The 144,179-nt window shown below is 36.9% G+C and overlaps 4 protein-coding genes and 4 non-coding genes across 8 annotated transcripts in view; 7 read left to right on the top strand and 1 right to left on the bottom strand.

Moving 5' to 3' along the window:
* Positions 1 to 11,370, top strand: part of PPP1CB (protein phosphatase 1 catalytic subunit beta) — an 82,660-nt gene extending 71,290 nt beyond the window's left edge. Inside the window, exons 6-8 of the mRNA XM_044663707.1 lie at positions 3,760 to 3,911; positions 7,946 to 8,080; positions 9,557 to 11,370. Coding sequence (XP_044519642.1) covers positions 3,760 to 3,911; positions 7,946 to 8,080; positions 9,557 to 9,661 — 392 coding nt within the window. The 3' untranslated portion in view covers positions 9,662 to 11,370. The remainder of the gene's footprint in view (positions 1 to 3,759; positions 3,912 to 7,945; positions 8,081 to 9,556) is intronic.
* An 8,519-nt stretch (positions 11,371 to 19,889) lies between these two features.
* Positions 19,890 to 41,136, top strand: SPDYA (speedy/RINGO cell cycle regulator family member A). The gene is made up of 8 exons (XM_044660982.1): positions 19,890 to 19,964; positions 21,160 to 21,414; positions 25,195 to 25,253; positions 30,050 to 30,135; positions 32,937 to 33,108; positions 38,439 to 38,742; positions 39,123 to 39,125; positions 41,033 to 41,136. The coding sequence occupies exons 2-8, from the start codon at positions 21,180 to 21,182 to the stop codon at positions 41,119 to 41,121; spliced, it is 948 nt and encodes a 315-aa protein (XP_044516917.1). The 5' UTR covers positions 19,890 to 19,964; positions 21,160 to 21,179; the 3' UTR covers positions 41,122 to 41,136.
* Positions 41,137 to 41,365: 229 nt separating this feature from the next.
* Positions 41,366 to 53,838, bottom strand: TRMT61B (tRNA methyltransferase 61B). Its single transcript, XM_044660981.1, has 7 exons — positions 53,059 to 53,838; positions 48,628 to 48,730; positions 45,610 to 45,800; positions 43,178 to 43,269; positions 42,550 to 42,779; positions 41,600 to 41,683; positions 41,366 to 41,451 (listed from the first exon to the last, which is right to left on the bottom strand). The coding sequence occupies exons 1-7, from the start codon at positions 53,836 to 53,838 to the stop codon at positions 41,411 to 41,413; spliced, it is 1,521 nt and encodes a 506-aa protein (XP_044516916.1). The 3' UTR covers positions 41,366 to 41,410.
* A 6,114-nt stretch (positions 53,839 to 59,952) lies between these two features.
* WDR43 (WD repeat domain 43) lies at positions 59,953 to 111,713 on the top strand. The gene is made up of 18 exons (XM_044663706.1): positions 59,953 to 60,187; positions 72,530 to 72,667; positions 75,163 to 75,284; positions 79,133 to 79,253; positions 80,443 to 80,582; positions 83,749 to 83,851; positions 86,432 to 86,496; positions 89,825 to 89,996; positions 90,669 to 90,752; positions 94,031 to 94,159; positions 96,915 to 97,052; positions 99,539 to 99,625; positions 100,873 to 100,904; positions 105,803 to 105,866; positions 108,019 to 108,132; positions 108,744 to 108,813; positions 109,829 to 109,881; positions 109,981 to 111,713. The coding sequence occupies exons 1-18, from the start codon at positions 59,963 to 59,965 to the stop codon at positions 110,194 to 110,196; spliced, it is 2,073 nt and encodes a 690-aa protein (XP_044519641.1). The 5' UTR covers positions 59,953 to 59,962; the 3' UTR covers positions 110,197 to 111,713.
* Positions 79,951 to 80,035, top strand: LOC123238483. Its single transcript, XR_006505646.1, has one exon. It is a non-coding gene; the product is annotated as a small nucleolar RNA SNORD53/SNORD92 (small nucleolar RNA).
* On the top strand, positions 81,093 to 81,174 carry LOC123238484. Its single transcript, XR_006505647.1, has one exon. It is a non-coding gene; the product is annotated as a small nucleolar RNA SNORD53/SNORD92 (small nucleolar RNA).
* On the top strand, positions 93,261 to 93,338 carry LOC123238481. Its single transcript, XR_006505644.1, has one exon. It is a non-coding gene; the product is annotated as a small nucleolar RNA SNORD53/SNORD92 (small nucleolar RNA).
* On the top strand, positions 94,677 to 94,751 carry LOC123238482. The gene has a single exon (XR_006505645.1). It is a non-coding gene; the product is annotated as a small nucleolar RNA SNORD53/SNORD92 (small nucleolar RNA).
* Positions 111,714 to 144,179: the final 32,466 nt, after the last annotated feature.

Below are 144,179 nucleotides of genomic sequence, written 5' to 3'. Positions count from 1 at the left end.
GAAAAGCCACTACTTTTCAAGGCAGACGATTTCACTTTGGAATTGTTCTCATTGTTCAGAAGTGTTTCTTAAATCACACTGAAATTTATTTCTCTGCTATTTTCATCCATTTTCCCTATTTCCCTTTGGGGCTATATAGGACGAGGCTAATCTTTTCATTTAATTTTTTTTTTCAAACCCATACCTTCCGTCTTGGAGTCAATACTGTGTATTGGCTCCAAGGCAGAAGAGTGGTAAGGGTAGGCAATGGGCGTCAAGTGGCTTGCCACACAGCTAGGAAGTATCTGAGGCCAGATTTAAACCTAGGACCTCCCATCTCTAGGCCTGGCTCTTAATCCACTGAGCTACCCAGCTGCCCCCTTAATAGCTCTTTAAAAACTGAAGATAGCTATCATTTCTTCTTCCTACCTCAGCCTCCACCCATGTCATTTGGCAAAACGTCCCCAATTCCCTTCAGTTTCATGTTCAAAAGACATGGTTGACTTTTAGCATTTTCATATTCTTCTGTAGCCCTTCATTCTTGTCAATTTTCTTTCTAAAATGTTTCATCCAAAACTGAATGTTATCAGATGTGGTGTGGCCAGAGCAAATATGCTAACACCATTCCTAATGCACCGTAAGGTATTGTTAGTTTTCTGGGTTCCATGAAGCCTTCTAGATCTTGTTCATACAGATGTCTGATACTATATTATACTTGTGAAGTGTTTGTTGTTGTTGTTTTTTTAAATTCACATGAAAGACTTTATTTTCCCTTTCATTAGATTTGTCCCATTATTCTATTGCATTGGATATTTTTGGATTCTGACTCTCTTCAGTGCTTTAAGTTATCTGCCGTCTAGCTTTGTATCTGGCTTCAGATATTTCCTTCCTGTGTGACCCTGGGCAAGTTACATAATCCTGATTGTCTAGCTCACTCTTAACCTCTCTTCTGTCTTAAAATTGATACTGAGACAGAAGGAAGGTTTGTTTTTTTTTTTTAAGCCTTAGAAACTAAAAGTGGAGAAGTGAAAGAATTTTATCCCATGTGATTCGAACAAATAGCCTTTCTCTTTTACATCAGTTGTCTTTCTAGTGCATGCCTTTTTTCCCCTTGAATATCCTCTTTGCTCATCCTTTTTTCTCCCTGTATCCTTCACAAAATCAAATTTATGGAAAGTATGTTGAAGTATGAAGAATCATATTAAGCATAGTTAGTGATGAAACTTGAAGGGCAACAAGGAAATGGAAGAATTCTTTTAATAAATTATTCTCATCATTGACAGTAGAGTCCTTATTTTCAATGAATGATCTACATTAGAAAGTAGACATGGTGGAGAAAGGACAGAAAGAGCAGCTGAACCATGCTCAGAAGACTTCTCTGTTGAAGATAGAATTTGAGGGTATTGAGGAAATCAATTCCATTCTTAAGATAGCTAAAACAGGGAGAATATTTTTTATTACCAAAAAAAAAAAAGACGAGAAAAATATCAACTTCTTTTCCTTACTCTTTAAAATCTTAATGAAACAAATCTACATAGTTAATTAAGGGTAACCTTGATGAAAGTAGGAGAATTATACAGGCAGCATTTTGCAAACATATTAAAAACACATCACATTTTGACATAATTGCTTATAAAGCACAGACAATGTAAAATCCCACCCTTGTGTGACTTTAAAAAAATTGATTTTGTAGAGAAAAATGTGGCATTAAAGTTCTTAAACAAAGCATATATGTTAAAATCATAGAATTCCCTGAATTGTGTAGCAAAATTGTTAACTTTTTGTTCAACCATCTTGTTAGGACCTTGCTAGGTCATATTGCAGAACATCCTAAATGAGATCCATAGTAACTGGGGAATTTGGCCTCAAAGGATAATGTGAATAAGGGATACGCATATTTCAGACTATGCTAATGGAAACTCATGTACACTCTTAATAGTTTGTCTACCAGTATAATACAAATGAGTCATGAGCCAGGTTCTTTGATCAGTTAGAACTGAGCCAGAAAGAATTCTACAAGATGGAAAGAGTGAATTGGATAGAATTTGAGAACTTGAATAATTTCAAAAACCTCTAAACTTCTTCCTTAAAAATCCATTATTTTAAAATATCAGGGATGCTAAATGACTCCTAAGACAGTGATGGGCAAACTTTTTAAAGAGGGGGCCAAAGGAAAGGAAATGCTCATCTGTCCGTCTTTTTTTAAGGCAACTCTTTCTAAGTTTCATTGTATTGTATCCTCATTTTATTCGTCAGATTAGGAATAATGTCCAGTGGCAAGATAGAACATTTCAGGGGGCCTGCATCTGGCCTGTAGTTTTGCCCATCACTGTCCTAAGAAATAAAACCTCATTTCACCCAAAAGGCAGTGAAGAGGGACATGGGGGTCCTAGGTAGGCTGAAATAAGTTACCAACAAAGACTTGCACATAAAGAGCAGCTTGAAAGATGTTATGCGAGAAGTATATGTCTAGAGAGACATACACTCTACTCCACTGATATCCATTCAATGTCAAGAAAAATGGAATAAACCTCTAGTACCTTAAGTAGCTTCCCACCCCGTTTGGAAGATTTACAAAAGAACGTGGACAAAAATTCTACTAAATAGGTTTTAATTTGCACTTTTAGATATATATGCCCATAGCATTGATATCATAGATCCATCAGAGTATCTTTTACCTTGGGATTGCCATGTTTAGGACCTGTTAAATGGGAATATCATCCACTATAATGTTAGGTAGTTCTTCTTCACTGTGTCCATAAATAATAGTAAATATATCCTTATATACTAGGACCTTATTAAGAACAACAGCTAACACAGTGATTCCCAAAGTGGGCGCTACCGCCCCCTGGTGGGTGCTGCAGTGATCCAGGGGTGTGGTGATGGCCACAGGTACATTTATCTTTCCTATTAATTGCTATTAAAATTTTTAAAAAATTAATTTCCAAGGGGCTAAGTAATATTTTTTCTGGAAAGGGGGCAGTAGGCCAAAAAAGTTTGGGAACCACTGAGCTAACATATAATAATTCATAACTTAAAATGCACCTTCTGTGAGTTTGGTATTCTAAGCAATGTTACCTCTAATTTCTAGAGTAGGACAATTGTTCATATATGTTAAAGAAATTCCTCAGAGTTAAGACATACATTAAGTAAGGTTCTTACCACTATAAATTCAGCATTTTTGCCCTAGGCCACATTGCTTTCCACACTATTGTCATAGACTTTACCAATAAAGTCTTTATGGTTTTAATGAGTTGGTGGAAACAAAGTATATGTGTTCAAGAATCTGAGTGTTTATACTTAGATTGTTGAGATGTTGACTTAAAAAGTTAAAAATAAATGCCTGGTATGTGCTGGGTTCAATATAAAGGTGAAAGGAGCTTTCATTTTTTTTTTTAAGCTCCCTCAAGGAGCTTACAGTTTAGTGAGGTTAGGGAGAATACAATTGTTTGAGATAGGCACGTACTTCAATAAATGGGAGTTAATGGTAGGATGGTGATAGGAAAACTTTTAATAGGAGAACTGGGACAAAGTATTCTAACTTTAATGCAACATAATATATTTGAAGGGGAGCTATAAGAGATCAGGCTGAACAGGGGGCAGATTGGACCCAGGTAATGGATAGCATTGAATGTTAGTGTCGGGTGTTTAAATTTGATTCCATAAGCTGTGAAGAATTACTGAAGGTAAATGATTTAAAGGTTGAGACTAAGGAAGGGTTTAGAGAACTTCTGTATCATATTTATAGTAACTTTATTTACTACTGCAATTTTCTTCAAGGTTTACTTTGTGATTTGCTATGGTCTGACCCAGATAAGGATGTACAAGGCTGGGGAGAAAATGATCGTGGTGTTTCTTTCACTTTTGGGGCCGATGTGGTCAGTAAATTTCTGAATCGCCATGACTTGGACTTGATTTGTCGAGCTCATCAGGTATGAAATCTAAAACTTGTTTTGATAAATGGACTTAATGAGAGATGCTTCTAATCTTTGGAAATATTTAATTTAACAAGAATTTTATTAAGGGACTGCAAAGTATTAAACTAATTGTTGGAAATACAAATAGAAAAACAAAACATTTCCTGCCATGTAAAAATCATTCTTGGCTTTTTGCCTTACAGAAATAGGCAACAGGCCTTAGGCAAAACCTGACCCCTGCTTTATATAATTAACATCTACTACTGAATTATTATTAAGTGCCTACTTAATGGTGCCACACTGTGTATAAAGACAGAAGTAAAGATCCCTGCCTCTCAAGGAATTACAATCCCATTCGTGAACCTCAGACCTTTTAAGGATTTCTAGGGGCAGCTAGGTGGCTCAGTGGATTGAGAGCTGCCCAGAGATGGGAAGTCCTGGGTTCAAATCTGTCCTTAGGCACTTCTTAGATTTGTGACCCTAAGCAAGTCATTTAACCCTCATTGCCTAGCCCTTACTGCTCTTCTGCCTTAGAACCAATACACAATATTGGTTCCAAGACAGAAGGTAGTAAGTGTTAAAAAAATAGATTTCTAATTTGTCTCTAGTTTGTTTTCTTATATAATTTTTTGAAAACTTGTAGGCTATATTTAACCATGCTTTGTCTTGGTCACTTATTTTCTTTTTTAGTTCAAGAACATATTTTCAAATAATTACATGAGAACACTGTATGGTAAAGCTTCAACTGATGTTGGCTTATTACACATATCTCTGGAAACATTTTTAAATTAAAGCCTTTGCACTATTTGTCTTTTGTGCCAGGAATATAGTCTCTTCCCACTTTTTAGAATTCATTGTTATTTTCAAAACTTAGTTCAAACAAAGCCTTTTGCATCCCATCCTTCTAATACCCTTTTATTATCTCTCCTTCATTGCCTTCTGTTTTTTTTGTTTGTTTGTTTGTTTTTTAAATATGTTAGATGTATACATGTCTACTCTGTTAGAATGTAAATTTTTTCTGGCTGGGACTAATTTTGCTTTTGTATTCCCACTGTTTAGTACAATGTCTAGAATATAGTAGATGCTTAATAATGCTTATTGATCATTATAGAGTGATATTTGTCCCGTCTCCCAACAACAGTTTTTTAAATGTAAAATTTACCTGTCTTCACTTTTTATGAAGAATGATTTCTTATTTGAATGTTAGGAACCAGTTTATAACATCAAATTTTAAGCTGCCTGGGGTCAAATTACAAAGTAAAATTAAAGGCATTTTGAATAGTCTTTTCAGATCTTTTTTAGGTATTTGTAGTATGTATTTTAAAGTATAGAGGTGTCTTTATTTTGTCAGAACAATTTCTTGGCAATTTTGCCATTTAAACTACAAATATATTTAGTGCATGTATAATTACTGTCATTGCCAAGAGTGATTAACAACTTTATAAAGTATGCATATCAATCAAATATATACATATCAGTTGCCACTGTTTCTTCACACTGAGGGTTTTTTTTTCCACTAGTGTGATCCATTTCCCTCCCTACTTTCCCATACTTACTTTTGCTTATCTTACCTGCTACCTCTACTTTTGTTAAGCAGGATAATAAACTTATAAATTATCCAGTCACATTATACCATTTTCTGCTGTATTTGTTGTTATTGTAGGATTCATGACTTCGTGGTTTTGATTTCTATCATCCCTGTGTCTTGGCTCAACACTTTGAGAAAACCATCTATATTTGCTTCCTTTGGTCCCTTCCCTCTCACTTCCTTTAAACCCTTTGCAGTCTAGTATCTAATTCATTATTCAAATGAAACTGCCTTCCAAAGTTTCAGGTGATATTTTGATTCCCAATCAAATAATCTTTTTCTATTCTGACCCATCTTGACCTTTTAGTTGCATTTGACACTATTGATTAATATCTTCCTCTATACTCTCAAGTTTTGGTTTTTTTTGTGACACTGCCTTCTTTTCTCTTCCTCTGTTGATTGCGCTTCTTTTCCTTTGCTGTATCTTTGTGCCATGCCTTCTAAATGTGAATGTTCTCTAAAGTTCTGTCTTAGACTCTCATATTTCTTTTTATATATCCATTTTGGTAATCCCATTAGCTTCTAGCATTTCAACAGTCATATCTATGCTGATAATTTCCAGTTCTGTATCTCCAGCTCTAGTCTCTTCTGGGCTATGGTTCTACATCTCTTATCTGTGTTTTGGACATTTCAAACTACATATCCTATCAGTATCTCAAACTCATGACTTCTGAAGTAGAACTAGTTTTTTCCCCCTTTATTACGCCTCCCTTCCGAACTTCTTTGTTTATTGTAGGCCCCACTTTTTTCCTAGCCACCCCAGCTGGCAACCCTCAGTGCTGTCCTTGACTCTTTATTCTCACTCACCCCGCATTTCCAGTTCAATTCCAAGTAGTTTTACTTCTGTGATATCTCTCATATACAGACATTTCTCACTTTCCATAAGTTCAAGTTAGCAAATTGCAACTCTCTTGCTTGGCTGGGTGGGTTGGGGGAGGGAGGGTAGCACAAAAGCTTACAACCTTTCCTAGGCCCTACAGCTGCTCTGACTTGCAGGATGATACTGGAGCCACTCAGCCTTTCAGGGGTGGTTGTGGGACCCACTCTGAGCTCCCCAAGTTGGGAGTGGGGGGAGGTGTCTGTGAACAGATCCACTTATGGTAAGCAGAAACTATCTAGACATGCTATTTGTATAGTAACATAGCTACCCCCTTGTTCAAACCTTCACCATCTCTTTCTTAGATTAATACAGAATAGCTGCCTAACTGGTCTCCCTGCCTCAGGTCTATACTCCACCCCACTTCATTCTCCATACTCCTTATCAGTAAGCTCTAATGAGTCCCAGTTACCTCCAGAATCAAGTATAAACTGTGTGTTTAAATGTGGTTTTGAAATTTTTCATAATCTGACTCTAGAAGCTTACCGTACTTGTCAGAAACTGGCCAAAAGTACTATGGTAATTATTTGCATTATAAAAGGATGTTTTGCTTTCAGAAAAAAGTATAATTTAAATACTTAATATTATTTTAAAGTGATTCTTCCTGGTATAAAATCTTTATGTGTATATCATTAAGCAAATAGGTTCTATTTCTAAGAATTTAAAGCCCCTTGTGTTTAGTATCAAATCTTTTATTGAGGATAGATCATAAATGAAATTAAATGATTTCTAGACATTATAATGTAAAGGTCACTGGGGAAAATCATTAACATTACAGAAAATAATTTTTCTACTAACTTTTCAAGGGAACTTCTCAATTTAAACCAAGACTCATTGACATTAATGTTGACTCAATGTGTAGTTGTACAATTCAAATGGGAAATTGAAAATAAGATTAAAAGCCTTCAGAAATTATAGCTTTAATTTTTTCATTACCTCCTGTTTGTAAGCATCTTTCCTTGAATTGAGATTTCTGAGGCTAAACCATAATGCATATGCTGAGAAGGTAATCATTGTTTTTGTTAGCTATAGATTAGATAACATTTATTCAGCAGAAATATATTAAGCATTTTATATGCAAGACATTATGCTAGATAGAGAGGGTACAAGGACAAAAATGAAATATTTCCTACCCTTAAAGAGCTTATATTCTACTGAGGGAAACAGGAACTTCATAAAAATTAATAAGAAGTAACTTCAGCTCTCAGGGGAAGGCAGTAACTACTAAGAATACAAAAAGCCATTTGGATTCCAAGATGTGGTAGAAGGTGAACAGAGCCTTAACTATTGTTTGGATTTATAGTTCTAGTCAGTCATTGAAGATAATTGAATTGAGAACCTGAGTATGACTAGAGAAGGTTACCCTTAAAATATCTGATGATAAGGTTAACACTTGAAGTGTCCAAAAATGATTATAGAAAGCAATGTAATGTGTGAATATTCTCTCTTCACTCCCAAAAGTTACACAGTGCATTCTGAGTTTTAAAAATATTATTCATTTCTCAGTGAATTATGTTATTGTGATGCTATATTAATGTTGACAATTAGGAATTAAATATAAATTAGCTGGTTTTATTTTGATAGGTGGTTGAAGATGGATATGAATTTTTTGCCAAGCGACAGCTGGTAACCTTATTTTCAGCTCCAAATTATTGTGGCGAGTTCGATAATGCTGGTGGAATGATGAGTGTGGATGAAACTTTGATGTGTTCATTTCAGGTATGGCATCAACATTAATATACTAGTAATAGTTTTTTCTGAATACTCTTTGTTGGGGGCAGAGTTGTGGCTTTTTTCCCCTGATAGAAGAGTGATAAAAATATTCTGGGTGCTGTGATAACTCGAATTAATTTCCAAGTCACTAATAGTTGTTTTCATTAGTAAGGTGTTGCCTGCTTTAGAGTTGTCCTATATTAAAGGTTAATAAATATAGTGAATACTTTTAGTTCAGTGAACATTTTAAATGACTGCTGTCTGCAAGACATTTTGAGGATTAAAGAGGCCACTGTTATTCTTGCCCTTAAGGAACCTATAGTCTTATGGATGATATAGGAAGGAATATAGCCCTTGTAGATTTCACTATAAAATGATAGGAACAAATGAAAAATACAAACCTAATAAATACTCTTAAAAATTTTAAAGAAATAGGAGCACCTTTTGCTCAGAAGTCAAATATCTAGTAAACCAAAGTAAAAGTATGAACAAAAATGAACAAGTTTGCATTTGATTTTAAATAGCAATTAAATATTAAGTTTTAGTTCAGCAGTTATACATATACCCACATCTCCTTATCTTAAATAAAGATGCATGCATTTATTTCCTGTGATACTGATTTAGATACAGAGTATGTACCTAAAACAATGTAGGTATATGCCAGAAAGTAGTTCACAAAAATGCATTGAAAATATCTTGTGTGAAATTTTTCCTTTTAATTCTTTTATTACTTCTATTTTCCATTGTTATTTTCATTGCCCTTGCTGAGTTTGGGGGTAGAAAAATACCAACTTATATTCAGACCCATATGATAGTGCTATGATAACTTTCATCCTCTTTAAATTATTTAGGAACTTAAAATTTTTTAAATCAATACTAGGAATTTAACTTCACCACCAAGGGAGAATAGAGATAATCATAACTCTAAAAATTTTTATAGTTTTTGCCGCGCCCCCCTCCCCCTGAATCATTCACCTAGGTTTTATGATACAATCATAGGATCGTAGCCAAAGTCTGATCTTTTATACTTGAAGAAATGTGGTTCTGGAATGATTGAGTTAACTTACCCAGTATCAGAGAGAGAGTGAAACTTCAGCCTTCTAGTCTAGTATTTGTGCCATCATACCTCACTGCCTCTTGGTTTATTAGAACAACTTAAAATTATAAGTAGGCTAGGAATTAAGTATTCGGCATCATTTGTTTATTAGTCATGTTAATATCAAAGTATGGATAATCACAGTGATTTTGATCTGGTAGGTCTGCTTAGTCAAACAAAACCCCAGATATACAAAGTAAATTACATTTTAGGGAACTTAGCTAATTTCTTCTTTTTGAAACTATTTTCTTTAGATAGGGTTCAAAAATATTACTTAATATTTCTTTCATCACAGTATTTTACCTTTATTCTTATATTATGAAAGTGAATTATCTGACATTTCATTTTTTAAAAATGATACTTTCTTGATAAATTCTTTACTACAGATACTAAAACCATCTGAAAAGAAAGCCAAGTATCAGTATGGTGGACTGAATTCTGGACGTCCTGTCACTCCACCTCGAACAGCTAATCCCCCGAAGAAGAGGTGAAGAAAGGATCTGTGTAGAGAACCAATTAGATCTGTCAAGGACAAAACTCCATAATATATAAGTGTGCACTGTAAAACCATCCAGCCATTTGACACTCTTTATGATGTCACATACATTTAACTTAAAGAGACGGGTAAAGGATCTTCACTTTTTTTTTCCTAGTAGAAAGATGTGCAACACTGTATTGTAATAAGTATACTCTCTTCTAATATCCAGCAAAGTTAAATCCAGATTCAAAAATACCCATTAAGGTTCCATATGCACTTATCATGGTTTTTAAAGTTGAAAAGCATCCCAGTTAAAACTAGATGTGATAGTTAAACCAGATGAAAGCATGATGATCCACTTGTGTAATGTGGTTTTTAGTGTTGCTTGATTGTTTAATTACTTTGGGTTTGTTTGGGGGGAGGGGGTGTTTTGTTTTGGATTTTTTTAAGCTAGAATAATGGCAAATGGTTTTCATTTTCCCTAGATTTTTTGGAAGTGAAATGTGGGGAGGGGCTTTTAAAAATGCCACTGACTTATTTTCCCTTGCTTATTGAGCTATTTACCTGTTTGACTTAGTAAATATGCAGCCCGTTATACTTTTTAAAAAGGATAATTCAGTGAAGTGAATAAAACATGCAACCTTAAGTCTGATCTGGCAACTTAAGCAACTTGACTGGGCAATATGACCAGCTGACAGAAAACATTTTGCTTTTTACTTAAATTGCCTCTGATTTGGACTTGCACACTATAATATTTTAACTTATTAATGCTATATTGTGCAGTAGCATTTCATTTAACTTTAAGATAAGGCTCAATAGTATTACCCAATTAGTTAGTAATGTGATTATGTGGTACCTTGGCTTTAGATTTAATTAGCACGAAACACCTTTTGGCATGCTTAGCTTTCAGGTAACACCCTCACCTGCATCAGAGCATTTTTTTGTAGATCCCCAGAATGTGAGGATCCTTTTTTGATAAGCCTCAGAAAGCTGACACTTTCTTTTAAATTTTTTTCCTAAAGAAGGGATGTATTTAAAATGGATGCTGATCAGTGGGACACTGTCAACTATATGGATATTGGGTGCTTAACTGTCTAGTATTGCCATGTGGATGTCGTATGCAATTGTAAGGCTTATATCACTAAAGATTTTATCCTCCTGGATTTTCATGATCAAAGTTCATACAATATTACTGTATAGACTTATGCTTTGTAGTATACTATAGTAGCAATAATTTCTGTACATGATCAAGAGTTTATTGCTGTATTTCTTTTACTGTTCTTTCCCCCCTCCCCTTTTTAAGGGTTAACATTAGTAAATGGCAAGGTGTAAAAAAAAAAAAGTCACTTAAAGTTCTTAGTAAGGTGAAAAATGCAAGACAGATTTGTAGTTCTTTACTGAATGTAATTATAAAAGTTTTTATTGAACGTTGTCAAATTTGTAAGCTTGAAGAAAGATAACAGATTTATAATGCCATTCTGAATGTGCTACAATAGGTGTAAAACTCTTTAATATCGTCTTTGAAAATGTTAAATTGAGGATTCTAGTAACTTACATTTGAATTGGCACGTTATATAATGCAAGAGATATTTGATTTTTGACACAGTGAAAAAGTTCTTTAAAATAGATGTCTCTTTTCTAATTCCATTTTGTTTTAAAGGCATATTTCAAATGTAGTTTTTTTTTTTTTCCATTTAGTAAAAGTTGTCTAATTGATTTGAAGCCTGCCTGAGTTATTTGTCTTTTTTCTTTCCAATGAAACTTCAAACAACACGCTTTCCTTCAAAGGATTTTGTCATTATATACTTGATGGATACTGGCATAGTGCCTCTTTAGAAAAATGTTTATGGACTATCTATATCTGATACCCGTTGCTATAAATACATATGTATGTATGTATGTATGTGTGTGTATATATATATATACACACACACACATATACACACACACAGTATGTAAATACTACTATTGTTGCTTCATTCTTGGTATATTGGGTTAAATTTAATAGCAGCACTTTGTCTAACTTGATTTTAAATGTCAGGTTATTCAAATAGTAATCAGGGCTGAAATTAAATAGACTCTGAGGATTTTAGATTTATTATTTTTGGTGTCAGTATAAATAAAGAATGGAGAATTCAGTAACATAAGAGATGAAATAACCTGTATCTTCTGTTAACTGCATAATTCATTCAAAACTAATTCAGATTTAATTAATTGGGAATTTTTTAATAATTCATATAGGAATGAGGTTTGCCTTTATACACAATCTATGAGAAGTCTACTGATTATGTAAATTTTTATAGTATAAATTAGAAGAGCATATAAACTAAACTAGGAGGAGAGGTATAAGCTCAATTTTGAAGGGAATGTTCTAACCTACTTAAGAAACTTTTTAACCCCTTAACCACTTTAGCAACATCATTTGCATACAAATAATGTGTTCATTATAAATGTTTATCTTCTTGGCAACACTGTTACATATTGCTATGTACCTGAAAGTAATAAAACTTAATTTCCTTTTTTATTATAACAAAAGTCCTATAATTCTGGTGTACCTAATTCACACACTCTCCACTCCAATCATTCCAAATTACTGTATAGATTTGCATTCAACATAAAAGGTTTCACAATAATATTTTAAAATTATTATTTTTTTTAATTTTAAACCCTTAACTTCTGTATATTGACTTATAGGTGGAAGATTGGTAAGGGTAGGCAATGGGGGTCAAGTGACTTGCCCAGGGTCACACAGCTGGGAAGTGTCTGAGGCTGGATTTGAACCTAGGAGCTCCTGTCTCTAGGCCTGGCTCTCAATCCACTGAGCTACCCAGCTGCCCCCGGTTTCACAATAATATTATAATTTTCAAAACTAGTAGTTAATATAAACAGTATTACCTAAATAAATATTACCAAGAGACAGCAACATAGCAATGACATTTTTGGAATATATAGGTAGTTTGTCTTTATTTAAAAAAAATTTTTTTTATGTTAAAAGTGTTGACTTCACTGTTTTATCTTCCATTATGTTTTCTTTGTGTTAACCATGAAAACCAGTGCTGTTATAGGTAACAAGACTTAATTTCATGAAAAGTACTTAACACTAAACATTACTCCTGCCTTCTTTTGCTAGGGTCAGGTTTCAGTCATCTAAAAGAACAGCAAAGACATACTTAGAAGTTTTCATCACAAACATAAAATTTTAGTTCTGGTATTATTTGATTCATGGGATCATAAAATTCAAGGTTGTGAAAGGACCTTTACAAATTATCTAATCTATCCTGACTCATAACCACCTTCATTTTATGGATACTGTAACTGGATTATAGATTGTAATTAAAAAAAAAATCTTTGCATTATTTTAAATTCTACATATATATCATCATCAGATCCAGTCAGTTTTGTTAAAAACCTTTACCTTTTTAGAATCAATACTAAGTATCAATTGGAAGGCAGAGGAGCAGTATGGATTAGGCAACTGAGGTTATTTTAAGTGACTTGCCCAGGGTCACACAGCTAGGGAGAGAATCTGAGGCCATATTTGAACCCAGGTCAACCTGACTCAAGGCCTGACTTTCTATTCTTTGTACCACTCTTGCCCTCTTATTTTCTTAAAAATATCTCTATTGTCCATCTTCTTTTCTGCTACCACATCTTTAAGCCCTCATAATTTCATGACTGAATTAGTGCAGTAACTTCTTCAGCTGTGTCTCCTTTCTAATTCAAGGGATCTAAACTTTGTCGATTCCTGTACTCTTAATTTTCAGTAAACTTTCTCTACATCCTATTCAATATGAAAGGAAATTCAAGAGTTTATCATGCTGTATGTATATAAAATAAAAAGGATTAACTTTTCATAAATCTTTATTTGGTATACAGTGATCCCTCACCTATCATGGGAGTTAAGTTCGAGAGGGCCCCTTGGAAGAGGTAAAAATTTGTGAAATAGCAGCATTATATTTATTTTATTATTTACATATATTTTAAGGCTTTATAAACCCTTCCCACTCTCCTATAAACCTTTTCCACATTTATTAGCCTTTCCCACACTAAACACTGAGTCAATTAGAGTCTAGGATACAGAACACAGGGCTTTTAATCCCATCAGCCAATAGTGAGCTGTGTACAAACCAATGTTGGCAAATTTGTGATAATGGCATATTGCATTTCCATTGTGTATAGCAGTGATTCCCAAAGTGGGCACCAACACCCCCTGGTGGGTGCTGCAGCGATCCGGGGAGGCAGTGATAGCCACAGGTACATTGATCTTTCCTATTAGTTGCTATTAAAATTTTTAAAAAATTAATTTCCAGGGGGCTAAGTAATATTTTTTTCTGGAAAGGGGGAAGTAGGCCCCAAAAGTTTGAGAACCACTGGTGTATAGCATGGCATTCATCCTCAAAATCCTGTGATATAACAAAAACTCAGTGATACAGCATTAGATTTTTTTTTTTAACCCACGATACAGTGAAGCCATGATATAGTGAGGGATGACATAGGGTTTTTTCCTTCTAGTACCACTACTTTGGAAATATTATAGTAGGATATTATAGTTGTCATATTCTCCGTATTTGTCATATTCTCCATGACTACTTAACAAGTTTTTCATATTCTTTAGGAATATATTTATCCCACGTTAAGAAATACACCTATAATTCTTCTAATCTTGTTTGCATTGGTTTATATTAATTTGATGTAATTAAAAATTATCCCTTTAGTTTTTTTGTAATGTTTTTTATGTCTTTGGTTATAAATTCTTCCCTTTTCCATAAATCTGGTGTGTAAACTTTTCCATGTTCTAATTTGTTTCTTGTATCATCCTTTATTTCTAGCTCCACTGATAATTCAACTTGTTTATGGCAATCAGATTTTTACTTTTTGCTGGAAAACTTAGTTGATTCCTATTTCCTATAGGAATAATTCAACTGATCCTTGCATTCAAAGTCATCCAGAATTCATATTACCAAAAGTGTAGTGTATTGGGAATTTCATTGAATTTATAGTCATTGAACTCAGGCTCAAAGTATGACTTGTCAGTAGTTAGCTCTTACCTTGAGGGAGTTATTTAACCTCTCTGAACCTTAGCTAACACACATATAATAGAAGAGGAATGGATTATATCATCTCTAGTGTTCCAATGTGGTACTTGGTACTAAAATTACTAAAATGCATGTTATAAGTAAATGTTAAGGACATTCTGAAAAGGTCATGGTCGGGTAAAAGCTTCAAGAGAAAGGAAGGATGATTTAGATTCTTGTTGAAAAGAAGAACCAAATAAAATTGAAAAGGCAGATATGATCATAGCATTCAAAGAATGGGAATAAAGTCAAGAGACTGGCCTGACTGGAATGTAATAGAATTTTGCCAAGAAATTGAAACTCAAGAATGTAATGTGGAACTGATGTCTGGGTTACATTAGATAGGTAAATGGAGAACAACCATAAATAACTGGGAAGAATGAAGATACCAACATAGTAATTATATGCAGTCTGTGTTAGAGGAAGACAAGTCTTAAGAACCTAGAAAGTAGTCTATTATAAAATCCATGTGTAAACTAAAGAGAACCTGGATTGGTCACAGCAAATTGAGACAGCAAATACTTAAAACACACCTATGTGGATTTAATAGAAAAGTTAAAAGAAGGGGTTTGGAGGAAACATACATATACATTAAATAACCATACAAGTCTACATATAAGTGCCAGATAAATACATTTCAGATCACTAGAACAATGGACTATAATATGGAAAACAAAACTTTTATGATAGGATGTTTATCAAAAAAAGCCATTATGGTTGAGTACTTGTTCATAGCTGAGTTCCAGAGCATTGTCCCTGGGGCCTTCCTTTTTTTAGAGATGAGCCAACATTCCTAGAATGATTCTTTACTATGAGAAATAAAGTAATGTTTAAAAACTTGAACTGTTATTTGGAAAATGAGAATTTAGATAGGGGGAGAAATGAAAGGGATTTTAAGATGGGAGAAATAATGAAAATTTAAATGGCAGGGAAGTAGAATGCATGAGGAAGTATGTTTTAGGTGGGGAGGGAAGAAAATCAGCTGGTGCTACAGACCTGGATTGCCAGGCTGGAGAATTTGGACATTATCCTCTTTTTTTTTTTTTAATCTCTTACATTCTATTTTAGATTTAATACTGTATATTAACACTGTATATTCAGATACTTCCAAGCCAGTCATCAATGGAGTCTGGCCATGAGTAGTCACTATACTTCAACGAGGCAAGATGAAGACCCAGTCTCAAAAAAAAAAAAAAAAGATTTTCAAGGAAGAGTGAAAGGATAAAACACAGAGGACATCAAATTTAACTTTTCTGTTTATGCTAGTTTTCCTTCCTAATATATTGTCTTCTTTTTCATTTCCAAGTCTACCAATCTTTTCCAGGCCTAGCTCAAGTCCCATCTCCATGAAATCTTTTCAGTTTAGACCTGTTTTAATCTAATATATCACTGTGATTTAGAGCTGCTCTGACTATGTCTCTGATTTCATTTACACTCGGAGTGTTTATATGGATATAGTTAAGTTCCTTTAGTATTATATCAGTTCTTTAAAAGCTCAAGAACTTTTTCTCATTTGGAATACTAACATTTAGTTTTTATAGAGGATCTAAAATCTGGGTGATTAGTACCTTTGCCCCCTTTATTCCCCTCATCACCACAGAAGAACAGGACTCAAGGTCATTATATGTTTTTTGTTTCATGTAGCATTGTGACCAAAGAATTAATCTAATAGCCAACTTGCTCTTAGTGAACTTCTATATTTAGTTAAACTGCTCCTTGGACAGTAGGCACAGAATGTCACCAGGATCATGTTCAAACCCTTTCCATCCTGATAATTTTTTTTAAAAATCCTTACCTTCCATCAATACACAGTATTGACTCCAAGGCAGAAGAGGGCTAAGCAACCAAGGTAAGGGCTAGGCAATGGGGGTTAAGTGACTATGCTAGATAGGATCAAAAAACTTTCAGTGGCCTCCCTGTTATAGGATTACATACAAATTCCTTTGTATAGCATTCAAGGCCATTCACAATCTGGTTCCAGGCTCTTGAGACTTGTCTTTTGAGCCTTATCTCATACTGTTCCCCTTAGCTGCTCAACATTCCTGCCAAACTACTTTTGTTCCCTAATCTTTGTATTACATGTGACCTCTCTGTGAGGTTCCCCTTCATCGAAGACTGCTCACTTGTTAGAGTGGTAATGGTTCAGTACAAGTTAGACTGAACAATCTAAGCTCCTTCCCAACTGATAAATCCTAACCTTTTGTTCGTGCAAATTATCCTCAGTGCCTGAAAATGTACTTCCTCACTTGCATTTAATAGTACATTAATTCCTTCAGAGAAAAGATCATGGTAGTCCTTTTTCTTTTTTTCTTTTTTAAAATTTTTCAGTTACACATAGAAACAATTTTTATCTCACTTTTGTGATTCAGATCTGACCCTCCTCTCCCTTTTCCCCCTCTCCAAGTTGGTAAAAAGTCTGATTTAAATCAGGTTAAATCAGTGCTGTCATGCACTCTGTGTTTCCATGTTCTTCATCCCATGAAAGAAGACACAACACATATACAAGAAAAAACTGGCCTTTTACTTTCCTGCCTCTAGGGCTCTAGTTATGCTGGAAATTAAGGAAATGTTTGTCAAAATGATTTAAAAAGCATTTTCTCCAGTATGGCCCTTCCTTTTGGTATGAAATAGAATCCAATGAAAATAGCAAGTGCTATATGCTATTGAAAGAAATAAAACAGACCTGCTCCGACTTTTAGGGGCCAATAAAAGAGAAAGCCTATAGGAGTGAGGCTGTGGTGTAGTCTTTGGACAGGGGTCACTGTGAATCACTCTGGGCCTATTGCCTCATTTGCAAAAGGATGCCATTGGACCAGATATCTTTCACAGTGTGCTCTAGCTCTTAATCTAATCTTTGGATCTAGTCCAACTAAAATAAGGTCCAACTCCCCGCCACCCCCCCCACCCTTTTTTTTTTCTTCTGAGAACTGTAAAATAATTTGGCCAAATCACACCATTAGTGGCAGAGCCAGCCACCCTTTGACTCTCCAGTCTCTTGATTCTCAGGCTAATGCTGCTCTTGCCACTAAATCTCCACACCTCTAAATTGGATCTAAAGAAAAGTTTCTACTGAAGAAAAATAATAAGTGGGATGCACCTACCCCAAAGCCAATATTTGGCAATTATCCAATTTGGTAATTAGCACTTAATTGAGTAACACCCAACTGCATGCTTTTTCATACTTTCATTCATGTATTCTCTTATTCAATAAACCTATATGAAGAGCTTATTACAAGCCATGCCCTTTGGAACTGAACCATTCCCTGCCTTCTCCAGCTGTGATAGGACAATGCCACTGGTACCCTGTGGAAGGTACCTAGTTAGGAGAGCTCTGCAGTAGATTTAGAGCTGGAAGGGGCCTAGTACGGATAAAGAAATAGGCCCCGAGAGACAGGATGATGCCAATGAGGAGTATTAATTATGGCCTGGGCACCTCTTGCTAAATCTAACATTTGCAGTGTCCCTGAACCCGCTTCGTGTAAGGCGCTGATCAAGGGCTGAATGAGCACGTGAAACGGGGAGAGGCGGGCCTCGCTCTGGGCCCGAGGGGCCGCGTGACGCCCCGCCCAGTCCTCTTGGGCTCTCTTCTGATTGGTCACCGTGAGCCCGGGCTCGCGCTCCCTCGCGCTCCCTCGCGCCCTGGCGGTCTGGGTTGGCGGGAGGTTCGGAGCGTCCCGTGGTGTGCAGCTGTTTGCCGTCGAGTGAAGTAACTGCTCTCGGCTCCCGCTGAGGCCGGACGCCCCAGGAGCTTATCCTGCTCTCCATTTGTTCCACAGACCTCGAGCCTGGGCCTCCTGCCACTCTCAGGTAGCTCCCTCATCTCTGGGTTTGGTTGCCTCAAGAGATCACCTCAGCCCCGGAGTCTCCAGAGAGCGAGCTGCGAGCGAGTGAGGAGGGCAGTCCACAGGGAGCGCTTTCCCGCGGCGCTTGTCTTGGACAGTTCCCCGGACAGAGTTGGCCTTGTGTAGCGCACCTCCCCAAAGAGTAGATAGTGGGGGCGGGGGAGAGGCCGAAAAGGAGGCGGTGTTGGGCTGAGCGTGCGTGGGCGTGGCTGGACATCCGGTCAGACCAGATCCAGTGTGCGTGAGGGAAAGTGCAGTTCTTTCAAGTCGGGGTTGGGAGCGTGTGAGGGGACGCATGTAGGTGTGGGATGAGTGTGCATGGTGGGGGAACTTATGAGGAAAAGCATGTGAGTGTGTGCATGGAGAGAGTATGTGAGGGAAGACACGTGGGTGTGGTGAATGCATGGGGAGATGCATGAGGGAAGGCACGTGAGTGCACCGAATGGGGTTGGATGAGGGAAGGTATGTGGATGTGTGGCGAGTGTGCATGGACGGGCATGTGAGGGAAGGCATAGGTTATGTGATGAGTGCATGGAGTGGGGATGTGTGAAGGAAAGCATTTGGGTGTGGGATGAGTGTACATGGCAAGGTGAGGGAAGGCATGCAAGTGGTGAGTGCACGGAGGGGAATGTATGAGGGAAAGTACGTGGCTGTGCGGTGAGTGTGCATCAAGGGAGGAGGGTGTGTGAGAAGGCATGTAGGTAGGGGGTGAGTGCATGGAGGGAGGATGTATGAGAGAAGGCACATGGGTTTGTGGTGAGTGTGCATGGAGAGGAGGGTGAGGGAAGGCATGTAGATAGGGGTGAGTGTATGGAGGGGAGTGTGTGAGAGAAGACATGAGTGGGTGGTGAGTGTGCATTAAAGGAGGAGGGTGTGAGGGAAGGCATGTAGATAGGAGGTGAGTGCATGGAGGGGTGATGTATATAAGGGAAGTCATGTGGATGTGTAGTAAGTGCATCAAGGGAGTATGAGGGAAAGTATGAGTGTGTGGTGAGTGTATATGGGGAAAGGCGTGTGGGTATGTGGTGAGTGTGAATGGGGGAGATATGGGGGAAAGAATGGGTAGATCAAGGTAGCAGATGTGAGGGAAGGTATGTGGGTGTATGGGGAGGGTGTAACAGAAAGTATATGGGTTTGGGGTGAGTGTATGGAGGAAGTGCAGAGAGAAGGTATGTGAGTATCTAGTGAGTTTGCATTGAGTTGTGAGGGGTGTGTAGGAAAGTGTACACAAGCTTTTGACTCTCCCTTGAGGAGTTGTGAACTAAGAATTTCACTAGGGAGGCCCCACTTCCTGTCATTTTGTATGATGAGAATTTCACTCATAGATGTATGTTTTGCTTCCAGTAGAGAGCAGTGCCCTCTGGGTCACAGACTTCAAGGTAGCTGGCTGCAAGGACAGGTGAGTTTAGACTAGGGCTGAAATGTTTGATAGGTATTGAATTGTGGGGATACCCATAAGACAACCTAGGAAAAGTCCTTTAGGCTAGGGGCATCCGGATACCCATCTTACCCATCATCCAGTGCTTAAGACAAAAATGCTTCACTATTTGTGTCCTGCTATGCCCAGCCATTTGGCCTTGGATATTATACACCTGAGTTTAAAATTTTTAACTGTCTAAGGGTAGGCTATTTTTGGAAATTCACAAATTTGTATGAATTTAGAAGAAGTCAAATGTCATAAAGTTTTAATCCTATAAGTAATGTAATTCCTCAATAATTTTAGTGAAATATTAAATCAATATGTTTAGGAAAAATGAAATTGTAGATGTTATTATGCATAAAATACATTTATATGATTTATTCAGAAATTTGTGAATTATAAAAGTCAGAACTCTTTCTTCTAATAACCACTGGATCTATCACTTTTTCTCTAATTACCTCAAAAATGCTTGGCTAGAGGGCAGCTTGGTGGCTCAGTGAATTGAGAAGCCAGACCTACAGATGGGAGGTCCTGGGTTCAAACATGGCCTCAAACACATCCAAGCTGTGTGACCCTGGGCAAGTCACTCACCCTCATTGCCTAGCCCTTACCACTGACATAGCATTGATTCCAAAACAGAATGTAAGGGTTTAAAAAAAATGCTTGGCTTACCTATATAAATAATATTAATCATAGACTTATGTAAGCCTATTTGTCATTTGTGCCTGATAATGTAGTGCAGTACTGACTGCATATCATTAAATGTTAGATTAATTTTGTTGTAAAACTTATTTGATTATAGCAGACTTTCATAGATGTTCACTCTACATGATTTTTCTGCTTTCAAAACCATTCATTTGTCCATTTGTAGTAACTTTAAAAAAATTAATAAATGTTTCTTATGTGATCAGTCATTTAAAGTTCATTTTGTTGCTAAAGTTCATGGATATTAAAGATGATTTTGAATTTTTCATTAAAACTTATTAAATGCTTGTTGATTAATTGAATTAAGTGAATTGTTTAATTCACAGTATTTACTAATACAAATATTTGTGCTGTTTTCTAACATAGTACTGACAATGTTCTATGTTCTACAAATATATTCTATAAATACTAGGTATTTTATGTGGAAAAGAAATCCAGGATGACAAATATTTTCATTTCATTTTTATAGGAATCTTTTCAGGAACCAGAATGAGACACAATCAGATCTGTTGTGAGACACCGCCCACAGTCACTGTTCATGTAAAATCAGGATCAAGTAGATCTCATCAGCCAAAAAAACCTATTAATCTTAAGCGTCCTATTTTTAAAGATAACTGGCAAACATCTGAAAAAAATGCACACAATAATAACAAGTCAAAACGTTCCAAAGGACCATGTCTAGTTATACAGCGTCAAGAAATGACTGCTTTCTTTAAATTATTTGGTAGGTTAAAACATTTTAATATATAAAAATGTAAAAATTAGTTGTATAATCACCTTTTACTAATTTTCCTTTGTAATCAAAGACTATACTTTTAATTTATATACCAGATTTCTCACCCTCATTAGATCTATGAAGTTTTTTTCTACACTACCCAGATTTTCTTACATGACTTACTAATTAACTGCTCATATCAAGGTGACTGACACCAAATCTGGGAAATATATTTGCAGTTTTGGTTTACTTTTACTGGAAAATTAAAATTTCAAAAGAAGTCTTAAGTAAAAAGTGCATTAATGGCATTAATACAGACTTTGGAGTTAAATGTAAAAATTGATCACCTTGTTAAAATATTTAATATTATCCATACACGGGGAGATTTCGGCATAATCCTTTGTCTAGTCTTTCTATTATGATGGCAAATTTCACAAATTACCAGAGAATAGAATTCTTCTTTGACACTAATACCACCAAAAGTGTTATACTTGATATTGATCTAGATTGTTTATGGCAACACCAACATGAACTAGAATAAGGATTAGGGGTAGTGAGTCCTAGAAGATAACTGGGACATCAAGGAAGTCAAAAAGATTCTAGTTATAGCAAAAGGACCAAAACATCTGAGAACAAAATTGCCTTATTAATAGAAACATATATATAAAATAAAGAGAGAACTAGGGTAAGATATATATATATAGAACTAGGGTAAGATGTAGCTTTTGAGAAGAGGAAACTTAGAAAAAGGTAATGAAGAATTTGGGGGAGAAAACTGAAAGAGAAAATAATAAAGACTAACAATGTTTTTATGCTTGATTGATGTTCTAAAAACTTATAATTTTTCCTTTCTCTCACTCCTGGTAAGCTCTTGCTATATGATGGGTAAAAGCAACCTAGAGAAAAGCTACAGGTTGTAGTCTCTTCTAGTATCCATACCTGATCCTGTAAAGAGGGTTAGAAGCCCCACCATATCCTTTGTGGTCATTTAAGAAATGGGAAAGGAACTGATAAGGCAAAAATAGATGACTATTTTCTCAAAAGAAGACTCCCATTCTGGAAATTTTTACATGAACACGGCCATATTAGTGGTAGTTCAGAGGTACAAAACTGAATTTTAAAAGTTATTGTACTTCATTTTTAAGACAAAGTATTGTAGTCGATCCACTGATGTGAGTACTTTTTTCACTGGTACAAATGTAAACGTTATACATACCATTTCACCTTGTACAATTCTTGACCATGTCATTCTAAGGCTACTACAGCTCAATGTAATTGAGGCCTTCCTATAGATTAAAAACAAACAAACAACGTTCTGTCTTAGAATCAGTACTGTATATTGATTCCAAGGCAGGAAGAGCAGTAAGGGCTAGGCAATGGGGTAGGGGAGAGGGTTAAGTGATTTGCCCAGGATCACACAGCTGAATCCCAATTTTAACTGAGGACTTGCTGTCTCTAATCCTGGCTCTCAATCCACTAAGCCACCTAGTTGCCCCACTTCCTATAAATTTTTGAAAGAATATTTTGTTGATACTTTTGCAATATTCAGACTACTTTCTGAGTATGATCCAGCAATACCCTCTTTTCTGCCCACATATACTCTTGATAATGTCTTTCATTCCATTTCCTACAAACCATTTATTAGCAATGTTCTACAACAAACTTAAATCCTATCTAATATACATTTTCTTTTGTTCTTTGGGTTACTTGCAGTTTTGATTCTGGTTAATTTGATGAGATAATGGCGTATTTCATAATTTAGAGGAATAGTAATAGAATATTACTTTTTTTTTTAAACCCTTGTACTTTGGTGTATTGTCTCATAGGTGGAAGAGTGGTAAGGGTGGGCAATGGGGGTCAAGTGACTTGCCCAGGGTCACACAGCTGGGAAGTGGCTGAGGCCGGGTTTGAACCTAGGACCTCCTGTCTCTAGGCCTGACTCTCACTCCACTGAGCTACCCAGCTGCCCCTAGAATATTACTTTTAAAGAGACAGGCTTTTGCAGTAGGAAGCTGTATAGAATCATTAAAAACACTAATTTTCCAAATGAGAACCAGTTTGATATGTTCCTATTCAGTTGTGCATCCAGCTCATTGACCAATGCATTGCCTTTCCAATGGACTTCCTGGCCAGCTGAATCTGGACTACATATATTCATCATTCACTTGATTTTTTTCCTTCTTGGATGAATAATACAATATATTTAGATTATGGCTGTCATTGAAGGCCTGTAATGCTTCTAGATTCAGTGTAATAAATACAATGTCATCCACAAATATAATCCAGTGAATCTTGCCAATTATGCAGCATACCTTTTCTATTTGTACTCGTCACAAAACAATCTCAGTAACATGGGTGAATACCTATGGTGGGCATATATATCTCTATTTTGTGCCAGACCTGATATTAATCCATAGGCTCATTCAAACAAAATTTTCTCTAGTGACATAATGCATGGAAGATCTTTGAAAGGAACCCTCAAGGCTGTGTGTTAGTTCTCCAAATCAAATACTTTAAAAAATTATAAAACAGTGGAGTCACATTTTTTCCTCTTAGACTAAACCATATTTTGAAGATGTGGTCTACTGTAGAAAATTGGGAAAGCTATAGAAATGAAAAAGTAGGCATATGGGTGGGTATTCACTGAGATCTTCCCAGTCATTTATTTGTTGTTATAATAATATCATTTTTTATCTTTTTCGTTATTTGAGAATCTTTCTATATTCAAGCAACTTTTAAAAATAAGACTATGTTTGGACTTTTTATTTTGTAATATTTTTCATATTTTTGATTTTACAAGATCTGGGAAAATGACCCCTTGAGTATCTTTGAAAATGTCATCTCTAGCACAGAATGCTTCTGTGTATATTTGATCTACTATCTCATATATTTGAACTACTATCTCATTTTCTTAAATGCCACAACTTCTTCAAATAGCCAATCAGGTACTAAAGTGATGAGTCCAATTGAAGTACTTCCACTATCATTAATGATAAGAATTAGATCAAAACAACACACTGGCAGATTTGTTCAATTTCATTTGTGTTTGGTTTTCTTGTTTCATCTTAAAACGCTTAGGATGATCTGGCTTAGTTGGGTCTCACACCAAGCTTTCTGCTAGCTTTTTTTTCAAGCACTGTTTTTTGCTGCTGCTTTTCTGAGGCAATGTGCTTATAATTTTGATAATCTTTCATAATGTTTTGTTTGTTCAAAATGTTTTGTTTGGTTCAAGTTCGATTTAGAAGAAAGATTTGTTTTAGTTTGATAGTAGTTTTAGGAAATACGTGTTTTAGTTAATAATTCTTTTCTACCCTCTGGATTCAGCAAACAGTTATTTTTTTTTTTCAGAATTTATTTCAAGTATCTGACAAAAAAGTAATGCAGTATCGTGGTAGCCAAAATAGATATGTCCCAATACATTGAACACAAATATAGATGGGTTGATTTGCATACATTTTAGAAAAGAAGGAAAATCTAGTTTAGAATTAATTGCACAAAGCAAATCTTCCAAAATCTATTGGTTTGTAACCAACACTTGCCTTTTCAATTTTATCTTACATATACAAGCAAATCAGAGGTTGAAGATGACTGCTGAAAGCAATGGTTAATGTAGATGATTCTGGCAGTATCATGACACAGCTGTTCCTATAAACAACACTTTGAAAAACTCTGAATTGGTCATTCTTATTTGATTTCATAAGAGAAATAGTTAAAATTCATTTTGTAGAAATTAGTTCTTCAAGAAGAGTTTATTTTAAAAAGAAAAGTAATAGCAATCTATTGTTGTAGATGATGACTTAATTCAAGATTTCTTGTGGATGGATTGCTGCTGTAAAATTGCAGATAAGGTAAGTTTTGTAAGCATGTAATGATTAGTAAGTGACATTTAACATTGATGTCTGACTTTACCCTAGGGATTTTAATTAAAACCCGTATGTTATTAATCAGTTAAGAAAAGAGATTTGTTTTTACTGCTTCATGATTTCAGTTCCTGTGAATTTCTTGGGTTGAGAACTTTAATGAAATCTAGATCTAGGACCCACATTTTGGGTCCTAGCCCTATTTGCATTTTAGGACTGTAAGATGCTGATTGAATACAATGAAAATATTTTATAGGTCCAGATCTGTTCTATCATAAATAGTATTAATCATGCAAAATTATAACTGTCATGATGGAAAGCACTGAAGTATTTTTTTTCTTATATAAAGTGGAACTTTATTTTTTTAAACATTTATTAATATTCATTTTTAACATAGTTACATGATTCATGCTCCTACTTTCCCCTTCACCCCCCGCACTCCCCCCCATAGCTGATGCACATTTCCACTGGTTTTATCATGTGTCGTTGATCAAAACCTATTTCCAAATTGTTGTTAGTTGCATTGGTGTGATGGTTTCGAGTCCACACCCTCAATCATGTCCACCCCAACCCATGCGTTCAAGCAGTTGTTTTTCTTATATATTTCCTCTCCTGCAGTCCTTCCTCCGAATGTGGGTAGCGTTCCTTTCCATACATCCCTCAGAGCTGTCCTGTGTCATTGAGCACTGAAGTATTGAGAGTAATTCAGCCTAAATATTCTGCTCTTCATTTTAATATTTTTAAGAAATTGAGGTAAAATTTCAGTGTTGATAAAAAAAAATTGAGAGGTCTTTATAGTTTTCTTTATAAAATAAAGCAACCACCTACTATATGGAATACAGGGAAAAGATGATCATTTACAAACAGCAAAGGTGCCCCCTGCAGAGCAATGACTACAGCACTAAAACTATGAGCAAAACACTTAGTTTTATGTAGATAGCTATGGAAGAACCACTTTCACACTATTTTATCATAAAGAGGCAGTTATGGAAAAGGAAATCTTCTCAGTGAAGCCTAAATCTTACTCTTACCTATTTTTGTCAAGGGTATCACTAACCTAGTCACTAAAATTGCATCCTTCATCATCTATTCTTCATTCTCCATCACATCCTATATCTGATTTTTATCTTATCAATTCTACCTCTACTACATTTTTCCATCTGTATTTTTTCCACTTACATAGCCACTAATCTATTTCATATATAAAATATTCCAGCTCTCACCTCTGTGCCTTTGTATAGACTGCTCTCTAAATATTTTGAATGCTGTCACTACTTACCTCTTTCTTTTTGAAGTCCTGGGTCCCTTTAAGGCTTAGTTAAAGTGACACCTATTTCATGATCTCTAAAGTTTGGGTACTTCTCTCCTTCCTCCCCCACAAAAAAAAAAATTACTTTGTCATTAATGCAGATAAGGAATTATTTCATTTGTATCTCAGTCTTTAAATGTTTGTTGAATTGAATTAGATTGTTAATGATTACTTGTTTTAATATAACAGCATTATTTCAAGGTTAATACAGACTTTGTGTTGGATTTAAAGAAAATCTCAGGCAAAATTTTAATTTTATATTATGTGCAGCACAACAATTGAAGATGTTGAACAGCAGATGGCAGTGTTTACAAATTAACAGAAGAGTTATCAGAATTTTAATACTACTGGAGATAAAGGATTATATTTTTAAAACTGGAAGGGACTTTTTACATCAAGAATTTTAGATCAAGAATTGCTTTTTTCATTCTTTTGGTAAAGATCCAGGAAAACCTGTATAAAAGGTTAACCAGCCTGCCTTCCTTCCTTCCTTCCTTCCTTCCTTCCTTCCTTCCTTCCTTCCTTTCTTCCTTTCCTTATTTCTTTTTTTTTTAAACAATATCCTTCTCAAATAGTCATCCAACAACTGAACACTAACATTGAAACATTGAAGGTGCCTGTTACTTTTCAAGACAGCCCACTTTACTTATTGACAGCTTTAATTATTACATGACTGTTCATTGATCTAGTTTGTATCCCTATACTTTCCATCTATTGGTCCCAAGTGATGGGAGTCTCCTTAACATCCAGTTCTTTACCATAACAAAAATTACTGTTATAAATATTTTTGTACCTATGGGCCCTTTACCTCTTTCTTTGTTCTTTCCTAACTTCTATTTCCTAGATTCCTTGGCCTCCTTAAGGATTCAACACAAATCCTACCTTCTATAAGAGGCCTGTCTGAGTATCTCCTTCTCCCTATCATCCTTTCCCATTAATAGCGTTTCTTCTGAGATTATTTTCCATTTATACTGGTAGAAGGTAAAGTTTTAGCTAGAACTTGAAGCCAGGAGATGAGGAAAAGAGCATTCCAGGTATTTTTGAAGATGGGATTAACTATACCCTGCCTATTTAGATTTTAGCCACCAAGAATGTATACATTCCCACTTAATCCTATGACCCACATGTGCTAGTGAAGGACAAATCAAAAATGACTGCCCCCTGGACAGTCCAAAACTAAGCTGCAATTGGTACACATAAAAGTGGAAGGAAGGCACAGGAAGTGATGCAAAGAACTGTCTTTAAATATGGTGGTAATGGGGCAGCTGGGTGGCTCAGTGGATTGAGAGTCAGGCCTAGAGATGGGAGGTCCTAGGTTCAAATCTGGCCTCAGACACTTCTTAGCTATGTGACTCTGGGCACTTAACCCCCATTGCCTAGCCCTTACCACTCTTCTGCCTTAAAGCCAATACACAGTATTGACTCCAAGATGAAAGGTAAAGGTTTTCAAAAAATAATAATCATAACCAATTAAATAAATGTGGTGGTGACTTCCTGTGACCAAGCTTTGTCTCCTTTGAACTTGACCTTGGAGGAGTTCTGGCTTGAGACCTCAGACTGCTCTTGGATCTTCTCTTAGGACTGCCATGTGGGTGAGTGAAAAGGCTTACTCCCTTTCCTGGCTTTCTGGAGGTACTAGCCTTCGGAGAGGCCCCTCGACTTAGAGGAGACCTCGTGGCTAGAACCCTTGTTTAATTTACCTCTGGGTTCCCCTTTGCTGGGGCCTCTGAAGCCCTGCTTAGTTTGGACCAGGCCAGAGTAATTCTCTTTCTCTCTCTCTCTTTTTTCCTACTTTCACTCTTTCTATTTTCAAGATGTCTATTTAGCAATTGGAGATACATATCTGGAGGAGAGGAAAGAGGTTGGTGCAGAATAAGTCTATCTGGGAATACTCACCATAGAGTGGATACTTGAATCCATAGGAGTTAATGAGATTAGTAGATGAAATAATATAGAAGGAAAAAAATGGGTCCAGAACAGAGCCTTGGGAGATATAATTGGTGGGTTTTACCTGCATGAAGATCCAGTAAAAGATACTGAGGGGGGCAGCTGAGTGTCTCAGTGGATTGAGAGCCAGGCCCAGAGACAGAAGGTCCTAGGTTCAAAACTGGTCTTAGACACTTCTTAGCTGTGTGACACTGGGCAAGTCACTTAACCCCCCTTGCCCAGCCCTTACAGATTGGTTCCAAGACAGAAGATAAGAGTTTTTAAAAAAAGATACTGAGGAATAGTCAGACTGATATGAGAAAGAAAAGAGAATAGTGTTATGAAAACCAAAGTCTGCAGAGAGAAAGGGTCTTTAAGATTGGCAGTTAAGAAATCATTAAACTTTGGAAAGAATAATTTCAGTTGAATAATGAGGTCAGGAAAAAGTCTCTTTTATGTAGGAGTGATTTAGCCTCCATTAGACATTAACTTATTACCTGAATTCAACTTAAATCCCTATTTAGATTTATCAAAAGAAAATTTTATATGAAAAACATCAAACATGGAGTTCACAAATTCTGCTCACTTATTTGTCTTCAAATTCTTTCCAGATAGTACTCCAGTTGCCAACTTCATTAATTTCTCTAGCTCAATCCAGAGAACAATGGGCTTCCTTTAGAATAAGCTTTCTATTATCCTCACTGCCCTCTGATTATTTAATCTAGGTCTAGCCTAAGTCACTCTTGGTAAGTCTATAAGGTGCTTAGCAAAGAATAATAATTCTAGGTTACCATTAACATTTTACTATTGTGTTATATTAGAATGATGACATTACTCTAAAAATACTAGAAGATGCTTTTGTAGTGTGATACATTTGAAGATACCCTTCACATCTGCCTAAAAATAAAAATCGTGGTATACTAATTTTTATGGTATCTTATTTAAAACTGACAATTTTTAAAATGAGTAAGCTGCATTGTTTTAAAAAAGGTCTTTTTATTAGCATGTATGAATATTAATATTGTAGAATTTTTCAGTTTAAGAGCTGATGCTTATCTCAATTTTGTGATAAGGACATTACATTTTTCTCACTTTTTTGCATTGATTATAGAAAGCATAAAATTAAATACAGTAACTAAACTTGTGCTAAGCCAGACAGGACTGAATAACAATAACAGCAGTAGTGAACTATGTTCTTGATCCCTACTTCCGAACAGAAATGATCAATTTAAGATCCAGAATGAGACATATTTATGGTCATAAACAACATGCCCCCCAAAAAGAGTTTTTCTTGCTTGACTATGCAGATTTGTTATAAAGATTTTGTTTTTATTTTTTCTTTTAAAATCAGATGGGAAGGAGAGAAAATAAATGCTTGTTAATTTAAAAACAAAACACAAAGAAAGAAATTGTTCTTTCTAAGAATATGTAAAGTTTTAAAATTTCGTAATAATGCATCAAAAATTTTAAAGGTGTTAAATATTATAAGTAAATTTTACTTCTAAAATAAGACATTAATATTATGTTAATTTTAACTTTTTTCCTATAGTATCTTCTGGCTATGACCTTTGTTTACTTCAAGAGGGCTAAGTTTAGTATAAATGAACATACCAGAATAAATTTCTTTATTGCTCTGTAAGTATATATATTTTTTTCATGTTGTTGTATGAGAAAATTTTTTCTGTTTGAAATAACTTAAAACAAACTTTATTTAAAATCTGATTGCATTTGGGTAAAGGGATACTACTATATAAGTTTTAAGTTTTTACTTAGGGATATTTTTATGTCCTTTCCCCAAACTTTATTTTGCAGAACATCAACTTTATTTTTCTCCATAGACCAAAATACTAATTAAATGGTAATAATGCTTGCATTTTTACAGTGCTTTGTTCTTTTTAAAAAATACTTCCATGCAGTTATTTAATTTAATTGTATAGACTGCCAATGTTTTAAAATATTTTTCCAAAATGAATCTTTAATTTAAAATTGCCAGTTTGTGTGTGGTTAGAATAATTATTGATCTAAAATATTTCAGTTGCATACATTTGTTGTGAAAATGTAGTCACAGAACAAGAAAATTCTCATCTCTCACTGCCCTTTAGGATGCATAAGGTATACATCAAATACTGGTTGTATGACAAGAAAGTACTTTTTGTTTCTGAGATCTTCCACTGAATTACATTTTACATTAGTTTTCTGATCTCTATTAAATGATGATAGCTCAGTTCTCAAACCTCTGTGGACTTTTATGTAGTAAAGACCATAAGGGATCTCAAAAGTCTAAGTACATTTTAAAAAGCTATAGCTTTTTCAGTCTACTTTATGTTTAAATGCATTGCTGCTATTCAGGACCATTACTTATAGACATAATTTCCAGTTTATAGGAGAACTGGTGATATTTTAAAAGCTTAAACACATAACTGAAAATGAAGGAAATAAGTTGAATACTATGCAGTCTGTCAACAACAAAAGAGTAATTCTTAAGGCAAATGTAAATCTGAATCTATTCCTTAAAAGAAATAGACATATATTCCATCCTGTAATATGAAATAAATAAACATTTCCACATACAGTGGGGAAAATAGAACCCACTATACTTGATACTTTACTACTACTTAGCAAAGATCTTAGTAAGATTAGGGAGCTAATATCTGTAAAGTTCTCTGTATTTCTTCAAAGAAAAATAGTTCTTAATGATGATAAATAACAGTAAGTTGTAGGAATAGTTTATACCACTCTGTCTAACATGTTTTATGACTTGAGTATCTGAGAATTAAACCTTTCTCCACAAATTCTAAAGTCCCTGGAGTTCAAATTTTACTCAGTTCCTGTTTGTTTCTGTTTATATTTCATGCTGCTTTGTAAAATGCTCATTAGAAAAAAAGTGTTACTGTTTGAGCATCTTAAAAAAATTACTGTCATAGAATTCTTCCCTCAAGACCAACAGGTACAGAGTAATTATATAAAGTTGCATTATAGCCTGAATTTTTTTTAAAACCCTTTTTAGAATCGATACTGTGGATTGGTTCCAAGACATAAGAGTAACAAGGGCTAGGCAATGGGGGTTAAGTGACTTGCCCAGGATTATATAGCTAGGAAGTGCCTACGGTCATATTAAAACCGAGGACCTCATATCTCTAGGCCTGGCTTTTAATCTACCTACCTCAAGCTGCCTCCTACTCTGAATTTTTTAAGCATTTATTTAAATATGCACAAAGAGATGACTGAACATTTGTGACAGATCATTGATTTCTTTGTGCCAATGTGCCTCTGCAATCCTTAAGCCAGGTCTCAATAAGTATGAACAATGAATTAGGCAGTTCCATTATTTGAATTCATACCACATTTCCATTGAGCTGGAACCAATGACCATATTTTATATAATTATAATTTTTAATAATATAAATTTAAATACATCTAATCACTTCATAGAAACAATTACACTAATTGGGACCTAAGTGTAGGTTGGCCATAATTCTGTGTAATTTATATAATCAGAAGACTTGGGCCCTACCTTCAAGAGTTTAAACTGAAAGCAAGCACATTACATGTATAATGTAGTTCATCAACTATTTATATTTATAAAAATATTTTGTGCTTATATATGTTTATAATTATTATGAAGAGGAAATGTGTTATAGAAATTGTTCACATCTTGATATGCAAAGAAGACCTGGGTTCAAATCCTATCCCTCACATTAGATGTCACCTCATGTCTCCAAACCTCAGTTTTCTCAGACATACATAAAATGGACAGAATAGTACTTACTTTATAAGGTTGTGGAAAAGGTGCTTTGTAAACCATAAAACACACTATGTAAATTTAAGGTTCAAATTTATTTATTTATTAAGGTATTTATTTATTAAAAAATTAATTTGTTTGTAATAACTCACCTTTCTGTTAAGTTTTAGAGTTTACAAAGTATCTTACATATATTATTTAATTTGATCCTTATAACAACTCTGAGGTAAGTAGGATAAGTATTATTCCCATTTTATATATAAAGAAACTAATGCTCAGAAAGGTTGATAGTTCATGGGCTTACCTAGTCAGTGGTAGAGCTGAAAAACTAACCCAGGTCCTCTGACTTCAAACCTAATAACCTTTCCACTACACTATGAAAGTAGTACCCCCTTTATAGTTCAGATGTAAGAGTATATTGGTCATTTGTATTATTGGATTTTTCTTTTTCAGCCATTAATAGGCACTTGAGACATAATACTGTGCTAGATAAAGAGGAAAAAAAATAAATGAGAGAGTACACATATACAGGGAACAAAATTTGATCCAGAGTATAATAATATGGGTTCAAACTTGTGTTTTATTTTTAATATTCTGTATATTTCTTTGATATAAGGTGGAGGTAAGGATAAGATTTGGTATAACTTTCTGTTTCATGATAGTGTAGTAGTATTATTGTATTAATTTTTTATAGGTATCTGGCTAATACGGTTGAAGAAGATGAAGAAGAATCAAAGTATGAAATTTTTCCATGGGCTCTGGGAAAAAACTGGAGGAAATTATTTCCTAATTTCTTAAAGTTAAGGGATCAGCTTTGGGATAGGATTGACTATAGGGCTATTGTAAGCAGACGGTGCTGTGAAGAGGTAAGAACTTTTTACAATAAAAATTTATATGTGATATATTAAATTGATACATTTTCATATTTATATTTCCTTCATAAAATGATTATTTATACTTCAAAAAGCTAAAAACAATTAGCTTTACCCATTGCCTTTTGTACAGCTTATATTCAGAAATGTCACCATTCTTACACTCATATTTTAATCTTTTTTTTTTTTTTAAACCCTTACCTTCCAATACTGTGTATTGCCTCCAAGGCAGAAGAGTGGTAAGGGTAGGCAATGGGGGTCAAATGACTTGCCCAGGGTCACACAGCTGAGAAGTGTCTGAGGCCAGATTTGAACCTAGGACCTCCCATCTCTAGGTCTGGCTCTCAATCCACTGAGCTACCCAGCTGCCCCCACTCATATTTTAATCTTAAAAATAGACAGTTTTTGTTTTCTTACATGATTGGATTCTGTAAAAAGTATAGGATCATGGATTTGGCACTAGAGGGGACTCAAGAATTCGCCTTGTCCAATTTCTTTCTTTTTTTTTTTTTTTAGAGAATTTAGAGAATTAATGGGCACCAATCGTGATGGGAAATATACCACTAGATATTGCCATTGACTTTATATTTGCTTGAAAATCATAGCATTGAGGGAATGACTGAACAAATTATTGTGTGTAAATATGAAGGAATATCACACCTTAAGTAAAGATAGAATGCACAGTTTCAGAGCATATTGGAAAGATGATTTATATGAATTGACACAGCTTGAAGTACAAAGAACTACGAGTCAACATATATAATAACAATATTACACATTAAGAAAAACAACTTTGTGTGTGTGGGGGGCAGCTGGTTAGCTCAGTGGATTGAGAGCCAGGCCTAGAAACAGGAGGTCCTTGGTTCAAATCTTACCTCAGACACTTCCCAGCTGAGTGACCCTGGACAATTCACTTGACCCCCATTGCCTAACCCTTACCACTCTTCTGCCTTGGAGCCAATGCACAGTATTGACTCCAAGACAGAAGGTAAGGATTTAAAAAAAGAAAAGAAAAGAAAAACAACTTTGAATGATTTTGAAATTCTGACCAATGCAAGAACAAACCAGGAGTTCAGAGATGAAGTATGATTCCTACCTCCTGTCAGAGAGTGGAGGGACTTAAAATGTAGAATGAGACATATTTGTGGGAATTTGTTTTGTTTGAATATGCATATTTGTTATGAGTTTTGTTCAGTTGTGGGAAAAAGTGGAAGATAATATAACACAACACAAATAGAAACCACAGAACTTTGAAAATGAAGAACCCAAGACTGAATATTCTTAGGTACATCGTAGTTAAATTTTAAGTGCTATATACAGCAAGGAAACAATACAGTAATAAAGAAATCACTAACTAAGAAATAATCACTTGTATCACTCAAGAACAAAGAAGGATCACAGAAATTGGAATATAAATTAAATGGTCAAGAAAAACATTGATTTGCTTTTTTTAATTATTAGGGAAACTTAAACAATTTGTGGAAGGGGGTTTCAGTATTTCTGTGACAGTTTGTAGATAGTATAGACAAAAGTTCTGTTCAAGGTTTCTTTAATCTAAAACACTATTTTAAGTTCCTTTATATTTTTGAGAGATAATATGGCACAGTATATAGAAAGACCTTGGAGTGAAGAAGAGATGAATTCATGTTTTGCTTCTAACACTTTTGTGATTGTGGAAAAACCACTTAACCATTACATATTTCTAGACAACTCTCTGAAGGTATCATTTACAGATAAAGTAATGATGTGTCTCTCTATAGGGAAAATTCCTCATGTGGATAGTTCCCAGGCCCAAAATTTTTTGAATGCTGATTTGTTAAAATAGATATTTTTCTGAACCCATTAAATAGAATTAAGAGTCACCTTAAGACTAGAAATTATTTTGTAGAAACTTATCGTGGGGAGGTGGAAGAATGTTGAAATCCATCTGTAACATTCTTGCTTTTAAAGTATTTTGCAACATAGAATCTGAGAGTTGGAAGGAACTTCCTTGGTAATTTCATCCCTCTCATATCTAAGCAGGAGGCCCCTCTATAACATCCCCACAAATGGCCATATATAAATGATGAACTCAGCATGCTTTTCAAAGAAAAATGGAGTAGGGTAGGGGGGAGTGGCAGAAGCTAGGTGGCCCAATGGATTGAGAACCAGGCCTAGAGACTGGAAGTCCTAGGTTCAAAACTGGCCTCAGACACTTCCTAGCTTTGTGACCCTGGGCAAGTCACTTAACCCCCATTGCCTAACCCTTACCACTCTTCTGCCTTGGAAACAATACACAGTATTGATTTTAAGACAAAAGGTAAGGGTTTGAGAAGGAAAAAAAGATAAGGTTGAGGCAGCTATATGGGCTCAGTGGATAGAGAGCCACCATTGGAGGTCCTGGGTTCAACTTTGATTTCAGATACTTATTAGCTTTGTGACCCTGGGCAAGTCTTTACTCTCTTCTGCCTAGAAACTGATACTTAGTATTGATTCTAAGACCAAAGATAAAGGTTTCTGTTTGTTTTTAAACCCTCACCTTTAGTCTTAGTCAGTACTGTGTATTGTTTTCCAAGGCAGAAAAATTATAAGAGATAGGCAATTTGGTCTAAATGACTTGCCCAGGGGCACAAAAGTAGGAAGTCTCAATCCATTGAGTCACACAGCTGTCCCCAAGGCAATTGGGGGGGGAGAAACAAGACAAATGGGGCTGAATGGATCCCGATTTGAACTTTTTTCAGGGAATTAGGAGAATTTGGAATCTAAAATATTTAAATCTAAGAACCACTACCATGCAACATATAATTAGATAAGTGGAAAGAATGTCACAACATAAATGGTGGTGCTCAAATTAATTAATAACAATATTAGTAGTTTCTTATTGAGATAGTATAACAGGTACTTAACCATATGCTTGTTCTTTAAAGATTAAACTAATATGTTGAGTTCCCAGTTACTAAAGGTCTTTAGGTATGACCATTTGTTGGTGTTAACTTGAAATCTGAAGACTCCAGTTCTGCCCCTGCCCCCTGAGAATTCACTCCAGGGAAGTCCCAGACTTGGTCCTTTCAGACTGAACAATGGACTTTAAGGTACTTAAGGATCCCCCCATCCAGGTGGGACTACCTAATCATATGTTAAGTACCCTTTTTTTTTTTTTTTTTTAAACCCTTGCCTTCCATCTTGGAGTCAATACTGTGTATTGGCTCCAAGGCAGAAGAGCTAGGCAATGGGAGTCAAGTGACTTGCCCAGGGTCACACAGCTGGGAAATGTCTGAGGCCAGATTTGAACCTAAGACCTCCTGTCACTAGGCCTAGCTCTCAATCCACTGAGCTACCCATCAGCCCCCTTAAGTACCCTTTTAGTCTTAGAAGTTTTCCCTCTTTGTATCAGAGATCTGTCCCAAGAAGACCAACACCTGATAAAACCCAGGCTCTGCATACAACTTCTCCCAGAGATACTATCCCCAGAGCCCCAGGTGACTCTGTGTAGTTTTTGGTGATTGGCTTTATGATAGAGGCAGATTACTGGACCTCTTTCCTGATAAAAGACTTGGTTTTTCTGGCTACTTTAGTAGTTCTGTGTTATCTCCAGGTTAACATTGGAAATGGCTAAAAGACTCCTGCCTAGGTGTAGTCTGGAGTCAATGACAATTGAGGTTCCTTCCAACTCTGAGATACTACAATTCTATGTTACAGAAATATTTAAGATTTCAGTGTTCCCCAAATTAAGTTTTTACAATATTTTTTCTCTCTACTTTCTCAGCTGTATAGAATACAATAATTTTTTTCTTTGTATACCCAGCAAATACATTCATTCCTTGTGATTCAGAATCACTATCTGGCTAGGTAGAAGTCCCTTTCCCTTACTCTTTCCCTCCCTCAATCCTGTCTACCTCAGCTTTACCCTTCAACACTTCTATCCCTATCTGGCTTCCTATTGTATGTTCTATAACTGTACTATTAATCACAAATTTGCCTTCTAACTATATCACTTCTTCTAAAACTCCTTATATCTTTTTACATTCATGGGAAATTGGCTGAAAGTAGACCCAAATCACATTCAGGACTGTGAAGGAACGCTTGTCCCTCTTTCAACCCCCTACTATACATGATTGTGGTCATAAAATTTTTCCTCTTGGTTTTGCTTAATTCCTTCTTCATCTAGTCATATAATTCTTGTGTAGCTAGAATAGCTAGCTATTTCCTATGCCAGTGTTGGCAAAGGTTTCCAGTTCCAGTCTAGAGGGCAAATTCAAGCTGTTTGTGAGCCCTACCTGAGAAAGTGGAGGGAGGAAGTGCTTGCTTTGGGTGGCTGAACAGAGGGGTGGGGCATGTAAAAAACATCCTTAGTTACTGGGAAATGGGGAAATGGAGCAGTTCCCTGAGTGCAAGCTGGGCACACATGCCAATATTTTGCCAGCGCTTCACTATGCTGTATCTCAGTGATTCGGAAAGTGGGCGCCACCGCTCCCTGGTGGGTGCTGCAGCGATCCAGGGGAGTGGTGATAGCCGCAGGTGCATTTATCTTTCCTATTAATTGCTATTAAAATTTAAAAAAAAATTAATTCCCAGGGGCGCCAAGTAATATTTTTTTCTGGAAAGGGGGCGGTAGGCCAAAAAAGTTTGGAAACCACTGCTGTATCTGGTGGAACCACCAGGTGGTACTCTAAGCTTTTAACTACAAATTCAAGTTACTATGCGTGTGTGAGCCACTACCTCAGTCATTGTTCCCATGTGGGTAATGTCAACTATCCAATCCAAAGTGTCCCTGCTTCATACTGCTTCCCCACTCCCAGATGCTCTCTCCCTAATACTCATATAGTTAAGGGTCTAAAGTCTAGGAATAAAGATATTCCCATGATAATAAACTCACTCGACTGCTTGCCAAACTTTCTCAAGTTTCTTTGTCTCAGTCTACTCAACTTGAGCCAATTATATGTGGTAAACAGTGGGTATTACAGCTATGTTTCTGATATAGTCTGGATCTTTTATGCCACTTGAATATCATCAAAAATATATGATTAGGAAAGGTGAACTGATCATATAGTAAAAGTTAAGGATGCCTGACAAATGGCCTAAATGATTTGTGATCTTCCCTGGCATTCATGTTATGACACATTAGCTTTAGAAGAAAGCCTCTAGCATATTAGATGGACTCCCTGCGGATTATTTATAGGAGAATCTAAGTGAGAGTGATCCAATTCCACTAGATGGAAAATAATGCCTTAGGAAGGCAGTGACTTACAAGTAAGGTAATAGAATGAGATGTATTTAAGTTATAATTGTATAGTTGTTAATTTTCAAGTCTTAGTTAAATTCCAAATGAAAGTTTTCTATTATAGGTTATGGCTATTGCTCCGACGCATTATATATGGCAACGAGAACGGTCCATGCATCACAGTGGGGCTGTCAGAAACTACAACAGAGATGAAGTTCAGCTGCCCCGAGGACCTAGTGCCACACCAGTAGATTGTTCACTTTGTGGTAAAAAAGGAAGATTTGTAGGACTGGGATTGTCTTCATCATCTTCCTCTTCATCCAGTGGCACATTAGAAATGATGGAGAAATTTTCATCTCAGGAATCATACAACTCATTCTCAGTGGACTTGCCACTTGAACCACCTCAATCTTACTGTTATTCCCAAGGTATGATTTAAAAATATAAATCATTTAATTCATTTTAAAATTTATTGAACACCATTTTGTCCTGTGGAACACAAAATGGCACTTCAAAGTGCCACGCAATTGCAAAGAAAGATAGAAAATAGGAGGCAGATGGGTGGCTCAGTGGATTGAGAGCCAGGCCTAGAGATGGGAGTTCCTAGGTTCAAATATGGCCTCAGACACTTCCCAGCTGTGTGACCCTGGGCAAGTCACTTAATCCCCATTGCTTAGCCTTTACCACTGGATAGATGATTACTAAAAGAGGTACAGGTTATTATTTTTATTTTAATTGCCAGAAGGCAATAAACTGGTGGTGTCTGATCTGGTAATGAATTAGGGGTAAGAAAAAAGTAGTGAAATAGTTGGTGCTGTTCCTTGTCAGGGAGAATTTTTTTAAATGCTTATAGGTTAAAAGAGTAAGCTTTAGTTATCTGATGATATATTCATTTGTTTGGAATTCCTTATTTCCTGACAGTACATGAAAGATATATACATAGCACATCAAAGATTGTATAAATATAATTAAGTTTTGCTGTGCATTATTGATATATAGTTGATTATAACTGAGCCAGTAAAAACTACATCTGCTAAAGAAACTGCAACCTAAAGTAGGGGCAGCTGGGCTAGCTCAGAGGATTGAGAGCCAGGCCTAGAGATGAAAGGTCCTAGGTTCAAATCCGGACTCAGACACTTCCCAGCTGGGTGACCCTGAGCGACTGTGTGACCCATTGCCTACTGGTTGTGGCCCTATGCTCCTAGAATGGAGTCCCAGGATAAAAAAAAAAAAAAAAAAAAATAACTGAGCCAGCCTCATGGAAAGGGCACTAGGCTTAAAATTGGGGGTGGGGGAAGGAAGGCCAAGGGACCTGGGTTCAAATGTTGCCTCTGGCACTTAACTCACTATGAACATGGGCAAGTTAATTAACTTTTTTTTTCCTCTCTTATTTTCTTAAAATGTCTATTTCATGAAGCTATTTTCTGTCTTGACCAACTCTCTTTTTAATTGTGAAGAGCGAATCAAATTTTCTTTGTATATCAATCAGCAACTTTTAACTTAATCAAAAACTTAAGTACTCATACTTAGTGAGGGTAAGGTACTAAGAAGGGGTACTTTGAGTTCTTGATTTGATTAGCTAAAAATAGGCTAGGGGAGAGTTAATTCTATCTTCACGTAACAGTGGCTAATATGAATACAATGAACTTTCCTAAATGTATTTGCTTTAGAGGTCAAGGAGGGAACAAATCTTTTTTTCTCCAGTGCTTCCTCTGGGACCAAAGGGCTATTGGCAGGTAAGAGTGATACTGAGAGTAAACAGTACAGCAGCCTCTAGCCGTCAATAATTTTAATTAAGGGCACCTGGGTCTCAAAAGGGTGTGGGATACAGGATCAAAGATGGAGAGTGAATGAGGAAGTCATTGAAGAAGAATTAGACATGAAAAGGTAGTTAGAAGCTCCAGATTTAGAGTTTAGTATAATTTTATATATTCTGAAGAGTTAGAGATTGGAGCCCAAAGGCTGAATAGTTTCTTCTAAATTATACTGATATTTGGCCTAAGGACTTGATTAACTTAAATGCAAAAGACAAACTAAAAACTACTAAAAATGTGAACTCCAAAACTATTTCAAAAGATGTGCAATTATCTTGTATCTTATTCAAGTTATGTAGCTTGCTTGGAATATATGCTCATTAGTATATGTATACCCTCTACCTTTGAAGTCTAACATACCAACAGACCTCATTTCATCTGTGTCCAGACCTCTGCAAAGGGTCAATCAGCATACTATAGAAATAGAGGCATAACACTACTTTCTTAAGCACCATTGTTTTATAAACACTATACATTTCCTTTTGCACTTACAATTCCTTTTTGTTATTTGTGTCCTTTATGTAAGCCCTTTGAATATCTCTCAAACTCAACAACAAAGTATAACAACTGTACTTAGTAAGATTTTATTTTAACATAGTCTCAATATAATTAACATCCTGGCAAGATGATTAAAACATTATGACTTTTAAGAGACAAAATGGAACACAAAAATTTCTGCTGCTGTTTATTAAAAAGATTTTTGAAACAACCAAAATATTTTTATTTTGGGGAGAAATGATTATTTGAACACTTTCTTATTAGCCTGAGTAAATTACATTCACTGAAACCCAAGGATTTTGGTCTTTTTTTTTTCCCGAAAAAAAGTTCTTAGAGCCATTTAAATGCATACTTTTTAAAAAAGCCTATCTTTCCATGTCTTAATACTTTTTAAAATTTTTAATAGCCACTGATAACCTATCAAAAAAGGGAAGGAAAACTACTTGCATGAAGCAGGATAAATCTATGGAGTGGTTTACAGGCAATGAAGAATGAAATGGCTCAACGAAACCAACTTGGATCATTAAATATAAAATGTCTAAATGTAATTTCAAGATGTGTCAAAATGAGGTAATATATGGTTTGTTTGTTTTTAACAGTTGCACAGTTGCCTGTTCATTTAGCTTTCATATTTTTAAAATTGTATATAAATAAAGATTTGTAAATCAAAGTAATAACAAAGATAAAACAACAAATCTGTTAAAATGATCATTTACAATATTAAGTTTATCTTGGTACTTTGCAATCTTGAAATTAGTTGTAGTCAGCCATCTGGAGTACTTGGTTAATGTTCTGGGTTGAACTTCCTCAATTTGACAAGAAAAGCTAATTTAAGAGAAAAAAGCAGTGTCATTAAAATGACATAGGATTCACTTAACATGGGTAACTGAGTTTAAAATGTTAAATTATAAATGTGGTTAAAAACATTTAACATTTTATTTAATGTAAAAATTATTTCCTGAATATCACTCACCTGTGTGATTATAATTAGCTTGACAATGAAAGGGTCTGGCAATGTAGGGAATTGAGCTATATGGAAAACCAGGAAGTGATTCACCTAGATTCAAACAAACAATATATGTAATAAACTACAAAGAAATCTTCAAAACTTGATTTAAGAGCTATCAATGTATTACATTACTCCTCCTTTGTTAATACATTTTTAATCTTTGGTTAATATAATATTTCCCCCAGGTAAGTTAATTCTATATTCAATTTTCATCTCTGCTGTCTTAAAAAATAAACTTGTCAAAACATCACCTTGTCTTTGTTTGTAAGGTGTCTGTACAATCAAGTGATCAAGGTTTAGATACTAATTTATAGAACTGAGGGCTAAGCAACACATACATACCATAGGTTTTTCCAAATTCACTTCTTTTAAACTTTTCAAAGCAACAAATGTTAGGTCACTACGTTATAAATCATAAAATATCCCCTTTGTTTAATCATCCTCAGTTTATTCATGTTTGCAGGTCCTTTATACCTCTAGATGTTTTCTTTATAAATACATTTTAAAAACCTATTTGCCTTATAGGCCATATTATCTAAATGTGAACACTTTTTCATCAAAACTACTAATATTGGGAGTTTCTTTATAGAAATTAATGTATACAACCCATTTCACAAACCCTATAGAAATCATTTTAAAATATTATATACATTAAGCAACTCAACACCTCCAAAGAGCCAAACAACAACAAAAGTCACTGAGAAGCAAGAAAAAGTTAGGAGTTACCCTCTGAAAAAATATGAACTTGATGTATTTGGAAAGTTCTAAATTAACTGCACATGAATAAGAACCATATTTCAGTGCCTAAAAGAAGTTAAGTATTAAATGACTCAAGTGGTAATTTATTCAATACTCTGAAACCCACAGTCCATTTACTATGGAAGACATTTTCATATCAAAAAAGTCATGCTTACCACAATCATTCTCTTGTATATTCTCACTTTCTTCTGTTTCAATTTCCCTTTTGGAATGTAACTTTAAATCCACACTGACTTTAGGCTGTACTCTTTGGGCTAAAGTGCCATCTTTCCTTTTTGCTGGGCATACTAACCAGTCTCTAAGAAGAACTTCTGTTATCTGTTCACATGAGAGTGAAAGTTTGCAGATACGAATTCCTTCTAAAAGTTCAATTACCTGTGTGATACTTTCAGAGAAATGAAGACTATATATTGAAATCTTAATGAGACTACTATATATTTTTAAAATAAATTCATCATACCACTAAAAATAATCTAAATACAGCATTAAGTCAAGGTTGAAAATAATTTGGAAAAAAAGCAATTGTATTCAGCAAGAAACTTGAGAGCAAGTGAGAATCTCATTTAGATTCTGGTGTTAGCATAACATCTATATTATAGCTTTCCTTGTTTATGACAATTTATATAAAAGATGTGGGCTTAACTAGAAATTATGACAATCTCCAGGTAAGTATAATACTTCATGAGTTTTACTGTATGTTTGTTTCCACAAATTGTAATTAAACAATCAAACTTGATATTTCAATGAAATTAAAATGTCTTTAGTATCACATCAGATACTCACTTTGCTAGATATACTGCACATATGCCACCTTGCTTAAGATTTGGATATACAATAGGCAAGGCGATTTGAGGATTTAGCATGTCCAAAGCCACCTGTAAAGAGAGAATATGCATTGCACTTTTTAAGTAAAGGCACAAAATGTGAGGGTATATGTTAGAGAAATAGAACAGAGGTAGTTTACTTTTGGAAAGCTATTTCATACAGTTAATGTTTTTCATTAGAATGTAGTATTGACAATTGTCATATGATTGATATTGGTTTACCTGTCTGGTTATAATTGTCAGTATATCTAGATTCTGACTATAAAAAGAGAATGACATGCCTTAGACACTTAATTTTGCATTTTTCTTTGAATTTCTTTTTTAAAATTTATACATTTCATCTAAACTTTTAATAATAAAAGACATTATTCAAAATCTCCTTGTTTTAATTTAACATACAGGATAAAAATCACAAGTTTGATATAGGGAAATTATAGTATCTGTTAATTTATTTTTAAAGGTCTTATTAATATACTTGTTTTTAAAACCATAGTCAAGTCTTAATTTCCTGATATGCTCCACCACCACTAATGACCACCATCACTGAATCTTACTAGTAATGAAGAAAGACAGATACAGTACAACAATGTGAGGCCATTTACAATATTAAATATTTACTGAGTGATACCTTATGCCAGTGAGGGTGAACCTTTTAGAAGGGTGGTGATGTCCTCAGGTGTGTGTAGAGAGGGGGAGGGGAGCAACCTGCCCTCGCATCCCTTTGCCTTTCTAGTAACTAACTCTAGTGAACTCTGTGCTGGCATGCCCACAGAGAGGACTCTGAGCAACTCCTCTGATGCACATGCCATAGGTTCCCCGCCACAGCCTTATACTAACATGATTTATTGTTGTCAATCAAATATTTAAAGATCTCCATCATATCCCTGAGACTTCTCCAGATTTTCTTCAGGTCCTTCAAACAATCTCTACATGGAATAAATTCAAGTTCTTTAACCATTTTTGCTGCTTTTCTCAGGACTCTCCAGCTTATCAATATCTTTCTAAACCTGTGATACCCAGAACACTTTCAGATTTAATTTAACCTGGAAGAATATAGCCTACCAGTTCTTTATTCCTAGAAGCAATGCCTCACTTATTGTAGCCCAATATCTCAGGCTGTTACATCATAATGCTGAGTCATACAGAGTCTATAGTCTACTTAAAACTTTCACTGAAGGCAAATTATGTCCAGTAAGTTGTCAATATTAATGAGATAGTCTAATTTTTTGATAACTTGACTTGTGTTAATATGAAAACTTAACAAGAATATTCACTTAACTAGAAAATATTCTTCAATCATTCTACCTAATGAATTCCCACCTAAGAGATACTCCACTTAAAATAATCACAGAATAAAATACTTACAAGTATATATGCCAAAAGGAACCCAAGATCTACATGAAAATAATTATAGAACTTTTTATACAATAAAGTCAGAGCTAAAAAGTGGAGATATGTTGCTCATGGATTAGCAGAATCAATATAATTAAAAAGAAAATCCTCCCTAATCAACTGGCATATATCTTTAGATCTAGCCATACCAGTGCTGGGCTTATTTTCCAAGGAGATGAGGGAAAAAGAAAAATAATCTCTGTGTTTCAAAATATTTATTGTACCTCTCTTTGTGGTGGCAAAGAACTAGAATTTGAGGGGATATCCATTAACTGGGAAATGTCTGAACAAATTGTATATAATTATGATTGAAAACTACTGCACTATAAGAAATGATGAACAGATTAACCAAAAAAAAAAAAAAAGACTTAGAACTTCATGAGATAATGAGAGTGACACTAATAGCACCATGAGAACATTATACACAGCTACAGATTTAATATTTGAAGAATAACTTATGAATGTTCACCTCCAGAGAATGAACTGAGAAGTGGAAACATAATCTATACATTTTGCTGGAGGATGTATTTTATGGGTGGTAGAGGAGGGGAGAAAGGGACTGAATAAAATTTTTTTTTAAAGTTTCTGCCTAGTTAAAATGTTTCAACAGAAGAAACAAGGTGTTTATCATTAAGTAGAGGAAAAATTCAATTCAAAAAACATTTATTAAGCCCCTTACTCTGCAAGGTACTAGGTCATATATACAAAGCCAAAAATGAAGTAGTCATTATCCTCAAGGAAAAGAGAAATTTGGAAATACGAGTTATAAGGCTTATGGTCTGGGAGAAAATAATCTGAATGATATGTTGCTTTTGGATTTCATGTTTGCATGTCAGGAAAATATCCTACAAGTGAAAAAACAGTTGATATAACAGACCTTTATATTATATAAAGAAGGACCATGAAATAAACAGACTTCTTCCCTTTTGGTTCAATCCAACCTTAAATTCATATAGTTTGAGTACTTAATGTTCTAGAACACACTTTCAGAAGATTTACCCCATCAAATATTATGGATTCTATGTCCTCAGCAGCTTCCAAAATATCCTTATGAATGAAATCCACATTATTTGGCCATTCTTCTATATGACTAATCTTCCATGCATCACGCCAGCACTTGTAGTTCTTCTTAGCCTGGTTGTGGTGGTCTTTTCTAATTTCAAAACTTTTAACTTGTCCCTGTACTCCAACTAAAATAAATGAAGGAATAAAATTGAATAATAGGAATATTTCATAATTTTTTAATGTTGTTGCTTTTTAAAAATAGCAAAGAGAAAAGAATTTCCTATCTTCCTTAGGAAGTCTTTCCCAATACCTCTTGATGTCAGTGCTTTCCGCTCCCCTCTGTTGATTATTTCCATTTTATCCTGTATATGGCTTATTTGTACATAGCTGTTTAATTTTGGATCCATAATCAAATTGGTACTGCAGCTGCTATTAGAAAGATTATTTTTATTTACTCGCCTATGATGCTACTCTCTGTCCAGTACTTTCAACCAAAACACCCCTCCCCTAAATGTGTTGTTTCATTCATTAGGATGCAAGTTCCTTCAAAGCAATGACAGAGCTTACCACATAGTGAGTACTTAATAAATGCTTATTCATTTGTTTAACTTAATAAAAGACTAAATCAAAAAAGAGATTTGATAGGCCCAATACTGACTTAGTACAGAACAAGATATTAAAGGAAAGCAGCATCTAGTGAAGAGGTAAAAAGATAAGTTTAGTTCCATAGCTATTAAATCTATATCCTAAATCTGACAATATAATGGGAAATCCCATTTTGATCCATACTATAGAAATTAGACTACTAAATGAGAAGAAGAAATACAAACCATTTAAAACAAATCTAACATACATATACTTTAGCAAGAAGATCATTATACTGAATCAATTTAATTTACTTAGAAATAATAGCCATCAAATCTATATAACCAAACTTTGGATTGGTTAAAACCCCACACTTCTGTAGGTTAAACTATTTTTTTTTTTAACCCTTAACTTCTGTGTATTGGCTCATAGGTGGAAGAGTGGTAAGGGTGGGCACCTTGCCCAGGGTCACACAGCTGGGAGTGTCTGAGGCCAGATTTGAACCTAGGACCTCCCATCTCTAGGCCTGACTCTCAATCCACTGAGCTACCCCCTGTAGGTTAAACTATTGACAGATTTAGCAATTTAATGATGAGCTTTTCCTACTATCAAAAGTAATCTATTGTGACTGCATTTTTTGTTGGACCAGATTTGTGATTTTATTGGCATTGTAAATTCCCAGTTAAGTAAACTCCATCAACAAATGCAGATTCATACCTTCTCTAGAATTTATAGTCTTAGAAAGTTGCCTGGGGCACTGAGAGATCAAGTGATTTATTTAGGGTCTCTTCTGTCAGAGATAGCACTTGAACCCAGATCTTTCAGACTCTTGAGACCAACTCTGTATATCCTGTACCAGTGATGGCGAACCATTTAAAGATGGAGTGCCAGGGCCTTCCCCCCCCCTCATCTAAACCAGGGGAGGGAGGAATCCTTCCCCATTGGGCTCCTGCGCAGAGGAGTGGGTCAAGTGAGGAATGTCCTCAGAGAGTGTAGAGAGGGGAAGGGGAGTGGCCTGGGAGCTCTGCTCCCCTCCAACTTTGCTGCCTGTGAGCTGCTCACCTTACCCCCTGTTCATTTCCATTGGGTTGCTGGGCAGAGGGGCGCAGGGGATGAGAAAAAATGTCATCAGGTGGGGAGGGGGAGAAACAGCTCTGCCCAAGTCGATCTGCCTTTCTAGTAACAAACTGAGGGGTGGGGGGAGATGCAGCTGCATGCCCACAGAGAGCACTCTGCATGCCATCTTTGGCATCCATGCCATAAGTTCACCATCACTGTCTTATACCATACTTTCACTTCTAGTGACTATTAATTTCATTGCAAAAGAATGAGACACTATTGTTCAGAATGCCTAACTAGGAAGTACACGGAAAACATATTTGAAATGGTTTGCACTATGCCACCTGGTGGTACAGAGAAAGACGCTTTTGAACTCAAAAGTTTATGATTGTATTCAATCGAAGTTTTATCACAAACTACTATATGGCATGAGGCAGATAACTTAATTTCTCTAGGCCTTAGTTTCCATGTCTTTCAAATAAGAGGTTAAACTAGATGACCTACGAGATCCCTTTTAGCTTTAAGACTGAATGCTGGGTAGAAGTTTGAATATAGAAGACAAATGGTCAAGGCACCTAAGAAAAGGTAGAAAAGAGAGGAACTGTTAAGAGAAACAATAGAAAACTGGATAAAGGTTCAACAGAAAAGATATCAACAGTGGCTCCCATTTGGTTTAGGGAAATTTGTTTAGAAGCCTGTCACATTAAATGGATGAAAAAGCATTAAGGGCTTGCTTTCAAATGTAAGCATTTTGCTAAGGCCTAGGGACTCAAAATACATAAGACTGCCCCTACACTCAAAGGAATGGGAGTCAGGCTATAGGAAAACAGACTGACCCACCCTATTCAGGATATGAACAGGTGATTTGATCTTTGTTCATGGTTCCAGAACTGAAAGGAGTAGAGGAAGAATACAAATGCTACTCTTTATAAGGAGGCTGTGGAAGATTGGGAAAAGTAAAGAACTGCTAGATCTTTCCTGAAAGAGTATTATTATTATACATAACAGAATTCACCTCCTCCCCAAACCTTCCTATTAGTCAAGGGTACCACTATCCAGACACCCAGGCTCAAAAATCTCACCATCCTCAACTCCTCAACTCTCATTCACCTTGTATATTCAATTTGTTTTCATATCTTATTCCTTTCTACCTTCACAAGTTCTCCCCTACTTGTCCCCTTCCTTCCATTCAGAGCTGCCAGGATGGCACAAATCCTACTCACATCTCCCCCAACTAGAATGCATTCTCAGGTGCTTTTGCCTTTCTTTGTATTTACAGAGGCCCATGTTTACCATTATTACAAATTCTTGCCATTTACACAAAATGAAATTATTTCCTCTTGCTTAATCTAATCATAATATTTTTACCTGCTTGTGATAAAAACAAACTCATTCCACCAGAACCAGAGCCAACGTCCAAAATGATATCACCTTGTTTAATATTCATCATCATCAACATCATATTCATATCCTAGGAAAAAAGTGATAATTTGGAGTTACCTTTATTATCGACAGCCTGAATAGTATATTAGGTATGTAGGGTAGGAAGAAGAAAAAACAAAAGAAATATAAAACATGGTCTTAGCTCATAAATAGCTTACAGTAACAGTTAATATAATTTATATTGTTCAATTAAAAGTCACCAAAACCCTCTTAATAATCATAATTATAAATAATAATAAACCCTCTTAATAATAATTAATAATATTTTCTCATTGTTAATCTTCAGCCTATGCAGCACATGACCTTATTAAACATCCATCTCTTCAAAGCACTGTACAAATCTTGGTCCTCCTACACCCTCTGGCTCTTCCCACTCATCTTTTTAAATGACTCCTTCCTCCCTATGATCCTTAAAGATTTTCTCCACAGTTCTGTCCTAGGCTGCTTCCTCTCACTAATATTTCCACTGTAGTTTTCAAACACTATCAAAATCTTCAACTATCATCTGAAGATTCTAAATTTTATAACCTAGACACAGCTCTCATTTAAATTGCAATTCTTTCTTTCCAGGTATCTGATAGATGTTTCCACATGAATGATCAACTAGCACCTCAAACTTAACACATCTAAAACCCAACTCCATATATCACTCTCCAAAATAACACATCATTCTTTTCTATGTTATCGACACCACCAATTCTCTAGTAATCTAGATTCAAAAGCTGAGTTATCTTTGATTCTTCCCTTTCTTACCTCCAATCATTCTTCAAGATCTGTCAATTGTCTGCATACCATCTCAAATTTTGCCTCTTCTTTCCAAAGCTACTGCTACTACTTTAAATCATATCTTCTTGAGCCTGAATGACTACAATAGCCTCAAACTGGTTTTTATCTTTAGGCTTTCCTTCTAATCTATCCTTCAGTGCTATTAGTTCTTTGTGATCTTCTTATAACACAGTTCTGGTCAAGTTACTCCTCCCCTAATAAATATAAACATTTTTAATATTTAATGTTTAATTTAATTTCTTGAAAGCTACTTGTACCCAAAGTCCCTACAGCCTTATCACTCACACTACTCCCCAACCTTTTTCAATTTCTCAATCTACTATAATATAGTAATACTATAATATAGTAATCTACTATAATTGCTCTCAAAGTAACTTCCTATTTGACAGAGCTAAAGGCTTTTTTATAATCCACATCTTCTCTGATCTCTCTAAAGCATTTAACACTAATGATCACTCCCTCCTTCTGATTATTTTCTCCTTTCTTAGCTTCAGAGATACCCATCTTCTGGTTCTCCTACACTGCTTCAAACCATCCTTACATCTGCTGATTCTTCATCTTTCTGACCCTTAAAGGTAGGTATTTCTTAAGGTTCTGTCCTTTTTTACTCCTTTATTGTTGTTTCTCTATTTCCACAGCTTCAACTCTCCTATTCTTTAATGACTCCCATATTTCTCTATTTAATCCTAATATCTCTTTGGAAATCCAGCCCTTCATCTTACAACTGTCTACTGCTACATGAATTAGCCTTGGGAAAAAAATGTGTAAATAAATGTATAGTTCATGAACTGGTTAACTACATTAATCAGAATGAGAACATAATATTTGTTCAACAATCATTTATTGAATACTTACAACATACCAAGCACTGTGCTAGGTGCTGGAGATATAAATAAAAAACAAACAGTCCCTGTGCACAAAGAGTTTATATTCTATTATGCATATTTCAATACTTTAAAAAACTGTAATTTCATTAATGTGGATACTCTTTCTTTCTCTACCAATGAAGATCCTTCTACACTTTGGTATCTCTCTGGGTTTTGTAATAGCAGGAAAAAAAAAAATCAAGCCTCTGATAATCAGATCCTGATCCCTCCTCCAAAAAAGGAATCTAAACCCCCCAAAATATAATCTTAAAGGTCAAAAACAAAATATTAGTTGCTCATGGGTAGGCTGGGCTAATATAATTAAAACGACAATTCTACCTAAATTAATTTACTTATTCAGTGCCGTGCCAATCAAATTACCAAAAATTATTTCACAGAACTGGGAAAAATAATAAAATTCACCGGAAGAACAAAAGATCAAGAATATCACGGGAATTAATGAAAAAAATGTGAAGGAAGGTGGTCCTGATAGTAGCATTTTAACTGTATTATAAAGCAGTAATCATCAAAACAGTCTGGTACTGGCTAAGAAACTTAATGGTAGGTCAATGGAATAGATTAGATACACAATATACAGGAGTATATGACCTTAGCAATCTAGTGTTTGATAAACCTAAATAAAGATCCCAGCTTTTGGAACAAGAATTCACTATTTGACAAAAACTGCTGGGAAAACTGGAAAAAAATTACGGCAGAAACAAGAAACAGACAAATTATCTCACACCTCCTACCAAGATAAGGTCAAAATGGGCATATGATTTATATATAAAGTGATACTATAAATAAATTAGGAGAATATAAAATAGTTTAGCTGGCAGATTCTTGGAGAAGAGAATGTATGGCCAAACAAGAGAGAAAAAGCATTAAGGTGTAAAATGAATAATTTTGATTATATTAAATTAAAAAGGTTTTGCACAAACAAAACCAAATATAACTAAGATTAGAAGGGAAACTGGAGGAAAAAATTTTAAAGCAAATTTCTCTGATAAAAGTCTAATTTCTCAAATATCTGTTAAATTCATAAGAATACAAGTCATTTCCCAATTGACAAATGGCAAAGGATATGAACAAGCAATTTTTCAGATGAAGAAATCAAAGCTATTAATAATCATATGAAAAATTGTTCTAAATCACTCGATTAAAGAAATGAAAACTAGGGGCAGCTGGGTAGCTCAGTGGATTGAGAGTCAGGCCTAGAGATTGGAGGTCCTAGGTTCAAAGCCAGCCTCAGACACTTCCCAGCTGTGTGACCCTGGGCAAGTCACTTGACCCCCACTGCCCACCTTGCCACTCTTCCACCTATGAGCCAATGCACAGAAGTTAAGGGTTAAAAAAAAAAAAGAAAGAAATGAAAACTGAAACAGCTCTGAGATTGGCCAATATGATAGTAAAGGAAAAGTGATAAATGTTGGAGTCGATGTGGTAAAGTTGGAACATTAATGCATCACTGGTGAAGTTGTAAACTAATCCAACCATTCTGGAGGGCAATTTGGAACAAAGGGCTATAAAACTGTTCAGAGCTTTTAATCCTGTAATACTACTAGATCTATATCCCAAAGAGTTCATGAAAAGGAAAAGGACCTATTAGCACAAAAATATTTATAACAACTCTTCTTGTGATGACAAAGAATTAGAAATTGAAAGGATGCCCATCAATTGGGTAATGACTGAACAAACTGTGGTATATGATGGTGATAGAATACTATATTATATAAGTATATACAAGGTTATATATGTAACTACATATGGTGCTGTAAGAAATAATAAGCAGGATGATTTCATAAAAAGCTGGAAAGACCTACACAGCACACAGTAACAGCAATATTGTGGAATAATCACCTGTAAAAGACTTAGCTACTCTCAACATTACAATGATCCAGGACAATTTCTAAGGACTTATGACAAAGAATGTGATCTGCCACCAGAGAAAGAATTGTTGGAGTAGGATGCAAATCAAAGTATACTATTTATCACAGTTTATATTTTTATTTGTGGGTTTTGGTGTTATATGAGTATTCTCTTATAACAACGACCAATATGTAAGTGTGTTTTGCATGATAATACATGTGTAACCTGGACGAAATTGCTTGCCATCTCTGAGAGGGAGGAGGGAGACAATTTGGATCTTATAATTTTGGAAAACGTATGTTAAAAATTGTTATTACATATAAATGGGTAAATAAAATATCTCGGAATAAAAAGATCAAAGGCAAAAAATAATGCGATTCCATGACAGTAGTGATTGATTCATTCTTTGTGTTTTTGTATTTCCAAGTGTCTAGCATATGGAAATAAATGGTACTCTAAAAAAATTAAAGGTCATATATACATTTTAAGTACAACTGAAAGAACAGGGCTGGGGGCAGCTGGGTAGCTCAGTGAATTGAGAACCAGGCCTAGAGACTGAAGGTCCTAGGTTCAAATCTGGCCTCAGACACTTCCCAGCTGGGTGACCCTGGGCAAGTCATTTGACCCCCATTGCCTACCCTTACCACTCTTCTGCCTGGGAGCCAATACACAATATTAACTCCAAGGCGGAAGGTAAGGGTTAAAAAAAAAAAAAAAAGAAAGAAAGTACAGGGCTAAATATTTTCATTAGGGCTTAAGTTTTAAAGTTCTGATACAGTAGGCCATCATATGTGCCAGTTCAGGAACTAGTGGTTGCATAAATAATGGGCATTACCTTTGGATACGATATAGTAGGCCCTCTTTTCATCAATAAAACAAACTCCTCCAATGCTGGTCTTCTCAGCATAACGTGGTGACCACGGGAACTTCTAAATAATTGGCCAGGTAACTTCCCAATCATTTCTTCGTATGGAATTACTCCCCAGTTACTGCTTAATTGTCCTGTAGCCTCCAACTTAAACAATCTTTTAAATGTATTTTCGCCTTTTTGGAATTCTGCGTAAAGAAGGTCCCCAGGTTGAAAGGGGAATTCCTTGGGACTTGACTTGATAGAGCGTGCAGGAAGCTCTTTAGACTGAGATTGCTGGGCTTTACAGCAATCTCCCGGAGTTCGTAGTGGAAGCAGGAAGGTCGCCTCTCTTTCGTCGCTGTACTCCTCTTGGCCAGTGGTCACATACTTGACTTCTGGAGGCAGCCTCTCCTCTGGTAACAATCTCGTAAGCTTCTCCAAACAAAAAGATTGGGTAGCCTGGACTCCGGAAGGCTGAGACCAGGATACATCCCCGGGCTGCGGAACAGAAGTATCAGAGGGCTCCTCCGTAAGGTTCCCATCTTTCCCCCAAGTCTCGCTCCATTCACCCAAATCCCCAGGAGCTCTGGGAAAGGAGGCACAGGACCGCGACCCAGTCCCTCCTAAAAGACAGCTAGGGCTTCGCCTTAGTGGAATCAACAGGCAGCCCGAGAACCTCCTGGGCTGGCAGCGCACAAGTCGGAGCCCACTTCCCAGCAACCACTGGAACAACAGCGAACAGCATTTCTCAGCAGGCAGAAGCATGGTTTCCGTCGCTGCCGGTACGGTCGCAGGTTAGTGACGTCTACAGGGTGAGTGAAGTCTTCCGGATCCGGGAACTAGCCCGGAACCAAGAGAGTAGCCTCGTTTCCGCACTAGTGACGTAAAGCCTGGCAAGGGAAGCTTTCCTGGTCAAATGGCTAATTGGCCAGCCAGGCAATAGGTCAGTTAATTAATCTCGTTAATTTGTGAATCACCTACTTTGTGCCCGGCCCTATGCCGAGCGCTGGGGTTACAAGGAAAGGCAAAAACACCCTTCCGCACTAAGAACTCGGGTGGAGACACCGAGTAAGTGCTCTGGCTTCAGGTCCTCTTAGGCGGCTTCAGTGTGGAAAGGATCCGTGGTAGCTGCTGGGACAGGCCTGGGTTTTTCAAGGATTTGTTCTTTTTTGGGTCTGTATCCTGCTAGTCCCAGCTCCTAACTGGCACTTAATAAATACTTGTTGAACTGAATGCCTGAGCAGAGTATCCCACTAGGTGGAGGGATGCACTTTTCCACTGTGGTTCTCTATGGCTATCATTCCTAGGAAGAATGTGTCAACTTAATCGCCAATGGCTCTTCTCATTATCCTAGTAACTTATAAAACCAAAGCACTCTCCCTAGCCACCACCTTCAAATTTGAGATGTTTTCCTCAGTTAGAATGTAAACTTCTTAAGGGCAAGAACTGTCTTTTCTCTTGTTTCTCTCATTCCTCTCCAGGATGCACTCTGGACTTTCTCTACCACTTGAAAACCTTTTCATCTTGGAATCCCACTTAAGTCTTGGAATTCTCAAATTCCACCTCTGTGGCCTCTTCCCTCTGATTGGACAGCTCCTCTCAGAATTTCCATTTAAAGAGGGCATTCAAACCAGCCATATTCCATTCCTTTCCAGGCTGTATTCCAGACTTTCTCTACCTTTTTCCTAGGCCCCTTTCATGTTCTTTTTCTGAGTTGTCTTACCCCTTTAGAATGAAAACTCCACAGCATTTTGAACAAGGCCTGGCACCTAGTAAGTGGTTTAACAAAAAGTTTTTTTGCATTCTTTTTCTCTAATTTCCTAATTCTTAAATAGCATTTATAGATTGATTCATCTTTGCAACTTAAAGTGTACGTTGCAATTTAATGTTTGCAAAGTGATGGGCGCATATTTAATTTAACTTCAAAACAACTCTAAGGTAGATGCCATTACTCCCACTTTACAAGTGGGGAAAGTGAGGCTTAGATTAAGCAAGGTACCTCTGCTAGTTAGGAGTCAGAAGTAAGATCCAAAACCAGGTCCTTAGAGGGAGTAGATTTCTATAATAGCATGTTTCTCTGCACAGAAAAGTTGTTACCAACAAACAGACCCTGTAGTTGAAGGACTAAATTCACCGCAGGCAGGAGACCTTTAAAGTAAAGGATACTTTACTATATTTCCATGATAATTCTATGAGTCGCTTAGATACTAAAATCTGAGGTGAATTGAATGCAAAATACATGTTCAGCAGCCTCACAAAGAATCTCTTTGGGTGCTGGAGGGGAGGACACTTCCTATATTAAATTACTTAGCTCTTGTCTTTTTCTTTAAATTCTCATTCCTTTCTAATTGTTTTCTCTAAGTAGTTCTAAGTGTATTTCAAGGACCCCCTGAGGGTCCCTGAGATGCTTTCACTAGGTTGGATGACATCAAAACTATTTTCATAATAATGCTAAGATTTTTTAAGAGTGAAAAGGAACCTCAATACCAAAAAGTTTGAGAATCATTACTCTAGAGCTCTCATATTATTTATCGGGTTCATTTTTAACTCTTGCTTTATTTCTTACAGGAATCCTAACTGACATTGTTGCCAAGCAGTTCTGTGAGATTTTCTTATATAAATGTCTATATTTAGTCTCTCCTTTGTAGTTTGTATATTGGGCATTCTTGAATCCACAATATTTATTTATTGTATCTTCTTTTGCTTTTTCATTTTTCTAGCCTTGATACCAGAATTTCATGTCAGGGTCAGACTCTTTGTTCCTGGAGAAAATGGTAGGACCTTATTTGTGACTGATCTGTATTGTCTGGGGTCCTGACAGTGCTCCCTTTGGGTACTGAAAATTTTGATCTTCAGAAACCACAGGATTAGCTCAACCAAACTTTCAATGCCCTAATTAGTCAACTCTAGAGCATGATCAGATAGATTATTTTTATGTATTGTTTTCAACATTAGACTATGAGCTTGAGAGCAAAGATTGCTTTTTGTCCTTCTTTGTATACCCAGACTTAGCAGTTACTTGTACATAGCAGTAATAATAAATATTAACAAATTATAATAAAAATAATATAATTACAATAAAAATTAATAAATGTTTATTGACTAATTGTCTAGATCACAATATCCAAGCCTGAGCTTTGCAGTGTTACTGTTTCAATTCTGGGTCTGAATAACACATTTGTAAGCTAATCTCTGATCTGAGCTGCAGGCTTCTCAGATTCATTAGCATTAGAATTTCAAGCTTGCATCTGGCCTCCTTGCTTTGATACATAGCTACAAGCCCAACCTGCATTGTGGAAGTCTCCTAGACCCCAATCTGGTTTTAGCTCCATGCTCAAACACATAGCTGTGCAAGGCTCCATTTTGGTCTTTGCACTGGAAGGCTTCTGTACTGGTTTTCCTAACTAGACCCCTTTCCTTAGCCCTCAGAATATCTCTCTGTGCCAACTTGGGCTGGAAAAAGTATCCATTATCATTTCATTTTGGGTTTTCCTGAACACTACTTTGTATGATGCTCTTCCCCAGTTTGTCTCCTAAGCTTTAGCACAGTGACTGGTACATAGTAATAATAATAAATATTAATAAATTATAATCTATATAAGGTAATATATAATAAACAATAAAATGTTCATTAGCTAATTGACTAGATCATAGCTTGTAAAATCATCTTGTGAATAGTGTTTTTTTTTAACCCTTACCTTCTGTCTTAGAATCAATACCAAGTATTAGTTGCAAGGCAGAACAGTGTTAAGGTCAAAGCAATCAGGATTAAGAAACTTGTCCAAATGTCACACAGCTAAGAAGTGTCTGAGGTCAGATTTAAACCCAGGACCTCCTATCCTATAGGCCTGGCTCTCCATCCACTGAGCCATCTCGCTGTCCCTTGTGAATATAATCTTAAAATTTGAAAATGATGTGACTAGGTGAGTTGAATTGGGTTTCATCTCTGTTGGTACCTTATTCTATCAAATTACAGTAGGTCTCTTTATCACTATTTTGGGGAACTGGCCTAAATTATTTTCTGAGGAGTAGGGAGACCATTCCAAGAATGGGGTAGAGCCAATACAAATGCATGGAGAAGGAAGAAGTGTTATATGTGAGTGAGTAACAGCAAGTAGACTAATATACTTGGGCCACAGGGTACAGGAAGAAAAATATGGTATAAGACTGGAAAGGTAGGCTAGGCCATGTTCTGAAGAACTCTAAGCTATAGAGATGTCAGAGTAAGATGACTGAATAAAAGCCATTTGATTTGGCAATTAGGAGGTTATTTTGATTAAAAATCTTAGGAAAAGCAACTTGATTGAAAGGAGATGATAGTAGTTAGTAAGGAAGTGGAAACATTAGGTATGGACAACTTTCAGCAAAGAGTTAGAGTACTAATTAAATTGCAAGGGGGGGGTGTCAAGGGAAGGCTTTTCAGAATTGGGGAATCCTGGGCATATTTTCAGGAAGATGAGAAAGAGTTCAATAGACTAAAGATGTACCACGGTATGGTTTGGGAGTTAACTAATTATTTCCTTCCACTTTTCCCTCTTCCTTACCCCCTACCCCCAAAATGGTCTCTGTGGATGAAGTATGTTGCTGTTTTATTTTGAGAATGTATACCTTCAACTATGAGTCCCAGAAGGAAATCTAAATAATACCACCTAGTTGCCTTAGAGAGATTTTTTTCAGTATTTAAGAGAGAATTACAGAAATTACAGAGACTTTCAGCTCTTGAGAATGTTCCCAACAACCCAGAGAGTTTAGGCTTTTTTTGGGAAAAAAAAAATCTGGTGATGCTCTGCTAGGAAAATCACAAACATGAACCGCTATGAAGGATAATTTCTGATCTTTGATCAAGGATTGCAGAGAATTCACTCTTGGCAGAACCAGACCTTTGGGAGAGGGTAGTCCATTGGAAGGTGTCTGTTTTTGATGGGTTTAAAGTTCAATTTCATTTTCTTTGATCTTTCAGTAAAATGTCCATTCCTTAATTTTCTTAATTGTATGCTTTTATGGGGAATTTGTGTCACTATCTGGGGTGATTTCCCACCCTACAAGAGGCTTTATATTTTACCCAATGTTATTTTATATCTAAAGAAACTGAACTTTAAACCAGGGAAGTATGTTTACAGTTCACACAGTAAATAGAAAAAGGGGGCTTAAAACCAGGAGTACTCTGATTCCAAATTAGTTGTTTTGTTTTGTTTTTCACCAAAAAGATATTTGAATAATCCCATATTGAAAAATTGCCTGTGCAAATTGGCTACTTTATAGAATTCCTGGATGTTTCTTGACAACAGCAATTATTTCACTTTTGTATTTATATCCTTATGTTAACTTTGAAAAAACATAGAACTATTAAATAGTCATAAAAGCCACTCTTTAAGGAAAAGGGGGAACAGGGCTGATTAGGCCTCCACTCAGAGCTGTGTACCTCTTGCCTTATGCAGAGTCCGAGGATTGAACACTGCTTGCTCTGGTCCCTGGGAGTGCCACTGCTCTGGACGACTCCTAGGAACAAAAGAAATTGGTGAACTTATATACCATTTGGGAAGATCCAGAGGCTGGGAAAGATGATTGACATTATCATACAGACTGGATAAAATCATGCCTGGGAAAGGAATCATAGCCAGAGGCTAGGCTATAAGGGAAAGGGTCCCAGCCCCGGTGAGTCTCTGATACAATGGGCTAGACTACCTAAGACAAAAGGATATTTAGCATTTACCCTAGGGTCCATTATTCAGTCTGCAACTGCTAGCCTGAGATTCCCTTCAGGGTGGATTCTCTTGGGAACAGGGAACAAGCACTAGCTTTGGGGGTCTCCAACCTATTCCTAAAACTTGAGGTTCATCAGATCTCACTAGGCCACAAGTTTGGGGTCTCTAGATTCCACGTGGACACTTAATATCCAGCACATTGCTGGTTGGCAGGTACTTAATAAATACTTTTTTGATTTATTAATAGACTATGCCAAGTTAAAAAAAAACAAAAAACACAGGTCGGCAAATTTAATGACAGAGTTTGACCCCAAAGAAGAAATGAGACAGCATTTCTTTTCAGGATGGAAGACTATGTGTGGAACACTGCTTATACCAATCAACCCATCAATAAATAAACATTAAGTGCCCATTATATGTGAACTTAGGTGCTATTCTGAGTATACAAAATGACAGTTCCTGCCCTTAAGGAGCTTCCAATCTACTGGAGGAAACATGTAAACAAATCTATATAAAGCAAGCTATATAAAGGATAAATAGGAAAAGACCAATAGAGAGAAAGTACCAGAACTGAGGAGTTGAGAAAGATTCCTGTAAATGGGATTTTAGAAAGAGAGGAATTATGGGAAGTCAAGGTGGGTTTTAGTTCCTTTCAAGAGCGTTTAAAAAAAAATTCTTTGTAATCCGAGTGGAAAGATATACTGGGAAATAGAGGATATCAAAACAAAATGTCATTGTTTTAAAAACCAGAGGTACCTGTGCAACATTATACTTTTGGGTCTTAATGCTAGCTGCCTTCCATAAAAGTTGAAGAGCGGATACAGGGAAATAGAGGAAAATCTCCCAATTTGGAGTCAAATAGATGGGTTTCAAATTCCTTTTCCACTTAAATTAGGTGCCTTTGGGAAAAGAGGACCACCAACCAAGATCCGGTCTGGCTACAGGACCACAGTTCCCTCATCTACAAAACAAGAGAAAGTCTTAAAGGGCCCAAGTTCCTCCCAGGTGGAAGTCCATAAACCAGAAGTAGCAGGGGACGCCGCGCGCAGGCGCCCGGACCGACGCAGAAGCCCCGCCCCTCCGCCCCGGTCTCGTCCTGGGCAGTTTCCTTTCCACACACCCCGCCCAGGCCGGCTGCGCAAGCGCGTGGCGGAACACGTGGCTGCTGCGGGGCCAGAAGAGCAATGGCGGCGAGTGGCGGAGGCCGTCGCGACCCTCTGGCCCCCTCCGGGATTCCCTGTGCATTTTCTCCGCGGGGCCAGCACTACTTCTCGTTAGCCGGTCCGGATGGTCACTTGCGGGTGTGGGAGACAGCCAGCAGCCGCCTGCATCAGGACTTCGTTCCTTCCGCTCACCTCAGCGCCACCTGCACCTGCCTGGCCTGGGCCCCGCCGCGGTCGTCTGCCAAGGTAAAGCTGGAGGCGCGGGAGCGGAGCTGGGAGGACAGAGGCGCGCGGAGCCTAGGGAAGGGGAGAGGAAGGGGCGCGAGGCCAACCCTCGCTGGGCTCCACGCGGGGGGCCGGCAGCGGCCGGAAGGAGTGGGGCCGCGTGGCCTTCCATGGGGCAGCTCCTGCCTGCCCCAGGAGAGCCTCTGGAGCGGACAGGCCTATGCTCTTACTGTTACTCTGTCCACGCGGATCACTCGCTACCTCCCGTGGGGTCTCGCTCTGCCCACGGGTTCCCGGCTTCCCTTCCCCAGCGGGGTCCCTCAGGACTTAGCATGGTAGATCAACCTGACCTTCCTTGGGCAATCCTGGTTAACCATCCGCCTCCCTCCCCTCCTGGTCCCTTCCTCATCCCCCTCCCTTCCCCTCCTCTACTCCATATCCCTTTTCCACAGTTCCTGTCAACCCAGCACCCAATAGCCGTCCTGTACCCACCACGCTGGAACCATGCTGCTCGCCCCTCCCCCCAAGGATTTGGGCCCTGGCCTTGGGTTTTCCCTTCCTGCTAATCGCCAAGTTTTCCTCTCTGCTGTTAAATGAGGAATAGATTAAGTGTAAATCCGGCAGTGGAAAGGGGAAAGAACTGGGAAAGAAATTGCCCCAAATCTACCTCTGCTGAAAGACCTTCACTTGTGAAGGGCTCATCTCAGGTTGGAGATATCATTTGGTGGTGTTTGAGTCATCTGTTTGCATCTGCAACTTTCAAACCCACGTGGTACACAACAGGTACAGTAAGACTGCACTATTAAAGTATTTTTGAGAGGTTATGACTTTTGTTATAACTATTACAGTCATTCAAATCAAAGCACATTTCTTCAGATCTTTCAAGGTATTAGAGAGATAAAAACATCCTTCGTTCCTCCCATCCTCTCAAAAGCTGCTTGGTAGAGTGTAAACAGCATTGACCCTGGAGTGAGAGGATCTGGGTTTAAATCTTTCTGTTATATTTAGGGTGGTCTTGGGCAAGCCACTTAATTTGCCCCATCCAACTTATACTTTCCTCTTATGTAAAGGGGGAGGGAGGGTGGCTCCTGAAGTTTCCTCCAGATATGTTCTATTGGTTAGGAGCTGACAAGTTTCCTGGGAATGGGGAGAGACATGTTTAAACAAATGTGATGCAGGGAAAGTGAAAGCAGAATACACTAAAACAACTGAGATCATAAAAGGCCCTGCAGATGGATGATTCCTGAGCTAAACTTTGAAGGAAGTTAATTCTGAGAGGGAGAGATGATGGACTGTATTTCAGGAATATGGGATTTCTCTTTAAGTAGTGATGCAGAGATGGAATGTCAAAGTTAAGTTCAGGAAACAGTTAATAGTCCAGTTTGGCTGGGTTCTAGAGTTGGTGAAGAGGACTAGTATGACATAGGCCTGGATCAGTAGGCCTTAAATTATAGGCTGAGGAGTTTGCATTTTATCTCACAGGCATTGTAGAGCCATTGGTGATTTTGGATTTCATTAGTATGGTTCTACTCAAGGAGATTATTTTTGGCAGGTTTCTGGAGGATAAATTAGAGAAGGAGAGACTAGAAGCACGAAGACTAGTTAAGAGGCTGTTACATAAAGCAGCAGACATGTAGTGATGAGGACCTTAACTAAATTGGTGGATGTGTGAGTGGAGAATGGGACAGATTGCATAGTTGTTTCTAGAGATAAAATTGACTAGATTTGGTAATTTATTGATTTGGCAAGTGAGGAATAGGATTGATCAGGATTAGATTTCTGAGCCTGGATAAATGACCTGGGGGGGGGGGCCTTAATAGAAATCTACAAATTTGAAGGATAGGTAGGTTTAGGAAGTGAGATAACAGGTTTTTTTCTGTTTGTTTTTTGTTTTTGGTTAAGCTCAGTACAGTAAGACTTTACAAAGAATTTAACCAGTTATCTCATTTTATTGCCTTAAGGACTCTCTGAGGTGGGCAGAAAGGGCGGGTTATTTTTATTTTACAGATGAGGGTAAGTAATTTGTCCAAGGTCTCCATGCTAATGGCAAAATTGGTATTGAAATGCCTTTTAGTATTGGAGCTGCCTTGTAAATGAAAGGCATTGTAGTTATAAGTAGGAAGAACACTGGGTTTGGAGTTGAACATTTTAACTGTGTTAACCCTTAACCAATTAATTCATAGCAGCTATTTTGTAAATAAAACATTAATCTGCACAACAGAGGTATCAAACTAATAGAGCTTAAAATTGAATCAGATTAAAATATAACTTGGAAATGTTTAACAAAATAAATAAAAATACAGTACAACACAGATAATGTCAGTTTGTAGTTTTTTAAGATAATATGTGGCCAGCAAGGATCTGTTTGAGTTTGAGTGCTCTTAAACCTTGGAAAGTAGGTTGGACATTTTACAGATGAGGAATTTTGAGACACCTTTGGCTTACTAGTGTCATACAACTATTAAATGGTGATTCTAGGATTTGTGGTCATATCTTCCTTATTCTAATTCAAGTCTTTTTCTGTTACTGTTGAATTGAATATGGTACATTCAGGAAGCCTAAAAACAGACTTTACTATTTAGAAGTAAAGATACAAAACAGATGAGGTGATTATGTTCTCTTCAGCTGGAAAAAAAGTACTGTATAAGGTTTAGTTAGCTTCTTGGGGAAGGAGCTCCAGTTTTTTCTTTTAAAAAGAAATTACATGGCAGCTAGGTATCTTAGTGGATTAAGAGCCAGGGCTAAAGATGGGATTTCCTGGCTTCAAATATGGCCCCATACACTTCTAGCTGGGTGCCCCTGGGTAAGCTCTTCTGCCTTGGAATACATAGAAGATAAGGGGTTTTGTTTTTTAAGGAAATTTTTATAGTTTTTTGACATCATTGAATTGTGATGTTATTCTTTCCACTAAGCTTAATTCTACATTCTTTAAACTTTAAAATTTTTCTTTCATAAATATACTTATGTATGATTAAGACAGTTTGATGTTTTTTGCTTCTTAACTTTCCTATATGTTTTTAGATTTTTCTCTTAAACCTTTCAAGGGAAGGAGTGTGGTTGTGTTTTAAAAAAAAAAAAAACCAGCAAATATTTCATCTTAAGGCTGATCTGTTACATTTACCTACATGACCCTTGACTGTTTAGTCTACACTTTGCCAATGTGTGTGTGTGTGTGTTTGTGCGCGCGCGCGCTAAGGGGAGTGCTAACTTTTTATTTGATGATGGCTCCCTCTTTCCTGTTTTATTTTTTGGAAAAACTTTTATCTTCTGTCTCAGAATCAGTACTGTGTATTGATTCTAAAGCAATATAGTGGTGAGGGGTTAGGCAGTGGGGTTAAACAATTTGCCCAGGGTCACACAACTAGGAAATATCTGAGGTCAGATTTGAACCCATCTCTGGCTCTATCCATTGAGCCACCTACCCTCTTCCCTTCTTTCTCCTCACATTGACACAATCCTATTTTAAGGCCTCATTGCCCCTTACCTGAACTATTGCAATAATCTCCATCTCACTTCAGAACACTAGTATGGGCATAGATGATTAGGGTTAGAATTTGACAGATATTAACAAGTATGCCTTTGTGTTTGAGGATTGAAATAGTCTTGAATTAGCATCATGTGGTGTATGTACTACAAAGTTGGATAATATTAGTAGAGTTAATTGATCTTAGTTAAGATCAGAATTACCAAGGCAGAATGTCTTAACTTTTTAGGAAAGCTGATTATTTCATTGTCTCCTGGGTCATCAGAAAGTCATACCTGATGGACGTTAGAGTTAGAAGGAACCTAGAGAACACCTGGTCTAATCCCCTCATTTTTTACCATTGGGGAAACCATAGGGAAGCATTAAGTGGCATGTCTATAGCCTCACAGGTATTAAGTAATAGCTAAGATTTGAACCTAGGTCTTCTGACTCCAAATTTATACTCTTTCCTTTGTATAATACAAAAACAGTACCACCTTAGGTTTGTATATCTTTTTGTACTTTTCAGGTGGCAATTTATGTCCATTCCTTTCTCCATGATATAGAAACTGTTTAGTTCAGGGAGGATAAGATTGACAAGAGTTTGATGGGTTATTACCTAGATTAGTGATGGGCAAACTATGGCCCAAAGGCCAGATTCAGCCCCCTGAAATGTTCAATCTGCCTGCATGACATTATTCCTAATGTGACTAATACAATGAGTAGGATACAATACAATGAAACTTCGAAAGAGTTGCCTTAGAAACAGACTGACAGATGAGCATTTCCTTTCCTTTAGCTCCCTCTTTAAAAAGTTTGCCCATCACTGACCTAGACCCAAAATAAATGGGGCATAGAGGTCCTTAGAAATAGATCCTACTGCCAATCTTGTTTCCAAATGTTTTCCTCTTCCTTGAAAAATTTCTCTGTCTTTTCACTATGTATTGTAGTTTGCGAATCCTTTGTCTTTTGTGTAGACATTATAAGGCCTGGGTCCCAAAATTATTAGCCTCTTGGAGAAGATGGTTTCTCTGCTTCTGGTGAGGAACAAGGTATAGCATTAAGAAGGCAGTTATCAGGAGAAATCTGAGGACAGTATTCTCACCCTAGTACCCCAATCTTGCTGAGGGACCATTGTCAACCAGAAGCAAGTATTGGTTTCCCCTCACTCAGGCCTCTTCTAATGTATGGTGGCGAATATGGAACATCTTGTCAGTACTCCTACTTGAGAAGAAAAAACTAGACACTCCAGATCTTCTAGTTGCTTTCTTCCTTTTGGTTCCCCTGCCTATGAATAATGGTTATTATATGAAGTGGAATGGATTTTGTCTTTGGTAATGTCTACCCAAGTCTTGCAACCTCAGAATTTTTGTATTATAGTTATACCTGAATATGCTGCAAGTTTCTTTTTGTAAGTTAGCATTCACATGCCATTTAAGTCATGGAACTTTGGTATTTAATAGGTCCAGCAAATCAGGTGCTAATCCTGGACCGTGAGAATCCTACAAAACACAATTGTTACACAACAACTCTTAAATCTTCAATTTTTATTTGTACTGTCCAGAGAATTAATTTTCTCATCTTTTACTTGGGCCACCCTCCATATTATAAGTCTCTTTCTGTTTGTGTCACTTATGAATCTACTGTCTAACCTTCTAGCCCATTATCCTCTAAACTATTCATATAATTGTTATATTGCATGTAATCTATGCTATTTCTTGACAATATGTTCGTGTTTTTTATTATAGATATCAGGGAATCCTATCCATCATTTATCTAATGGACATTGGTGAATATTTTTGATATTGGTAATGCTTGCCTAGGGAGATGGTGAAAACATTTAACCTTTAACAGTTGAGAAAACTCTTAAACCACAGTTGAGATAAATTGTGAGTGGACATGAAGACCTTATTGCTTTGGATACCTGTAAAACAGAAAGCAACTTGAAGAGCCTTAAACTTAAACTTAAACTGAGTCCACAAACTGAAAATGAGTTACATCATTATTTTTGTGTGAGCCAGTGGTTCTGAAATTTTTTCAGGTCCTAAACTTATTTAAAAAATTTTCTTCTTGGGGGCAGCTGGGTAGCTCAGTGGATTGAGAGCCAGGCCTAGAGATGGGAGGTCCTAGGTTCAAATCTGGCCTCAGACACTTCCCAGCTGTGTGACCCTGGGCAAGGCACTTGACCCCCATTGCCTACCCTTACCATTCTTCTGCCTTGGAGCCAATACACAGTATTGACTCCAAGATGGAAGGTAAGGGTTTAAAAAAAATTTCTTCTTTTTCATATTTAATTGAAGTTAGCATGATGTAATGGCTTAAGAACCTTGGAATTACAAAGACTGGATTCAAATATTGATTGTATGACCCTGGCATTTCATTTGACCATAGAGTGCTCCTGACAACTTTCTGAAGACCATGAATTTCTCTGATGAACTGTTTTATTTAAAAGGGAGAAGCATATGTTAATTTGCCAGCAAAATCTTTTTTCTCCAAGTATTTGGTGTTTTTTTTTTTTTTTTTTTTGCTTTGTTTTGTTAATATTCTATTCCTTCTACTACTCCTGACCCCTTTTCATATCAGGAATTTAAAAGAAACAAGACAAAAAACAAAGCCCTCAATACATAGCAGATGTTGTCTAGCAAAACAAATCTGCACATTAGCCTTATCTGAAAATATATGTCATTTTTCTGCATTTTAAATTCATCACTTCTGTTAGCAGATGAGTTGTGTGTTTCAGCCTCATTCTTTTGGACTTGTGGTTTGTCATTGAATTGACCAGAGTTCCAAAGTCTTTCAGAGTTGTTGTTTTTTTAATTAGTTTAATAAATTGTTCTACCTCTGTTCACTTTGCTCAGTATCAGTTCATACAGGTCTTATCAGTTCTGTCCATTTCATCATTGCTTTTACTGCAGCAATACTTCATTACATTGCTGTACCACAATTTCTTTAGCTGTTCTCCATTAGGAGAGCAGCTCCCTAATTTTCAATTTGTGCCTAGCACATTAAGAGCTACTAAAAAGCTTTTTTTTGTAGTGACAAAGAATTGAAAATTAAAGGGGTGCCCATCAATTAGGGAATGGTTAAACATTTTGATTGTGATCAAATACTGTTATGCTAATAAGAAACATCAGGGAGAATGGTTTCAGAAAAACTTGGAAAGATTTATATGAACTGATGCAAAGTAACATGAATAGAACCAGAAGATTATTGTACACAGAATCAGCAATATTGTGTGATGATCAAATTTGAAAGTTTTCGCTACTCTGATAAAGGCAGTGATCTAAAACAATTCCAAAAGACCCATGCATGATGAAAAGTGCTGTCCCCCTCCCCAGAGAGAACTGGTGAACTCTGCTCTCTTTTTTTTAAACCCTTACCTTCTCTTTTAGAATCAATTTATGTATTGATTCCAAAGTAGAAGAATGGTATAGTTTAGGTAATGGGGATTAATTGACTTGCCCAAGATCACTGAACCCAAAACCTTCTATCTATAGGACTGGTTCTCAATACACTGAACCACCAAACTATTCCCCTTTCCCCCCACTTCAATTTTGAGTACCGATTGAAACATACTTTTTTTTTTTCACTTTTTCTTGCTTTTTTTTAAAATCATGGTTAATATGGAAACATTTTCCATAACTTCATATGTCTAATTGACAATATATTACTTGCTTTAGTGAGTTGGGGAAGGACTAGCAGGAGAGAGAATTAGAACTCAAATTTAAGTAGGAGTGCCATAAATAAGCAGACAAGTTAGTGAGCAGATTAATAAAAGAGCTGCTATAAATATTTATTGTACATGTAGATGCTTTTTTCTCTTTAATTTCTTTAGATTGTAAGCCTAATAAGTCTTGGATCACAGGGCAGTGACATTTCAATAACTTTATGCACATAATTCCAAATTTATTTCCAGAATGGCTGGACCAATTCACAAGTCCATTAAGAATGCAGTAATATAGTTAAAGCGTTTTAACATCGCTAAACCTTGGATATTTTTCCTTTGAAAAGTGCCTGATTATGTCCTTTCATCATTTATTTATTGGGGAAGGGCTCTTTGTTTTATAAAATTTAATTAGTTTTTCCTGTATTTTAGAAACGAAAGCCATTTTCAGAGAAACTTGTCACAACGATTTTGTCCCCCAGTTATCTTTCTCTAATCCACATTAGACTTGTTTGTAAAAAATCTTTTTTATTTCATTTAATCAAAATTATTCTTTCATCTTGAGTGATTGTTTAGTCACGAACTAGCCATAGATCCATAAGGGAATTTCTTTCTTGCTCTCCTGTAATTTGTTATGATGTGACCTTTTATATCTAGGTCACATCCATTCAGTGCTTGTCTTGATAATGTCATTTTGTGTTGATCTTGGAAACTGAATGTTGTTCAGTTTTCCTAGCAGTTTTTGTCAAATAATGTGTCTTTCTCAGTAACTAGGATTTGGGGGTTTATCAAATACTATATCGCTATGTTTATTTTTTTTTTCTGTATATTGTGGACCTAATCCTTTCCACTGAAGAACCTCTCTTTTTCTTAAACTGGTACCAAATTATTTTAGTGATAACGACTTTTTTCCCCAGCCTTTACACCTGGTACTGATAGATTTCCTTCTCATTTTTTTTTCATCATTCCCTTGAGATTCTTGATCTTTGTTCCTCTATGTGAATTTCATCATTATTTTTCTAGATCTATAAAATATTATTTTGGAAATTTGGTGTGGCATTGAAATAAGTAAAATAATTTAGAAAGTATTGTCATTTTTCTTACGATTTAAATTGTAGAGCAGGTGATAAATTACATTGATAATGTAATGTGAGTTTCCTTTATCAATGGCTGGGCTTTCCCCACCTTCCTTTTCAAAAAAAGAATTATGCTCTTTCTATTTTAAAACATTGCTTTCTCTTCATTCACAATGACTTCCTCTACTCCTTTAAGAATTACTTTGTAACAGATTTGTACAGTTAAGTAAAAGAGACCCCATGTATCATGTCCCTGTAGCACAGTGATTCCCAAAGTGGGCGCCACTGCCCCCTGGTGGGTGCTGCAGCGATCCAGGGAGGTGGTGATGGCCACAGGTGCATTTATCTTAACTATTAATTGCTATTAAAATTTAAAAAAAATTAATTTCCAGGGGTGCTAAGTAATATTTTTTCTGGAAAGGGGGTAGTAGGCCAAAAAAGTTTGGGAACCATATGGCCTTTGGGAGACTTTGCTATCATGATGGATCACTGCATTGTTCAAAGTCTGGAAGTCTTTCACTGTTGGTTTTCTCTGGGGTCATCTTATGAATTATCTTTCTGGTTCTTCCTGCTTTGTATCATTTTATTCAAATCTACTAAAATTTCTCTGATTTCTTTATAATCATCCTTTTTTTTTTTTTATTAGGTAGGAAGTTCAAGGATTGTTATCTTGGAGGATCTAGGGGAAATCATCCATGCTTCATGCATTCTTCTATGCCCATGATTGCAAATCACACAAACATGAATGATCTGTTAGTATTTTTCCTGATTTAAACAAAGGAAGTATCTTGTAGAGTTTGCTTGTATAACTTTTTGCTCCTGCTTACCTTAACCTGTTGAGATTTTGAGAGGGAATTGTTCTTTTTGAGTATGTTAATATAATCCCTTTGTTAAACCAACTTGCCTCAGATACTTGGCTTCAGATAAAGACCCTACTTACTTAGCAAATGACCCAACAACTTGTATGTACAATTATTAGAAACACTTGTTAGGTTGGTTTAAAAAAAAAAGTTGCATTTTTTTGTGTATTTGATTCTTTTCTCTTTGGATTTGGCTTTTCATGGGCAGCAACTATGATTTTTTTTTTTTAGTCAGTTGGATGTTATTGATTTTGTATTGAATGCTTAAGTAATACTGCTGTGCTATACTAACTTCTCTTTATATAAAATAGACAATGACTTATTCATATCGCAGAATGATAAGTTTTGTGGTATTATAAACATGTGGCTAAATAGCTAATAAAGTAACTTGCCCATCCTTTTCTCCCTTTACCCTTCTACCTATAAAGGTAAAAAATGATAAAGGCTGATATAATAATATAAATTAGTATTTTAATTAAAGCCATGCTGATAGTTAAAGTCATTAGACCACGCGCTTGTAAGAATTTAAAACTGCTGCCCAGCCATTATTACCTCCCTTCTCTTCCTGAGTCTGCTGGCCAAGAGAGCCACTCTCTCCTAACCCAGGAGATTTAAACTGCCCTCTGCATGGTGATGTAGGCGTCCCCACGACCAAAGAACAGGAAACGGAAACCCGTTGGACCACGGGAAATGTAGTTTGATAATTTCCACATGTCCATAGAAAATACATATATATATGTACTTAAAGATGGCATCTCCCAAATTTCATTCTTACATACCTGAGTACTTGGCATTTAAGTAGTAGGCCCTTAAATGTTTGTTGAATTCATCACCAGAAAAGAAATAAAATAAAGGTGTGGTGGTGTGGTTGTATGTATTCCATAATACCAAAGATATAAAGTATAATTTAATCCTCCTTCTTTGTTTAGGGAAGTGCCTTTGGCTTCTCTGGGAATAGAATACTTCCTTTTGAGTGCTTTTAATTTGATCTTTCTAGGCCAAGATTTTTTTTTTTTTTTTTAAAGCCTTAACTTCTGTGTATTGACTCCTTGGTGAAAGAGTGGTAAGGGTGGGCAATGGTAGTCAAGTGACTTGCCCAGGGTCACACAGCTGGGAAATGTCTGAGGCCAGATTTGAACCTAGGACCTCCTGTCTCTAGGCCTGACTCTCAATCCACTGAGCTACCCAGCTGTCCCCTTCTAGACCAAGATTTTGGCATAGTGAAAATAATGTTGGATTTGGAGACCACCTTTCTTTTCCACTTATTACACCTGTGTGGGCTTAGGCAAGTCATTTAACCATGTTAATTTTCTCATTAATAAAGGAGTGGAAATAGATGACCTCTGAGGTCCCTTTTATTTTTAAGGCTTTAGACTCCAACATCTTGGTCCTTTCCCATTTCCTTTAGTGAGTAGTGAGAGCAGTAATGGAGAAACCACCTCTAAAGGAAAATAAGGGAAATGGGATAAAGCTGAACAAATATTTCAGGAAAATAATTGGGGGTTTTGCTTCTGTGGAATTGGGGGCAGCAGGGAATCAACATGGCACAATAAGAAGTGGAGCTCTCCGTAGAATGAGAGGACCTGATTTTGAGTAATATAGTGTACCACTTCAAGACCTTCAATTGCCTTCAAGACCTTGGAAAAATCACTACTTCTTAGCCTCATTTTCTTAATTTGTAAAATTAGAGGGTTAGAGTCTGTCCTTTTTCTAAATCTATCATCCAATAAGTCTGGATTCAGATTTCTGAAATCCTAGGTTTGAGTTCTGGTTTTTGTTACCTAGTAACTTGCTGTGTGACCATAGGAAAGTTACATGTTTGGAACCTCTGTTTTCTTTATTTCCTTTTTTTTTGTTGTTGTTTTTTTTTAAAAGAAAAATTTTTCCCATGGTTACATGATTCATTTTCTTGCTGCTTCTCCCCCCCCCCCCCCGTGCCCCCCAGCCAATGCACATTTCCACTGCTTTCTTCATGTGACATTGATCAAGACCTATTTCCATATTATTGATAATTGTTCTAGGGTGGTCATTAAGAGTCTACATCCCAAATCGAGTCCACATCAACCCATGTGTTCAAGCAGTTGTTTTTCCTTCTGTTTTTCCACTCCTGTAGTTCTTCCTCTGAATGTGGGTAGTATTCTTTTCCATAAATCCCTCAGAATTGTCCTGGGTCATTGCATTGCTGCTAGTACAGAAGTCCATTACATTAGATTTTACCACTGTGTATCAGTCTCTGTGTATAATGTTCTTTTTTTTTTTTTTTTTTTAGACCCTTACCTTCCATCTTGGAGTCAATACTGTGTATTGGCTCCAAGGCAGAACATTGGTAAGGGTAGGGAATGGGGGTCGAGTGACTTGTCCGGGGTCACGCAGCTGGGTAGTGTCTGAGGCCAGATTTGAACCTAGGACCTCCTGTCTTTAGGCCTGACTCAATCCACTGAGCTAACCAGCTGCCCCCTATAATATTCTTCTGGTTCTGCTCCTTTCACTCTGTATCAATTCCTGGAGGTCATTCCAGTTCACATGGAATTCCTTCAGTTTATTATTCCTTTGAGCACAATAGTATTCCATCACCAGCATATACCACAATTTGTTCAGCCATTCCCCAATTGAAGGGCATACCCTCGTTTTCCAGTTTTTTGCCACCACAAAGAGGACAGCTATAGATGTTTTTGTACATGTCTTTTTCCTTATGATCTCTTTGGGGTACAAATTCAGCAATGGTATGGCTGGATCAAAGGGCAGGCAATCTTTTAGTGCTCTTTGGGCATAGGAACCTCTGTTTTCTTAACTAAGTATACTTAACTACACTTCTATTTCTGTTATTAGAGCCACACTGTAAGGTAGACAGATGCAAAAAATTTTAAAGGTTTGGAAAAGTTGTTATTACTTGCCTATGTTAGAAATACTATCTCATCTTATGTTAATTATGTTTATCCTATCTCTCAGGGGGAAAAACTGTCTGCTTTCAATATGATTTTTTGAGTATATCTTCCCATTAAAATTTTTCATTTTTCTCCCATGACTACTGTTTATTGATACTACCATTACCAGAGTATATTTAAAGACTTTTCTTTAGTTCAGTAATGCTAGATCAAAACTTTGTGACCTTCATCTATGGATTTTAAATACAGAATATCCCAAAAGTCTTTAATCTGTATATGTAATGCAGTGCTATCCTTGGATTTTCAATAAATACATTTATGCATTCAAAAAAAAAAAGCTGTTTGCATCTTGAAAATTCAAAACTGTTTGAAATACTATAAAAAAATGGTGGGATTTAAAATTTTTGTTTTCTAGGAAGGTCCCCAGAGGAAAAAAAGGAAATCTGAAGCTGTAGGAACCAGTGACCAGGTTGATCTATTGGCCATTGGTACAGCAGTCGGCAGCATTTTATTATACAACACAGTAAAAGGAGAGTTACAGAGCAAACTAGTAGTGAGTATACTTTGAAACTTAGTATAATAAACTCTTGTGGTTTTATTTTTGTTCTCTTTTTATGCTGTATTATTGGAGTAACAGTTTTGTTTAGAGGGTATGAGGAAATAGTATTCTCTACTAAACTTTATTAAAAATCAGAAGGAATGAAAGCTTGGGAGTGTTTTGAGCAAGAATAACAACCTACGGATTATATCATGGAATAAATATAGTTTTTAACCACAATTTCTTACTCCTTATGTATCTGAAACATAATTACCATTCATCTTATAATTTCCTTCAGAATTCTGAGTTAGTCTTTGAAAATTGATAATCCACATATGTAATTAAAATCCCATTAGAATGACTTATGGAAGGAAACTTTTTGGTTAATGAAGCTGTTTCCCATGTCAATTTGGATAAGATTTGGAAATAGTATTTTGCTCATCCAGGTATACTAAATTCAATACTATGAAGAGTCCTATACATTTGCCATCTCTGGTCTGTGGGATAACTGAATGATATTTGAGCTCTTGGCATTTTCTTTGATCTTGTCTTCTTGTGACAATTATTAGGTCATCTTTGATAATACTTTATACTTTATAATTAATCCTATATACTTTTCAACCCTTGGCACCTCTTAATATTTCAATCATTTGATGAATCTGCCCAAACTCACTAACAAACTCAAACAACCAAAAATGTCCATGGTATAAGAAGAATAAAAGAATGGAAATATATGGTTTTCCGTCTTGTACTAGATTTAAAAAAAAGTTTTCTCTCTTTTTGCTACTCTACTGAGAAGCTGGGAATGAAGATTACTTCATCTATATTTATTTTTAGAAAAATTCTCTTATGCAAAGTATACTGGATATTCTATATGTGGTAACTCTTTAACTGGCAATGAGATAATACCATTTCTACTTTGGGTAAGTGGGAATTCCTGATAAAATTAATAAAAATCAGGGAACACCTGATAAAATTATCTTTGAATTAATAAGTCTGTCATATAGATTATTTACATGTATAAGAAATTAAAATAAAACAGTAACTTAATGCCAAAGTTCTATAATCATATTTAATTCTGAAGTATTTCTTTACTCAAGAGGTAATGAGACTGTTGGGGATTGACAACTAATATTTAGTTGATTGTAAATTTTGTCTCATGGATTCATTAATTTGTATCATGACAACTGTTGATAAAGAGAAAATATTTTGTTGTTAAAAGCATTATGAAAGATAAAAGCAGATACCATATAGTAAATATAGAGATGTTTGATGTTTTTGAGAAAGAGAAGAATGACTCATGATAAGGAAAGAGATAAGACTAGGAGGAGACCAAAGAGGATGGAGAAGGAACAACAGAGTAGAGACAGGAGAAATCTGAGTCTTTTGTGAGGAGCATTGAGGTACTTCTATTGGTTGTGGAATTAGTGTCCATTGGCACTCTGGTTGTAAGTTTTCTAAGCCAGCATCACATCCTTTCCTTCTTCAGCCATTCTAGCCACAGAATCATGAGAGGAATGAAACTTTACTTTCTTTACATTGTAATAGTTGGGCCACTCTTGGAGTTGTAAAGAGGGGAATACTTCAAAATATGGGCAAATATAAAGGAGCATCCTACTTATTGTGAACCACTACTGGCCCTCCTTTTATTGATATCCATTAAGTGGAAGCCTGATCCAGTGGTATTTTATTCATCATGGATGTTCTTCCCCCTGTCCCTCCCTCCTCCCCCATGTACAATCAATTGAAACCATTGATAAGACTAAAAATATAACTTATTAATGGCAAGTGGGCATTCATAATTTTCAAGTTCTTGTTAAGGTATACAAATATGTATATCTCAAGTTGAATTGTTTTGAAATTTTGTGAGTTGGGGGTTAGTAATTGTATATGTGTTTTTTTACATGTAGAGCATAGGAAAAATGTAACTTTTTAAAAGATAGAAAAAGAGAAATTGATACTTTGCTAGAATGTGCTCATTCTACTTTTGATCCGTTTTTCTTTTGTAGTAACAACATATGCCTTTTATTTTTATCACATCAATGATTTCTGGGATATAATTCTGCTTTCCTCCTCCACTCCCCTACCCCAACAACTGATGCAACAAATAATATATTTTAAAGTTCATAAAATAGAGTTTTAAGCTTTGCTTCTCTGCAGCATATGTATTTACTCAATATATGTGTTTATTGTCTGTTTAAAAAATATAATTATTGTTTCCTCCTAAACATTTTGTACTGTTGAACTGACTACATAGGCTATAAGATCTTCAAGAAACAACTGGATCCTGTGTTTCCTGGTATATTATAACTTGGGAATTATTTTGGAAATTAGGGTGGCATAAACCAAGTTTTTATAGTTAGGGGCTAAAAAATAATTTTTTTCTTGTAGGTGAATTAGTTTTCAGTTGTCTAGTAAATGTAAATGATGAAATTATTATGAAGGATGTCATTTAAGTAAATATCATCTTTAATATTTTGCTTCTGTTTAATATTTTTTTTCTTCTATAGAGTGGTGGACAGGACAATAAAGTAAATTGCATACAATGGCACCAAGATAATGATTGTTTATATAGCTGTTCAGATGATAAATATATTGTGGAATGGAATACACAGACTTGCAGAGTAAAGTGGTAAGTAAGATGATTAGCACTGAGTTGAACAGACCAATAGATAATGAATGCATTCCATTGGAGCTTTACTCAGGTTAGACCTATTTGTTGAGTATTATAAGGGGATATACCAGAGTTTAAGATAATTGTCCTTGCTCCCAAATTTAGTTGGAAAGGAAAGTGAAAATCTTTTTTAAAGTTTCATAATAGATCAAAAAGCAAAAGATGGACTAGAAAAAGCCATGAATGATATATGCAGTAAAAACTGAATTCAGAGAACAGAGAGGTCTGGAAAGGATTTATTATAGGATGAAACAATATGATATAAGTCTTAAAAGGATAATTAGGATTTGAGAAATTGTATATGAATGGAGTGCCTCAGTGTCACAGGATGATGATTGGAATAGTAAATAGACTTTTTTTTGGAGCATTTCTGATTTGGGAGATAAGATTAGTAAGGTAAGTGGGAACCAAATTGTGGAAAGTCTTAAATGCAAAGTCAGGGTGTTTGTATCTTTCTGTTGTAGGCATTAGGAAGCTACTGAAAAGTTTTGACTTGGGTAGTAATAGTAGAGTAGAATAAACTGGCAGAATGGATTAAAGAAAGGAGAAACCAGAGAGAAATTAATTTTAAAAGGCCATCACTGAAATCCAAGATTTTGAGCATGATCCAAGTTAAAGTAGTTGCAATGGGAATGGAAATGGATAAATATGAGAGAGATTTTGAAGGAAAACTTAAAGAAAACTTGATGACTGAGAGAGTTTTACAGGTGAGAAAAATATCAAGATGACTTAAGTTTCAACCCTGGGATACCAGGAGAGTGATAGTATTATTGAAATGGGAAAGTCAGAGAGAGCCTATTTGGAGAGAAATTTGATGAATTTGGTTAATAACAATTGCCCACTTTGATCTAATCCTTTGTTTACAAAGTACTTTCTTTCCTCTTCATAACTACATAAGATAGATGATGTACATATTATTTATCCTCATTTTAAATATGGAAACAGCCTTAGTGAAGGGAAATAAACTCCTTATTGTGTCATGCACCTAGGATATGAACCCATGCTTCCTGGATCCAAGTACCTTGGCAAAGGGTTGGGGGTAGGGTCCAAACCTGTGATTTCATTAGCAAAAATGAACTCCTAATAAGAAAACTTCCTCTATTAAAGCAAATTTAGCTGATAGACAACTTCTATTCCTATAAGCCTGTGACACTGAGAAATTCAGTAATTTGCCTAAGGACACACATCCAGTGTATGTTAAAGGTGGAGCTTGAATCAGATCTACTTAACTTATAGGTCCTTGTTGCTCACCCTACCCGCACTGCTGCTGTCTCTTGGTTTTAGGTATGGCATTTGACAAGCTGAGGGTGGGGAGATGGGTTCAAGGATAAAAATGTAGGTTCCGGAATTATCTGTGTAGAAATATAAGTTGGTTCTATAGGAATGAGATCCCTGGGAATAGGGATAGTAGAGGAGAGAAAGAAGAGAACAGAAAGGGGTAGAGTCTTTGGTAAAGCCATGGGAGAAAGGAACAGGACCCACCTAAAGACAAGAAAGAGGTACAAGGGGATACCAAGATGGTATTCTCATAGCAGCCAGATTGAGGTGTGAGAGACAAATCAATAGTATCAAAAACAAGTGAAGAACATGAGGCCTGAAGAAAAGACCATTTAATTTGCTGATTTGGAAAGTATTTATTGGAGCTCCTAGTTTAGTTTCTAGTTTCCAGGAGAATGATGATGAGAGAAGCAAGATTGCAAGAATTTTAAAAAAAAAATGTAATAGTAAAAGAATTAGGCGTTCAAATGATGTATAAAACTCTTGGCAGTGAAAGAATCACTGTTGTACAGACAAGATGAAAGAAGGGCTGTTTTTCTGGATGCATTTTGACATTCTATAATTTTTTAAAGTAATATTAGGTGTTGAATTAAAGACCTTCTAGCATAGATAGTTTGAAGTAAAAATTAGTTCTATTCAAAGCATCTTATTTTTTTTACTTCTAACTTATTTACATCACTTCAATTTCTTAAAAAATCTTTCTTCCTTCTCCCCTCCCCAAAGGATCTTCCCTTTTAAAAGGATAAAAAAGAGAAGAAAAAAGCAGATCCACAAAGCTAATCAACATATTAGCTAACTGAATCTGAGAGTAAATACAATATTCCATATCCATAGTTCTCCACTTCTGCAAAGAAGGGAGGGTGTCTATTTTCCAAGAATTTGGGAATTATAATTACATGGCATTCTGTTTCATTGCAAGATGTCTTCAAAATAATTTTTTAAAACTACTACAGTCTTTGTGAAGTTATTTTTGCATGTGGGGAAATATTCTCACAATTAGGCTTATAATTCTTACAATTCATTCTTATAAAGGAGAAGTAGCACCTACTGCTCCTAGATGTAGAGATGATGTGGCTTGAATGGGAGTCAGGTTGTCCTCCCATTATCCTTTCTGTGCATTGCTCCAGTGTGGTGTTACTTTCAGAGGTGCTCCATCTGAATTGCCTGCTATTCAACATGTTAATGACAGTTTTAATATTTTTAATAACTGGAAATTTGGGAGATTATTATTGAAGTAAAGGTTGCATTTGTTTTCCCAAACAAATTTGTTCCTTTTTTTCTTTTTCCAGTTAAGAGTAAGAAAATACTTAATTTTGTTTGCTCGTTTCTTAATTCTCTTGGTTTTTTCTTCTCAGATTCTGAGTAGTTTGGGTAAGATCTTTCTGTTTGATTTATTTTTCATGATGGCTATTAAATTTTGCAATTTTCTAAGAAGAAAGAAAGCCTGATGGTTGACTTGCTCTCCAGTCATTCCTTGAGAAATTCAAAGAGAAGTTCTGCATAATTGTTGAAGATGCATGAAAACTACTTACGCATATTATATAGACTGTGTGTGTATGTGTGTACACACATTGAGAGATAATAAATATAGTGGGCATTCTGAGAAGTGAGATAGAGAATCAATTAGATAGTAGTAGGATTTTCTTGTAGTGCCTAATTAGTGAGACATCATTTTTGAAATGCTCTTTGGGAGGGTGGTGATGACACTAGACAGTATGTAAAATTGTTCTAGGGTCCAGATGGTCAACTGGGCAGTAGCAACTTCTTAAGTTCTATGGGACCAAATCTGTAAATGCCTTCTGTAAGATAGGATTTGAAAACAAGGTCAGAATGCTCTGAACTCTTAAGAGAGGAAACATAGAAACACAGACCTGAAAAGTATCTTCTACTTCAACCCCCTTGTTCAACAGATGAGAAAACGGAAGTCTAGAGAGGCCAACCTTGCACATGCTCAAGGTTACAGAGCTGGGATGAGGCCCTGGTCTCTAGACTCCTAGTCCCATGCTCTTGCACTACCCCCTGATGCTTTCCTCCAGCAGGGGCCTACACCTGGAAATAAGATTAGGAAACATGTTTTCTAAGGAGATGAGAATGCTAGCAGCCACACCAACATGAATCTACCTGGGGCTGAAAGACTGAAAGCAGCTCAGGTTAGTGTGTGACCCAGATGTGATTGGGGTGGGGTCAATGCCAGGGACAAGGAAGAGAACTAGATTGTAGACCACCTACCAGGAGACGGATCTTGTCGGAGTCATCTGCCTGCCCACCCTCTTTTAAGTCCTCAAATGCCTAAAGGAGTTGGTTCTAGAAGGATCTAACAGGAGCCAGCCTGGTTCTTTCAGGGCCCTGGGCTTGGGCTCTGTGGGACAGGATTATCCTGGATCAATTCTGCTTGTGCACAGCTGAACACAAAGTTTGACTTTCAAGGAATCTAGTCTGGTATGAAGCCCTTGATGGTAACTTTCATTGTTTCTGCTGCAAAGGAACAAAAATGATAATTTTCTCTACAATGTTTTTCTGTAATACAGCAAATGGAAAGGTGACATCAGCAGTGTCAGTGCTTTGTGCATCAGTCCTGATGGGAAGATGTTGCTTTCAGCTGGTCGAACTATCAAACTATGGGATTTGGAGACTAAAGAAGTCTATAGAGTGAGTGAGTCAAACTAGGTTCAGGTATAGTAAAAGCACAATAATTCAGACTAATTTGGGAGGGATGTCATTTTGAATTAGGGAAAATAGGAATTATTTTTATTAATAAAAACAGGATATTTTTCATGTTTCAAGAGTTACCATAATCAGCCACCAAGGAAATGTTTCCAAATAAGTTTTGATAGTGATAGAATCAATGAGAATTGGCAGTGTTGTTTACACACTGGGTTTTAGAGTGGCCTAGATTTTATTATAATACTGCTGGCTTACTCTTTGTGGTCTTGGTTGAGGGCTTTTCTGGCCCTGTTTCCTCATCTTTAAAAATGAGAGGATTGAACAATATGACTTCCTCGAGTTCTCTTCTAGCTCTGAAGCTTCTGAATCATTTCACTATGAAATTGCTCAAGTCTGCTAGCTATAGTTTGTTAAATTAAATAGAACAAATATGCACCCAGAAGTCTTGTTTATATTTTAATTTGCTTGGTGTTGTTTTTTAACAACAGTGCAAAACTAAGTAAAGGACAAGATAAATTATTATAGGTTTTAGTTTAGGTTAGTTTGAATTAATGAGCTTTTACTGTACTGCTAACCATAATTGTTCTGTTTTCCAGATTGAAAACTGTACTGTTTAAAATCAAATATAGATTTCATACTATGTTGCTGGAAGAAAAAAATCCTTTGGGGTTACTGAGATTTGGTGCTGTGATGATACTAAAAATTGTGGTTTCAACTTAACTGATAGTTGAATGAGGACATCTAATTCCTTGGCTGTGTCTGAGCATATGCAGTACCCCTTTTGATTTTGTGGTAGAATTAAGGAATTGACTTTATGCAATGAAATGTAAGAAAACATGGGTTATGGGGAGGACATGTGGGTTATTAAGAAGGAATACTGTGTAGTTTTTTATAATTTAGGCAGATGCCCTATTTCCTAAGAATTCTAAAGAGTGCAGCATAAATACCTTCAGTTGCTTGAGCTATCAAACTATGGGACTTGGAGAACAAAGAAGTCTATAGAGTGAGTAAATTAAAATAGTTCCAAGTATAGTAATAATTCAGTAATTCAGAATAATTTATTGTCTTCATTTAGTTGTGATCACCTGTCCTCATTGTTTCTTACAATTTGCAGATGAAAGAAATATCTAGACTCTTTTGCATAATTGCTTTAGAACTGCTTTTTTTCCTCTAGCATTTCACAGGTCATGCCACAGCTGTTTCATCACTCATGTTCACAACTATAAGACCTCCTAATGAAAGTCAGCCCTTTGATGGAATTACTGGCCTTTATTTCTTGTCTGGAGCAGTACATGACCGGTTACTTAATGTGTGGTATGTATTTCTTTTCCGTTGGAAGAAAATGTGTCTTGAAATGTGTCACTTGTAGATTGAGAAAAAAATGTGATTGACTTTATTCTGTTTTGGGAATTTTGTTGTGTCTCATAACTTTTTTAAGAACCTTCCAACTTGTGGGGTGGAAGTGATGGAAGAATAAAAGAAACTTAGAAGTTACCAAGTTTTATATTAATTATCTTTGACAAGGACAAACTTGTTTTCTCTCATCCTCAAGTCTGTTTTTCTTTCTCTTTGTAGATGACTAATAATAAGTCTCAAAAGATCTTTTATAATTCTGTAAACAGCTATCTCCCAATTAATACAAATATAATTCCTGGGAAGTGATTGCATGTATTTGAATTGATACTATTTGAAGTTGTAATTATATAAAATAGGGTAACTGTTCTGACCAAATGGGATTATGCTGTGTGAATGTGAATAATGCAACCACATCTCCAGATTCATTTATATATTAATAGGGACCTAACAGTAGGTCATTTTGGATTGGTGCTATGATGACATTCCACTGTGGTTTCATCAAACTGATAATTTAATGAGGACATTAAATTCCTTGGCTGTGTCTGAGCATATTCATCAATCCTTAATTATAGTAGTATTATAAACTATATTTTGATTAACCTTCAAAACAACTTTTTTAAAGCCAGAATTGCTCTGGAATAAGTGATCATTAAAATTCTGTGTCTCAGTCACAGTTCTTAAATTAGAAGTTGTATAAAAATTTTTATAAATTAATACTGACTCCCCTTGTATTTTAATAATTTTGGATTTTACATTTTCTACATACTTTAGGAAGAACATTACCAGAACATAGTAATGATCTAGATATTTCCTAGGTGCTAGATAATTTTACTTTTTTCCCCCAAATTGGTAAGGTAAATTGCAGAGATTATGAAGGAAGGATGAAGAGTTGTTTAGCAATATAGACTGTAGATTGTATGTATAAAATAATAATAGTTTCACATATTATCTCTGGGGCAGGGGGTAGTTTGTTTATTTTAAATCCTTACCTTCTATCCTAGAATCATTAGTTCCAAGGCAGAAAGTGGTATGGGCTAGGCAATTGAGGTTAAGTAACTTGTCCAGGGTCACACAGCTAGGAAGTGTGAGGCTAGATTTGTACCCCTGACCTGTCTCTACGTGTTTCTCTATTGATTGAGTTACCCAGGGCATGTAGTTTAAATTTTATTATCCCTATTTTACACATGAAGCAGGCTTAGGTTGTGGTCACTAATGTATAATAGCCATAGATCTCAAAACACATGTTTCCTTGCTTCTATAAAATGTCAGCTCCTTGAAAAAAGGAACTATTTCCTTTTTTGTCTGCCATGCAGTGCCTGACTTATTATGAGTAGGAATTTGTTCATTCTTCATGCTTGTATCCCTAGGACCTAGCACAATTCATAACACAAGGTACTTGATGATTGTTCATTAATTAAGAAATGCTTGTTGATAAATTGCAAATGACAGTTCTACATCAGTATTATTGGAACTGTAGTTCTAGAACCTTGTCCTTGAATAGAAAAATTTTCCCTTTCTAGATTTTTTTTACATTCTAATTCCTGTGCTCTGGTCTTAATGTGTTTCTTTGGAATCATTGGTGAATTGTGACAGTCTTTGTTGTTTCCAACTTTTTTAAAACTGTATTTTGAATCTTGGGTTGATTCTGTCCCTGAGGTACACAGGGACACTTTTTTTTGACGCTTAACCTTCTGTCTTAGAATCAGTATAAAGTTATCAGTTCCAAAGCACAGGAACAATAAGAACTAGACAATTGAAGGTAAAGCAACAGGGTCACACAACTAAGAAGGGTTTGAGGCTAGATTTGAACTTAGGACTTTCCATCTCCAGATCTTGGTCTCTATTCATTGAGCCACCTAGCTGCCCCAGGGACATTAGGATTGCTAATGGGACGAACATTTCATGTCCTCTTTTTGAACTTGGTGGGAGAGAGTAAGATCTTTGATAGGTAGGTAGGTCCTTTAGTTTTGGGGCAAATGAGTAATAAAAATCAGTCAATAAAATTATATGAAGGATTACAAATCTCCTTATATTTAAAATGCACGTGTAATTTGTTTTGGGCCTAAGAGGTTTTAATTATTTAGTGTGGTTCCATTTCATATTTTTGTCAAAGAAAAATATTTGTATTTTCCAAATGTCACAAAGTCTATAGCTGAGTTGAACCTCCCTTTATATGAATGGAGAGAGGAACTGTCATCTGTAATATATACTGGTTAATAATAGGATATTTTTGTCTGTAGTCTTGAGAGGAAGCATGATTTGATTTTAGGTCATAGGAATTCACCTAGTGAGTTTTGAGTAAATGTATATATCCCTTTTAGGAATATTTACATGAAAGTGAATATATGTTCAACATTTTTAATAATGTAACTGTGGCAGTATTTGCTTACTAGAGAAATACAAGTTCTTAACATTTAGCCACAAAGAAGAGAGTTATTAGATTTAGAACAAGTGAACTTGGGACAAATCTTGGTACTTTTGCTATTTATGACCTGTGTGACCTTTGGGAAATCACTAAACCTCTCTGCATCCCAATTCCTTATGTACTGTTGTTTTTTAAAAGAATACAGTGGGCTCAGATGATCTCTAAAATCTTAATTTTTCAGTCAGGCCTAACTCAGGCCCTTGTGCAAATTTGGAATGCAGTACAGAACAGATATTTTTGTAAATTCAACAAAATTCAATTAAAACTACACAGAATAATTAAAAAGTATATTGACTCCAGTTACCAGTGCTAGGTTAGGTGAATATACTCCCTGGGCAATGAGAATTCTGCTAAAACCTCCAATATCATCAGATTGTATTCTCAGCCCGTAACTGGACCAGCCCAGCCTATATAAACAGATGCTGCTTCTGCCACAGTCGTCAGCTCTAAATCTGTGTTATGCTCAATGAGTTGTTTCGTATATAATTGCAATAGCTCATTCTTTGGGTCTACCAGGTAATATTGGTAGGTACTTTCACTTTTTCCGGACAACCAGTTTAAGTGATTATTTTAATTTTTATTCCACTTAGCTTTGGTTTATTGATTAATTCTGTGTAGAGTCTTAATTCTGTGATCTTTCTTTAGATGTTTCCAATTTCTTTGCATCTCACTAGATAAAGGCTGGTTTATGTATTCTAGGCAAATTCGGTCAGAAAATAAAGAGAAGAATGCAGTGATGTCTTTTACAGTTACTGATGAACCGGTCTACATTGACCTGACTCTGTCAGAAAACAAAGAGGAGGTAAAATTACTGCATAATTTGGTCTTGATTGTTAAGGAATGCTATTTCCACTTTATTCATTTTTCAAGATAGAACATGTTGATGGGTTTTGTGGGTCTTGTACGGGTCTTGTACAAACCTGGGTGATAAGAATGTTACAGTTTTGATAGTGACCAAAAAGAGCTATGCTCTATTTGTTTTTTTTTTTTTTGAAAAGGTAATAAAGTTACTAATATTTTTTGAGTAAAGAAGAGGGAAGAAAAATAGGCATTTATTAAGCTACTAAAATGTGCTACATATCCTATGCTGTGTCCTTTACATAACAAATACTATCTCATTTAATCCTCACAACAACCTTGCCAGGTAGGTGCATTTAATTTCCCTGTTTTTCTGTTGAAGAAACTATTGCAGGCAGACACTTGCCTAGGGATACCCAACTAGTAAATGGTTGGGACTGGATTTGAACCTCAGGTCTACCTAACTCTGGGCTCAGAAATCTATCTTATTGAAAATCTCATTAGAACATTTTGGATATCAAGGGGACTCAGAACTTAAAACAGATATAATTATTTGAAAAGATTTTATTGACAAGGCAAATTGGTCTTTTGCTGGATGCTTTATTTGTAATGCAAAATTCCACAATGTTGAATTTTACATTGCATGTTCTAATAGGTTTAATTATAAAAGAGAAGCTCAAGTAAAGAAATAATTTTCCTAAAAGTTTGCTACAAATGACAATTTTTTCCCAATATGAGCATACTTCCTTTACATCACAACTGATTTAAATGTCTATTACTCTACATCGTCTGAGTCTGTACATTATTCTAAAATTCAGTTTTAAGGAATCTAGGAAATAACCTTAATGCATGCTATATCTATGTTAACACTTTTGTTTGGAAAACATGTCACTATTCTATACACGGCAGTCAGAATTAGAAAACTTTCTAAGGCAATCCCCTAGAATTCTGCCTTTTACAGAATGAAAATTTGCTATTTAAAATTTTTAGTTTTTCTCTGTTAAGATTGATAGTATTTAATAAAAATCTGGATTGTGGAATGGGCATAAAATTGATCAAGAGGCATGAAAGTTTTGTAGAATAATTTCAGACATAGATCATTTAATTTAATCCCCTCATTTTGCAGAAAACAGAAACAAAGGGGAAGTGCCTTGCCTGCGGTCACACAGGTAGTAAGGCACAGAGCCAGGATTGGAGTCTGTGTCCTCTTAATTGCAAATGCATTGAGCTTTCCACTTTGCAGATTTGTACTTAATTCTAAACCCTTACAATGAAGTGAATTTATTTGTTGACATTCTCATTTACTACCTATTAGAGAATCAGGGTAATCTAAAATTTTAAAATAATAGGTCTTGATGGTTACCTAATGTTAACTTTATGCCACAAGTTTTTCAGGGTCTTTTTTTTCCTACTCCATAGAAATATTTATAATGAAGTGAATAAGATTATTTTGCCTTGAATATTAGATAGTGGTAGAAGTGATTGAGCTAGAACTTTCTTTCCTTTATCTAGGCCACTAATCAGGAAAGAGAAAACCATTATTTCCTTACCCTTACTCTTTTCAATATTATTTTTCATTTACTTGGACCTCTGTATTGAAAACAGTGTTCCTATGAATCTTAGAAAGCAAACCAACTCACATCTGTTATTTATTAAAATTCTTATGGTAGAGACTTTAATTTCTCAAACTTAACCTCCTAAAGTAATTCTTATTTCATTTTCCCCCCTGATTTTTAGTTAATTCTCTAAGGTTCCCACATATATGAATTGCTGATATGTATCCGTAGAGGGAATCTGCAATTTTTTAGCAGTGATGTCCCAAAGCTCCATTTTAAAAAATTCTTCCCATGACTCTTCACAGTAGTATCTCCCCACAAGTTTTTTATTTCCAAGAAACCCTGCAATCATTAAAGGAAGACATATAATACCCTGGGCTGTGGGACTGATCCCTATAGAGAATCTGCTTAGCCAAACTTCTGTGGTATCATGGCTTTAGTTGTTTTGGAGCTTGAAGATCCTAGAATAGGAATAAAAAGGAGGAAGTCATAATGATGGACACACCTTTGCCCTTTGCCCCTATTTGTGTACCTTTTTCTACTACTCTGATAATGGTGTTGCTTTTGGTGCATGTGTAGAAGTTGAGCTCTAGATCACAAACTTCAATGACGTATTATAGTAATAAAACTTTTTGAAATACTATTTGATAGGTTTACCTTAGTGTTTTCCCTTCATGATATGGGGACACCCTGTTGAATTTACAATTTAGAGCAGTGATTCCCAAAGTGGGCGCCACCGCCCCCTGGCAGCGATCCAGCGGGGCGGTGATGGCCACAGGTGTGTTTATCTTTCCTATTAATTGTTATTAAAATTAAAACAAATTAATTTCCAGGGACGCTAAGTAATTTTTTTTCTGGGAAGGGGGTGGTAGGCCAAAAAAGTTTGGGAACCACTGATTTAGAAGGTTGTTGAAATGTTTTAGAATAGTTGTTTTGTGTCGGAAAGTTAGCACATTAACAAATAACAGAAATTTTTGATTGTTTAATTTCATTGAGAGTAATTGGTGCATTTTGTCTTATTCCTTTAGCCTGTAAAGTTAGCTGTTGTTTGTAGAGATGGACAAGTTCATTTATTCGAACACATATTAAATGGGTAAGTTGGAATTTTTCAAATGGGAATTTTTCTTAATTTGGTTTCTTCCTATTATAGATTGTTAGCATTGTGTAACTGTGTGTGTTTCTCTGACTCTTCTCAAAATTTTAAAACTTTACATTCTGTATCAGAACCAATATGAAGAGCAGTAAGGACTAGGCAATGGGAGTTAAGTGACTTGCCCAAGGTCACACAGCTAGGAAGTGTCTGGGACCAGTTTTGAGCCTAGGACCTCTCTTCTCCAGGCCAGGTTCTCAATCCACAGAGCTATCTACCTGCCCCTAACTGTTCTTAAATTTTTATCATGTGTATGCTCTGTGTCCCTGTAGTAATCATAACTCCACAGTCCTAGAAATAGAACTAGGAGTGATTTGTTTATTTGTTTTTGCTCATGATTGCTGGTCAGGAAATATTTCAGAAGAGCCGGTAGTAATTATTGTTCATTTTCTTTTCTCCTGAAGTGTTCTTCTCTCTCATTACCCCTCTCATAAGATCTTGCTTCCTTACTTTACTGAGCATGAGACTCTCAGACATTGTAGCCTTACTAGGCTAATAGTGGCTAGCATTTATATGATAATAGATAGTGTTCATGTAGTGCTTTAATTTTTGCAAAATGTTTTACAATTATCTATTTTTATCTTCAAAATAATTCAGGGACTTACATTTTTATCCATTTTAGAGAAACTGAAGCTCATAGAGGTTATGTGACTTGCCCAGAGTCACATAGTCATTAAACATTTGAGGCTTGATTAAGGATCTGAGGCAACTCTTTTGTTTCTGTAAAAATTTCCTTCAGCTCATTTTATAGATGAGGAAACTGAGGCAAATAGGGTTAAATAACTTGCCTAGATTCACACTGCTAGAAAGTGCCTGAGGCCATATTTAAATGCCAGAAGATAAGTTTCCTGATTCTTAGCCCAGTGCCCATATCAGCTGTATCATCTAGTTGTTCCTTGTTTAGTCCTATTCTAGTCTTAGAGGATAAGGCCTTCCTTTCCAAGATTAATTGCTTCATTCATGCTCTTATTCCTGTCTTCTTCTCTTGTGTTTCTATCAACTGTTCCCAATCTCATACATTTCCACTCTTCTCTGCTATGTCTACTATTTAGGTTTCTTTTCTTTCCTGTTTGAATTCTTCCCTCTCCTCATGTCTCTTCCCCCAAAGAAAAAAGAAAACAAGCCAATTTTGTTTTATCTTACATTTTTCCCCCTTAAAAATTATTTGTTTTTTGTCTTATTACTATAATCATTCTTTTTCCTTTTAAAAAAATAATCTTGTCCCTCTCACTGTTACCCCTCTCCCCCATGTACCCTTTTTCTTTCTCATTGAGTAAACACAAAGAAAGCCATCAATATATTATTAGCACAGTCCAGCAAAATATTCCTATGTTAATCTTGACTCTTTCTGCATTTTAAGTTTATCACTGTTAGGGCTTAAGTATGTACTTCATCTTCATTCTTTTGGACTAAAGTTCAAAAGTCTTTCCAAGTTGTTTTTCTCCAAAATGGTATAATATAAATAGTTTTCCTACCTCTTATTCACTTTGCTTTGTATTGGTTTACAGAGATCTTTCCAATTAGTTCTGAAACTGTCACATTTCTTTGTTTTTTATGGCATAGTAATACTCCCGTTACATTCATGTACCATAATTTGTTTAATCATTTCCTAGTGGCGCCCTTATTTCCAATTTATGGCTACCATGATAAGAGCTGCTATAAACATTTATTGTATAAAGACCTTTTCCCTCTTTATTTAATTTCTTTGGATTATAAATATGATAGTTGAATATCTGGGTCACCGGACTCATATTTCAATAACTTGATGCATGTTGGACCAGAATGGCTGACTAATTTATAGCTCCTCCATCATTTGTCGTTTTCATCTTTTTTCACCTTTGCCATTCTAATAATTGTGAGGTGGTAACTTAAACTTGCTTTAATTTGTATTTCTCTATTAGTGCTTTAGAGCATTTTTGATAGCTTGGATTTCTTCCGTTTGAAAAACTGGTTGTTGATATTCTTCAACCTTCATCTCCTCAGTTTGCAGTTATCACTTGTGCAATGACTCCACAATCCATATATCCCTTTCTTTTACCCTTTCTAGAGGGCTGCTTTCTCATATCTATGTGCCTTCTCTTACCTACACCTAGAAGTTTGTGTATACCGTGTAACCCAATGTGTGTACAAACAAGCCCTTCTTTTAGTCCTGCCTCATACTTCAATCCCACACCATTATTTCTTTAATATATATTGGTGGCCCTTCCATTTGGTCATTGAACCAAAACTGGTTTCTTCTGTCTTCCTTTCTTTCCCTCCCCTCCCCTCCTCATCCCAATCCAATTTATTTTTGAGTGTGTGGTTTTTCAATCTATCATGTTTCTTATATATTTGTCTTTGTGCGCTCACTGTATGTGGTTGATTCATTCAGACCCTTGCCATTACCTCCATGAATGGGCACCCTATCTTCTATCTCTTCGAGGTTCTTTTTTTTTTTTTTTTAACTAGCTTATTTATGAACCCTTTCTGATCCCTTGCTTCACCTCTTCCCTTCTCTGCCTGTGTACCACCCCTCTCCCAAGCCCAGCAAGAAATTGCTTCCTAGAATTTATCCACATATACAAAGTATTTGCCTCTCTTCAACATTCATCACATTTTGCCTTGTTTTATATTTAAGTTTTTGTATCTTATTCTGCCCAACTTTTATAAGATTTTAAGTTCCTTGAAAGTAGCATCTTTATTTGCATTCCATAGATTATGCACAGTGCCTTGCACATCATTGCACAGAATTCTTCTAAATTGCATTATGGTTGGATACCTAAAATGAAATCCTTTAAAGGGAATGAGAAATTGTATTAGCACCTTTTTGGCTTTATAAGATGTCCCCACTGAAGAGCATTAATTAATTAGATTTTTGTGTTTTGTTTTGTTTTGTTTTGTTTTTGGTCTTCCGTTTTCACAGTGTATATCATCGTTCTTTCTCTCAGTAGATTCTCAGAACTCCCTGCATTGTACTTGTATGGATCTCTGGATCTTGTAAACAGCATGACTCTGTTCCTTTGTTTTGTGGAGAGTGGTAGAGAAGTTGAGATATGTAGTTGTGGTGGCCAAAGTCTACATAGATAGTATGAGCATAATACGGGTTTATGAGCATAATATATTTAGTAGACCCTCTTCATCTTGTTTTTACCTTGTTAAGGCATTTTAATATTCTGGGTAATGATCCCTTTCTCTTCTCTTTAACAGTTTTCTAAGGGAATTACTATGGTAAGTTTAGATTTGCTACTTAACGTCACATGACTTGATCACATTTGAATTTTTCAATTTTTAGATGCTGCAAAAAGCCTTTGACTTCAAATTGCACTATTCAGATTGCAACATCTGGGAAAGACAAGGAATCAACACCAACACCTATCCCTATTCTAGCAGCAGCTTTTTGTTCAGACAAGCAATCTTTACTGCTTGTGTATGGCAGTCATTTGCAGCCAGCGATTGAAAGAGTGGTAGGTAGATATTAATGACTAAGTGTCACATTAAAATCTTTACTCTTAAGTAGAGTAAAGATTTTAATGTGACACTTTGGTCTGTTTTGTTAGTTTTTTGAAATTTTATTTTCTAATGGGATTGAAAGGTATAGCTCTTTTGAAGCACAGGTGTGGATGTTAATGAATTGAATTAGTGGAGAGTTATTTTGGAATTTTATACCTGAGTATATAGCTAGCATCCATTGAATTTCAGTGGATGACTATGTAATGGGTAAAGTAATGATTGAATCTTTGTGACTCTTTAAATTTCTTTTGATGATTTCTGGTGAGTTGTTATGAATATGTCATTATTAATAGAGAACTTTAAAAAGTCAATGTCTGGTAATTGTATATGGGTGGCTATAGTACAGATCCAAAAGCTGATTTTTCTTATTAATGTTGTTGACTTGTGTTTATATGAAAGAAAGATGTGGTAAGACATGTGTATTTTTGAGGGGTAAACTGGAGATTTCTATAGACATTGAACTTTTCAGCATTTAAAAGGATTGTAATTTTTAATGACCAGAACACAAATTTCTTTTTAGAAGACATATCTTGAAATTTGTTTTTGTGTATTGTATATATAAAATTTTTTTGTGGCTGTGCTTGATTAGTGTGTGAAATTAATTTTTTGCCTTTTTCCTACTCTAGTCTTTGAACTCCAAAGAACCCCATATGTGTCTGATAAGAGATATCAATTGTTGGGCTCCAAAAATAGGAATAGCTGTAACAAAGGTGAGTGAGTTTGGTTCCTATTTTGGTAATAGTTTTGAGTAAACTATTTAATGAATTTATCTATTATAATCATTAATTATTATATATTGGGTACTCCATTACTTGCTGGGAGTACAAATATTAGGAATGAAAGTTCCATTTCCATTTGATGGCACTATCTTTTTGATTCACAAGACAAACTAGGTTCTAAAGCCCTGCCCTTCTCTGTCAACAGTACCCCCTAGAGGGGGCCGGCTGCATAACTAAGTGGTTTGAGAGCCAGGCCTAGAGAGGGAAAGTCTTAGGTTCAAATCTGGTCTCAGACACTTCCCAGCCGTGTGACCCTGGGAAAGTCACTTAACCCCCATTGCCTAACCCTTACCACTCTCTGCCTTGGAGCCAATGCAAAGTATTGACTCTTATGACGGAAGGCAAGGGTTTAAAAAAAAAAAACACAGTACCCCCTAGAGACTGAAATATTTCCTATCCTTTTATTTTTTTATCTCCCAACTGCCATTTTAATCCATAACTGTCCACATGGGAAAAAACTATTCCGACTCCCCTTTGTTTTTCACTCCTCTCCCAATGTCCCCTCCAACTCTGCACATCCCTGTCTCACACTAGAGTAAACTTTACTTCTTCCCTTTGTTCTCCTTCCTCTCACTGAGACCAAGCTCTCCCACAGCAGCACTTCCACTCACCACACTATGCTGTTGGGGATGGAGTGGGAGAAGTGTCCGTGTTCTCAGTTTGGAGTTTTTTTTTTTCAGGATCCCCATCACTAGCCTGCTTCCTAAACTCTCATTCTGTTGCTTTTGTATTATTTTGGACTTCTCTCCCTTTCCCTCTCATAGCCAAGCATTTGCCACATTGTACCATATCTGCCTTCTTCCCATTTCCACTCCTAGTTGCCATCTTAGTTCAGGTCCTTATCATCTCTCAGTCTAATTGCCTACTCCATCCAGTTCATCCTGCACACTGCTGCCAACATATTTCTTAAATGCAGGTTTGTCTGCTCTTCTAACAACTTCTGTGGCTCTGTTGCCTTTAGGATAAATTTTAAGCCCCTTTTATTTAGCTTTTAAAGTCTTTCAGAATATGACCCCACCCTGTCTTTTTAATCCTCAGTTGACAGCCTGTGTTCTTTCAACTGTTCTCAATATAGTACTTTTCATCTTTACTGTCTCCTCCCCAAGTGTTCTTTGTGGCTCAGCCCAAGCACCCTGCTATGTCTTTCTTGTACTCCCTCTCTGACTACTTTTGTATTCTTTTGTAGGTTTTTTAAAAAAGTCCTTACCTTTTGTCTTAGAATTGATTCTAAGTATTGATTCCAAGGTAAGGGCTAAGCAGTGGAGGTTAAGTGACTTGCCCAGGGTCACTTGGCTAGGAAGTATCTGGGGTCGGATCCGAACCCAGGATCTGGCTCCATATTCAGCTACTTAGCTGCCCCATGTTCTTAGTATAATTTTTGTTTTCTCTGAATGTAAATTCCTTTCCAGGCAAGGGTCTTTTATTTGTGTACCCATGGCCTCCCACTGTGCCAGTGCCATATACTGTGTATTTTTTGAGTGACTCTTCCATTTGCTCCTCTCTTATAATGTATAACTTATTCTTTGCCTTAATATTATTCACTTCATCATCTTAGTTAACATGCCATTAGCCACTAGTCTGAAGGAGTTGTTTCTGAAATGAACTAGAAATCCAATTTATCTAAGAACCATACTTAAACTACCTGCTTTTAGTCTACTGGAAAATGATTAAATGGCAACTTAGTATTTACATTTTCTACATCACTAATTACTTCAACAGATGCCATATACTTTGAAATGCCCATCATTTTTATGGACTTTTGAAGTTTTGGGGGGTTTGTGCCTGTTATTTAGAGAGTTTCATATTAATGCTATAACAACATCATTAGAGTAACCTCAACTCTAAATTTGTAAGACATTCTTTGATGTGTATTAACCCTTTAGCATTGCTTTCTGGTTCCTTTTTCAAAGTTTTTTGAGGAGCTTTATTCCAAAAAATTATTGATAGAGAAGCACCTATACAGTCTACCCAGGAGTGCCCTTTCCTTGGGGTAATTTTACCATGGCATATAATAATTGCTCATTTACCTTGAAAAAACATTCCTCAAACTGTGTTGGCTAAATTGAGAGTAATTCATTGGATCAAGGCATGTATAATTGGATTATATTAGGGCTAAAGTTACTTTTGTGATTTCTTTCTGTAATACGAGTATAAATATGAAGAAAGAAATGTCGAAGGTACATCTGAAAGCACTCAAATCTTTTGTGAAAGGATACTCTATAAAGATACTGTCCAATGACTTATGGCTTTTAAAGTCACTGTAGATTTTAACTTGCTGATAATCCCCTTGGAATTGGAGAACAAAAATGGTAAAGAGAGCCATGTTGCTCTGTTTTTGATTAAAAACTTGAAGCTTGTTAAGTAAAGCTATAGTCTGATCAGAATTAGTTTGGTTTTTAAGCCCCTTTAAATTAAAAAAAAGAGAGGGAGAGCTGGGAATTGCTGTGATGACTTCCATTTGGTTTCGCTTGTGACTGAGTTTCAGAGCTGATGCTTCTCTCTTGGCTGTCTGAGCGGTCCTGGCATCTTATGTTCTAATCTAGTTTAGCAGTCCTGAACTAATCAGCTATGTCTTTTATATTATTATTATTTTTTTTTAAAACCCATAACTTCTGTGTATTGGCTCTTAGGTGGAAGAGTGGCAAGGGTGGGCAATGGGGGTCAAGTGACTTGCCCAGGGTCACACAGCTGGGAAGTGTCTGAGGCTGGATTTGAACCTAGAACCTCCCGTCTCCAGGCCTGACTCTCAATCCACTGAGCTACCCAGCTGCCCCTCAGCTATGTCTTTTAAGTGGTCAGCTTTAAAAAGGAAGAATCATTGTGCTTTTCCCCTTAATATAATGGAACTACTCAAAACTTCTTGATAAACTAAATCAGTAATAGAATTAAGAATTGAGTTGAATAAATATGCAGTTTTATAGTTTAGAAACTTGCTTGTAGGCAATTTAAAATATACATATTTCTTTGCCTCTAGTAAAATTAATTTATCTTGTAGTCAAGATTAGATTTTTAAAATCTATTAGATTAGGAAGGAAAAATATGATATTATTTCTGAAAATGTTTTTAGAGAGAAACTAAGACATATTGAAGTTAGTTCAAATATCAGACATTTGTAATGCATCTTAGCATCCTTCTTGATTTGTGTAGGGTGAGTAAAATTGAGTCATATGTTTTCCCTCACTTTTCTTAACACTTTCCAAATTCTGTAGGTAAGAACACCAATAATGAACTCAGAGGCCAAAGTTTTAGGCCCTGGAATTCCTGGACATCATGCAGCCATCAAACCTACATTGGAGACCGAGAAAACAGAAAGTAAAAGAAGATTAAAGGAGAATGAGGTAATTGAAGTCGATAGTATCACATAGGGTAAACCATAGAAAGTAATTTTTATTATGATAGATTTTGCAGAGAATGGAGACTCCAGTTACTTGTCATTCCTTATATTGCCATCAAAGCCTCCAAAGGAGTTGATGACCCCTTTGCTACCATATATTTTCTCTAATTTGGGTTTCTATTCTTTTTCCCCCCCTATAAAGATAGTGGGAGATACAATCCTTATCAGCACCCAAGTCTTAAACTCTTTAGAAAGTTGTCAGACTATTGCTGCTGTTTGTTTTATATTTCTTTACTATATTTTGGAGTGTATTGCCAAAAGAAGATAGAAATTGACCTTTGTTTTGGACCAGTCTGGGGTTAGAAATAGGAATCTTTAGTTTTTTATTGACTAGAAAGGGTGTGTGTGTGTGTGTGTCTGTGTCTGTGTGTGTGTGTGTCTGTGTGAGAGAGAGGGAGAGGGAGAGGTGTCATTGATCATTGTCTGTTTCATATGTTATAGAACTAAACCAATGCCTGTACTTGCTGTGATGATTTCAATCTGGTTTCGCTTTTTGCTGAGTTCCAGTGATGCCTTTCTCTTGGCTGTCTGAGCATGTCTGGCATTCAATCAGAGGATCATAGATTGAGAGATGGAAGAATCTATTCTAGCCATCTGATGCTGCTGCATGATTAAGACACAGATTAAATATTGCCTTATTAGGTTTTGAGCTCGGGCATTCCTGAGACCTATTGCATGACTACCATAGCTACTTCATGATGTAATGTTAAATTCATACTGTATAGAGAGCACTCTGATAGCTAAGAGCTGAGAATTCCGAGGATACCCTACCCTTAGGTACAGCACATAACCAAAGTTCTCTGCACAAACTGGATCTGAACTGAGTGGTGCAAAGCAATTTCTTTGTGATATCTAAAGAAGAAGGAATGGTTTCTTAACTCAGCTACATCATAAAGAATGTAGCTTTTCAAAAGGCATTATCTAATGGGAAATACACACATGTATACACACATAACATGCTCTCTCTATATATATATATCTGATAGTCATTAATTCAATTGAATATCAGTTCAATTTAATTCCAGAAACTTCTGTTGGCATGTAGAATACATGGAAGGAGAGTGATGAGATAGAAAACTTTGTTTCTTTAGTGATCTCAAATTGTGGAGTACCTTGGATACCTGGCTGAGGAGTTTAGATTTCACTTGGTAGGTAGTTCCACTTGCCTAGACTTTAAGAGTATTGAACAGATGAAAAGATGGCTTGATCAGAACTGCTCATATGGGAGATTAATTTGTGAATTATGAATTAGAAAGAATGAGGCTGGAATCAAATTATTTTAGGAAATTAATCAGTTAGTCAGGCCTAGTGGTAATGGAGGTGAATAGAATAGAAAGCAGGGAATAGAAGGAGTAAAGAAGTTATTTTAGAGTTGTTAATATCAATACAATTGGGAAATTGAGTGAAGGACAAATTATAGACCTACTTTTTTTCAGTTCATAAATATTAATCTTTGGAAAATGTAACTGGGTTTAATCTGAAAAGAACATTGAGTCATCCCTCCTTGCATATTTTATAAAAAAATTATTAAAATGTATTTTATTTTCCCATTTACATGGAATAACAATTTTCAATAAAAAGATCTAGTTCTCTCCCCCACGTCTCTTCCTCTCTCAGAGATGATAAGCACTTTGATCTGGGTTATACATTTATTATACAAAACAGACTTCCAAATTGGTCATTGTCATAAGAGCATACTCATATGAAATCAAATCCCCAAAATAAAATTGTAAATGAACTAATATGAAAGAGTATGCTTTAACAGTCTACCTCTGGAGGTAAGATAGCATTCATAAGTCCTTCAGATTTTTCCCAGATGATTGTAATGCTGAGAGTAGCTAAGTTTTTCAGAGTTGATCATTCTATAGTATTGCTGTGTACAGTACTCTCCCAGTTCTGTTTATTTCACTCTGGATTAGTTCAGGTAGATCTTTCCAGCTATTTCTAAAATCATCCTGCTTATCATTTTTCATAGCTCAGTAATATCCCATCACCATAATATATCACAATTTGATCTATTATTCCCTAATTGATGGACATCTCCTCAGTTTCTAATTCTCTGCTACTACAGAACTGATATAAATAGGTCTTTCCCCCTTCTTAATGATCTCTTTGTTATATAGACCCAGTAGTGGTATTATAGGATCAAATGCCCAGTTTTATAGCCTTTTGGGCATAATTCCAAATTTCCCTCCAGAATTGTTGGGACAGTTTACAACTATTCCAGCAATGCTTTAGTGTCTCAATTTTGCCCTCCAACATTTATCACTTTAGTCATATTGGCCAGTCTGAGAGGTGTGAAATGGTACCTCTGTTGTTTTAATTTGCATTTCTCTAATCAAGGTTGATTTAGAACATTTTTTCATGATAATAGATAGCTATGATTTCTTCTTCTGAAAATTGCTTTGACCATTTGTCAATTGGAGAATATATTCTTATAAATCTCCCTGCATACTGAAATCAGTGTCTCCCTGCATACTGAAATCAGTGTTCTACTCTAGCAAGAAAAATTTATGTTAGGGGTATTGTTTTTGTTCTATACACTAGCCATTATAATGGATTTTTACTACAAAGGGAGTTGGTGACAATTACCCACTATGAGCTCTTAGATCTGGGCACATTTTATTTTAGTACATGACTCCCTATGCATGAATAATGGAATAGAATATGCTTTAACCATAATGTTTTTGTTCATTCAGCAAATTAGCATTGAAGAACGACTGGGAGCAATGGACATAGACACTGTGAAAGAAAAAAGGAAAGGGGACCTGAAGGCAGACAGCTACCCGGTTCTTCTAGTGCAAGGCCTAGAAAGCAATGACTGCTACATGCTAAATGTAAGTCTTATTTGTTGGTTTTCCTTAGATCAAAAATGGCAACATAATTGCCAGTGATTCATTTTTTTTAATATGTTACATGATTCATGTCCGTGCCCTCCCCCCATAGCCGACGCATATTTCCACTGAGTTTTACATGTGTCATTGATCAAGACCCATTTCCATTTTATTGATAGTTGCACTGGGGTGGTTGTTTAGAGTCTACATCTCAGATCATATCCGAATCAACCCATGTGTTCAAACAAATTGTTTTTCTTCTGTGTTTCTACTCCCATAGTTCTAACTCTGAATGTGAAGAGCATTCTTTTTCATAAGTTCCTCAGAATTGTCCTGGGTCATTGCAGTGCTGCTAGTAGAGAAGTCCGCTATATTAGATTTTTACCATAGTGTATCGGTCTCTGTGTATAATATTCTCCTTTTTCTTCTCCTTTCACTCTGCATCAATTCCTGGAGGTCATTCCAGTTCATATGGAATTCCTCCAGTTCATTATTCCTTTGAGCACAATAGTATTCCATCACCAACAGATACCACAATTTGTTCAGCCATTTCCCTATGGAAGGACATATCCTTGTTTTCCAATTTTCTGCCACTACAAAGAGTACAAATTGCTAGTGATTCATGAGCTCATTGAAAGAAAGACCTATTAGGGTCCTATTCTCTAGCTTTATAAACTCTTTTGTTTGGGACAATGGTACATGTGACATGATAATATGACACGCATACATGTATATGCCTTAAGTATGTATTCAAACATGTGTCTTATGTACACAAACATGTATTTCAAATAGATATGTGTGGTTCTTTCACTTGATTGAAAAAAATGTGGCCTTTTCATCCACATCCTCCATACCTAGAAACTTTCTTCCCAGGATTTTTAAATGTCTCGTGGGTTCTAGTGTAATTGGTAGAGAGGAGGAAGGGGAGGTGATTGTTAATTGTCATGCCTGGGATATCCTTGTCTTTTCTACATGACCAATTCACTTCTTGTCTGAAGGAATTTCCAGGTTGATTTTGTGTTTGTATAAGTCAAAGGCCTGACTGTAGTCCCTGCAGTTATATGTTTTAATCTCCCTGTATGAATTGTTCAGCTAATCTTTTTAAAGCAACTGTGAATCTCCTTGAGGAGGCTTTGTGGTATATTGGTGCAATCTGCAAAATGTCATTTGTAAACAGTATCATCAGGAGTACCCCCATCTATAGGGGAAACTTTTCCATTAGAAGTGTCCATGGCATGTTCTATTAAAATGGAGAACTTTGGTAAGGACATGTCTTTCTATTTTACATATGTCTCATTTGATTGAGTTCCATTGAAAAAAATATATGTTATCAATGTATTTTCTTATTCTTAGATTTTATTGGTGCTTTGTTTTTATGTCACAGTCATTTCCATATATGTCGGTCGCCCCATTTACTTTTTCCTTGTAACATAGGAAGAATGGTAAGCAGAATTAACCAGTACAGCAACTATACTTGACTACCCATGGGAATTTTCTGCTGTTGCATAGCACCTTCCTCATTCCTATGGGGGAGATCATGCAAGGGAAAGTCTGTATTATTCACTTTGTATTTAGTTGTTTTCCTGTTATCTCCTTTATTCGATTATATGTTCTTTGAGAGCAGGGACTGCCTTTTTAATTTTTTTTGGTACCCTCATCACTTAAGTGCCTTGGAATATAGTAGGCACTTAATAAATGTTAACAGAATGATCTGTAGAGCTGAACTTTTTCTCAGAGGACATCTAGTTTGACCTCATTATATTAGATGAAGTTCCTGAGATCCAGGATATATAGGATAAATAGGAAATAATTAGCAGAGAGAAGCAACTGGAATTAAAGAAGGGTTGAGGAAGACTTCTTATAGATGTTTAACTAGTTGGGACTTGAGAGCAAGCCAGGGAGCTCTGTAGACAGAGTTGAGGAGGGGAGGGCATTCCAAGTATGAGAGAGAGAGAGAGAGCCAGGGTGAATACCCAGACCTAAGAGCCATTATGTCTAATTTGTGGAACAGCCAGGAGGCCAGTATCACTGGATTCAAGTGCATGTTGAGAGGTAAGTTTTAAGAAGACCAGAAAGAGAAGGCTAGCTAATGAAGGGGGTTTGAATGCCAAACAGCATTTGATATTTCCTCCTAGAAGCAGAAGGAAGCCATTAGAGGCTTGCCAATGGTAAAGCCAGATTTTGTGATTCTAAGTCCAGTGCACTTTTTCATCATTAATAAGGAAAAATGTTCCTTAATGTTTTCTAAAGAAAACTATTTTTCAAGAAGAAATGTTTCCTTTTGATCCTAAAATTTAAAGCTTTCTCATTTTCCATATGTTGCAATATAGTAATTAAGTGGTCTTGCCTCCATTTATTTTAATCATTAAGGGCTCCTTGAAGGGTTTTCTTTCTAGATTAAAGTTTAATAGGATCCTCTACCCTCTGACTTTTGCATCCTTATCTTTATTATTTATATTACTGGGTATTTTTCTATTCTTTACTCATAGAAAGTACTTCAAACAAGAAAGGATACCTTAATCAGAAACACAGTGTTAAGGATTCCAGTATATGCTGTTATTCCATTATTGAATGAGGTAAGAGAATCTTCCTTAGACAGGATTTGTTTTTTCTATAGTCTGACCATTTTGTTTTGTACTATAATCTATCCAGTTAACTTTGAACTTGGTAGAATGGGTTCACTTGTGTACATTTTCAGGTGAGGAATCTGACAAATAAAACAATTGTGATTTGCACAGAGTTACACTGTCTTAGTAAGTAGCAGGGCTAGCCCTCAAAATTAGCTGGTTTTGCTGATCACTAGTTCAGGGCTTTGAACTCTGCTCAGAGTTCAAAGTAAGGGTGAACTCTGCTCTTCTAGGCTGCTTGCTATAAGATCTAAGTTGTATGATTATACATTTGGCTACTTTATTAGCAGAAATGTCAACTTTGAAACTTTGCATTGGACATAGGCACATAATAAATAATTGCTGAAGTCAATTGTCAGAGGATTGTTATAAGTGGGTAGCCATGTATAATACAGACTTTAATTGAAAAGAAATCATTTTTTGTTGTTGTTTCTTTCCTCTCTGCATCAAATCTTTTTTTTTTTTTTTATACTTAATTTCAATTGAATGACACAATTTCATAGCTTAGAAGGTTAGGTTTGTAGGGTAGGAGTTGGAGGTTAAGAATATTAATCCACGTTTTACAGTGGCTTCAAACTTCAGAATTAATAGTATTACTAAATAATGCTATCATTAAGGGTAATTTTAAAAATCAGCATTTTCAAACATAGCTTTTGAGAGTGTAGCAGTGTCTTGATGTAAACCATGTATATTAACTGTTGCTGAGATTAGTGAAATAGTTTTCTTAGGAAAAACTTTGAATATGGCTTTAGGAAAAGAGTTTTCTATGTAGTTCCTTTCCCAGCAAACAATACTTGGGAAACAGGATAATGAGAATAGGGAATTTGAATTAGTGTAGTTTTTTAAAAAATGCGTTTTTATACTTTTTAGTTTTGACAGTCCTTTCCTACCATACTCCTCCAAAAGAAACTTGGAGATTTGTATATCAAAGGTTTATTCTCTGTGTGTGTGTGTGCGCGCATGCGTGCGTGCGTATGTGCATGTATGCGTGTGTGTATCTCCTAAGATATATCTTACTATTAAAAACTACCATTATAGAAAATGACTACTGAAGTTAAAATTTTTCTAATGTAGATAAGGCTTTAGTGTTTTTCCCCCCCTTGGATTTATTATTGGCATAGCTGCTTTTGCAAATCCTAGTGGTAGTTGTGTGTTAGATATTATTTCTAATTCTTTTCTTTTTTTTTGCTTTCCAGCTCACTAAGAGGTTGCAAGGACATCCAAATAGGTAAGACATTTGCTTTATCTTTCTACCTAGAATTTGTTGTTGTTTTGTATACTTTTATGAGACTACCACAGGATTTTTTTAGCACAAATCTGGGGCTGCACCATGCACCAGGTTATCTTTAGTCTTTGAAAATTAATTATGTGCCTTATGGCACTTTTAGGAGTGAGGTGGATAGGCTGAGAAGAAAGATGAGGTGCTTTGAAAAAAATGCCCCTGCCAGCTCAATGGGTGGCTACTTTGAGAAATTATGAAACCATCATTTTGACCTGCCTTCCCTTCCACTCCTTTTCCTGCAGATATACCAACAGAATAAAATCAAAGAGAATGATTTTCCTCCAAATAACCTTATTTTAAATGATTTAAGGTTAGCTTTGGGCAAAGTCAACTCTTGTCAGTTGATTTAGTACTATTTGCTGTTAAGCTATACATGATGGTATTGACTGCAAGATTTTTTTTTTTTATATTTCTTTGGTACTAAGTATTTCCCTCAATGGTGTAGGTTGCAACTCATTCATCCTTTGATCAAAGGCAGTCCACTTAATATGTTGGGGGCTTTCTTGACATTGCAGTATACACCAGGATATCACTTAGGTTTTCCTTATATTTATCATTCACTTTTTTTTTTAACCCATAACTTCTGTGTATTGGCTCCTAGGTGGAAGAGTGGCAAGAGTGGGCAATGGGGGTCAAGTGACTTGCCCAGGGTCACACAACTGGGAAGTGTCTTGTGACCAGCTTTGAATCTAGGACCTCCCGTCTCTAGGCCTGACTCAATCCACTGAGCTACCCAGCTGCCCCCTTATTCACTTTTTTTTAAACCCTTACCTTGTAGCTTAGAGTTGATAATGGTCCCAAGGCTGAAGAGTAGTAATTAGGGTTAAGTGACTTGCTCAGGGCCACACTGTTAGAAAATGCTTGAGACCAGATGAGAACCCAGAACCTCCTAACTGCAGGTCTGGCATTTTATCCACTGAGATATCCAGCTGCTATTGTTGACTTGGTACATGGCCAGTCCACCTCCTTTTTTGGACATATATCTGTTTGGTATTTTTTTGTGTTTTTTTTGTTGTTTTTTTTTTTTTTTTTTTGTCATTCTAGTATCACTTATTTAAGTGGTTGTGGCATATATAGGCTTCCAGTTCCCTTTGGATAACCTACAATTGTGAATTATGGAGGAAAACTGGCATTTTCTAATTTGTAGTTATAAAGCATAGATGGGAAAATATTGATGTTGATAAGATGAGATTATTTTTCCAGAGATTCTGAGAATCTTGAGGGCTTTAGTGGAGCTACACCATTTCACTTGTGCCATCTGGCCTTGTTCATTTCTGCTGTGATGAACTGAGTACCTCAGATCTCTCTCATACAGGATTCCTTGATAGTTGTAGTACCAGAAGTAGCTTCATTTTACTTTCCTCCGATTTACTATATCAAAGTGGGGGCATAAAATATCTATGTTAATGAAATATATCTACTGTAGATCATTACTGTCTTTGAGATTGTCCCACTTCCTAGTTCTCTGCAAGAAAATTTCTTATAGGTGATGCCTCCAAATTCTTGGCAAGGGTACATTTGGATGTGGACAGCATTATGTTATTCATTAAGCCACAGAACTGTGCAGAGGCTTATGAATCACATCCCAAATCATTGAAGGGTTGAGGTTTAGTAGCTAGAGCAACTGCTTAGGATAGTACCTGGCAAATAGGAGGTACTTAATAAATGCTTATTCTCCTAATTAAATATGCATCAACATAACTCATGAAATCAATAGACATTTATTGTGCTTAATTTTGCCAAACACTGCTTAATGCTTTGGATACAAAGAAAGACCCCCAAATATCCCTCCAAAGCTATTTCCTTTCCTCAAGAAGCATATTCTAATGGTGGAGGAATGTAAATAGTTATATACAAGATATATACAAAGTAGGTCATCTGAAAGTAGAGACATCATAAGTTGGGAAGTTTGGGAAAAGCCTTTTGAAGAAGGGGGACTTTGATTCAGTTTTAAAGGAAACCAGAGAAACTAAAAGTCATAATTGAGTAGGAAGAAGCTTCTAGGCAATGACAGAGAGGTGAGATAGGGATTGTATATCTTTCATATACATAGCCTTTACACAACCACCATCATCTTAGCTATGACTCTTAGCAATTCTTGCCTGGACTATGGCAGTTACATTTTAACTGTTCTCTTTTCCTCAAACTGATCCCCATTCCAATTTATTCTCCACTCAGCTTCCAAAGTGATTTTTCCAAAGCATAGATCTGACACCAGTCATCCCTCTGTTCACAAATATAAAGTCTACGTTTTGTTATTAAAGTTCTCAAAACCTGTTCCCTTCCCATGTACTGGCCTACTTGCTGTTCCTTGAACATGATGCTTCATTATTATCTCTTACCTAGATTATTGAATCTTGAATGATTTCCTTGTCTATAATCCCTCACTTCTCCAAACCATTTTTAACATAGGCTGCCAAAATAATTGTCTTTATGCCCAAGTGTGAATGTGTGCTTTTTTTGGTTCCAAATTACATATTAAGATAGAATACAGATTGCTTAAATTTAAGAACAACAATATAGCTATAGCCTACCTTTCCAGCCTTATTACTCATTACTGCCTTCCATTCACTCAGGTTTTTAAACAAATTGGATTGCTAGCTGTTCCTATTCTGCCAGATCTCATGATTAGAATATTTTTCCTCCTTAGTTTTTACCTTTCAGAATCTTTAGGGCTCAGCTCACAAGCTGCCTGGTGTTAATTTTCTTTTTCTCCTCAGGCTCCAAATTAGGCAAGTATTCTTACACCTCATATTTTTGTAGAGTACTTTGTCTGCATCTCTCCTTGGCCCAGGTCATAGTTCACCTTGCAGCTCCATGTTGTGTCCTCTATAAATGTTTCTTGAGGCTGGGGTTGTCATATTCCACTTTTTTGTGTTCCTAGGGCAATGATGGCAAACCTTTTAGAGATGGTGTGCTGGGCCCCATCCCCACCCCACCCCTAGATCAAGTGCCCATTCATTTCCCTACACCTTGCCCCTGCGCCCCCCCCCCCCCCCCCCAGACAGAAGAGAGAGGAAGTGCTCCCATTGGGCTGCTGGGTAGAGGGGCGGATGAAGTGAGGAATGTCCTCAGACATATGTGTAATAATTAAAATTATAAGGCTGCTAGTAGCTTTTTAACTTCATTAAATTTAAGTAGTATAAGTAAAGAGAGGGAAAAGTAGGAAAGAGGTAGAGAATTACTTAGCTTTCTACCCTGTTGGCTGCCATGATGGGCCTGTGACTTAACTTTGACAGTAGTTCTTCCAGCCTCCATGTTCCAGCAAGAAGACCCCCAAGACCTCCTGGTCTTCCACTTATAAGCTCTTTTCTCTACCCAACCAGCTCTCACACGTCACATCTCAGGATCCAAGCACAGTTTCTTGATATGCCTAGGCCACCCAGGGCTGGGGCTGGGGCCAGGGGTGGGGGTGGGGGTGGGGGTGAGAATGGGGAGGTGGGGAGGTGGGGAATAGTGCTTGTGGAATCAATTCCCTGTCTCATAGGTCCCTTGGTTCTTTAACTTCGTTCTCTGAGGGCTTATCTGTACCTAAATTACTCAATGGTCTTTGACCTCCAGGTCACTGAGAAATAAACATTAAACAAAGCAACATGCAGAGAATTTCTCTTCCAACACATGGAGAGGGAGAGGGGAACAGCTCTGCCCCAGACCCTCTGGTTTTCTAGTAAGACCTCTGCAGGCTGCCCACATAGAGGGCTCCGTATGCCCTTTTTTGCACAAGTGCCATGGTCCTAGGTTATTTTACATAGTGTAATTAAATAAATGTTGGGAATTTTAGTTTTGAATTCCTAGCTTTATCTACCACATTGTTACAGATAATTTTTGTATTGTAATAAAAATGACATTCATGTCATACCTGTATGAGCCAGATCCTAGCTGATGATGTCTGTTAATAACTAGTGCAAGGAAATGGTTGTACTGTCTGCTTATTGAATTAAGGCACCAAGTTTCTTGATTCCTTTTTCTTGTTCTTGAACCTTTGAAATAATTGCAAGCATGCATACCTGCATGCACAACATACATATACTTTATATATATATGTGCCTTTCATGTTCTTAAGGCTATGCCACATGACCATAGCTGTTTACTAATAGTAATAATAATGATTTAAAATTTCCTTTTATGGATATTATTTCCACCCCTAGTGAAAGAGGGTCTTTGTCTTTGCTTTTTTGGTTATATTTACATGCAGATTGTTAACTGACTTGCCATCCTCCATTAAAAGCCTATTAAGTATTAGTAAAGAAGATTGAATTTCTTGTTGATAATAATAGCCCCTTGATTCACATATACCTCAATAGATCTTGCAACTGTCCTGTGACATAGGTGCTATTGTGCTTCCTGTTTTAAAAATAGGGAAAATGAGGCAGACAGCTTAAATGATCTTGCTCAGCATCACTTAGATAGTATCTAAGACATTTGAACATAAATATTCCTGTGGCCAGGTCTTTGTGCCTCCATACTATCCCAACAGTGGACAGTGCGGTAGAACTAAGGTGGGAAAAAGAACAATTTTTTGCCTTAGCATTATTCTCCAGATAGTTAGTAAAGCAGTATAATTTCTTCATCTTCTTCAATTTTAAGTTTCCAAGGGAAGTAATATGGTATTGCCCTGTATTTATTAGTATAGTGTAAAACTCAAGATAAGGCCCTTTGTGAGTGGTGGGAAAAACTGGAAACTGTAGAACTGCCATAAGACTTAATGTGATAATTTACTTCAGAGAACAGGTGCTATAATTTAGTTTCTTTATATAGCTGCTGCTACCACCTTTTTTTTTAAAACTAAGTTAATAACCAAATTATTTTGAACATTGGATTTAAATTTTGTTTTTTCTTTCTAGTGCTGTACTTATGGTTCCATGGTTAAAATCTGTATTAACCATACATGCATCTTATCTGTCCACAGTAAGTACCTTCAACAGTAATAACCAAACACTTTGTGTGACCCTGCAGGGAGGGACAGGCAGTGTCCCCCTGCCCTGTCAAAGTTTATTATAAGATTTGGCTTAAATATTCCCATAACCTCCAACCCTTCTACCTTCTTATTGTCCCCTAAATCTATCCTTAAACTATGGTTCTTAGAGATTCTCAATTATAGTTAGTGGCACTGAAGCTCTTCCCTCCCCCCTTCCCCCCCTCCCCCCCCAAGTCACTACTTCAGTGCAATATTTTGTAGGAGAATGGTCTGTGTCTCATTCATCGTTTCAAGTTCCTTTTAGTTTTAATAAGAGGCAGTACAGTGCAGTGTGTAAAGGGAGCTCTTGGAAAATGAGTTCCACAGACTAGAGAAGATGGTCATAGATAGTCTCCTCTGGTAATCTGGACCCTACCCAGAGCATTCTAAAAGACACCAAAGCAAGTTTGTCCTCAAAGTGTGTTTCATGGCAAAGGCAACCCAGTTTTATTCCTCCGTTTACTTTTGCCTCAAATTCTTGCAAGGCAGGACAAAAGATATATACACCAAAGCAGTAATAACTATAGAAATATTTGTTGTGTCGATGGAGGAGTGAGATGAGGGGAAAGAGGTCCTCGTGTACTGAAGGAAATAATTTAGGTTTTACTTTGGATTTGATATTCTGCTCCTAACCAAGTAGGTTAGAAATAACACTGGGAAGGGAGTGATTGGATGTACCATTTCCTTGAGGTAGCCCACATTTTTATATGTGAGTAAAACTACTTTTTAAAATTACATTTAAATTTTTATTATCATGTTATTTAGAAATCTGAAGCCATTTTATTGAAGTACATAAAAATGTATACTGTTATTAATGATTTTAATACTTTATATGATGCCAGTTATGTGCCAGGCACTGTGCTAAGTACTTTATAGTTATTAGCTCATTTGATCTCATAACAAACCCTAGTAGATAGATACTATTATTTTCCTCATTTTATAGAAGCAGAGGTTAAGTGACTTGCCCAAGGGCCACAGGGCTGGTTAGTATCCAAAGCCACATTTGATCTTAGGTCTTCCTAATTCCCGGTCCAGCACTCTATCCACTGAGCCATGTGGCTGCCACTGCATAATCGGTTTGCTCCTAAAATTGCTATTGTTGATATTTAAAAGTTTTTACACTTTTCCTTTTTTTTCGACCTCAATAAGCTAAACAGACATTTGCCACTATGTATTTGGGGGGAAATAAATTTGAATATAATGAATGTCTATAATTTTATCAGCTATTATCTATACTCTTTGTTTTCACTGTTCTTCTGTTTTAAGATGCTGGGATAGAGAAGAAATATTATAGGGAAAGTTCTTCGTCTCTGGTCCCTCTTCCTTCTTAACTTGGGAGTGGGAAGGTAGTTGAAAACAGTGGAAAAGAATGTTATATTCTTAGATCTTAGTATATCTTAACATTTAAGCAGTCCTCATCTCATTCACTAATCACATGCACCACACATAATTAGTAATGATATATTTCTGTAGTATTTTAATATTTGGAAATGCTTTATATACCTTCTCCTTTGATCCTTTACAACTCTTTACAATAGGTCTTTACAGGTCCCCATTTCATAGATGAGGACTTTTAAAAACTGTATTCAGCTTTGCTCAAAAGAAACCATTACTTTGTGTCATATGAAACCTTTATGTCAATGTTAATTAAAAAATTACTACTTCTGAAAAGTTTAATTTGGTTTTCCCCTAGGGAAGTGGTTTATGTGAACTTGAACCTGCACCTCCTTAACTTAACCTAATTAGTCGATTCTAAATCACCCTCTGCTTCTTGAATATAAGCCTTTTAAGGGTAGAGATCACAACATTTGAAAAATATGAAACACTATGGGGATTTGTATCAGGGAATGCTGCTCTGTGTTTGTTGAATGAACTTGTAGTGAACTTGACCCACATTCTGCTTAAAATAGGGAAAGGAAGACTGGGAAAATGGCATATGAGATGTATTTTGTTGCACGCCCCTCAACTCCCCCTCTCCCTCCCCCAATGAGTAGTTCTGTGAGAGAACTACTTGAAGGAAATTTTGTGTTATCTGAGATTTCCTTTGCTTCTATTTGCTTGCTACAAAATGAGACAAGTGCTACTTGATTATTTTTCTTTTAGTTGCCTGACCTGGTACCCCAACTAGGCATGTTGTATCAGTTGATGGAGAGCAGAGTCAAAACCTTAAGGAAACTCTCTCGATTGCATGGGAAGCTCATTCTTCTTATTACACAGGTATGTTCATTATCAAATCCATGATAAAAAGTTTTGAATGTGATAGTAATAGAAGTGCAAGAACATATTCATCTGGTCCTATAGTAAATCCCTACTTTATTTTAGTGAGAAAGATAACAGGTCAATTTGGAATATGAAGTAGAAGAAAGTTCTGTCTTAATTGTCCAGAAATGCCCTGCTTATCAGAATTAACACAATGTGTTTAGGATTTTTTGTGAAAAACAGACTTGCTGAAGGTGCTTGGACTTTGGGAATTTAAGCTAGTACTGTTTTATTTTGTCCTAGTTTCTATAAATTTTATGAAATTTTTTATTTTTTTAAATATTTAAGTGTATTCCTGGTCTCTCGGAAGCCTCTTGGTATAATGGTTATTACCAGTGTAGCCCCATCAGCTCTCAAAAGCCATCCTTGATATTCTAGAAGGATTGTGTGATCTTTTCTTGGTTGAAGGAATGACTGTGCACTGAACAGAAATCACAGATGGTTGAAATTTTGAAAATATATTTGGTCCTCTACCCTATTTCTTGGTGTGGTTTTTTTTGTTCAATGGGTAAATGTGTGGGGGGAGCCAGGCTATTATTGACTTTTATGCTAAATGTTTCATCTTTTAGGTGGCAGCATCTGAAAAAACTCAGGGTGTGCCTCAACCTGAGCAAACAGCCAAACTGGTTTATGAGGAAGGTAAGGAGTAGGGACTAGAATTGGAGTTACAGTTCTATATTGCACTCTTCCATATAGAAAAATGAGAAACATGACTTTATTTTGCTTTTCCTAAATTCAACTTTGCAATGGGAAATTGAATAAGATGTTAAATTTTAGAGAAAATACGGTAACTAAATCATACAGTTCCATGTTTGAAAGAGTTGTATCTTTACAGTCCTTAGATCAAAGCTTAGGACTGTCACAGCTTTAGACTCACCTTTGAATGCTTGAATTTTATAAGTTTAATTGAATTTTTAATAAAGTATGGTTAGATCTTTGGTTCTTCAGTTGCATCATTTTCAGCAGTCATTTAGGCTTGGGCAGCAAGAACATTTGCCTCTTGTATCTAATAGAAAGTGGACAATGTGTCATAGTGGATACAGTGTCAGCTTTAGGATCATGTAGACCTGGACTCAGGTCCCACCTATGTCACAAAGTAGCTGTGTAACCCTGGGCAAGATACTTACCCACTTAATACCCTGGGCAACAATATTCTAAGCCTATTTTACAGAAGAGCTCCAGATCTACTTTGATACAATCAATCAGCAAGTATTTTTTTAAGAATCTTACTGTTTTCCAGGCATTGTATAATCACAAAGAATTCCTCCATTCTTCCAAAAGGGGATAGGCAAAAACCATCCCCTCTCCCCAGGGTGCTTGCCTTCTTATGGAGGAGAACAAATTTCCTTACTAGGAATTTCCTTTACCATTGAGAATTTAGCTTTGCAGTCAGGAAGGCCTCTTGACACACATACTTGATCCTGGCCAAGTTGGTCCTTCCCAATGCCCCAAGTAATTCTTTAATTTCCTGAGCCTGCAGAGAAAGTGCCAGTCTGCATTGATGGAGGAAGTTTCCTTATCATGAATTGACAGATCTGGTCAAAAACAATTTGACATTATTGTTAAATAAGCATTTTATGAAATTAAACATAAGGTTCTACATTATATTACTTTTTAGATGTTTTTGGAATTAAGTAAAGATTTTGTTTTATAGAGTCTTCTGAAGAGGAGTCTGATGATGAAGTAATGGCAGATAAAAATTCTGATGTAAGTAACTTTTCCTGCTACCATGGTCTTTAGCCTTCTCTTTGGATACCTCACCAATAAAGAGTCTTTATGAATTCCTCTGCTTATTAATTTTATCAGGAGAATTGGGAGGAGGATGAAGAAGAGAGAGAAAGTGAAAAGGATGAAGATGACGATGATGATGACGATGATGATGATGATGATGATGATGATGGTGACGATGAGCAAGAAATAGATCAGGACACAGAAAATGGTGAGGACAAAGAAATGGCTCTTGAAAAGGAAATAAATGGAGATTCTGATTTGGACCCAGAAAATGAAAGTGAAGAAGAATGAAGAAGAAAGGAAAAATAGGCCAATAGAACTATAAACTTTGGCTCATATTGTTGAATGCTGCCATGTTCTCCTGGAGAGGGTGGTTTCTGTGTTTGACCTTTGACAGGTAGAATGCAGACAGCCCTCCCACCTTTCCAAATTCATAATGGTGGCCTCATCAAGCCAGCCCCTTTGTCCTTCCCACCTCAAACTTAACTGTGTAAATAAGAATGTTTCTTTCAATTGTTAATAAACTTTACACAGTAAATAGACACATTTTTTGCAACATACTGACACGATTGTCCTACATATCTTATATTTTTATAATAAAGTCCTGGAATGATTGGTTATATCAAGAATTGAGTTAAATGAAGATGAGGACATTCTCTCCCCCCCCATCCCATCCCATCCCATCCCATCCCCCTATCCAAACCACAATCCAACCTATTCTTTGGAGGAATCTACTCTTACTGCAGGTTGGTATGTGTAATTTGGTCCAGGTATGATCTGCCCTGAGTAAACTTGGTAAGGAGTTATGAGCATGAGCCAAAATTTATCTTGTTATGTATAAAATGAGACATGACAAAATGAAGGTGTAGATGTGATTGCAGGTTTTAGGAAAAACCTTTAATCTCAAAGATACTTTTGGCCAAAGTAATTTGAACCAGGCAGGCTCAGACGCTGGATTTATCCCCCCACTCCACCACTACCACCCCTATCCGCAATCCTACCCCCAGAACACAGAAAATCCGCTAATATTTTTTTCTAGATATTTGAGGAATTTTTAAAGAAAAACAATTATGGTGGTTCAAAAACCAAAATAACCAACAACCCCCTAACCACGTGAATGGTTCTCTGTGACTAGAACATGACCAGGAATACATCCAACTGCCTGCACTGTTCTTTGGTAGTCACCTACAGTCACTGCTGAGGTCATGAATTCACTTCAGCTTTCTACTATCAATTAAATTTTTAGAACAGACCGATTTCTATTTCCTATTGACTTCAGTTAGTAATAATAATACCAGTGGCCATCCTAGCAGCAGTTTTGTTTTTTTATCCAAGGAAACTTTTTATGATTTAGCAGTTAAATGGTTTCTTTTATTTTTCTATTAACCAAGGTTAGCAAATGGTTGGATACTTTTTTTTAATGAACTCAAGTTTTTGTGTCCTAAAAAAGACCATTTAGAATTATCAGTGATTTATTTGAAAAGAAAAATTTTGGAGCCATTTAGGGCTAAAAGGACACTAACATGGTCTTAAATAAGAAGTAATGGCTAGGCGCATAGTTTTTTTTCCCCCTTCTGTGGATATGTACAACAACCATATTGTTAGGGACTTTTTAATCTCAATGGCCTAACAAAAATCTTTCTCTCTGCTTATGGAGCTCAAGCCACAATAACATCTTAGGAAAAGCGAGTTTGAGCCAGCAATGGGCATATTGTATGTACAGTTTATTTGTCTATAAATGGAGCTGTTTATGGCTACCAAACACCACCCTCTTTGTAAAGTGAATAAATATACATCTTTACCCAGTGCTTGTCTTGTGGTATCTGCTGAAGAGGCAAGGAGAGCATAGCTTCATAGCTATGACTATTTAGTTTCAGTGACCTTGATGGAACATTGATTTTAAGGCCTGTTGGCATCTGTAGAAATTGTCATGAAAACAATCATTTTCTTCATATGTTCCCAAGGCCTAATTAGAGAGTAATCCAAGAAGTCTTGTTAAAGATGTGTATTTCTTTTAGAATCAGTGAGTCATTAGTTGAGCAGTTATGACCCCACATTCTCAAGCAGGCTTGTTAATAGATATTAGAAATTTCAGTGGCCATTGTGTTGTCAGGATTATGTATAGGACATAGGGGAAAGGGGAGCTGTTGACACTGGGGCTAACCATCATTTCCCCATATCTATCTGATTGTGAGTAGTATTCTCTGTTATGGAAGGAATGCTCTAGTTTTTAAAAATTTTAGCAGATTTAGATATCACATTAGGTACTTTGTACCTGGATGTTTCAAAATTTCAGACAAATTTGGTTATTCCCCAAAATTACAAAATATTTTACTGCTGATTTCATTAAAAAATAAGCAGCCTATTACATCTGAAATGATTGTTAATTTGCATGCATATTTTAGAACACAACTAAGTGGCTCTGCCTTTGTTTTATTTTTCTGGATAACAGCTGATGTCTAATAGTCCATGATTTAAGGATGACTTGGAGGGTTGGAGGGAGGATTAAAAGTAAAACTGGCCCTGGACTTTCTCAGTTTGAAGACATCTTCATCATTTGGTGGCATAAATTCTTATCATTATCTTACCTTCTTCTCTCTAAGGATAGACAGGTATTAGACATATTAAGTTGAGTGCAGAATTATTAGTCATTGTTTTAATAGCAGCATAGAAAAACAACCCACCTCACTTATATGTTAAATCATCTTCCAGGATCCTGGCAACTTAATAGGAGCTGGATGGATTCTGTTTTCTTGTGTTATTTGATCTATTTTTCTCTTAATTTCATGATCTTTTGGTTTAGATTCTAATCTTCCAGTTAATCCTCATACAGATTCACTTAGCTTCACTGGCTTTGCCATTATTAATTCTGACAGGGCAAACTACTTCTCATCTCTAAGCTTCACTTATTCTTGTCTATAAAATAAAGATAGGAGGGCAAGATCCTAGGAGGTTTGACTTGTGTAGTCAACTATTCAAACAGATGAATGTTGAATGGGAAATTTTTCTGACAAAAATTTTATTTAATGAGAATTAACCAGTGTCGATGGTGAAATGAAGAGAATAGTAGTGCTTGAGGCTGATGACTGCCCTGATACAAATGGTTATACTTGGAGAGGGTTGCTGATATATTTTACTTTTTTAACTTTTTTTTTTTTTTACCAAAGTTAAGTGAAGATGATGTGCTTAGACCATCTTCATCTCCATATATCCTTCTTCCCTTCCATGGCCGCCTCGGTGCTATAAATGCTTGTTCTCTTCCTTATCCTTTTCTGTTACCTCAGCAGTTGTATGTAGATGGGCAACAAAGTAAATATTCTATGGCCCAATTTGTAGGGGAAGTAAGCCATATTATTTGAACAAGTCTAGATCAGTGTTTTCCTAACTGCTGTGGATTTAGAAAATTGACTTGATGAACAAGGTGAATTATATATACCCCAACTTAGTATAATCACAAATAGTTCCTTACTCAAATCTTCTTGAGTATTTATTGAAGTAATCTATATACGTATATGTTTTTAGGCTACTGCAGCAGAGAGATTGGGTGATTTTTTTCAGTCTACATCTTTATGAAACATCACAATGCTAATGGTAGTATATCTTTCAATTTGGCAGCTGCTAAATGTTCCATTTACTGGAATTGGCAACCTGCTAATAACTGCTTGGATAGATGCGTCTTAATAGTTTTAGTTATGAGATATATATAGGCAATCAATTATGGGCAAATCTTTCGTAACATTTCCTTAACCAGTGTTAGAATGCAACCATTAGTGGATTGTACCCAGAGCTACGAATGGAATCAGATAATAGAACATGCTTCTAATTGCTACCTTGACTTGTGACTGAAGGTCCCTTTCATTAGGTTGAAAAGTGTGCTGGTATCTAACAGGATTGAAAGGTATTGTTAAGTTGAGTTCAAAACCTTATCAGAATGCCAATTTCTAGGTTAAGTTCCTTTTAACTGATACCTTCCCATTTTGGAACTGAACATACATGGATATCTCAGTTCATTTTTGAATTTCATATTATTTAATCCATTAGATATAATTGTTGGAAATATTCTTAAATCTATGCCAAAATACTATTTTTAAGATCTTTTTTGCATACATTGTGTGAAAGTGTTATTAAAGCTATATAGCCTTGGATTCAGGCAGATACTGGTTTGGACCTAGAGTCTGGAAGATCTTGGTTCAGATCTTACCTCCTAACTATCTCTGAGATCACAAGGAATTTATTTAACCACTCTGTACCTCAGTTTCCTCATTTGTGAGATAGAATGATAATGCCTCTTGTACCTACCTCCTAGAATGGTTTTAAGGCCCAAATGAGGTATTGAATATAAAGCTCTTTGCCAATTTTAAAAGTTCGCTATAAACATGTTTATCTTAGAGTCGAGTTGCCAAGTAGAGGGGTGTTGGAAACAGTTCAAGTAATGGTTATGTTAAAACTTCAGAAAAGATGGAGAATTCTTGAAAAATTACCAATTTTCTTATTCTGAAGGTACTTGTTAGTGGAAGAATAGTTCTACTGTAGAAGTAAATAATACACTAAAGTCACTGCCAGTGTAGCTTTTCACAAGTTATGCATTTTTCCAAGACCTCCAATTTGCTTTTAAGAGTGTTCTACCATTTCATTGTGCCAGGTTATTTACTTTACATTTTTAAGGAAGAAGGTTCATACAGAGGCATATTAGACTCAATACTCATTTCTAAGAATGAGAACTTAATTAGCATTAGACCTATTTCACAGTGAGCAAGACTTACCCATAACATCTTTAAATTAACTTGTTTCCTATTAGCTTCCAAAGGAAGGAATAGGAAGTCTGTTTTTATCCCCTTGGGCTGAGGTGACCAGTAATTCTGCCTTTCTTTACTTCAGACTAGATCTCTTATGTCCTTTTAGATAAGCCGTGGCTTCTTGGGGGGGGGGGGGGCTGTTATCTGCAGGTAGCCTCTTTTGTGTGTCCTGCAATGTAGTAGGTGGTCTATCAGTACTCTGAATGCTTTCAGTCTACAACACAAGGTTGTTCAGTAAATGTTGGCAGACATCCGTGAGACAAAGGTGCCTGAGTCATTAGAACGGTCTTCTTATCAGAATAATCATGTCATAAAGAAGGGAGGTAAACTGAATTTGTACTAAAGGCTGACTTATCTGTTAGGAGAGTATCCTAGAACATGTGAATCCCAATGGTATGTGTTCCCATTCAGATCTTAATAGAGTGCAGTGGAAAAGAGATCTGGAGTCAGAGAACAATTTGGGTTTAATTTCTAGCTCCCTCCCTTTCCCAGTCTGTGTGACCTTAGACAAGTCACATGAGTAAGGGGGTTGGACTTGTTCTCAGTCTGATCCTTTTAAGTGTTTCAACTGCTTACCTGTGTGCTAGGGAAACTCTTGATATGATAAAATGAGATTTAGTAAAAGTAGTCTTGGGGAAAGGCTTTTGTTCATTCTTTTGCCCCTTCAATAGGCTTCATTTCTACTTTTTTTCAGGTCTAAGTCAAACATCAGTACCAAAAGCAGCCACTGGGAGTCAACCTTGCTTTGTGCAAGTTCATAATCCAGAACTCAAGCAAATTAGTCACTAGTTTTAGTACATAGAAAAATATTCCTCAAAAAGGAATAGTCTTTAGGGAGTACCATACATACCAAAACTCACTGGGTAGTTGAGTAGCAATTATTGTTTCTTTATTGGACAGTTACTGAGGCATGAATGTCTTCAACCCTTTGTAAAGCATTATGGGATGCTCATAAATGAATTATAGGCCTGGTCTAGAAGATTAGAAATAGAAGGGACTATATAGTCTTGTAGTCCATGTAATTGCCCCTTATCCAGAAGCTCATCTGTAAGTAGGGATTCTTAAAATGAAAGTGGATTTTTTAAAGTGTTTTTCTTTTTTAAAATATAAAATTATTGATCCTTGCTTTTTATATCACCAGTTTTTCTCAAAGTATTCCCTCCCCTTCTGTACTTTTAGAGAGTCAACCCTTATACCAGATAATATTTTTAAAGAGGGAAAGGGAAAAGGCAAAATCAATACTCAAAAGAATATGAAAAAATGCAAATATGCCATACTTGTGGATCTCTTGCCTTTGGAAAGGAATAGGATGGGGTTTTATTTTCTTTGGAGCCGCATTTGTTCTTAGTCATTTCACAATATTCACTTTTAATTATTTTGTGGTTATTTCCACTTGTATTGTTGTCATTATATCTTAGTGGTTCTGCTTACCTCACTGCATCAGATCTTGTAAATCTTTGTGCTTTTCTGTATTCATTGTATTTGTCATTTCTTATAACAGTAATATTCCATTATGTTCATGTTACCACATTTTGTTTAGCCATTATCTAGTTAATGAGCATCTGTTTTCCAGTTCTTTGTTACCACAAAAATGCTGCTATAAATATTTTGGTATATAGACTTTCTTATCAATGACTTTTTGGGGATAGAAGTCTAGTATTGTAATCTGGGTCAACATATATATGTATATCTTAGCTACTTTTATTTGCATGATTCCTAATTGCTTTTCAAAATGGTTATGCTGATGAGCTCCACTAACAATGCAGTAGTATGTCTTTTTTCCTATAACCCCACCAACATTGTCTTCCATCTTATCTCATCTTGTCTTTTTGCTGAGGTGAAATTTCAGGAGTTATTCTGATTTACATTTCCTTTGTTATTAGTCATTTGGAACATAATTTCATATAATAGTTTTCAGTTCTTTTGAGAACTATTCATATTCTTTGGTAGTACATGTATAAGTATATGCATGTATAGTCAAAGTCTTGTCCCTGTGCAAGCATTATGCTAAACTACTCCTCTCACTCCCTCCCCCCCCCCCAAAAAAAAAAAAGATAGTCCCTACCCTCAAGAAACTAATAATTTAATGGGGGAAGACAAAACACAAAAGGATGCTAAAAGGAGGAGCGAGGCACTAGAAAATGATAGGAAATAGTGGGACATGATGGACAATTCAGAAAAGTAGCGTAGCCAGGTGAGGAATGAGATGTCTGAGCCGAGCTCTCTCCCTAAATGGAAGCTTGGAACTTCCCGTCCAAGGAGTGCGGGGTAGGGATGAGGGTTTCCAAGGCTGATGAGATGCTGCAGGAAAATGAAGGTATACTCGCTGTCCTATACTGTGTGCATCTGTGTGTAAATTGAAAACCAAACTCTTTTCTGAGTGGTCACTAATTCAATACAGTTCATTTCCTTTGGAATTATAGGTATCTTCATTCACTTACAGGCATGAGAAGGGGCTGGAGGCAGCAGCCTCTGCCAAAGGATTCCCTGTATAAGGGATTTTGACAAAATAAAAGAGCAGCTTTTAATAAGTTTTAATAGTAGAGTCGTAAATTAATATCTCTTTAAGCCAGAGAAAAGAAAACTTCTAGCAGCTTTTACCAATTAACAATTTAGTTTTTTTAAAAATAGAGATAGTAAAAGAATATAGTAAAGGAGAAAAATATAGAAAAGAGGTAAAGAAAGAAATTTTCCTAATGTGTATACTAGTTATAACTATAACTGCCTATAATTACTATCTAAAACTGCCTGTATCTGCCTATAACTACCGCTAATAACAACCACCCCACAAAGTTCCAGCCCAAGCAAAACCAACCCAATCACTGTTTAGTCCAACCCCAATTATGTCAGTCAATGAAGACCAGCCACTTTCCAAAAAATTCAAGGAGGGGGGAAAACCTAACAGCCCCAAACCAAAACCCAAAAGGCAAAAAAACCCTCTCAGTAAGCTCCGGCCCACCTTCATATTCCAGCAACTAAATGCCAACCACCAACTAATCACCAACCCACACCGCCAGCAGCCAACCCCCAAGGATCAACTTGGGCCCTGCAGCCAACTCCTATGTCCTGTCACTGTGGGCTGGTTAATCTCTACACAGCTCTATGGTAAGAGGACCTCCATGTCCCCTGTTAAATTAAAAAAGGAATAGAGTTCCTTTTTACTCCTGGCATAGCACAGTGAGGCTGGCTTCCTGTGAAAGCATCATGGCGTTCCCATCATCTCCACCCCCGCAGGCCCAATGGTGGCCCATCACCCAATTCTTTTCTATCCAAAATGTTTGCAAATCTTTCCTGTTTCTGGCTCAGCCCAGAGTGCTTCATTGGACATTCAAATTTCTTGAAAAAAGCATTTTTCATCTGTTACCTCGTGGACCATGGTGCAGCAATTACTATTTAGGAGGCTTTCTTGGTAGAGATTCTGAAGTGATTTGCCTTTTCCTTCTCTTGGTGGTACCAGACAAACAGAAATTAAGCAACTTGCCCCAGGTCCCAGAGCTGGTGTCTTAACTGATTCCAGGCCTGGCACCCTATCCCCCGAGCCACCTGGCTGCGCCCTCCTTACCCGTTATACAGAGCCCTGCGATGGAGTAGACAAGAACAGGGGACTGGGGAGTCACGAAGGTTCAGCTTTGGACGCGAGCTGTGTGGCCCTGGGTAAATCACTTAACCTGGCTCTTCCATTTCCTTAGCTCTAAAATGAGAATGATAACAGCTCCTACCTCACTGGGCTGGGATAAGGATCCTTTGCCAGCCTGAAGGTGCCCTGACAGAGTTAGGTGTTCTAATTATTACTATTAGGCAAGCACACTTACTTTTTTTATGCTTATGTAACCAGCCATGAATCTCTAATTAAAAGTCTGTGTAGTGAGAACTGGGATTGGCATAGAAGTGAGATTTAAAAGCATGAATGTCACTCGTACCTGCTCTTTTGCTGTCTTGCCCGCAGAACCTTAGATGAGGCTGTTCACTTCTGTGGGCTCATTTTCTGGGATGGGGTGAGACAAGGCCAGGGTCACTGCATGATTCTCTCTTGCCAACCACAAATACTCTCATTAATGGCATCTCTTCCCTGTTTACTAGTGAGTGTGATGAATCGGGGAACATTTTTAATGGTGCTTTTTGTCCTCTTTAATTTGCCTTCATGAAATGGGATAGTTTCTTTTACAAAAATCAATAGGGGTGGGGCAGCTGGGTATCTCAGTGGATTGAGAGCCAGGCCTAGAGATGGGAGGTCCTAGGTTCAAATCTGACCTCAGACACTTCCCAGCTGTGTGGCCCTGGGCAAGTCACTTGACCCCCATTGCCTACCCTTACCACTCTTCTGCCTTGGAGCCAATACACTCCAAGACAGAAGGTAAGGATTTTAAAAAAAAAATCAATAGGTATCTGAAATGGATGCTGTGTCATCTTAACAACCAAGCATTACCCCCAAAAGGGTAAGACAATTCTTCCCTTTTCAGCAGAGGCAGAGAACAATGAACACGGAGCTGTGCTGTAACAAACGGTTTTTGTGTTGGTTAATTTTGCTGAACAGTTTTTTTCTTCTGTCTCTTGTTTGTTGCAAAAGATGTTTTCTTCCTTAGGAGAAAAGGGAGAATAGGAAAACGAAGGGGAAGGAAAAAATTTAGCACCAATACCACTGTGTTCTCTCTCTTTAGTTCTTCTCCTATATCTGCCCAGCCAATAGGCAGGGACCAGGAATCAAGGAAGACCTGCATTCAAATCATGTCTCAGGGACTGTGTGATCCTGGGCCAGTCCCTGGTGGGCCTTTCCTTCTCTCAGCCAGAAAATGGGGAGAAAGAACTTGTAAGATTGTTGTGAGAACCAATAAGAGAGTATTTGTAAAGCTCTTAACAAGGCATCTTGAACAGAGTAGATACTTAAATGTTTGTTCCTTTACTTTTCCTGTATACTGGATTGCCTATGATTCTTAGGAATTGTGGCATTTCTTGCCCTTATTTGCTGGGATATCACAGGCCATCTTTTAATGAAAATGAAATTTTTATAGAAAAATATACTTTATATATATTTAGAGAGAGTGAGAGCTTATCTCATTTGATCTTCACAGGCTTCTTGAGGGTGGGGTGCCAGGGTGTTATCCTCCTTTTATAGAAGAGGAAAACTGGATCAGAGAAGTTAGTGACTGGCCCAGGCTAGGTGCTGCTAGGAGCCAGGCAGGCCTTTAACCTGGCCTTTGATTGGATTTAAACTCCAGTCTTCTTGATTCCAGGCCTAGCTCCCTATCCACTGGGCCAAGGTGCAAGGAGGAGCCAGGTAGGCCTTAAACCCAGCAAGCTCCCCCACGAGAGAGGGTGGTGCCACAGGAGAAAAATGGGGTCCCGGATTTCCTTTTCTGTGTGTGGGGGGCACACTGCGGCAGAGGAAGGCCGGGTGCCAGCTGTCCTTTGCTCCTGAGAGTGCGAGTGATGGGCCTGATGGCATGGGAAAGCGCCGTCATCACCATCAATCACAGGAAGGCTGGGGGGGTCCCTGCCGAAGTCCCCGATGTGTCCCCGGAGTCAAGGCTGACTCTGGACTCCCCCAGCAGAGTCGGGGGATGGGACTCACTACTCGGCGGGAGTCCTTCGCACGCCAGGCTCCGACCCCACTGCAGCACGTCCCCATTCCCCAGAGGGAAGCGCCTGGCAGATGACCCAAGAGGTGAAGACATTTAGGACGGATGCCCGTGAGCAGGCGGCCTGGGGATTAAGGTCGTCATTAGGTCGGGATTAGATCACCGGGATGCCCTGGGGGGCTGCGCTCCTGGTACTTCCGCCTGGATGTGCCTTGGCCGCCCTTCGAGCTCAGGAAAACATTCCCCAAAGCCTCCTGTAAAGGCTGAGTTTGGCCGTGTCCGCCGCCCGGCCGCGAAGTCCTGGAGAACAGGGACTCCCTTTTCTGTCTGTATCCCGAGCACATTAATGTGGGGGTGGGGGGTGATCGTGTAGAGTAGGTGCTTTATGAATGTATTCTTCATTTTTTATTCCAGCCCGAGGCCAGCTGTGCCTCTCACACCCTCCTGCCTCTTAGTCCAGTCTCTGCTTTAACTAAACGTGTGGTTGCAGAAGCTGCAGTGTGCCGTAGCAGTTTCCCGGGCCTGGGTTCCTTTGCGGGAACGCTTGGACGAGGTGCTACCTGCGGCCTCTCTTGGCGCCCACCTTCTCCGATGCTTAGCCGTCGGCCTCCCTCGGCCATCGCCGCGGTTCCCTCTAATTACTGTCATTTTTTTTCGAGTTCCAAGTCCACAATCGTGCAAACTCAAGTTCTAGCATACAGAAAGGGCCTTAAATTGTGACCCGATAAAATGTACTCCTCGTTACTTTGGGTCCCGTCAGGAAAGAAGGATGGAGAGAGCCCGCGGACCCTCGGGGCGTGGTGGTCAGGGCCCCAGGGGCCACGAGGCGCTCAAGCCTCTGCTGAAGTGTCCCTCCGCAGAAGTGTCCCTCCGCAGAGAGGGGGGGGAGGGGAGGGAAAGCGGCAGAAGCAGAGCGCCGCCGGAAGAAGCAATAGGGCCCTTGCTTGCAAGAGCCACGCCATTCTGTGGAACCTGCCTTGAACCGTCCGGCTTTTTGTCTTCTCCCCCCAATACACTGGAAGGTTGGTTTTCCCACCTGGGCGTGGGAAGAGCTTTTGTGAGCCCCGCGGTGGGAAATCCCCAAGGCTGGCTGCTTGGCTCGGTGCCCCTTTCTGAAGAACAGGCTGGCTATTTCCTGTCAGGTTTCTCAAAAAAGAAAATGGCCGGTGAGCCGGTGTAAAGGACACCGTGGAGGCTAGGGTTTTCGCGTGGGTGTCTGTGTCCTCCTCGAGAATCTCATCTCGGTTTCATTTTCCTAATTGACCTAAAGCCGTCTGCACAAGGAGGCAGAAGAAGAGCAAGAGTGTGTCGTGTATGTGTTAAATAGTGTGTTGTAGTATGTATTACATGTGTGTGTGTACGTGTGTACATTTATAGGTATTGCATATTAAGTTATAGTGCTATGTGTGTTATGCACCTATAATTGTGTGCGTATTTGTTGTCTGATCGCTTGATACTTTACTCCCCTGGTAGACCACAGTTGTTGGACGTAGAGATTTCTACTTTTTTGCTCTGTATAAAACATCTATGAATATATTTTGTAGGGACAGATCATTTCTCCTAGGTAATGACCCTTTTAGAACATGGTCCTGCACAGTGGGTTATCAGTTTTACTTAATCTTTTTTTTTTTTTTTTTTTAATTAAACCCTTACCTATCATCTTGGAGTCAATACTATGTATAGGCTTCAAGGCATAAGAGTGGTAAGGGTAGGCAATGGGAGTCAAGTGACTTGCCCAGGGTCACGCAACTGGGAAGTGTCTGAGGCTAGACTTGAACCCAAGACCTCCCGTCTCTAGGCCTGACTCTCAATCCACTGAGCTACCCAGCTGCCCCCAGTTTTACTTAATCTTATTGTCTGTTGTCCTTGAAAAAGGCGGCCCTGATTTATATAGTTCCATAAATGATATAATGATGTGTCCAAAGTCTTGCCCACACAGAGTAGAAGGTGGCATCTTAAAGACATTATAATGGCTATTTACCACCGCAGCAGCAATTTCACACAATCATTGAGTTTTTCCTCCCTAAAGGGCTTCAAAAGCTTTGATGATCCTCTGTCTGCATTTTAAAGGGCATCCTTATTCTGGTATAAATGGGACCAGGAGGCTGATGTGCCATTCCTGCTCCGGACATTCCATCTTCTGTCTACATCCCTTTCCGTTGGTCACCAGGAATGTCCCCATCTTGCTTCCATCCTGTAGAGACCCTCACCCCCTTCAAGGTTCTGCTGAAGTACCCCTGCATTATTCAGATCTATTCTTCTCCCTGTCCCACCCTCAACCTCATCCCTGGCATCCCCTTCTCTCTAACAATGTTTCATTTGTGTTTGTCTTGTATATACCTCTTGTATCTGTTGCTCCCTTCTCCCCACTCCCAAGTAGAATGGAAGCGGGGTTCCCTTTGGTCTTTGTGCCCTTAACCGTAGGCAAGTGTTTAGCAGTGCATGAATGAATGAATGAATGGTGACATGGCAGCTGATAAACCTCGTAGTTCTCAGATTTTGTTGCTTGAGGTGTTGGCTTAGACAAAAGGTCATAGATGGACAATAAGTTTAAAATCAAAGTGGGAGAGGGAGATTGGGCTCCTCAACATTTTGATAGGTGTCCATTGCTTTTATCGATCTTACATTCTTTCTGCTCATGCAAAAATCCATTTTCTTTTCTTTTTTTTTTTTAACCCTACCTTCACTCAGAATCAATCCTAGGTATTAGTTCTAAGGTAGAATAACAGTAAGGGCTAGGCAAAGCAGGTTAAGTGACTTGCCCAGGGTCACACAGCTGGAGAAGCCCATTTTCTGACTTCCTTTGGGGATGCTCAATAGGTCCAAATAGAAAGCTAGATCCAACCACATACAGTGTTGGTAACGTGAAATCTTCAAAGAATGAGAAAAAGACTCCCAGTCTGAGAGTGGAATCTTCTCTATGGAAGATTTATGGAAATGTGCAGACAAAGGGAAGGCTGAAGAGGTGAAGAGGGATTTTCACTAGCATTGAAGGAGGATGGAGAAACTTGGTAACCAAGTTAAATTATGGATCAAATTAAAATCTAGTCAGCAAGCATTTATTCAGCATCTATGATGTGCCAAACACTGTAGTAAATGCTGGGGATAATTAAAAAAAAAAAAAAACCGGTCAGAAACAGTCCCTCCTCTCAAGGAACTCACTATCTAATAAGGGGGAAGGAAGAAATGCAAATAAGCATTTATTTAGCACCTATTGTTTACCACACACTATGCTAAGGGTTTTTTCCAAATATAACCTCATTTGAATCTTATAAAAATCTTGGGAGATAGGTGTTGTTATTATTCCCACACTACCCATGAAGAAACTGAGCCAGGCAGAAATTAAGGGACTTGCCCAGGATCACCCAGCCAATTAAATACCTGAGATCATATTTGAACTCAGATCTTCCTGACTCCAGACCTGAGCCAGGTTAGTTGCCTGAGATGAGAAGTGACAACATGGAGGCAACTCTGTAAACAAGATTAATTAGAGATAATCAATAGAGGGAGGTAAAACATCAGCATTAGGGGGCATAGGAAAAGGCTTCTTGTAGGACATAAGGTTTTAGCAGAAACTTGAAAGAAACCAAAAGGAAGCAGACAGGAGGAGGGACAGAATTCTACTCAAGTGAAAAAATTTGGAGTTGGGAGATGGAATGTCATGTACAAGGAACATCAAGGAGGCCAGTGCCACTGGATCAGAGAGTACATGCTGGAGAGTGAGATGGAAGAAGACCAGAAAGATGGGAAGGAATCAGATTTTGAAGGGCTTTAAAAGCCAAGCTATTTTATATTCCTCCCAAAAAGTCGGAGGGAGCCATTTGAGTTTATTGAATAGAAAATATGACATGGTCATATTTAATTTTTATTATTATTATTTTATTAAGAATTGATTTGACAGCTGAGTAGAAGATGAAACTGGAAGGAGGAGAGACTTGAGGCATCTAGATACGAGGTGATGGGTACCTGCACCAGGCAATGCCAGAGGAAAATGGGTATATAAAAGGCATGTTTAAAAGGGAAAATTGATAGGACTTGGCAACATATTGGACATGGGGGTTGAGAGAGCTGAGGAGATGGGGGTCACGAGCTGGGAGTATTGTGGTCTCCTTAGCAATAACAGGGAAGTTCAGAAGATAGGAGGTCTTGGGGGGAAGATAATAAGTTAGTACATAACTGAATTTAAGATGTCTGTGAGACATCCAGTTTGAGATAACCAGTACGTAGCTGGAACTCAGACTGGAAGTGAGGAAGTTGCTTAGGGACTGATTGATGAGAATTGTTTGCAGAGAGATAATAAATGCATCTGTGGAAACTGATGAAATGGTCAAACAAATGGTAGAAAGGGAGAAGAGAGGAAAACCCAGGACAGAGCATTGGGAGACAGATATTCACAGGGAGCGGATGTGACTCAGGCAAAGATCTAGCAAAAGAAATGGAGGAAGGTCCAACGAATGAGAATTTGTGCTACCTCTTTCAAAAATATCCTTGAAGCATTAAAAGATGGTGTGGTGTGGGAGGGAAAAAATTAGTTGGATTTGGAGTTATGAGAAACTAGATTCAAATCCTAACCATACTACCCAATAGCTATGTCCCCTTGGGCAAGTCCCAACCTCCAGAGCTCCCTCTCCTCATCTGGAAAGTGAGTTTGGTCTAGATGACCTCAAAAGGTCCCTTACAGCTCCAAATCTGTGATCTCTTGAGGAATGGGTATTTCCCCTGTCCTCCCCATTAAGTTTGTATCAGTAGATTCAAATGTCAGGTGCTTGCTTATCAAATATTTACCACAATTTTCACTGAAGTCCCTCCTCATACTTCATTATGGTGCAGAGATGATCTAGTTCCCTGAAGAATCTGCCAATGAAATCCACTCTTTGGCAAAAAATATCAACCAGAAAAAGCTTCAAATGGTCCCAGGAACAGATTGGATGCTCGTCATCTGACAATCAGCCTTGCTAATATCAGAGGTCCTTTGAATCATGTTGGCTGTATAGTAATTTTTCTGCTGTAGCCATTATCCAGGATGAGCTAGTAAGTTAGGGGTTAGGTCTGAGTATAGAAGAAATATCTTAACCAGGAAAAACATGGTTAATTTGCTTTTTTTTCAAGGCAAAATCTTTTCATTTTTATATTCTGAAGTAATCTATTTTGGTTCCAAAAGTTGCTTCTGTTTATTTGATAAATTAAAACATTTTCTCCTCTTCTTGAGATAAATGTGCTATTTTTCCTCCAAATTTTTCTGATGATTTCTCATATGTTTACATTGCAGATTTACATTACATTGAAATTTATTGAAGTATATGGTGGGGCTTTCTATCATTTTGTTGTTCAATTTCTGTTCAACTTTCCCAATCTGTTTTATTAACTAATGGTTCTCTTCACCATTGTTTTGTGATCTTGGATTTATCAAATTACAGCCTCTCATACACACTTGGTCTATTTAGAATTCTTTATTCTGTTCCGTTATCTATTTGTTCTCTTTTTAAAAAATCTAGTACTAAATAACTAGAAATAATGACTACTCGAAAATATATTTTGAAATCTGGGAGGATCAGTTCCTTTTCATTGACTTTATGGTTCATACTTGTCTTATATTCTTCTGATATGGGATTATTTAGGTATTCTATTTCTTGTCTTATATTCTTGATCCCTTTTTCATATTATGAGCTTTTTTAATTGGGATTGCATTATATATATACATATACATATATATATATATAAATTAATTTAACTTAAGTGTTAGTATAACTTAAGTATTCATTTAAGTTAACACCTCTACTGTGTTGGCTCATCCTTACTTGTGCTGGGGACAGTTACTCACTTGAGTCCAGATTATTTAAGTTATTTTTAAATGTAGGTGTTAAATATTTCTTGGTAAGTAATTGGTAAGAAATTATGAACAAATGTTAGACATATTTGTCTTTCAATTTTTCTTGTTTTCTGTTTGTGATATGTACAAATGCAGAATAATCATCTCTTGTTGTCTTTCAATCTCTTGAAAGTAGAAGTCTTTTAAGTGTTTTTATTGCAAAGACATATTGTTTAATATTTTTTCACTTTTTATTGTTAACATTTCTAAAACAGTATTATATAGATTGAATGAAAATGGACAGACCTGGTTTCATCCTGTTTTTATTGGGGATGACCTTAATGTTAAATCATTGCCATTCATGGTGTCATACCTATACTGATAGCATTTGGTTTCAAATAGATGTTCTTTTTATCAGATCGAGGGAAAAAATCTTTCTGTTGTTCTTTTGCTTTTTAAAGCTTTTTAAAAATGCTTTTTAAATATATGTAAACTGATGGAATATTTTATTTTAAAATATGTGTTCTATGGAATCTTTAATTATTGATAAGATTCTCTCTTTTAAAGGATTTTTGTTGTTGATGTAATATGATTTTGATTTTCCAATATTAAACCCTTTATCTTTTGTACTCCTGATAAAACTACTACTTGATTGTAATGACTTTTTTGGAGTGAGGAGGAATGATATAATTATTTTGCTTCCATCTAATGTTTTCAAATTAGTATTGATGTCATTGGTTTGTAATTTGTTTTTTTTTTATTTTTACCTTTGTGAAATTTGGGTATCAAAACCATATTTGCCCCTTGAGAAGAATTGGGTAGCATACCATAGGAATGAGTTGATTTTTTTTCTACATTATATATAACTTGTTCTTTGAAGGTTTCAAATAATTTGCTTAATCTTTTGGAACCTAGTGCCTTTTTATAGGGAAGCTCATGAACAGTTTATCTCATTTCTTTTTCTGAAATTGGATTGTTTAGATTACCTGTCTTCTCTTTGCCCACTGTTTTCTTTTTCTCTTTTGGTTTTGTTTTTATATATTGTAGATATTTATCCATTTTAAATTCTCAAATTAGTTAGCATAATTTCGTGCATAGTGATCCCTGGTACTTTATTTTGTGTTTACTGTGATTTACTTTTTTCATTTTTAGTTTGATAAAGTTGAGTTTTTGATTGCGTTTGCTAATTATTTATAAATTGTTTTGCTACTTTTTTGAACAACCATTTCTTGATTTGTCATTTCAGTCATTTTTGTCCTCTATCAATGTTTTCTTCTGACCCAAATAATTTTCTCTTTCAAGCTTTCTTATATGTTACTTTGTTTCTTTTCTATTTTTTAAAAATGTAGACTTAATTCATTGTTCCTTTGCCCCTTTTGTTAAATACTACTACAAAATTACCCTGAGTATATAGCTCATATCATAATACAGAATATTTATATTGTTATTATTTTTGAGGTAATTTGTTATTTTTATAACTTCTCATTTAACCCAGGCAATGTTTAATAAATTATGTCATTTAAACTCCAAAAAGACCTATTACTTTCCCCTCACTAATATTTCTGACTTCTAGTTTTGTTGAGTTACTGTCCATTAAAAATTTCACCTTTCTAAGTGTACCTGAGTCTTCTCTATAATCAAAGATATGATCAATTTATGTGAATGTTACACATGTACTAAAGAGAAAAAAGGTATATTCCCTGCTTTTGCCATTAATTTTTCCCATAGATTTATTAAATTCAGTTTCTTAGTGTTTAAGTCTGTTGTGTCTTTATTATCTTTGCCTTATAACATTCTAATACTGTGGTATTGAAATATTTTACTAATTTCCTTTTTATTATTTATTTTTATTATTTCTTATTTGATGCATACATAAAGTTAACATGCTATTTTCACATATATTTAGATATGATAACATTTCCTTATCTTTCTTTGTTAATGCATTCTTTTTTTTTTTTTTAACCCTTGTACTTCGGTGTATTGTCTCATAGGTGGAAGATTGGTAAGGGTGGGCAATGGTGGTCAAGTGACTTGCCCAGGGTCACACAGCTGGGAAGTGGCTGAGGCCGGGTTTGAACCTAGGACCTCCTGTCTCTAGGCCTGACTCTCACTCCACTGAGCTACCCAGCTACCCCTCTTCATTAATGCATTCTGATTTAAATTTGACTCGGTTAGTTATTGTCAATCTGTTTACATATTTTCTCATACTTTGCTTTATTAGGATTCATTTAAATCGACCCTTTCAAAATACAATTTGTATATATATATATATATATATATATATATATGTTGTCTTTTTTCATCATTTCCCTTTCTTCTCATTCCCACCATGCACTTCCCCTTTGTCCCAGTATCACCCAATATCATAACAATATTCAGACTTTCAGAGACTCTGGTATTCCATAACTGGTACCTTTTCTATGATCCTAGAAGAGTCACAGCTTTTGAAAGACAAGCTTTTATTTTGAGGGGAAGACTTAGGTTTCTTAAAAAACAAAAACTATACAGTTTACTAAAATCAGTCCAACGTGTTCACCTTCTGCTTATTTCTGGACCCAATACCTGTCCAAAGCATTTGTACTCAGGGGACCAGCTTCAGGGACCTTTTATTCAACTACATGTCCATCCTATGTGCCAGGCACAGTGCTAAGCCCTTGGAATACAAGTAAGAAAAAGACAGCCCCTGTCCCCCAGGAGCTTATAGTCTAACTGAGGAAGATAACTAACAAAAGAAAATCAAAACACTGGAGGTGGCAGGTTGAGTGAAATAATGTTCTGGGAAATCTAAACCAACCTGAACTGCCAATGGAAAATAGAGAATTACCTGGAAAGTCCTGAAATTTTGGAGCCTCCAACCCTCCCATCAGATGAGAAGGGCAACAAAGACAGGCAAAAGACAATCCCTGCCTTTGAGGAGATTGGATAAGGCATTCTTCATAACATAAAATTAATATAATAGCTAACATGAAGGTTTTAAAGCTTCTGCAAAGCACTTCACATATATTATGCCATCTGGTCCTCACAGCAACCTGTGAGGAAGGTGTTATCCTCATTTTGCAGATGAGGAAACTGAGGCTAAGAGAAGTTGAGTGACTTGTCCAGGGTCAGAGTGAATGTCTGTGGCAGAATTCAAGCTCAATCTTACTTATATCTCCCTCAATATTTAGAAGAAGAGTATTATGGATCAACATTTTTTACATCTTTGAAGGAATCTTACATAAATATGGGATACACTTTGAGAAGAGGCTTTAAGGTGGCTCTACTGGATCAAAAAAAATTTTTTTTAATTAACTATAATAGAGTAGAATATTATTTTCTTTCCGTCTTCCAGGAAGCTATGCAACTTACAAAGATGTAGTCTATTATGGAATTTCGCTGGTGAAAGTCTGCCCATTCCCTTTTCCTACCTTTTTCAAAGGTGCCTTCTAGGCGTGTGTAGACCTGGTATGTGGGTCAGTAGTTACTGTTATTTTCTCAGCTACCTTTTTTTGCAGGGTAATGATAAGGTCTGAGTAGTCTAGAGTGGAATAAAAATTTGCAAAAGTCTGCCCATTCCCTTTCTCTTACACTTCATACAAGATACCTTCTGAGTGTGATGACTTCAGAGATGTGGGAAAGTAGACATTGAGGTCAAGAGTTACTGATGTCCTCTCATTTATCTTTTCTGGAGGTAATGATAAGGTCCAGGTTCTCTTCCCCCTGTTCTCCATTGTTTAGTTAGTCTTCCCTCTTTCAAATATCTTGAGAATCAGTAATCAGTAAAGCCCAAAAAATCATCACCACTAGCATAGACCCTCTTTGGGTATGATAAATGATCATGTCCAGCCATTCATCTGTAAGTCACTGCAAATGAGGAATCACACAAGAAAAGTGGCATAAAAGATAACATCAAAGAAACAGAACCTTTAAAATTGGACTGGTCACGTAGGGACAAAGAGAGATCATTGATGGATAGCCTAGGTGCTTTCTTAGTATCCATGTGATATTAGCAGAAGTAGAAGACTTAACAGCATATTGGGTATTCCCAACCCCGCCCCATACTCTGAGACAATATGGGAGGACATGGACAAGAACTATACAGGAGAGTCAAGTGAAGACAAATTGCATGCTGCATCGTTGGAAGGCATATTCACAGTGATAGCATCACAGATCCATTGAAATATGAAAACAAATCATGTTTTCCAGGAAAAAAAAAACCCATCCTATTTTGTTTGTAACCCCCTCCCCTTTTATTGGGAAATTTCAGTTCATTTATATTTAAAAGTGCAATTACTAAATTGATTAACTATTTGTTAAAATATTTGTTTTGCCAGAAACTAAGATAGATTTTATTTTATTATTTCTTTTGGCAAGTAAATAAAACTTAATGGCACCAACAATGTTTTCTATATTTTGTGTAACTCTGTTAGTTTCATGGGTTCCAGTGGCCAAACAATTTATCTGTAAGTGGCCAGCCCACTGGTGATGACCGTCTCCTTGCTTAGCTAGGCTGGTCCTCAGGAAATCGACTCATTTTGAAAGCGTTCCCAGAACCTATCAACTGTAACCTCCAGTCAACCAGTCACCTACATGACATTAGGCATCAGGAACAGGATCCTGTGAATGTCAAGGTCCTCTAGATACTTCTGTTTTCAAGAATATTGAGCTTTTTGCACCAAGCATGGCAACATTACAGTGCCTGTTGGAAGAAAGCAGTAACTACTCAACAGAGTTTGAACTAACAATCTATACAGGAAATAAATAAATGAATGAAAAATGTCCATTGCCCAGATTATGTGTGACATGCAAGTTAGATAGATGATAGACCTTACTTACAGAGCCCGTCTGTCTGTCTGTAACAGAGACTATAAATATGCAACAGGTTAGACCTCGAATTCAACAATCCACTAAATGGCTCCTTTCATGATATGAAATTTCTCCCAGAAACAAAAGCCCATCTTTTTAGCACTCATACTCTACTGACGTTATGGTTATGAGACCACAGCAATCCAAGAAATAAAAATGAATATTCCCAGAAGACAGTGGAGAGGTGAGCACTAACAGGTTGTGCTAAATATCAAATTAAAACTTCAGAAAAGGGGAGTAAAAGTTGTCATCAAGGAAACATGGGATATGAAATGATGGTCTGGTCAAGGGATACACAGGTAGACAGTCAGTTATCTCCTCTGTCAGGAAAACGTGAGGAAGACCCCAACACAGAGTCAGGCATTGTTTGTTCTTTGTTTCTAAGAAGACCAGTGACACCACGGGGTGGTCTTGACTTGTGAGGAATTGGATTTAAGCAAGGCAGAGTTGTACAAAGCCATCTGCCTTCCTCTGTCTTCCAGTCATCCAAGTCCAGTGACAAGATAATAGTCAGGACGATTAGTGATGACTCGGTATGCAGTGGGTGACTTTGGCTTCTTCAGAGTCTAACCAAGCACCCCACTAACTCAGGGACAGGTTTGAAGTCTTGCATTTACCTCAACTTGATTTAGCCTGTCCGCTGAGATGGTTTTACTGGGGTGCGGCTTCTGTGCATTCTGTTACTTCTTAGAGCCACAGGTGAGAGTTGAGGGACAGAAGGACACCAAAGGTGGATGAACAATCCTGAAAAGGGCTCTGCAAACCATCACATCAGAGATGCTAGTCTTCCCTGAACTCATCAGATCCCTGTCACAAACTAATAGGAAGATATGGGCAGGAGTTGCAAAGTATGGGCTGCTCTCTGCATTGCTTAGGGAACATCTAGATCAGTGGTTCCCAAACTTTTTTGGCTTACCACCCCCTTTCCAGAAAAAATATTACTTAGCGCTCCCTGGAAATTATGAAACTATTTATTGAATTCAGAATAGAATGTAATACAAAAAAAGTGTGGCCATCACTGCTCTTCTGGATCACTGCAGCACCCACCAGGGGACGGTGGTGTCCACTTTGGGAATCACTGATCTAGAGGTTCTGAGTGACTGAGCATTTCTTTTTTTTTTTTTATCCAAAGATATTTTATTTTCCCAATTATATGTAATACTAATTTTCAACCTATGTTTTCCAAAATTATATGATCCAAATTATGTCCCTCTTTCCCTTCCCTCCCTCAACTTGGAGATGATAAGCAATTTACTCTGAGCCATATGTGTATTCTCATGCAAAACCCGCTTCCATATTGGTCATTGTTGTCAGTGCACACTCATACAAAACCAAAATCCCAAATAAAACCATAAATATAGTGCTGTGAAAGATAGTATGCTTTGATCCGCATCCATCCGACTCCCATGGTTCTTTCTCTGGAGACGGAGAGCTCTTCCCATCATAAGTCTTTCAGAATCGTCCCAGATCATTGCTTTGTTGAGAGTAGCCAAGTTTTCACAGTGCATGATTGAGTATCGTGTCTGAACCTTACCCCTCGCTCTCCCACATACAGCTTTGACAAATGTCATTTTTCGCTTTGGGGTGGCCACCATCGTCTTCTACTCTTTTATGGATACATTTTCTTTCCCATTTGTTGGTCTATAATGCCTCTTTCTTTCGATGTTAATTTGATTGTTGGTTGTTTTATTTGTCTGTTCATATTATTGTAGTGATTGCTGTTATTTTAAAATCCTATATAATATGTTCATTTTGATGATTTTCATAATTTTTTCCTCCAGAGATTTCTTATATACAGTTCTTCCCTTAATTATTCTCAGTCATTATGTGACCAGTTTTATTTCTTTAATTCTTTAAATGCATTTTTACCAATTTGAAGGCATCACTTGGGATTTCTTTTGTTGTTTCTTATGTGTCTTCTGGTAATATTTTGGTAGGCATCTCTTCCTTCTGGTGCTTTTTTCTTTCTTGTCCCAATAAAATGTAAGTGTTATGAAGGCAAGAACTGTTTCATTTTTTGTCTTTGTATCCAATACCTATACAGTGCCTGGAATATCATCAGTGCCAAATAAATGTTTTTAGAAGGCTCAACTACTCCATGATGTTATTTTTACAATTGTATTACTGCCCTTTCAATTTACTTAATTTTAAGCAAATTTTAATTTTCTCAGAATTTCTAATAATTGCTTCTTATTGTTTTTGTTATTTTTAAGTGGGATCAGAAGGATATCTCATTATTCTCTTAACAAAGTGCAAAAACTTTAAGGAATTCCAATTTGGAACACCGTGCCTTCTGGTCCAAAAAGAATAGCCATTAGGGGGCAGCTGGGTAGCTCAGTGGAGTGAGAGTCAGGCCTAGAGACAGGAGGTCCTAGGTTCAAACCCGGCCTCAGCCACTTCCCAGCTGTGTGACCCTGGGCAAGTCACTTGACCCCCATTGCCCACCCTTACCAATCTTCCACCTATGAGACAATACACCAAAGTATAAGGGTTAAAAAAAAAAAGAATAGCCATTAAATATTTATTGATCATCAGAGAGACAACACAGGGCACTGCCTAGAATATTCTGGAATCAGGAAGACCTCTGACACATGCTGGCTGCGTGGCTCTGGCGAAGCCACTTAACTTCTCCATGCTTTACATTCCTCCCTGGCCAGACCACTCTAAGATAGTAAAGTTGCACTGCAAGTGCCAATCTGCATTGAGGGAGGGACTTTCTTCACTGGGACTGCTCTACACCGATGAACTCACAGTCCAATACAACCCAGATTTCTTTATTGATCATGTGCGAAGTTCCAGACAAAGGTTTCCATTTTTTCCAGCACTTTCAGGCTTACAAATTAATTTACCCAAGGGAGGTAGAATATGATCACATATAGTTGTGGGATGGTGTCCTGGAGGGGACCACAAATACGATCCTTACCCACCCCTTCTCATACAGAGGAGGGAGCTGAAGGCCAAAGGGAGGAGTCATTTGTCACAGGTGTAGAAAAATTAGAACCTAGGTTTCCTGGCTCGCATCTGCTTTGCTCTCCTCCCCACCTTCTGCCTCATACTACTCTAATTCCCAAGAACTCCCAATCCCATCCCACATCAACTCCAATTTCCAATAAATGCTGCCATTGCTATATTTCTCCCTTTCCACATGAGCCCATGGGTCAAGCCAAAAGGGGAGGGGGGGGGGGTTAATGGCCCACTGGGATAGGCCAGGTAGTTAATGGAGTGGCAGTTCTGACAGACTGAAGAAGGCAGAGAAGACTGCAATTAGGAAAGCAATGGTAGTCCGATGGTTATAGATAGAAGGACCTGGAATCAATCAAACAGCAAACTTTTATTTATTAAACACCTATATGGAGCCTTGTCCCCTTGCAGCATACATGTACACATATAAAATATATGCAAAGTAAATATAATTTTGAGGGATGGGCAAGGGAAGGGACCAGGAAAGTCCTCATCATGAGAAATGGTGTCCGAACTGAGCACAGAAGGAAATGCTCTTCTGTGAGGTGGGATGAGGAAGTAGAGCACCAGGCATGGGGACTGTTGGTTGCACAAAGGCTTGGGAGATGAATGGATATGTTGTGTGGAAACAGCAAGGAGGCCAGTCTGGAAGAGGAAGTCTAGTCCAACATCACTGTGTTATAGACAGGTCATTGGGGTCCAGAAGAGTTGAGCAACTTGTTCCACGTTCAGGTGGCTAGGAAGAATCAGAACTGGGGGGCTAAACCCACTAGAGCCTTGGCACAGATTCCGTCAGTCTTTCCACAAAGAGAAGAAGTTTCCAGATGTTTGTCTTTTGCTGACATCTTGCATCAGGGAGATGGTTCTGCAAGACTGGAGGATTTCTTAGAGACTAGCTGGAGAAATTAGAGCAGTTGAGGCTATGGGACCAGACGGGGTGATATGAAGGCAGAGAAATGCCCTCTCTTTGCTTCCTTGCCAAATTCAAATCTCAGGATGCAGCAGGCAAAGACAGGACTTGTGCCCAAGAAGCCCTTGTCCTTATGGCTATGACTCTGGGTATTCATTGAGACACAGAAAACTCATGTTCAAATTTTGCCTCAGATACGTGCTACTATATGATGTTAGGAGAATCACTTTAACCTTCTCAGGCCTCAGTTTCTTCATCTGTAAAATGAAGACAATGGATTGGATGGTCTCCAAGATATCTCTTCCTGCTCAGATTCTCTGATCCTATGGCCTTAGGCTCACTAGGTTTATTCATCCATCATGGGAGAGGAGTTCCTTCTGCCCCTCACTCTACCACTGTAAATGGGTCTACCTCTTAGTAGTTTGTCATTTTGTAGACTTAGGATCTCTACTTTTGTTGACATGGGCTCCCTTTCCACCAATGCTGATTGAAACCCTCTTTCCCTCAGCAGAGGGTCTTCCTAAGATTGTGTGGCCTTTTTGAAGAAACAATAGACTCTCTGAATTTAACCTGTTGTTGGGATCACACTAACCCATGATGGTTTGTTAAGACAAGACAGTGCTGATGCCCCCTGGTATCATCTTTTTCCCTCCTTTTTTAAACCCTTACCTTCCATTTTGGAATCAACACTGTATATTGGTTCTGAGGAAGAAGAGTGATAAGGGCTAGGCAATGGGGGTTAAGTGACTCACCCAGGTCATACAGCTAGGAAATGTGAGGCCAGATTTGAATCCAGGACTGACTCTCTAGCCACTGAGCCACCCAGTTGCACCTGATATAACCTTCAACAGCACATGGGAACCAACTCCATGCTATAATGAGGCAGCATGATAGGTAGATGAGAACTGGAAGGGACCTTAGCTACTCAAGAGTGCTACCTCACTGATGTGGAAGATTATGAAAATGGATCCCAGTGAAGTTATTGGCCCAAAGTCTGACAACTAAAAAATGGCAGAGCCAGGACTAGAGCCTAGGTTTTCTAATTATAAATCCAATGTACAAGTTACAATTAGAGAACTGGAAAGTCCTATGCCCATAACTGTACTATGGTGCCTGCCTCCCTGGTGCCTGAGACACTTTTGGGAAGTCATGGGATTGTAGATCCAAAACTGGACAGGGCCCTAGAGGCCATGGGGTCCAGACCCCCTCCCTTTTTATTTTACAGATGAAAAAGAAAATATCTGAGGCCCAGAGAAATTGAATGACTTTCTTGGGTCAGTGTCTGAGGATAAATTTGAACCCAGGTCTTCCCAATTACAAGTCTGATTGCCTATCTACTATGCCATACTACAGTTGTAGCCATTTTTTTAAAGTTCCAAAGATAGCCTCTAAGGCATAGAATCTGATTTTTTTTCCCTTTTTTTGTATGAGTCGATATGTCTCAAAGACAAAAATCTTTCCCCTTGGAACCAATTTGTCTCCTTCCCTGAATGAAAGATATCTACACTTTACCTAGAGCTGTCCTTTTGAAGATTTTTGATTAAAAAAATTTAATTACTCTCTTTTATTTTTACAACCCCTTCATTTCTGAATATTTCCCTCCTCCTCAACTTATCATGCCATCCCTTTCAGTTAAAAAGAAAAAGAAAGAAGAAAAGGAAAAACAGCTTAACAGAATTGACCTACAGTTAAACTGAATTAGATTCAGATAGTGCCTGCCCTGCTTGGACATCTTTTGAGTAGTTGGTGGTAATTTGCATAGCCCAGTCCAGCTGCCCCAGATGAAAATGGGACAAATTGAGAGAACTATTAAATGCCTACTATGTGTGGGGTGCTTAACTAAGTCCCTAGAACAGATGTAGAACTGTGGCAAGAGACATTCCCATAGCCTAAAGAGACTCTTTGTTTATGAGTTTAGAAGTATGGGATTCAGGTGCAAGGAAGACAGATATCCAAAGATCAGAGGTACTGTGCTCTGGAAATGTGGGAGAAAGAACACTGTCAGGTAAGGCACCAGCAGTTCAAAGAGCTGATCCTCAGAAGAGGATCATGAACACCATCTCCTGGAGAAGAACAGAATTGCAAGCACTATATTAATTATTAATAGCAATAATTGGGTGTAGTGCTTTAAAGTTTGCAAAGCACATTCCACATGCATTGGTGCCTGAATTACTGGAAATAAAATGAAATAATAACATTTATTGGTTTGTATAATAAGCCTTACGATTAAAAAAGACTTTTAATATTCAGTGTATCCTTTTGCTGCAATCACTTGTTTAACATGATTTGATGTTCAGTTCATAAGAGTTTGACACATTGCCTAGCTATTCCTGCTCTTCTGCCTTGGAACCAATAAATTATATTGATTCTAAGACAGAAGGTAAGGATTTTTAAAAAATAAATAAAAAATAAAATAAAAAATGTTGATACTTGTGTATTTGTTTATTTTTATTTTTTGCTGGGCTTGCTGTTAAGAAACCTGTGCTTCATGGTAGAGGACCCTCCAGCTTCCCTGTCCCTCTGAAGCTATTTGCTCATTTTTTAAGGATTCATCATGAAGTTTCATAGCAATACTTTGTCAATTCTTGGTATTCCAAGCTCAATAATTAGGTGAGAGAGAATTCTCTTCTATATTTTGAGGAGAGGTGGTTTTCCAGAATCCAAAACACAGAATTTTTTAGTTAAGTATCCATCAGAGTCAAACTTATGCCCCCCAAACTATTCTGGCTCCAACATACATGATAAAATGGTCACCCATTCTCTGCTGAAAGACTCCCTTCCCCATGAGGGAAAAACCATTCTCTTCCAAGGTTGCTCATTTCCTTTTTGAATAGTTCTAATTGTTAGGAAATTTTTCCTCCTGTGTTCCTCCCACACAACACTCAGTTTTCCAACTCTGCATTTTCCCTGATTATCTCTCATACCTGGAGAGCTTTCCTTCTTCATCTTTGCCTCCTGGCTTCCTTTAAGTCACAGCTAAAATCCTACCTTCTATGAGAACTCTTTCCAGATTCCCCTTAAGGGTAGGTAATACCTTTTTTTCTGAAATTTTATCTCCCTTTTATCTATCTAGGTGATGCAATAGATAGACATTTGGGCCTGGAGTCAGCAATATTTGAGTTCAGATCCAACCTGCACCAGCTGTGTAGTCCTGGGCAAGTCACTTAACTTCAGTATGCCACAGTTTTCTCATCTGTAAAATGGGTACAATAATAGTACTTACTTCCCATAGTGGTTGTGATTATCAAATTAGATAACAATTGTAAAGCACTCAGTAGAATGCCTGGCATATGGTAAATGCTACATAAATGTTAGTTATCATCATCATTATTATGGATCATATGTGCATAATTATTTGCATATTGTTGCCCCCATTGCACTATGAAGAGCAGGAACTGTTTTTTGCCTTTCTTTGTATCTCTAGGGCTTAGGAAAGTGCCTGCAACATAGTAGGCATTTAGTAGATGAATTATGAGGATAAAATGAGAGACTATCTATAATGTACTTGGCAAACCCCAAACTATATGAATGCTATTGTTATGGTTGTTTTTGTTCATTGATACATCAAGGATCAGCTTCAGCAACTTCATCCGCTTCTTCTGGTTTTCCCCTTTGAAACTAAACACGCCTAGTCCAATCACTCTGTCATATCATAATAGAATTTACATAATAATAACTGGTTTGTGAATATTACCTCACTTTATCCTCACAAAAACTCTAGGCAGGTTAAGTACTATTATTATCCCCATTTTATAAATGAGGAAACGGAGGCAGAAAATGGTTAAGGAACTTGCCCAGGGGCACACAGGTAGTAAGTGTCAGAGGCTGAATTTGAACTCGGGTCTTCCTGCATCCAGGTTCAAGCTCTTTATCCACAACACCGCTCAATACAAAAAAGCAAATTTAAGCTTGATGTTAGGAAAAACCTAACAATTAGAGTTGTCCCAAAGTGGAACAGGTTGTTTCAAGACAAGGTGGGTTCCCCCTCCTGGGAAGACTTCAGGCAAAGATTGGAAGATTATCCATTGGGTTTGTCATAGTGGGGATTCCTTTCCTGTCTGAGCTGGACCAGAAGGTCACAGAGGTCCCTTTCGAGTCTCAAAGCCTCTGATTCTGCAAAATCTTTAAAGACAGCTTTCACAGCTCCTCTGTGGCTTCTCTTTTTTTGGCTAAATACACCCCCAGGCTCTTCCAGTGATCTTCAGATGACATGGATTTGAGGCACTTTACCACCCTGTTGCTCTGTCTTTTCTCTCTATGGTCTCCCAATGCCCTTAAACAGAGGTGCCCGGAGCTGTACACATGCTCCAGATAGGCTTTGCCCTGGGCAGATCAGAGAGGCATGACCATCTTTTCTTGGAAGCTCTGGTTCTCCGACAACACACGATCATGCTACCTTTTCTGCCTGCCATATTGCTCCTCTTGGTCACTTTTGAGTTTACAGTCCATTTCTGGAAGTGGATACTTCATAACTGTGTGGCTCTGGACAAGTCACCAAACCTCTGTCTGCCTCAGTTTCCTCAACTATAAAATAATTCTAAGCATAAAAATAAGTAACCTAATGACGGCATAAAATAGAGATGATGATGATAATAATATTGTGAGACTCAGGTAAGAGAATATGTGTAAAGTGCTTTACAGAGCCCTTGGCACATAGTAGGTGTCTAGTAAATACTGTTCTCTCTCGGGGGAATGCAGTCACCCAGGTCTGTCCTGTGCACCAATAGCTACCTGCCTGAAGAATGTGTGGGTGCCTCAGACTCAAGCCATCCCCCCCCAATCTGTGGAGGAGCAAGTGCCAGCAAAGGGAGGCAGCCAGGGTGTGCATGACAAGCCATGAGAATGAGTCAGCAGGTGCCAGCCAAGAAGACAAAGCCTGCCAACTTCCATTGTTTTATTTCTCTGGTAATGGGAGGAGATTTTACATTCTGAATTGAGAGAGTGCATGGCAGAGATTGGGGCTGGTGGAGGAGGGTTTAGGAATTCTGCCCAAACCTAGGGTACTCTCAGGTCTTCCTCTAGGGAAGCTGGGCTGAAGCTCCAAGGCAGCGACACTCAGGGAGATGCTGGCCGTTTGGCCACTTGACCATTGGCCAGCGCAGACAACTGTGCTACCCCAGCTTGGCTTAGGTACTTGGCTCCCACAGTGCTAACAACCTGAGGTTCTCTTATAAACTCAAGTAGAAAAGACCATCTTTGGGCTGCCAGGCTAGGTTTAACCAGAGCCAAGACACTTTCCAGGCTTTATCATGCCTCCCTCACCTTCCCTGGACTCGGAACTCTATGGTCCTGGGGTCAAGCTGGCCTCTTTGCTGTTCCTCACACATCTCCCACCTCTGCATCTTTACCCTGGCTGCCCAGTGCCTGGAATGCACATCCTCTTCACTCTTGGAATTGAACCACTTTAAGGCTTCAGCATCTGGGCAGCTGGTTGGCTCAGAGACTAGAGAGTCTGTGGGACCCTGGGCTGTGGGACCCTGGGCAGGCACTTAACTCCCAATGCCCAGCCCTTACCTCTTTTCTGCCTCAGAACCAATACATAGCATCAATTCTAAGATGAAAGGTAAGGGTTTTTAAAAAAATGTCATAGCTAGCTCTGATAGAGGTGCCTTAAAGTTTGTAAAGAGTTTTGTTTTAATTTAATTTAATTTAATTTAATTTAATTTAATTTTATACCCTTACCTTCTGTCTTGGAGTCAATACTGTGTATTGGTTCCAAGGCAGAAGAGCGGTAAGGGTAGGCAATGGGGGTCAAGTGACTTGCCCAGGGTCACATAGCTAGGAAGTGTCTGAGGCCAAATTTGAACTCAGGACCTCCTGTCTCTGGGCCTGTGTCTCAATCCACTGAGCCACCTTGCTGCTCCCTTGCCTTGCAAAGAGATTTATAAGCATTATATCATTTGGTCCTCATAATAACTGTGAAATATCACAGAGGAGGAAACCAAGGCTCGTAGAGGTTACTTAATTTGCTGGGCGCCAGATAAGCTAATAAACATCAGAGGCAGGACTCGGCCTCGGGATCTTCCTGACTAATTCCTACATTCTATCCTTCCACAACTTCAGCTCCTTGAGGCAGGAACTATTCCATGTTGGTCTTTTCATCCCTAGCACAGTGCCTGACACTCAGGGGGGACTTCATGTCTGTGGATGGATTAACTGATTTCCAAAAGCCTGCCTTGAGTGCAGCTAAATTGTGAAAGGGGGCAGGTCACTGTGAATTCCCACTTCCTGGATGAATGGAGGATGTGGAAACCCACAAATTATTCCTGGTACTTAGTACTTTGTTAATAAGAAGCCGTTTGAAGCTCCGAGAAAGGCATCTTCTGTCCCAGCTGGAGCAGTAAGATTAAGGGGGTGCTCCCCATGGGCATTCACTGGTTCCCTTCCTCCTGAGGGAGAGCATCACAGATCTAAACTTCTAAAACTAGTGGGAACCTCAGCCCTTTCATTTTACATATCAGGAAACTGAGGCTCAGATGATTAAGTGACTTGCCCAAGGTGACACAGGTAGTAAATGGCAGAGAGAGGATTTGAACCCAGATCCTCTGACTCCAGGGCCAAGGAAAGATATCTCACTGAGGCCAGGCAGTGCAACTCCCTTCCCATTGCTATGGCTGAAAAAATGTTTGTAGATTTTAATTGAATTAAATGCCTAGTGTTGTAATCCTCTGTTACAAGTCACACAGTCACTGAGTTGAACTAAGGAAACTTGCAGAAAGAGGGCTATGACACATATTTTGTTGTGATTAAATTTTTTAAAAATTTATTTAGTTAATTAAATTATAATATTTTCCCATGGTTCCATGATTCATGTTTCTTCCCTCCCCTTCTCTCTCCCCCCTTTTGTTGTGATTTTGATGACTAGTTGCGCCAGCAACTCTTTGTGACCCCTCGTGGGGTTTTCTTGGAAAAGATACTGGAGTGGTTTGCCATTTCTTTCACCATCTTATTTTACAAATGAAGAAACTAAGGCAAACGGGTTTAAGTAATTTGTTCAGGGTCACACAAAATAAATGCCTGAATCTGGATTTGAACTCAGGTTCCCCTGACTCTTAAGGCCAGAAATTTATCCACTGTATCACCGAGCTTCCCCCAATAATGTATTGCTATAGATTACATCAGTCAGTAAATCAATAAACTATTTATAAATGCCTACTATGTGCCAGGCACTCTGCTAAGAGCTCCAGATACAAAGAAGGGTAAAAGACAGTCCTTACTACCAAGGAGCTCACAGTCTAATGGGAAGAGGGATGGGCACGAGCAAAAACTAAGTCCAAACAAGATCTATCCAGAATAAATTGGAGACAGAGGGAAAGGAGATTGGGAAAGACATCTTGCAGAACGCAGTTCCCAGGTTCTTTTGTTCCTTGAATCTCTTTCAACAACTTTCAACAACAACAAAATGTTTTGTGAACTCTCAGAGTAATTTAATATGCTTCTCATAATATTCTTTAAGTGCTCATAACAACTCACAAAATAAACTCATCTAGATTCCAATTATATTGTATAATTATAAAATATAAATTTTACTCTACTTATAATTATAAAAACTTTGAAGCTAAAACTCTAATTATAATAACATAATAATTAATCTGGAACATTCTATAAATATGAAGAGAAATAATCCAGCAAGATCTCATGTGATTACTATTATCTACCAAAGAGACTTCATATTATATTTCTTTATTTTAAAAATTGTGTTCAACATCAATAACATTTGAAATGAAATAAGTTGCAACTTGGAAGAACTTAATCCAACATAATAACTGTATACAAGCTTAATTTTGATGTTGGACTTTTTTATTTGAACAAAGGTTTATAATATTTGACTCAACATCAAACACAGTATTAAATTTAGTTCCACCTTGAGTTTATTTCTTTATTTTGATTTAAAACAAGAGTAAAGTGAAAATGCTTATTCACACAAATATATCACAGAAAGGGGTAGACTTTTATAAATACTCTTGCTGAAAGGCTGAAAGTTGGAAATTAATTTGTTTTTAAGCAAAAAAATGTTATTTTTCAATGATGCTCATAGTTTAAAATCCATTGATGTGTCAATGAAAATTTTCTTTTCATCAGCCAGAGAGATAAAAGACACATCAAAGAATTTTGAATTTAATTTAACTTATTGGACACTTCAGGAAGAAAAATAATTGAAAAATTATTTTGAAAAATTTCTAATACTCACTGATGTCTTCTTTGACAGCCTGATTCAATGACAGTTCATTTCCAAATAAGAAATTATGTAATGTCACAAAGTGCTCAGTGCTATACTCAGTGCTATACTCTGAAGCTTATGTGGCTTCAGAATTTTAGTTTCTTAGTCATATTTTTTATTTTGTCTTGTTCGTTGAATATGTTTGGTTTTGCACCCTGTAATAATGTGCTGAGTTCATTAATTTTTGAAAAGGTGTCTTTAAAAATGCTTATCTTTGTGGTCATGTCATGTCTCTTGTACACTCAGTACTGTTCTGTATTGTTCTCTCGATTCCAATAGATAAGTAGTAATTCTGCTATGGGAAAACCACCTAAAATCTGGGGGAGGTGGTGTTACAAGAGTAACATGCTTGCTGCCCATCTCTCTGCAACTAATTGAGTAGGGGGTCTTGATTTTATAAAATTAATTATTTTGACAGGATCCCCTAATAACATTAATAGTTTTTATGTTATGATATTTTCTTTGTTGACAAAACTTTATGTATGTCACAATGTCTCCTTACTATATTCATGCAACAACCCCCCAATTTCCTGGTCTTCAATTTTGTTTCTTCTATGCAAGTTCCAAAAGAGGACCAATTAATTTGTTTTCCTTCAAAGCCTGAATTAATTAGATTTAAATATCTTCCACAATTGTAGTTCTTGTTCACTGATGACAAAATCACACATCCTTTTTCACTTTACCATCATGCAGATCTTTCTTATGAATACAATTAAAATTGGTAAGTTATACATATCAATTGTCTCATTTAATTACAAAGCATAAATGTCACTTTTTTTGAACTCTGTCTACAGTAATTGATTCAATATCCTCAGACTTATCATGTATCTTATGATTCACTCTGTTATTTGAAAAGGTTATCATGTTTAACTTCTTAATGGAATTGTCACCAAACATACCAATTGCTTTGGCACATGACGAAACTAATTTTTCTGCAATAGAATGAGCTTCCCCCTATTTTTTGCAATTTAACCAACTAAATATGAAGTTTCATTTTTCTACTTCCTTGTTTACTCACAGAAATAAGTGAATTGATATTTAGAAAATACATGATATGCTTTTAAGTTTAATCTGCATTATTAAAATTGTTCATCATTTTCTTAAGTCTAGACCAGTGATTCCCAAAGTGGGCGCTACCGCCCCCTGGTGGGTGCTG

This window comes from Gracilinanus agilis, chromosome 2 (genome assembly GCF_016433145.1).
Source record: "Gracilinanus agilis isolate LMUSP501 chromosome 2, AgileGrace, whole genome shotgun sequence".
Lineage (NCBI taxonomy): Eukaryota > Metazoa > Chordata > Mammalia > Didelphimorphia > Didelphidae > Gracilinanus > Gracilinanus agilis.
This window is presented reverse-complemented; position numbering and strand designations above follow the sequence as displayed.

Coding starts and splice junctions, on each gene's coding strand:
- TRMT61B (XM_044660981.1), bottom strand. CDS start 53,838: ATGCTTCTGCCTGCTGAGAAATGCTGTTCGCTGTTGTTCCAGTGGTTG. Junction 45,801..48,627: donor TTTGTTTTTATCACAAGCAG/GTAAAAATATTA, acceptor CATTTATTTTAG/TTGGAGTACAGGGACAAGTT. Junction 42,780..43,177: donor TGTGCAGTATATCTAGCAAA/GTGAGTATCTGA, acceptor TTTCTCTGAAAG/TATCACACAGGTAATTGAAC.
- SPDYA (XM_044660982.1), top strand. CDS start 21,180: ATGAGACACAATCAGATCTGTTGTGAGACACCGCCCACAGTCACTGTT. Junction 30,136..32,936: donor ATAAATTTCTTTATTGCTCT/GTAAGTATATAT, acceptor AATTTTTTATAG/GTATCTGGCTAATACGGTTG. Junction 33,109..38,438: donor GCAGACGGTGCTGTGAAGAG/GTAAGAACTTTT, acceptor TTTCTATTATAG/GTTATGGCTATTGCTCCGAC.
- WDR43 (XM_044663706.1), top strand. CDS start 59,963: ATGGCGGCGAGTGGCGGAGGCCGTCGCGACCCTCTGGCCCCCTCCGGG. Junction 60,188..72,529: donor CGCCGCGGTCGTCTGCCAAG/GTAAAGCTGGAG, acceptor TTTGTTTTCTAG/GAAGGTCCCCAGAGGAAAAA. Junction 105,867..108,018: donor ATGCATCTTATCTGTCCACA/GTAAGTACCTTC, acceptor TTTTTCTTTTAG/TTGCCTGACCTGGTACCCCA.